Source organism: Achroia grisella, unplaced genomic scaffold, assembly GCF_030625045.1.
Source record: "Achroia grisella isolate CSIRO2021 unplaced genomic scaffold, CSIRO_AGI_Agris_v1 utg308, whole genome shotgun sequence".
Taxonomy (NCBI): Eukaryota; Metazoa; Arthropoda; class Insecta; order Lepidoptera; family Pyralidae; genus Achroia; species Achroia grisella.
The window spans coordinates 27221-171399 of record NW_026712791.1 but is presented as its reverse complement, the minus strand read 5'-3'; the positions used below and the strand labels follow the sequence as shown (position 1 = coordinate 171399).

The window sequence follows — 144179 nt, the reverse complement described above, 5'->3', positions numbered from 1 at the left end:
TGTACGTATCAAAAGTAAAGCAAATAACAAAAGAATGAGAATGTCAAATATAACATTTTTCTATATTAAAAAAATAGACAATACAAAACATAAATAATACATAAAAAAGTGCGTCGTGCACATAGTCTATTCTCTTTAGTATTTATCTCATACAAAATACAAATACATTTACTAATATATATACAAATATAGAACATGATTAGATTAATAGAAACTTTAATTAATCTAATAATATTTGTAACTGAAGTTATGAAAATCGTAGTCATTTTTGTACATCTTTTTGGATATAGTCATTTTTGTAGTCATTTCGGGTGAAAACGATTTACTTCTGTTTTAATCATTATTAAGTATCTAATAATCTCTTAGTTACCAAATGGTACCTATTCAAATCTAATATTGATTTGTTATACGTATCTAATGATATAATTTTAAATCGTAGGTATATCTCGTTCTCAAACGAGTTGTAATTATTTTAAAAGTTTTCTCAGAATACAAAAGGAAGTCTGAATAATTAACCAAGTATTGCATTTCGTTATAAATCACATCGCAAGCTCAATTAATCCTGGCGGATTGATTGTGAGACGTGGCATTTTAACGCACCATTTCTCATTGTCAGCATCCTGTAGACAATACGTATTAGCGAATGAACAAATGGTCAGACATAATGAAACATCATTATTATGGTTAACAAATATTATGCAAGGACCTGATATATTAAACATATCTAGAATTTAAAAAAAATAATAAATGCAAAAGTGTGTCTGTTTGTTACCTTTTTACTACTTAACAGCTGACGCGATGCTAATGAAATTTGTAAAGATATATGCTATCTTTTATTTCAAAAATAGATGTTCTATATAAAACTTAATATTTTATATAGGATGTCCCTATTGACAAATCATATTGCGTCAACTATAAATTAGGTAGATTGATATTTTGTGTACAAACCTACTTTTTTAATTGGAGTGCGAAATATACGTAGTGGTTTGTGTAGGCACTTGGATATTAACTACGATTTTGTTTTGTATGTATAAAATTATGACTCCTAATCAGCTCAAAAAAAAATCGACTTTAATTTTAACATATAATCCTTTTTCGCCTTTTATAATTTTGAATTTATTGCAGGAAGAACTGGCACTTTTTTTTATTATGAAATAAATAGCTGTGTAACAATAATGAATAGGTAAAAAATAAATAGCTAAAAAGGTTCGATAACAAAGTAGGCGGACATCTTAGGCTTGCACTGAAAATTTCGTAATAATAAATGAGAAAATTTATAATTAATTTACCGCACGGAATTCAGAATACGTACACGTTGTACCAAATATGTCTACCAACTAATGTAAAATATCCTACAAATAAATGAAAAAAAACTTATATTATGTATATTCTTGAAGTTTATTCAAGAATATCAGATAAGACGAAAAATGTTAATAATTATAATAAAAACTTCTTATTCAGTAGAGTAAGTAAAAGCGCAAAAGATACTATGCATAGCTGTACCTTACATCTTTTAAAGTAATGTTATAAATTATAAATGAGGCTTGCAATAAAATGGTTTATCATATATATTACATTTTTATTTTGTAAATAATAAAATACAGTCGCTGTATGAGGACATTCAATTCGACAGTTAACGGTGTTCATCACAAGTTATTCGTATTTGTTATATAGCAATCAAACCGCAGTTCAAAGTAAGCCTACCAATGGATTAAAAAACTATAATGTAGTTATATTATATACAGATTCTATTTCGTACTATTAATGAAAAAAAAATGCTTATTCCTGTATATATAAAATACGACCTTTAACAGCGAATTAGTATAATAATAGTATTATTAATATTTAAATTTGAATGATATAACCTTCTTCTATTCAAATGATACACAAAATTATTGATGAAGCTGTTACGACCTGAAAGGGTGCTTTTAAGTGTAGATATTATTATAGCTACTACAATAATAATATAAATACTTTGTTTACAATACTCACTTTTAAATACAACATTAGGTTAATTATATTTATTATTACTACTTATTATTATTTATTACACGAAATTATATAAAAACAATTGACATGCGAAAAATTTGACATATAAGATTCGTCACTAAAATAGAAGAATGTTCGATAACTTTTTTCAAAGTAGGTATTGATTTATAGATCCTTCAAGTTTCTGACGGTTCCCTTCTACTATCCGGGCAGATTGGAGAATCGTATAGCAACTAATCTCGAGGGCAGGCAGCCGCTTAGGCAAATGTCATTCACGATCCCTTCACGCCTAAACCTGCCAAATGAGGAAAAGCTGCCCTGCCCCCCGCGACTATCTTAACATAGACTCCGCCGGGGTATTTACAGGATGACACGAAGCTCTCCTTTCAGCTGACAGACGAAGATATGTGAGTAGAATGGGATTTGGGCCTCAATCCTTCGTGATTGCGTCCCGTTCCATTTTCAAAACCATTTCGATTGTTTGTCCCCTTAGTGTCGCCATTGTTTTGTTTTAATTCGAGTTTCCAATTTGGTACATTTCATTAAATCGTGAATGGCAATTCTAATTAACGAATTAGTCGTATTTTCTTGGGTTTATATGTGGCTATTTTCGGTACATTATGTTTCAAGCTTAATTAGAGTTTCAGTAATCCAGTTCGAATATTGGTTTCATTAATTAAATTAATAATTTATATATTTATTTTGTTTATATGATTTGTCGATACTTAACTTCTATGGGTAACGTCCATGAAACCTATTCTGAAGCGTTTCATCTCAACTTAAACTCCATTAATTTAACTACCAAAATTACTCTCCGAACTTGGGAATTACAAATTCCACAGGACCATTAGGACCGAATTAATCAAAGGGAAGATAGCCCTTACCAAACCTAAGACACACCCTCTGTGCCCTTAAATTGTATTGTCAAACCAACACGTGGTCGTTAGCAAAATAGCTGCCCTGACATTTGGGCAGTGTCGCCCTTTTCCATAATACATATTGAAAGAGACACAGCTTACAAAAATACGAATTACTTTACGTTGCTCTGTAGCAGTAGGACAAATAACACAATTTTATTTTGTTAGTCTGCATGCGCAGATTTTCAATTCGTACAAAATACAGGGAGTGCTACTAAAACGGACCGACGCTATCACGTAATTAAGTACCCAAACCCGATGTTCACTGGACCGTAAGGGGACATCGGGCTAGAATAGTTTAGGAATTAAACTAAGTTAAGCGATGTACCGAAGTAGACTTTATAGCACGAGTATTTAAATCCAAAATGGGTCGCTAGTAATAAAAGGTAGTAGGGTACATTAGGCAATTGGGGTAATGCGCGTGACGTATAAATTACTACTTTTCTTGGACTGCAAATTAAGTACGGATGAAGACTGTTAGTAGTTTGCGTCCACTTTATTGCTGTGGAAGTAGCTTTATAGGTCACGGTAATAGTACTCGTGAAATCTCCAGTGTGAATTGACCGATGTGTTAATGATTACATTACTAAACAGAGAACTCTGTTAAGAGAGACGTCTATTCAGTACAATTAGTAAAGATAGTATAAGCTTCTTAGAATGTACTATGCATTCGAAAATACTTATTTTGTTAGCTTTTATATTATCCTAATAATAGTATCTACAAGGCCTTTGACGGCTTCGATGGTCTAGTGGTTTAGCACATCGCTTTATTTCCGACGATCACGGCTATAATTCCTCGTATTGTAGAACGATTTGTATGATAGCTTATATTGGTCTGGGTGTTTTCTATGTATATGTGATTTTGCATTATTATTAAAATACTAACATTGGAAATGCAAATACACTTCTCGCGACTAAACAAGACAACGTAATGACGTAACCATTTTTTATTAAATGTGACAAGGAGATTGAATTTCGAACATAGATTATCTTTTAGTTATGAAAATGCGACTTCGCCTGCATTTTTTGTAATTCTAACAATAAATCTAAAAATATGCCCACCAAACTGGACTTCAATTTAAAAGGGAGATTTGTACCTAGTTACTTTTTAGCATGCTATATTTTTTTGTAAACTCAACTAAGTTATTCCAACTTTAACAACAATAGCTTATTTGACTAACAAACTGTATCTTCGATTATCCTAAAGGCAATGCTTTATGCTGCATGTTGCATTATGCATGAGACGTATCCGTCTCCTGACGATGACGAGCATTCGCCCACACGAATCATAGGTATCTGAAATTGTTCAATTGTGATATTTATTACGCATAGAAACAAGGCTTAAATTATGTTTCATCGTATCGATAAATTTGATTATCTTTGCTTGATCAAAGGAATAAAATTACATATAATAGTGTTTCAGATACACAGAACATCGTTAGTTAAGTATATCGACAATACTGGACCGACGTACGGCGAGGATCCTGATTTATCCATATATGTATCTATAGCTATGTTTATCACATCCAGTCGACTTCACAAATATTATTTGAGGAGACACATGGACAACAATGTTGGAAGCAAAGTTGTACGTATGTCTTGGTGTGTGTTTGTTTGTTACCTTTTAACGACTGATCGAAAGAAAGGATCCTCATGAAAACCATAAAAATACATTATATCACGAAAACGGACGTAGGCTATCTTTTATCTAATAAAATAGCAGATAAAGTCACAGCGAGTATTATGTACTTTTTCGCCGATACTGGCTCTAACAGCACAGACGAGGATTAATTCCTTGATTGCTTTGTTAGTTTTGGTGTTCTAGCGATTTAACACACTACTTTACTGCTTTTACTGCTTTTCCAGATAAGATAATACTTTAATACAAACTTTTGTATTCATTATTATGATAATTGCGTTGATGTGGGGTACTTTTATATTATATATACTAGCTGTGCCTGCAGTTACCCGCATGAAATTTATAGCCTATATGTTATTCTGATGTACATGTCTAAGCTATATTACTGTAAAGTTTCATCCAAATCCGTTCAGTAGTTTTAGCGTGAGAGAATAACAAACATCCATCCATACTCATAAACTTTCGCGTTTATAATATTAATAATAAGATTATTTATGTAGTTAAAGAAACATTTTAAAGTATACTTTCAATTATTTCATATTCATAGAATAAGTCCTGCTTAGTTTGACACTAGACGACCCTGTATGGGTGGTCCATTTAAAATTTAAATATCCTTAGCAAACTTATTACTGGAAACTTTGGTAATAATAATCCCATTATTCTGGTAATGTATGTAACATTTTGTTTTATTCACTAAGATAATATTTTAAAATCTTAATGTTGCAGTCTGTAAACTGACTATATCAAAACCAAACTAACTTGGAGAAACATGAAGCGCAGGGAAGGTGTTGCTTTGAGTAAGAACACCGTAGTAAGTACGATGCAATTAAGCAACTAACTTCCTAGAGTGTACAGCATGTATGTTCTACTAGAAACAAACTAAACTAACTATCATTATTAATATAATGATTATCAGAAATGTCAAGAACACAGGAACACTAAATGAGTATTATTTATAAAGTACAGTACCTAAAACACGTAAATATTGTAATATACTTAGTTAATGGAATATTGTAGTAATATGAATAAGTAGTAGTAAGCGATAACTATCGCCTAAATACCGTATATATGTGACAGTTGCCACTCTTTCATGGACAGATATCATATTATCATGTGATACGCGTGACTCATGTGTTGCCATTTCAGAGAACTAGGGTATCATCATGCTTCTTATGATTTTTTTATTTAACATTTTAATGCTATAATTAATGGTGAATAAAAGTTTGAACTAGCATTGCTATAAATTTATTCAGTTTGCTCTTATATGTAATAATGTTTCAAATTATTATTAAAATAGATCGAATTAAAGGCGAATTGATTTTAAATTCCAGACCTGCAGTTTATTCAAAACAAACAAGATGAAAGATTAGTTCCAATGCCATAATCATATCTCTATAGAAACTTCAAATCATACAAATTGCTCTGTAAAGGTCCATTTTCACTGCACATTAGAGCACAATTAGGTCGTTAAATTATTAACGAGACAGAGACGATGACTGGCGTTATTGCATATTGAACTGGATAACATGAAGGCATGGAGTAGCTTTGTGTATCAATAATATTATAAATTAACAATAATTATTACTAAAGTTTTATATTTATTGTTTTTATATTCTTATTATTGAAAAATTAACAAAAAAGCAAGCAGTAAAATCTAAGTTAAGTAATACGGTTATGCTATTTTTAATGATACTCAAATCTTCTTTTGACATAATTTTTGTGCATATATTTTAAGAAACATCGCGTAAAATATATTATGCCTTTCTTACCTATACATACATATACACAAAGCATACCTCCAAAAATTTTCCCTATACCATTTTTAGAAGAAAAGGGCTCAAGATGTTTAATCTGTCTACTTTCACCTTTTGTATTATGTGCATTGAGGATTGTGATTGTGCGCAAAAATTAACAAAAAATGTTTTTTCATAATTTCCTTATTTATATTAAATTTCCGAATTTAATTTAATTGAAAAAAGTATCTCAAATTTTTTAATGACATACCATTTTAATATTTTCTTTCAGTGAAATTTATCTAATCCATATATATCATAATAATCCACATAGATATATCCAAAAGGTTGCTAGAGGATATATTCAAAAAGTTGCTATAACAAAGCCATTATATGAAAAAAAATAATGTACTCAACACAACTCCATTCCAATCATTGTATTAAGAAGTAAAAAGAAAATAACGCGGTCTAAGCAGCGGCAGAGTTGTTGTTTGTTTATCATTATTGTTTTGTTGTGGCCGCGTCTGCATCATGTGCATACAATGAGCGCACGCACGCCCTGCGCCCACACCTAACCGTGTAGCTTTTATATGATTTATTAAACATCTATATGTTAGTCTATATTGTAAATAATTAGCGATATATTAATAAAATTTTGTTTACATATATACAAACATATTTACATTTATACAAAGCGTCGAAATCATATGTTTTTTTTTATATACGCTTGTTAAATTTGCAGTGCGCAACCCTAACCAAAATTGCTAAAGAGCACAGAATAGAACTATAGTAGTTAGACAGTTTTAATTGGTATATTGTTAATTTCATACTAAATCTGTAAGACGCTGAGTATGTTTTTGTGGCAACTGTGGTTTGCATTAGGAGTTTTGCATATCTACAAATTTGTGTTAAAAATTGTAACACTTTTAATTTATAAACTATAAAATTATATTTTCTTATTTTACTTTTAACTTTAATTATACAACTTATATATGCGATACTTTTTTTTAAACTTATTTGATTTTACATATACATCTGGAAGACGTAAATAAATTCCTTAGGATAAGATTTAGACCGCATCTATGATTTTCTTCTTGTGCATTTTTTTACATGTACTATATATCAGCAGTAAGTATATAAACTCTTTTCCATCGTGGGGAAGGAGATTGTAACTAATAACACCATTGCTAGCGATGTAACTTGTCAGTGTGACTTCCCTTTCCATATACCTAAAAACTATTACAGAAAAACATACAAGCGATACATTTATGGTATTTTCAAATACCTAATGCATTATAATTGCAATTTATTTGTAGTGTCTCCCAGCCCTCAGTTAAGGGGTGCGAGTACATCGATCAACCGAGTTCTCGAGTTACACGATTCCGATATGCGATAAACAGATACAAATTTATGATGGCCTCATGTTCCAATACATATGAGATGTGTATATATTTATACTTATCTCGTATCTGACTGCACGTGGTGTGCACAATATGCAGTTAGGACGCGGCTACGGTGACTGAGTTAGCGGGAACATATTCTTTTAATCAATTATACGATTTTTGTCAATTTACAACTACCTATTATAAATAGAAATAATCTTTATTTACATAAACTCAATTAACCACTTTTGAATAGTTATTTTCTATTACATTCTGTTGTTATTGATATCTTATAAACTATAATAGTTGTTTTAGCTTGGCTTCAATTTCATTCCAGGTAATAAATAAAAATAAGTATCCTTACTAATGTTATTCTAGATGGAACTGATCAGAGAAAACGAATCTTCGAAAGAGAAGAAAATGGACAAAAGAAAAGAAGTGAGTACATAACAAATAGATATTCTATAGAGAAAATAAAAATAAATTATACAGAAAGACAGACTTTTGTGTTTTTAGCATCATTGTTTGCTCGCACTAAATCCATCCTCGAATACGTATATATTCCAATAATGATATCAATTTATTATCGACTGCCGCCTTTGTGGTGAACATAAATTGACTTTCTAATGTTTCGCTAACAATATTTGGACAGATGTTTTAAAGATAATAATTTAATAATGACAAAAACATAATACAGCGAGTATCGTTGTATCGTCGCTCCGCTCATCAATGTGTCAAATGTAATCCGATATTGAAAAATTATCCCGCTGATGGGAGTGTTTGTCAGATTTGTTACAATAAGCAATAACTTCGCTGAGTTCATTGGTCTTTACTTATTGTTATATTAAAATGGACGTATATATCACATTTAAATCTACTGGTACCAGGCATTTAAATTAGAATTTTATGAATTCCTAATAATAATAATATCCTTGGCCAATTCACACAGCACCATCGAGTCCCAAGTTAAGCTGTGCTTATGTTATGGGTGCTAGTCAACTATATATAGAAAATACCCAGACCGATACAAACAATCATACAAATGTTTGTCCGTGCGAGGAATCGAACCCGAGCCCATCAGATGATAAGCGGTGTGCGAAACCGCTAGACCACGGAGGCCGTCAATAATGTAATGTTCTCAAGCAGCCTTTGTTGTGAGATAGAAGTGTAGAGGTAGAGGGTAATTAGCAGTAACATTACTGGATTCAGAAATAGCCATTATGATAGTTGACGGAGGTCGAGCACGACGCAGTCCTCCTGGAATACATCGTTGTTAAATTCTGTTAAAATTCACATTTGAAAAACTGGCCTGACTTTATGCTCATCCTGTTAACGTTCACTAGTGTATCGCCAGCTAGTACACCATACCTTGATCTTTCATAAACAAACCTCGCGAACTCATAGCGGCGTGCAAAGATAAAATGAAAAGAATCCATGACACTTGTTATAATTTTTTATGTAACTGAAAGAACAATAGAGCTGAGGATATATATACAAGGCGACCATCGTATATACGTATACGTCTAAATATATATAACTCAAAGGTGACTGACATAGTGATTTATCACCGCACAGCCCAAACCGCTGTACGGATCGGGCTGAAATTTGGAATGCAGGTAGATGTTATGATGTAGGCATCCGCTAAGAAAGGATTTTGATAAATTCTACCCCTGAGGGGATAAAATAGGTGATGAAAGTTTGTATGAAAGTACTGCAAAGCCGCAAAAACTATACCTAATAATAATACTTCTTAACGCGAGCGATCGCGAGCCGCGGGCAAAAGCTAGTGGTGTATATAGTGGAAATTGACATTAGAAATAAAGAAGTAAGCAGTTAGTAGGTACTTATAAGTAGTCATAAATCGTATTATCTTGTTAACAAAATAATTTATTACCTACGCAATCAACAGTATTTCGCGTGGATATATTTTGCCTCTGTTTTAAAAATGTTACGCTCTCTCAGTTTTAAACTGTTCGTACCATTAAAACTTTGCGCATAAATATATAATTTATATTTCTCTTTCAGCGGCTCCGCCATGCTGACCTGATTTGTAAGGAAAATATAAAAACATTTCTGTTCAACGAATCAACATAAGTAGATAGAAACTTGTCGTCACATAAATCCTAATTAATACATAGTATTATATAAATGTCTCATACTCTGAATACAACACGACGTTTTTTTTCACTATTGACAAGTTAAAAGTTAACAAACACTGTTTGTTTTTAAAATGAAGTTCCTGTGAATCCTTTGAATAATTGTGATTGAAATTCATGTACTTACAGGTAAGTTCCGAGGTAGACTTGTATTAGAGAGTGAAATTACAGGGTTCATATCCTAGTATGACATCTTAGTCGTTTGAAATAGCAAAATACGGATGAAGATCTCATGTGAGTACATGAGATCACCCAAAAAAACAAAACATATGGTTGTATCTCTCATCCAACTATCCTTGTTCCATGAAAACATAATTGTGTTTTTTATTTCCTTAAAACCCTCGATGTGCGAATCTGACTTACACTTTGCTTATTTTTATTTCACTTGCATGGCGTAAGTGCAATAAAAATAACAAGCAAAGTATATACCGACTACAGGCAATGTTTGGAATATACTGTTCATTTTGGTAACCTATAAATTATAACAAAATCTATGTCTGGCTTCGGAATGAAATAGTGGTCATATTATAATCCATTTCTTAATCAAACGAAAAAAAAAACAGACGGGCGTCATAATTTGAAAATTCAGACAATTTCAGTAAACTTCCGTAAATTCCTAAGATAACATTACTCACAATTGTTGTTGCATACTATGGAAACAAATAATTAATTATAGATATATAATGAAAGTAAATAAAATAACATAGAAAAAAAACAATAACAGAAATATATATATATGTACACAAATAAAAAAAAAGTACAACAAACAAGACGGTGAGGTAAAAATGGGCGTCCCTATCTTTTAAAAGCAATCTTTTCCAGGCAGCCTTAGAATGGAAATAAGTGATTAGACCGAGTCTAATCGAGGCATACAATAATTAGTCATTAATAGTAAAAGTTAAGGGATATATACAATATCTCTACAGAATATCTTGTGCATTGTTTTGAATACAGCCGCCATTTTGAGAACCACAGATTAACACAACTGCTGTCACTTTTCTGAAGCTATATCAAAGTGCGTTTTACATTGTTATAACAATAAAATCATTGTAATTTATAGGGACATTAAGTCGTAGTTCAGGCGTTTAATGCGTGTTATAATACCCACAGCGAAACGTCCAAGTCCGTTTTGATTAATGTCTTATGCTATTTTAATCGTAATTCGTTTAAACGAGTCGCAATTAAAATGTTAGGAGCTCACAGAAAACGTCATGGTAATACAAATACACGACAGATGTTGAGTATATACATACCTACGAATACATACTTATTTGCTCATAATAACAAGTCAAAAACTTCTGTTCTGTACGACAAAAAGGTATTCTGTAATCGACTATACTTTTTGTGTAAGATATGTTTGGTGAGTCAGGGAGAGAGAGAGTGTGTATGTTTTCTTATTATTATTTTAGTAACAGTCTTTTAATTATATCAAAACTTAACTTTTGGTTTCTTTATACATCTATATAGTAAATGATGAGTACCTATTGATTTCATAAATTTTAAAACTTTGAATTATTACGAGTTTGAAATATATTCTCTATTTTATTATTTGTTCTCCTTTTTATTTTTTTATTAGTTTTCTCTACTCTTCTTACATTTGACTAACATCACCTAGTGGTCTAGTCCTTTTTTCAACGAACGAAATTTGAAAAATACCGAGGACTGATTACAGGAGTTTAGCATTTCACCAGATCTATAGAATCACCAGTGCCTATTTCTTTTAGTTTATTAAATTTTAATATTATTAATTTTCTATAATACTTTATTGCACCAACATTGAAAAGAAGAACAAAATAAAAAAATTGAAAATATATCTGAGTACAAAAAGCGGTCTTATCGCTAATGCGATAGCTTCGAGACATTCTTTGAAAAGAGTTTATTTACAAAAAAGAATGGCGGTAGGTATCATTATCATCAGGGCATCATTATTTGAAAGTACCTACTCAGTCTCTGATAAGTTAGAAATGACTCTGATTGGTTGAAGATAGGTTATGCGTACCTACTTTATCAAAGAGTATTGTCGAATTTGCAATTAGAGAAGTGAAAAAACTTTTGTTATTTTTTTAAATAAAAAGTATATATAATTGCCAACAAAACAAGAACCATTGCACAAATACCGTGGTATATAATTAACACTGAAATTCACGAGCACGTTGAAATAGTAACAGTGAAAGAAGAAATCCGGAGTTAGGCAGCCAAATAGAAGGAACGGTTGATACATCACCCTAATGAACTTGATCGACAACTCACTCACTCACTCACAACTAGACTGCAGATGAGTAGAAATTTCCAATGGGAAGCTACTCTACATGACAGCATCACAGAACACTCATAGTCTTGGAAGATCGCAAATATTCTCGAAGTAAGAAAACAGAATTTCTCTATTATATTTTTTTACTTCGAGAATATTTTATATATATAAAAAGCATGCGAGACCCACCAAGTTGCAATTATTCAGTACCGCCTACTTATTTGGTCTGTAATTAAATACAATTATTGCCATAAATAGAAATTTCCGAATAACAACAATTGTTAATTCCACTCATTGCCTGACCTTAGTTTGTGTATGTCCTTTTCACTTGAGGCTGTAAATAACGATGTCGCATTTGTCTTGGCGGCGCCGTGTCGCTAACGAGACGCAGTGCGCCCGCGCAAACACCACGCAACTTCGCCGAAGTAGGGTGTTCGTATACTATCAAGATTGTACAAACTAAATGAACTGTTCTGAATTTAAAATAGTAAATCGAAATAAATAGTTTAATTTATTTGCGGCGATTATTTCTGTGGTCTAGTGGTATCGCACACCGACTTACTTCCGACGGTCGCGAGTTCGATTCCTAGCATGACGCAATTGCAAACATTTGTATTCATGACTATGAATTTCTACATTATTCTCGGTGTTTTCTATATCTATTATTTAAATATCAGTTGGCTACTACCCATCACAGGCCGTCCTTAATTATTATTTATTAAAGGGATTGTTTCTTTATATATTTTCTATCAAGTATAGTTAATTTTCAGATTTAGTTAAAAAAAACAAACCGATGAATTCTTTTTAAAGTATAATTGACACGAATAGACTGCGACCTACGAGCAAATGATTTCAACATGTTACTAGCTTATTACAAACAGATGGAATAGATTTAGTTTATCAGGGCGTATACGCATGTTTAAACATTTAATAAGTTGATCAATTATAAATGCAAACAAACACCAGTCCTGTATAACAAACGAAATCTGTAATTTCTCGATGCTCTCTGGCGCTTGCAGTATGCAAAATAGTTGATTTACTCGCCCACTCCCGTGAGTTTACGTCTGCGGCGCGCGCGCAGTTGTAACACGTCATTGTACAGCAGATAAATAATACCGTCTGGAGCGAGATGTATGCGTCTGCAATTCGTTTCAGATGTGGAGGTAATGAAATGAGTAATTGAGATTGGTTTATAAATGGAGACAAAAGTTGTACTTGCATTATAAAGTGTTTATTTAAACGCTGAAAACGTTTCACTCCTGTTTCTGTTGGGACGTCGCTAAACTTAGTTTACGAACTCTTTCAAACTATTCATTTCACTGTATCTACATAGGGTTACCCGTTAAAGATACAGTAAAAGTATATGCAGCTTATCTATTTTTATATTGGATTGAAACTGCTAACGTAACTAGTCGAATAAATGTTTACAAGTACGTAGATATTAGGCTCCTTACAATACATTCAACATAGAGACGACTATCGTATCTAGTCAGATAAAAGCACTTATCCATTGGTATTCTTAGTTTTAATATTATTTTTATCATCTATTTTTGAATAGCACACCGGTAAAGAAATCGCCGGTAAGAAACCAAAATAAATAGAAAGTCAGCTGTTAGTTATAATAATATGTAAACAGGATTGTTTCAAATATGCAGTCGTGAATGTATAATTATTTTAATTTTAATCTATATCTATTTATTAAATTCAATAGTGACAATAAATTGTTATAATCTAACAACCAAGCTACTTTTCAAGATCCGTTTCAGGAATTCGTTTAAGGAATCAAAGAATATCGCGTGACTCGTAGCGCGACTAAAACGCACGATATCGACGCGACAAACTTTATGTCGACAGGTCTTTAATTAAACTGTTTGTAAACAAATAGTTCGGGAAACTTTCGAAGGGGCTTGGAAATAATAAAATATAAAGTTTAGCCTGTGATCGGATCTAATAAATTAAAATGTCGTGGCTTATATTTAAAATTGATTTATTTTTTTTAGTAATAAGCATTATTTATCTATATCTGTACAGATACGACCACGTACGATTATTCAATACTTCTTGAATTGATGTTTTCGATAACAAAAGTTTAATATAACATAATAAAGCATTCTTATATAAATATTAAGTATGCAATAATCGAATGCGTATTTAATTTCTACCATAAAGTAAATACGCGTTGAAGTTATAATTATATTTTATATCGATGGTTTCCAGTGATACTTGCTTGGAGGTCAACCTGTCATGGTACTTTGCCAGCAATGGGGTCTTCATTCGACATTACTAACAATCCCCTTTCCCAGTACCAATAATTGGTACTGGCCACTTAGACACATACATTTCTATTAAATAACATTTTTAAAACAATGACAATAAAAACTCAAAACTCCGTTGGAGAAATAAAATGTGCTAACAATGTAACATGTCTATCTTTTCCGTAACTTCCTAATGGCACACTTTAGTAACGCGACTGTGACTGGTGGGACCGATTAATATATCTATCGTAGTTTGGTCGATCATTAGCAACATCTCAACCTTTTAAAAACAATGGAAAGCTTTTAAGAAATTTGTATTGCATCATGACTTTATTACTTGTTTCCATTTATCTTTAGCAAATATAGATAGGAGTTTATTAATCTGTGTCTGACTACTTTCAAGACAGATTCTTAGTACTAATAAGTATAGTATACTATTAGTTTCTTATGGATGATAATGGAATGATGCATCCACCTGTGCTAACAGTTTACGCTGGCGGGGCGCCAGTGGAGGATGATAAGATGAGCATGAGGTCACGAGGTCACGATTTAGCATAGTTGTTAAGTCACCTCATGGTGGCGCGGTAGTTTCCAGGGGGAACCACCTAAAAGGTCAATCTGACATTGCTAGCAAAGGATTGTTAGTCCACATTATAGACAATCCCCTTCCCCCCAGTATAACATTAGTAAGTTAATTACTAAACATTCAATTAAACATTTTTCGGTAAGACCAGAGAACTCTTTAAAATCCCTGCCTCTACTTTAATACAAAAGGCACAAGAGAAATCTTTGTATCCCAGAGCAGCAACGCATGATGTATGTAGTGACATCATACCTAAACAGAAACAAACAAATAATGAATTGATTTAAATTTTTTCTCGCTTACTTATAAGTACCTATATATTTTAGGCATAGGATGTATGTTTTTGTGTTATTTATGAAATAAATACCTCTTGAAATTTTCTTACAAAATAAAACCACAACAATATATAAGTATTATGTCTACTAATATCAAGTTTCTAGAGATTTCAGTGAAAAAACATTAAATTTGACTATAAGTAATTTAAACATTTAGTAATATAGATAAATAATATTAATTTGGTCATAGACTTTAACAATAAACAAACAACTAAGATATGTGTCAATTAAATCAATTAATGTATAATAATTAATAAAAAAAATAATAGCAATTTATAATTTTTAGCGCAATTTTCGTATAAAAAGGGTACAAAGTTTTTTTTTTCATTCTTGTTTGCTACTATGCGTGTGTACGCCAATCTCAAAAACGATGGATAACCGATTTGCTTCCGGTTTTCACTTATTGTGGTTATATTCTTTTAATCAGTTTCTAAACAACAAAAGTTATAAGCTATTGTTGTTTACCACTGCACAGTCGTACATATTCGCAGATTCAGCTAGTAAATAAATAAATTCTTATATTACTCACACTCACAGGAATCAAACCCAAACATTTCGATAACAATTATTGGAACAACAAAAGCAATCAAGTCGTACAGTATATTTATTGGCAAATGTTCCAAATCCAATCAAGCATGCGGCATCACGTGTTACTAATGTTAATACGGAACCCTCATTATAGCGGGAGGACATTATTGCTTCACTCGTATGTCGTGTTCTACTGCTTTAGATTTAGATTGCGTTTTGGGGACTACTGGGTACAATTTGTTTGAATGTTTGTTTATTACCCAACTACAGTGAAGAGGTGCGATTGCATGTAATAACAATAAAAATGTGTAGTTTAAATGATATAGGTACATAGAAATAGTTAATAAGTACATGCATTTTTAATATAATGCATGTTCGACATATAAATACGTAATTATTCTTAAGTGTATTGCATAAAAATAAATTCAATTGAGTTTCATGCCAGTTCTTCTCAATTAATCCAATATGTTTCTTTTTTTTTTAATTGCAATAGCAAACAAACTGATTTCTCAGCTAGTGGTAAACGGTAACGGTCACGTATATACATGAATAGCACTGAGGATACCACATCATATGATACCCATGATACCACTCATGCGTTGCCATTCCAGAAGACTAAGATATTGTCTCTGTACCCTGTAATTTCTCTGCCATATCTTATACTTCAAAAGAAACACAGCTTACATAACAAGCTATTTGGCTGAAACATAAATGCTGATAGAAATGCCTACGCAGAAATGCCCTTAACTTTGTACAATGTGTGCCTCCGTAAAAAAAATACCTATGGACAAATCAATTACTGTGTATTATAAATACTTATATTTTTTTTTGTAACCACATATATCGCTCTGGGCGTTTTCTATGTATGTGATATAAAATACATAGAAAACATCCAGACCGATACAAACGATTATACTCATGAATGCAATTGGTTATACCGTGCGAAGAATCGAACCCGCGACCATCAGAAGGCGGTGTGCTAAAAGACCAAACCACCAAGTCCGTCAAAAAAAATACTAACATCATAATAAACGAATAGACACAGATAGCTGTTTTATCTAAGCTATTACAATAAGCTAAGCTAATACAGACGTGGCACGAAATGTCTACATCTTTCAAATAGTCTCATTACACCTCCCCCTGTATATTTTCAAACAAAATCGGACACTTATTATCGTATGTCGAACGGGGACGTAATGAGACAGCCCGATTGAGATGTAGGTACGCACTGACTGAGTCACCGGGTCAGGGGCGAAATAATCCGCCCCCGTATTTACGCCGGACGCCCCCTCTATGACTAAAATGGTTATCGTTCCAGTTTCACATGTGATTTATATTGGAATTCTTTTTCTTTACAATAGACATTTTAAAATTAAATTCATACTTTTTGTATTAAGTTTCGTTTGTTTTACTTTATAAAAATATATTTTGAAACGTTTCAAAAGATAAAATATATTGTGAAACTTATTTTACGTTTCGTTATCACGTGAGATATATACGTTTACTTTTTGTAATATTAAAAATAACCTACAAATTAAACTACTTTCTTAGTTATAATATGAATAGACAAAGTTTTAAAACGTTTCATGCACATGTGTTAATTGCAAAGATTCAGAGGCATCGACCACATAGTAAATATTTCAGTCTTATATATATATCGTATTTATATAATTAAAAAACAAACATGTACAATTTCATTTTACTTCAAATTAAGCTAGTAATTCCAAAGTGTCTATCTTATTAAAAATAATATTCACTGAGTATTATTTACTATTTATAGCGAAACTTCTAGGCTACTGCAATATTTATAAATGATGACTCAATATATTATTAATACATTTATAATTATAAACCAATATCATTACTCCAATTTCCATGTCATTTACTATAATTATATCAGTATTTACTTTTTGCTGTACCGAAATGCAAACTTACATAAAAATTATTAATATCATTCATTTTTTAATCATTCATATCATAGCCATTCGCCGTGAGTGACCATTTTAGTCTTAAGTAATTCCTCGTTATTTTCATACTGAGTACGTGCCGGCGCATCCCTAATTCAAAGCGGCCGCTCACTGAAATGTGAGGGATTAAAACGAGACATTATATTTGCTTTTGCTAAGGGTTCCTTATACGGTGTGATTATTGACACTTGCGTAGAAAATATGTGAATGTAGTCTCCAGTAGCAGTTACATATATTTGATCTAGCTGAGCCCCCGACTTCGTCTGCGTGGAATAACTTGCTTGTTTGGTAGCATTTTTAATTATTTAGTTAAAGCACAGATAATATAATATTACATAGTTAAAGCAATTACATATATTTGACCTATCTATATCCGCGACTTCGTCCACGTGGAATAGTGACCTGGATAGATAGATATGACGATACTTCGATACAACATTTTATCTCCCCTTCTTAGCATTAATAAGTAGCTTATCTCTTTTCTCAGGGTCTAGACTATTAGTATACTAAATTTTAATATCAGTACAGTAATTTCAGCGTGAAAGCGCAACAGCCACACAGACAGACAGAATTACTTTCACATTTATAATGTTTATATAATTATTTAATAAAAAGAACTTGTTGTAGAATATATTGAATTATTAACGGTATGTATATTCTATAGAACATATATAGGATTCAATAGGACTATAAAATTGTTTATGGAAATTTCTAATTTATCGTTCAGAATAGTTGGACATAGTTTTTCAATAACAGGTGCGAAAAAGCATTCGTTTATAAAAGCTTCATTTCAGATATCTAACATGGTCACAATTTTATATTGAAACTAATAAATGCATTGTCTTGTAGGAATACAAGAAAGTTCTTTACACATATTTATATCCGAATGTTATGCATTCAAAATTATATGTCTCGCATAGTTTAAGACGCGATATATAAGCGCTGTATTAATTGTTTTTGGTTATTATTTTTATTATTATGAATGTTATAAAGGGAAAAAGCAATGCACTTCGTTTGGCAGTAAATTATAAAATAAAACTTTTGAAGCGAACAAAGTGGTTAGAGGGAAAATATTACGATCACGTTTATGAACGCCGAGACGGCGATGTAATCCAACTTGGTCGAGAACTTTCCATAATATTATTATTCTCTGTCTTTTTTATAAGATTTCAAAGCCGAACTGCTTCTTCCTGTTTTGGTCAAAATACTTTTACCAAAGAAATCAAGTTGTTTGCATTAGATGTTTTTAAAAACAGTGTAGCTATTTATAAAATGATATAGATTACAATCTACAGACTGTAATCTATATCATTGCGTGGTGTAGGTAAGCGTATATTTTTTCAAATAACAGAAATGGAAAACGTTTCATTTTTAAATATAACTGGAGTGGCAAGTAAGCTTTTTAGCGGCCCACCTTGTGAAATATAAATAGTAACTGTCACTTACAGACTTATTGCATAATATATTAGTTAACACCATGTATCCCCCATGTGTTGCAATTCCCAAGTACAAAGATACCTATGGTACATCATTGATGGTTATTCCCTTGGTGAACAAGTCGCTAGACTTGTTCATATTTCATCAAATATGTAATTTAAATGGGAGATCGCAAATGTATGTGATAAGTTGACCGTCAGAAATATCCGATTAATTCAGGTACAATGGTAGAAGGTTGCAAACGAATTTATGTCTAATTTAAATTAAGTAAATGCCGTTATATTCAAGTACAGAAATTATAAAGTTCAAAACAGTAATTATTCCAAAATAAAATATTTTTTATTTATTGTTTTTGATGCAACCAGTACGAGTAAGCGTAGTCGTTAAATCAAGCAATAATGATATATACCTATAGGTACTAAATCATTCTGTTAACAGTTGAAAAATATTTTATTTTAGAAATATAAATTTTTTGAAATTTTGTAATTCCTGACTCTAATTTTCAAGTACGTATAAATTACATAAAATATCTATTAATACTACGCTTTGTCGTGGAAACCAATCTTTCTAGCGTTCAATGAGGCTGGACAGACTGCTGTCTCACCGAATGCCACAATTCAATAACTGCTCCTGCAATTCGAATGTAGTAGCTGAGAATCTTCAAGATATAGACGCACAGCGATACTGTAATTTTAGCTAGGTATATTGCCAAAGTTGCTGCATAGTTTTATACTTCATAGTAGATATACTAGCTATCCGCCCCGGCTTCGCACGGGTGTACATGTATTATATATATAAACCTTCCTCTTGAATCACTCTATCTATTAAAAAAGCCTCTACAAAATCCGTTGCGTAGTTTTAAAGATTTAAGCATACATAGAGACGGACAGACAGCGACTTTGTTTTATACTATGTAATGATAATAATAATAATAAAACCAGCAAAAGCTGAGAGTGAGACGATGCTAAGAATAATAAAGCTAATATAATATATATAATAAAAAGTTATTATATATATTCTTTATTGCACTATTATATACAAGATTTCAAATACATGTTAGAAATTTTATTAGCAAAGGTGGACATCTCTGAAAGATATCTCTTCTAGTCAACCTAAAAACGTGAGCGTGACACAGGAAGTGATGTCACAGAAGTGCAAATACTTAATAAATGTAAAAAGGCAAAAATATTAAGAACTTTATAATACGTTATTTTGTATATAGAACAGTATTCCGATTAAAGATTTTGACAACAACAACAACGATTTTCATAAATTACCTAATTACTATTATACCTAGATATCATTAACGTCTATTTCGCAAAACTCAGCGCCTAATACAACGCGTCCAAAATGCTTGTTGTCGATTCTGTTTCAGTATTCCTCCTCGCAGTCATATCTCACCTTACTTAAATAGGATGTCGATACTTGATATGGAATCGCGGCGACATTTACATCTGGCATGTTTGCTGTTCGGTCTAATAGAATTTAAAAGTCCGGAATATCTATACTGTAAGCTGAACTTTTCTACATTTGATAAGCGGTACCCATGTAGGTCTATTCGTCCACCTTTGTCGCTTCAACGTCACAAAACTGTAGCTTTTACTGGCAGCTTTCGTTACCGGGCAACTAAATGTTGGAACAATATTCCACCACCCATCAGAAATATTACATCTCAATATACATTTAAAAAACATATAAAAACACACCTATTACAGCAACAAAAACTAAGTTGTTCTGGTGACAGAGCGCAGTAATATTCTAATTGTTTTCCTTTCCATTAAGACATTTTTCACTCCTTCATGGCTATAATTATTATTTTTTTTACACATTTATTATATTCCTGTTCATAGTATTCATATATATCAAATTAAATTGTGGTATCTCGGTATTTATAAAGTTCTGGTACTCTAACTCTAATTCGTACTTTCCAAGTTCTTTTATTACTTATTTATTTCACATTATTTCGTTTAGTTCATTTTAGTTTATTAAAAAAAAAAATATACAAGGTACATTATTCAACCTCGAGGATATAGCTGAAAATCAGTGTTTTGCTCTTTGAGTGATTCTCCACACTGAGCTATGTACCAATTTTGTATTGCTGTAGCACACACATGCAGGTTTACCCTTTATTGAACTGTTATATTGTAGGTACTTGTCATTTGATGTTGTAATTAAGCCTGTATGTGTGTACTAAGATACAAATAGAATAGAATAGAATAGAATAGAACTCTTTTAGATTATATTTCTTTGTACATTTACATTAGCAAACATATTACATTCATTATTTGGAATTTGAAATTCAAGTAGGTATATATTTTTGTAATTGAAATAACAAAAGAAGTTGTCCCACCTTATGAAAAGTGGCAAGCGCCGCCTAAAGACATTGTGACGAAGGACTGTATTAAGAGACACGTTCCTGGGTGACGTAAAATTGATGTATTCAGCTAGAAAAGTACTAAAACGTAGAGACGAGGAATATGGAAACAATTAGAAAACAATCGGTGTATAAAAACAGAATGTCAAAATATAAAATACAAAAATATATAAAAGAAACTATCAAGAAGATTGCCTTCGGCAACAGACATAAACAACATCACGGTCATATTTCGCCACGTGACCCCCGTAGAAAATTGGTGAACCATTATGCCGTCACACTTCTGAGGACCAAATGTCATGCTTCCGTAATCTATAATTTCTTCGTTCAGTAATGGTCAGTATTCCGAATCTAAGGCATTTCTCCACTATCTTGGAGAATAATAAAGCTCCTGCAAAACCTATACTTTTTATCAAGACCTCTTCTCATTTAGACCATCAGCGATTCCATCCACCAACTCAATAATGCCCTTTGTGATAAAGTCCTATCTGTTCAGAAGTTCATTGATTAAAACAGAGTGTAAATGCCTCACTGCATAGATACCTTCACGCTTTTTTCTCCAACTACTTTTCCTTGGTGCCATCGAGGAGTGGGTTCTTTAGAATTTAATTAGTATTTTTATTCATATAGGAATAATTATAATTACACTGAATCTACATTTTTGTGTCTTCTCTCTGTGAAACATTACGTTCTTTGACTGTAGTAAACAATAGACAACTTAATAAATACGTACATATCGACGGAATTGACGTAACTTGCAAAACTGATAAAAAAAAACATTTTAATTTATTTTAAAAATTTATATATCTCATATATTTATCGAGATAAAAAAAAGTATGAATTTAAACAATTTTCAACTTGAGATAAAGAGTTTTTAAAACTTTATTTTTGGCTCCAGTGTAACGACGAAGTTACGACAATTTTGGTTTCTTCCGTCGATATTAGATACCTATGCATTATTATTTGATTGTAATATAATACAATAATTGGCGTAGACATGAAGAAATATATAAATGTAAGGAAGTATAGATGCCTCAAAGAAATGCTTTATAAATAATAATAATAAAAGAAATTGTATTAGTATACGTCGACAGCATGTTATTTTTACAAAGAGTTAGAATTCACATAAAAAGCTATGTCATTGACAAAATGGCGGAACTGTCAAATACAATTCCCGCCAAATTGATTGCTCGTTCCCGCTTTTAGCGCGCATTGAAATCAAACGCTTTGCAGTAGCAAAGGACCAAACATTTATCATACATCCAAACACTGCTCAGTCAATAGAGGTTTAAACTTTTACTGTATGAATAAGACAGTTACATTATTCACAATTGCGTCCCCCAGCAAACGTAATGCAATTCAGTTGGACGTGTTAGTTTTTTGTTGGAACCCCGTTGTGAGCCCCCTGAATTTCTTGATAACTTCATTGCAAACGCCCTGAGCATAGTTGGACGTTGTTATTCTAAATGCAACGTGACTTTTGCATTGTCACCAATGACTATCCTATTTGTTTTTTTTTTGTAATCAATCATTATTATGCAATTGAAGGTAACCGTAATTTTATTATATAGTACAAGTATAGCAGTACATCACGTTATCATGTGACGCCGGTGGTGCAACATTATGTATGTATAACATGCAACATTATGTGTAAAAATTTATCTACTTAAAGCAGTTTAATTAGATTTGTATTTTATATCATTTTATCCATTACAGAATATAGCCCCTTGCCACCCGATTTATATATAATAAATTGTTAATTATATCAAATGGATTGCGAGGCAATAGAATAATGTTGCCATTACAATATAAAAGCTAGTTTATCGTATATTTCTAGTTATGACACTAGAAATATATTACATTATACATCTGCGAAAAAACCAATAGTGAAGGGTTAATTTCAATGATGATGTAAATTCTTACAGTGATAGGATGATATAGGAGTCTGTATAACTTCAAATAAAAAACAAGAAGGGACTTTTGAAAAATAATCGTCTGCTATGGCTAAAGCTAAATATATTTTCTATAACCAACCAAGCATTATCTTTAATTTGCTTGCTTGCTTCATTCTTGCATGATTGTGAACATTGCAATGCACACATTATGCAGGTCGACTGCAGCTCGCTCTCCCCGGGGTCTAATTTTCGTAACCCTGCCCTGCGGGGACTTACGTATAACTGTCCTATCTATCTATAAGTTGCACTAACTGTGACATTATATCATTTCACTGTGACTATGAATATACATATATAAACGCGAAGGCTTGAGAGTATGGATGGATAGATGTTTGTTATGCAAAAACTACTTAACGGATTCTGATGAAACTTTACAGTGACATAGCTTATCATCATAATAACACATAGGCTATAAATATCACGCTGGTGAAACCTCGGTCCCAGCTAGTTTTTCATACATCGGGCATAAGGTAGCGCAGCATGTGCAACGTCCAGAAATATTTTCATATTTCGAACATATTTAGTTTCTTCTTCTTTAATAATGGCAACACGTGCATTCTCTATTCAAAAAACTTTTTGCGTCTGAAATAAACAAGAAACAAGTTCATTTTCATTGTAGTTTAATTTTTATCAAATAATATGTAAGTATATTAATATATACAATTATACTTCTATAATTCTTTTATTTTCTCTGTCTACATGTGTAAATAATACGTTGAATTATTAATATACACTACGATACTATACAAAGAAACAATTAAATTCGACGATAAATCGATACTATCAACCAACTATAAATGAGCATTAACCTAATTCTGTATGATGTATTTACTAACTACTACCAAGTAATAACTCCTGATTAAAATGTTAATAATGTGGTTGTGTAAGGAAGCTGTGTATAATTATTTAAAAAATAGAGCGAGATATTTTAATGTTGAGAAGTAAAAAAAAATTTATGTTCTTTGTTTCTTTTTTCTAGAATATAATTACATAAAATAAAAAGCTCGAAGTATTTTCTTATCACTAGATATTGTCAGTGAATAGAACGTCCCTTAAGGCGAATAATACAACCCCCGAAACATATTTCAAGTGCAGGATTAAACCGTCTATACGAAATACGAAAGTGCGAATGCGTAATGTTTGGCTGTGACAGGATCGCCTTTTGCCTTTAATCTGCGAGTTATAAAGAGTACTCTAGAGAGGTTATGCACACTTGTCAGAAAAAAAAATAGTCTAGTAGATAATTTATAAATTCAATTTAAATCTTATTTATTTGAACTTAGAATAGTTTTTTATAGAGAATTTGAACTAATTTCCTTGTTACTGTAATTATATGTCTTGGAAAAACAAACTTACAAATTAGGAAACGCAAATTGCTTAACTTTGTTATTTAATTTTGCTTCCTATCATTTATAATTTAAATTGAAAGATATTTAGTTTATTATGTTTTTACATTTCAGAATGTTGGCAAACAAGCATACGGCCCATGTGTGGTAGATAAACGGTTATTGGAGCATGTTGACACACGTAAGAATGTCAGTAATATCTTCTCCACTATTCTCTAATAATAGATTAAAATATCGAATTTTCTTAATTTTATATAAATAAAAATTATTTTTTTTTCTTAATTTTATATAAATAAAATTAAGAAAATTCGATATTTTAATGGAATATGGTGACATAATATTATATCGATAGAGTTAATTTCCAAGTCCTTTAGAACTTTTGCCCGTTTTAAGCAAAGAAATATATTGTTCAATTTGTCTTTAAACTAACACGAACATAATAAATTATGTCAATGTGCTCCCTAAATGTTTTTCTATAATGCAAGAAACTGTCATACTTGTTGGCAAGTGTGTTAGCCCCATAATCTGCAAGCTTTAAATTTAAGACCCTTTATGACCCTACGGCACCCGATCTTTTTAATCTTACACACGACCCATTTAGCAGGCCCACAGTTTTGTACAGATGTTTTGAATCTTTAAATTTATGGGGATTTAGCCTATTGAGATATCGTCTCTATTTAAAGATATAATCTTTGCATTTTTCTCATAGACTTTTTGAATTGTGGTAATAAATTAAGCCATTTAAATGCAGAATAGCCCTATAATTTACACTTTTTAGAGTTCCATAAGTATTACTATAGTAAAATAGTAGTAATAATAGTAAAGTAAATAGAATAGTCTTTTCAAAAACAAATATAGTACTAAGCGAGCATAACAGTTTGCCATTATGATCACTTAGAAATATTACACATATATACATATATAATCTTCCAATATTTCATAGATCATTAAAAGAATAACAGTCTTAAGTTTATACACTACCTATATAATCTACTGCCATCCTCCGTAAATCCACCAAATTAAAGTTAAATATGTCTAAATCTAGAAATCGACCCAATGCACCATTGACTAGGAAAATGAAAGAGAAATGGGAGCCTGCTTGGCCAGCTCTATTCTTCTTCATGGTACATCAAATAACTGTCCCGTGCTTCTACGTAATATTTTTTTCTTTAGAGATTACAAGGTACTTATATATGTCTACAGTCAGTAGTATTTTAAGTATTTCAATAGTCTTTATTTTCAATGGATGATAATGGAATGATGCATCCACATGCGCTAAAGGTTTACGCTGGCGGAGCACCAGTGGAGGATGATGAAATAAGCATGAAGTTAAGAGAGTTAGTCCATCTTGGCAAATGGAATTTTACCACAATAGTTTACAGGGGGAACCGTTTGGAGGTCAATCTGACATGGTACATTGCCAGCAATGGAGTTATAACCCTCACAACTAGTTTAATAAGAATTTAATTTAAATAAAAAATTAATAGTCAAACTGTAGTGCACTAAACACCGCATATGTTAAAAACGGTACTTTAAATTGATCTAATTTGACACGTAATAACTCCATTTGAAATATAAATTCATTTCATAAAACGTTAACCACCATGACATATCAGAAAGTAACATCCATTGAACTAAATTAAGCGTCCACTGCGGTAATTGGTTCTAAACGCGTGTAATTGATGATAAGCACTTATTGACACGTCATAACACATTTAACGCGTGTCAATTTTGTACGCGCATTAATGTGTGGCAACTTAATTTTTTTATTATTGCCTTATTCAGAAAAACTAAAGTCACACGGAATCATTTTAATTTAGTACAATATTTTGTTACTCTCATTCAGATTAAGAAACTCACTTGAAAGAAAAACCTAGTGTATTAGGTACAATAACACTATGATTTTTGTATCTTTAAGAAAATGATATGTGTTATATTTATTGACGCTTTGGTTTTATATCTGACCGAAACTATGTTGTGTAACGGTTGAAAGTATAATGATGAAGCAAGGAATAAATCCTTGGAATATGTTTATAGAATATATCACTTTTATATCTGTACAATTAAGAGTGTGTTTTTTAAACAGTTATTCACAACTTCATATCACCAGTTCCTTAATCATAATAGAACAATTAAAAAATAATATATAAACCATTTCAATAATATTTTAACATTTTCTCTATTGCGGAAATCTCTATTTACAAAAAGAACTAATACTGAAAGTCGCCACCTGCATGAGTTTTGATTTAAACTCAATCTTTATGTTGAGTTATCAGAAGGATATTTTGTACAAAGTCATCTGCGTCACTTCCATCTCCCATATCAGCCGGTAATCATTTCATATGTATTATACCCTTTTTTAGTTACATAAAAAGAACTTAGGTCTCTAGTTTTTTTTATAGCATACATGAGTTTGCAGCTCGCCTAATGGAAAGTGATTACCGCTGCTCATGAGCATCACATGAGACCAACACCAGAGAAGTTGCAGATTCTAGTTCGCGTACCCACAATTTTTGAGTTTAACCGGCCGTATAATACGGAAGTAAAAATAATTAAAACCTACTAGTTTTGCTCCGAACAGTACATAAACGAAATTTGTTAGACACGTGACCACTAAAACGATGCAATTAACCAGTACATTGTGTAACAATTATAGGAATCATAGAGACGACCAGTCAATGAATCCACGGTTATATTTTATCGTTAATCATCCTATCTAACTGTTAACAAAACATTGGCATCATAACGGAGTATAATTAAATGGATATGGTACATGTAATTTGTAAACTAGTAAAGTGTGAGTCCGATACGCACAGCCTGGGTCCCGTATATATATTTTAATATGACAATTAAAAAGCTTCTTATTATGACAACTTTGTTAAATACAAAGTTAGCATTGTATAAGGTACAAAACATGTCATATCACTCAGAAGTATATGATAGAATGTAATTGGGATTTCCTTAATGTAAGAATATTTTCTATGTGATGAATTTCAAATAAGATTAAATAATGATATCTAAATCAAGTCAAAAGATTTATTTTTATATATACTGAATATTGTCCCAATTACAGAACAAAAAAAGTAGTAAATATATATTAACTGTTACAAAAGACGGTCTTAACGTTAAGCAATCTCTTCCAGACCTTTGGTTGGATAGAGAAAGTAAAAAAAATATCATTTGTAGTTTCTGAAATCACAGTGACAAAGGAACGGACGAACAAAATCTCTATTCAAACTTGCGTATTTCATATTTCCTTTTTGACCGAAACCAAATATGTTACATAAATTTTTATACTTTATTATATATCAAAATTTATATTTAAATAATATAATTTACATATACATTTATGTTAAAAGCAGTTTGAAACTAGAACAATGTATCAGCTACTCTCTAACTACATACATACTCTATGCATTTTAAGCATGTCCATACTTTTAGTCATCCACAATTATCACAACTTCTCGCCCATCAATAAACCCCTGTCAGTATTAATACAATAACTTTCTCTTTCTGTTTCATAAACGTAGTCGTATATGAAAGAGACAGAAGAAACAATAATTCATACAGTTTAAGAACAATCAGGGTTATGTAGATTCTCTCACGATTATCGAGTTTGTATCAAAACGGAAACACTTCCTTTTCTATGCGCTGACGCTAGGAAACGGAAGTGGTTACCAATGGTTTTTGATATAAGTGTAGTTTTAAATATTGATTTTTACCAAACTATCAGCTCGCTGTAAGCATTTATCAGAGACCCATATGGTGCAATAACATGCACCAGACAGTCCATAGAGACGACGATATTGAAAAGTTCCTCCGTCTTAGTACTTAAAGTAAATATCACATTTAATCTCAATAAAAAACATTTACATACAAAATATTGAGACTTTGGTTACTTTTGAGCAAAGCAATTGACTAAATGCAAAATATTTAGCGCTAAATACCTGTCTGTTTTTATTTTATTACATAGTTAATTTTCTTTATGATTGTATTATTTTCTTTAATTTTGCCTTCTATCGTTACTCTGTTTGATAGATAAATAGAAGTGAACTAATTTATGTCATCAGGTTCGGGTTGTTGTAATTTTTATCTTATTTTAATTTAATTATTAAACGAAAAAATTTAGATGTAACGAATGAACACAGACAGTTAACAGAACAAAACTCCGAAATAAGAAATTTTAAAATAATGGTACAGTAATTACGGGACCAGAAGAGAAAGAGGTTACTATTTTCATCAATTTAAAGTAAAAAAGTTTTAATTTTTTAATTAAATTAATAGGGCTTATGTAAATGAATATTACTTATACCTAAGTGCATTTATTTTTAAGTTAATATCTAAGTGTTCATCACGTATACAGATAAAAGTGAAATGATGCCGGTATAAGCTCAGGATAATCTTAAATATGTGGGGTCCCCTATCAGGGCGTAGGTACCTTCGTGCCGGGACATCCCGACAAATTGTTGGATTATGCTAAACTTACTGTTATTGCTGATGTTACTGTTATGGAATCCTATGGACATAAAGTCTAAGCAAAGGAATTTAAACATGTTCATAATAAATAGTTGACATTATTAAAAAAAGACGGAAAATATCCCAAATCATCATTACGCAGTGCATACGTTTGTCTATTAGTAGATGTCTCACTTTGTTAACAATGAATATGCAGTAAAAGCACATAAAGTAGCCGAAATCATACAAAATAAATGTCTGTCCTGTAGCTAGGTAAATATCTTATAATTAAGTCTGTATGTAAAATATAAACTTAAAAAGTATTTGACTGATTTTAATGTCTTTCACTTATAGACAACTTGTTTTATAACTGAATCCCATACAGACGCTGCATCTGATTGTAAGTAAACGACAACCATTGCTTATATACATGAGAACTCAGATGCATGCATAATAATAATGCCTTTGTATCCTGTTATGTAGCAGTGATACCACATAACACTCCTTAACCGAATTTATTTTAGTAACACTATAGGATATTTAAAATATATCATCGTCATTTTTACGCACTGCCAAAGAGTGGAACACACTTCCAGATTTCGTGTTCCCGTTGAAATACAATCCCAATTCTTCAAGTCTATGGTGAATAGATTTCTACCGTAAACACGCTAGATCCCATCCTGTCATGATTTCCCATCAGATGACGTAAGCACAAGTGCAAACTCATGAATAATATATATGTATATATGAAAATTTTACTTGAAAACGGGCGATATCAATCTGCTACTATTCCAGAATAGCAGTGCCATAGTGATAGTATTTCGATTGCAGCAATTCATTCCTAGCAATTGTACAATACAAAGTCCTGATTCGACGTATTCGAAAGCGACCGAGAGCCAAACAATAAAAGGTAATATTTCAGTGAGAGCTGAGTTATAGCGATAAAAGCGGATGAGCCCAAGAGATGACTTCCGAGTCCAATGAAATATCAGCATTGCTCGGTAAGCAACACGTGATGTTTATATTTGTTATTTTGTGGAACAATTCGTATTTTTATTACTACTTCGACTAGCGAACCGCCCCGGTTTTTCATGAGTACAAATATTAAAGTTATCTTAATTTTTTTTAATAAATCTGAGCCTATTAATGTGCCTGGCAATAAGTAAAATATTTCAAAATTACGTTTTTATAGTAATATATCAAAAACTAAATACCAATAATGTTATAAATGAATATACCTAAGACCATCTTCGAGGTGTCGTTCATGCATACATTAATTCAATTTTACACTATTTTAACAGCTATTTATTTATAATTACGTTCTTTGGTTTTATATTGAGAACATTAAATGAATCTTTTATTGTAAACATGTACAACATTTATTTGAAAGGAATACGAGCTGAGTTTCTTCTAAGTTCTTCTCATCTTGAAATCATTGCGAACTGACGGTAAATTTGATATAACAAAACATAAATAAAGATACTTTGAATTTGAATTATATGAAAATAAAATAAACGCACAAACTAGATATCATTCGGAATATCGACAATTGGACTGTACGGTTGGGGATAAATCGTAAAGCATTTTACGACACTGAATACATTACCCATAATAATGTCATAAATTGTGAATGGTGTTAGTTTGTTCCAGTTTTCCATGGTGAATGAGTCAACCCTATAAACCTACTTCAGTTAGGAAATGACCGTCACAATTTGTGTCATCTATAAATCTTACTTTTAAAAAAGTGGGAAAAAGCATAAAACTATTATAGATAATGCATCCAATTTAATTTGATCAAGTCTCACTATCAATGGAAGTGAACATTTTAGCGATTCATTACACTTTTAAACACGGGAAGATATAAAAACATAAAATTAAAAAACACTCGTCCACTGAGTAGACCATAATGTAAAAATATAACATGACGTAACCTATCGTTATATCATTATTACAGAGCTTTAAAAATGATAATTATTAACGAAAATTATGTTACAAAAAAAGTATGATGACCAATATATTTTTTATATCAATAGTTTAGTTCATGTGGAACATAAAGTATTACACAATTTTATTAAGAAAATTCGAAAATCATTTCGCATTATTTATAATAAACAGTATATATTCTGATTTTTTAAAGGGTAGTTGACTTATTATTTATACAGATTTTGTAATATTTATATCTTCATTTGACAACTAATATTCAAATGTGTGTTAAGGGGACATCAAATATTTGTTCAAACCTTGACACCACGCCCAACACCCAACTGTAGAAGAGTAAAATACCTAGAGATTCACTAACCCACTCGTAATTTATTTATTGTATGGGTACCCAGTCTATATCACTCGCTTCATAATAAAATCCCCCATTCTTTGTCCACTTTGAATAGGAAAGCTCGCCGGATACATTAACCTAAATAAATTAACTTACCAAATAATGTTTGTTTAGTTTTTGTATAAATTTTTATATGCAATAAATCACGCTAATAAAAATGGAAGTTGTATGTTTCTTTTATATTATTTTAATGACTAACTGTTTTTCGCAGTTTCATCCGCATTGAACAGACAATCTTTCTTTCCAATGTGAATTCCAGGGAACCGTTCTTGGCATTCATTTACATACTGACTTCTTTATAATAAGAAAACCCCATGACCGAGGTAGACTATGTAAAAAAGTCGTCTCCGTGGATAGGTACTGTGAATGAGGTCAGTCTAACCTATTTCAGATGCCAAACAGTTTACTTTATAAGAAGTGTTTGGGTTGAAAGGTATAAGATATAAGATAGTAGAATTACAAGGTAAAAGACATGACTTCTTAGTCCTTCGAAATGGGAACGCATTAATCACGGGCGTCTCATGATACATTAATGTCTATGATACTCTTCTTACTTCAAATTACTTGATATTCCAATTACATAAAAAAATTGATTTTTAATATATATTCTTTATCTACACCATAGTTTTTTTTATACTAACACCTCGACAATATTAATCAATCCATAATTACTTCTGTTTGATGTCAATAACAACATTATAAGTCTATTTTGTTTGATCTGTAATTGCTCAGCTTTATAATTAGTGAGTAAGTAAACGCAATAAAAATTTCAATAAACCAATGCGCTTCCGCGATTGCTGTTACACTAAAACGTCGTATTGGAAAGGAAACAACAACAAATGGGAATAGTATAGGAAATGGTAACGTTTGCGTGAACATATTTACTGCGGCTGAGGCGACGGCGGCGGCGCACGCGCAACTGATGACAGACAGATTGCCTGGTGACGGCTCGGGAGCGCGCGACCAAGTTCAACAGAAGTAATAATTACCTTCGTATTATTATTTACCTTAAAATAATTACATGTTAATATGTGCATATAAATAATGTGTTTTTGTTGTCCTTTTTATCTCATAGTCCATTTCTCCCTCATTCTTTCCAAAGTACTCCAAACACGCAGCCCCTCCGATCGATCCCCGGTTAAATACAAACGGGGATCGAAATTACGGCGACCTGAGCTGAGGTCCAAACCCCAAGCGGTAGTGTCAGACTAAAGTCATATCCGTAAGGTGACAGATGGCCTTCAGCCTCTCCGTAAGTCTTTCGCGGAGTGCCGTCTGCGTTCACCCCCTTATCGTCCGGTGAAGCTGTAAAGGCCAACCCCGGCCGACAGCATTAGAGTTGTCCGAAAAAAGAACCAAATATGTGCACTATTAAGTATCTATATTTCTTTTTATTAAGAGGTTTGAGTTATTACTCGGTGTTAAAGAGACCTGCATCACGTGGAGGTTGATTTAAACAGTTCACATTTTTAGTAATGTGGTCGTCATTATAGCAATGAATTGAAGCTACTTTTTAAACATTATACATGCAATTACCTAAGTGTTACTACTGTAGTTAGTTAAACGCTAAATAATGTGACTAAAAGACTTTAAAACCACAAAGGATTTAAAACCACTGTCTAAAAGAAAGGTCGGGCTCTTCTCTATGAGAAAGGAATAAATGATTTTAGGTGGGCCGCCGAACCACCGTAATTCCAATTTTAGAACTGTCAAAAAAGTTGCACATAGTCGATACAAACATTAATCACAATAATAAAAGTCTGATTTTGTCTATATTGTATATTACATATATAGAAAATACAATAGAAAATATAATGAAACTGAGTACTTACGTTTTATTGATAGCATCTTTATATCGCATTCAAAAATAAGTATGTAACTAGATAAATATACGCCAGAAAATTCTGTTGTACTTAATTAATCATTTACAATAGCCAAGCAGTAAATTCCACACGAACGCTCCACAATCCAATAAATTATCGAGGATAGGAAAACCGCAATGTTCAGCCGTGGGTTAACATCATAGAAATAAATCAGGCCAATACGTCATAAGAGTTATGATATATTTTTCAAAACACGCACCTAATCTGTCCAGATTATTTATAAAGTTGGCCGACCCGAGATAACGACTCTGAAATTCTAATATTTAATTTGAATTCAGGTTTGTTCGAAAACAGGAATTTTTTTTCTTTCATCTATAGGTACTTATAATGGCCTACAATTCGGACAAATCAGTCGACTTACAATTAAATATCTATATATAATTAAAGAGATGGATGAACTGTGTGAAAGATAATATGGTGAGAAAGGGAGTAAATAGAGAGATGACTGCGAACAGAGATGAATGGAAGAGAAAAACATATTACACCGACCCCAAATAAATGGGATAAGGAAGAAGCAGATGATGATGCATTACAATTTAAAATGAAATTACATGATTGTATCATCATATGATACAATTATGTAATTTCAGGTTCGTACTTTAAAATAATTTAACAAAAATAATTATAAATCGCTTCAGATCTTAAATTTCAAAACTGTATAGTTGTTTTTTTAATGAATCTAACAATACATTAAAAATATATGACTACTTGTTTATATTATCATATTTATTAAGTGCCTTCCTGATTCCTTGATACCTGCCAAAATAGTTTTGCCGTACTTTAATTAATATTTTTTTCCTGTAGGTACTTTGTTTGCACTTATTTTAACTGCAAATAGAAATAAGAAAATACCAATATTAACATAATACAAAATTCTATATTTCTACAGTTAATAAAGGGCAACCCTATAGGTTAACATTTAACAGCAATACAAAGAAACTTTATTAATCCTTATATGATATTTATTAAGCACATTATATTTTAGTATCACGCTCACCCTACACAACACTCTCGCCATATTTGACTTGACATAAAAAACAAACACATATGCAAATAAAAATTTACCTCCTGCCGGGTATTTGGCACCACACAGCGTTTTCTTGAAGAAATTACACGCGCTTGTTTTTATATAATAAGCATCTCAATGTAAAGACGTATAAAACACAATTTTGATTGGATTTGAAGAGAATTATTCAAGGTTAAGACCATGTAACGAGCACAGTATTTATGTAGCTGATCGAAGCGTTCATAGGGTTGTCATTCCTTAGAATTTATATAAACATGCATTATTATATATTAAATGGAATTAATGAAAAAACAAAAAGATATTTATCTGCATCTACTCTTAGATATATTTATACTTGAAGAAAAAAAACAGCTGTTATATTTCTACTCATCGTTTCGTATTATGATCTGTTCGTGACTAATTTATATCTAAAATCACTGGAAAAACTACTAACTTTTATTATTAATACAAAATTAAAAAAAAAAAACACAAATATAATCATTTCTAAAATCACGATCAAACAAAGGACGAACTAAATAAAACAAACAAGCATTATAATTAATTAAATTATACCGTGGATAAATAATTATAATTCAAAGTTACTGGCATTTCATTTAAATTCTTCGTTATTATTCTGTTTATTGCCTTGAGAAGAGAGAAAATTATATGCTAAATAATAATAATATGTATATAATAGGTAACCCCGAAATTTCATTTTACAGAATTTTTTTATGACATTTTTAGTCCTGATAACTATGAATGCGTATTTTTCAGCGGATGAAAGTCCATAAATAAATAAATAAACGAGGTAAAATACTTAGTGTAGTGACAGCCCTGCGTGTGGTGTGTGCATATATCAATTTCTCGTGGAGATGATAAATTGGTCGAGATACGGTATGTGCCAGTGAAGCGGTCCCACCACCATACACATATTACTAGTATGAAACGATATCTCATATGAATAATGGCAACGGAGATCGAAATTAATTTGTTTGTGATAGGAGGGCATTGTTAGTAAATTATCTAGAATATTTTGTCTGTTTCGTTTGGCCGTATGGAGCTATAAATAAGGTGAAAACAAACATTACCTGATGATATATTTGACGGCCTCAGTGGTCTAGCGGTCTAGCACACCGCTTTACTTCCTATGGTCGCTGTTTCGATTCCTTGTACATAATAAATATTCATTAGTGTGGTTGTTTGTATCGTTCTCGGTATATTCTATGTACGTATTTACACAAGCTCTGCTTACTTTACTAGAGAACTAGATGAATAGTTCTAGGGATATTATTATTATTCTATATATATATATATATATATAAACACCTCTTTGGGCACTTTGTTGATCACGCCACAACCTACACACTTGCTGATTCCACCTTTTGCACTGAATAACTTCACACCTATCGCGTATATCTCAGGCGGTATGGCAACGTCGCATTCTATTTTGCGATGCGGCCATATATATTCGTCGATAGTACGATATACTCGACACTTTTTTTACTAATAATTCGTGACTGAATGGCTCCGAACGGCTAAATTTTTGGTATACACAAAGACTTTTTAGCTCTGAATATATTCCAAAAATCAATTAATTATGTTGATCACTTTATATACTCGTCCTTACTGCGATACTTACTTTCATCCGAATATATATAGATACCGTAACGGTCTATCAATTATGACTTTATTAATTTACTAATGTAGATATTTTATATTCGCAATGCTCCATACATGCAAGCTCCAGCAACGGTGGAGGCAGGGTCCCCCCTGCACCGTACACCGCACCCCGCGCACACAAACAAATTAGATATTTTTTGAATACACAAAGACTTTTTGGCTCTGTATATATATTTCAAAAATCAGTTAATTGTGTTGATCACTTTATATACTGGTCCTTACTGCGATACTTATTTTAATCCGAATATATATAGATACCGTAACGGTCTATCAATTATGAATTTACTAATCTAGATATTTTATATTCGCAATGCTCCATACATGCAAGCTCCAGCAACGGTGGAGGCAGGGGGAGCACCGTACACCGCACCCCGCGCACACAAACAAATTAGAATAAATTAAATTCATAAGATTATTCATATATTTCGACTGCCTCGGTGGTCACACCGCTTTACATCCGATGGTCGCGGGTTCGATTTCTCGCACGATGCAAACATTTGTACTCATCGGTCATCGATTGTTTTCATCGGTCTGGGTGTTTTATATGTATATTATATATGTATTTACAAAATAAAAATATCTATTTATATCAGTTCAGTATCAGTCTGTGTTAATTGTCCAGGGTTATTTATTATATTTTTATAAACGGTTATCTTTTTCCATCGCACCGCTCGCTATCGACAGTGAATTCATAGAAATGTCACTCTAAAAACAAAAATAGTTTTGTGTTTTGTATTTCAAATACTAAATGCAAAATAGGTATTTTCAAAATACTTTTTAAAAATTAAGTACCTTTTGAATTTTTGTCCAAACCTCAGATATTTTATTTATTTTAGGTATATCAATCATTACATAGTAATATAAAAACAAAGTCGCTGTCGCATCTAACAGTACATAAACAAAGAAAGAAGACTTTGGCTCTGATACCGTAACGGCCTATGAATTATGAATTTATTATACCTAATCTAGATATTTTATATTCGCAATGCTACGTACATTGTAATATCCGCCTCCATTCATTGTAACGGTGGAGGGACTAAATAGTTGAATAAAACTGAATAAGCAGTTGCTCCACTCTATAGGTACTGCGTCGTCGTCGTATGCTGTTCATTTTTTCACTCGTTTTGGCGCCAAGAGAGGGTCACATAGTCGTGGTCAAGTTAAGAACTTATAATTTAATTTTGATAACAATAGATACAAGTAAAAAGTAGGTATTATATTAATGTACGTAAGTACTGTACTTAATAATATTTATTCTTTACTGTATGTACATTTGAAAAACTTAACACTTAAGGACTTGTACATATACACGTACATACTGCCATTTTCTCTTAAAGACATCCAGAGAAGCACTATTTATCAAATACGCGGGGTGCACCGACCTTTGACCTTATAACACCTGATTCGCGCGTAACGAATTACATTGCTACTTTTTGGTATTTTATAGTGGATATGTCACTATAAAATATTATTATTTCTTTAGATTATGACATAATAACATAGTTTACATGATTTTAAGGGAAACATACGATAAAAAAAAATCCCGTAAAATGTAAAAGATAAAAAATGGTTATTGTTGGTTATCCTTAAGAGATAGACATATACCATCACGGACTTTTTTGTTGACCTTATTTTGATACATCTCAAAGCACTAGACAACACGCATTTTCATTAAACAGTATTGTATTTTTTTATTTCTTTAACTTTAATGCACAAAAAAATTTGTACATGTGGCGGACTTAATATTTTGCCGCGTTATTTACCAGGCAACCATGAGTGGTGCAGCGAAAGATTATTGGCGGTGCACTAATATAAATAAGAAATGTCAAAAAAAGATTTATAAAGATAATAAAGATAAGCAAAATATACATTTCTATAAAAAAATAACAATATACATACATAAATATATATCTAAATATAACCCATAAATGTATAAATATTATATATAAGTAAATACATAATGATCCGATAATCAAATTATAAGTACAGTCTCAAATTGAAAGTAAGAAAATCAGAAAATATAGAGAGAACTATATGGATATAACAGAAAGATGTGAAAAAAGGAGAAGGACAGTAAAAAAGTTACAAATTTAAATAATGTTCCCGCAATTTCTGTTTAAATGAATTTATTACATTATTATATATATTAGGCATACGACTAGCCTTATGACTGTTACTTTTTTTTTTAATCTATACATCTATACATGTAAATAAAATTGGAGTGTCTGTTTGTAATATTGAAATAACCGTTTTTTACTACTTGCATATGAATATAAATACGGTACATACACCAAAATAACATATTTTACAAGTTTTGTCTGTCTGTCTGTCTGTTTGTTCCGGCTAATCTCTGAAATAGCTGGACCGATTTTGACGGGACTTTTTTTGGCAAGTAGCTGATGTAATAAGGAGTAACTTACGCTACTGTTATTTTAGAAAAATAAAATAAAATTTCACGCGGACGAAGTCGCTGGGGCCAGTTAGTCTATAGATATACCGAGATTTAATGTTTAAGTTGCTATTATGTTGTTGACAAAATTTTACTGTAATGTTACTATTACGTTATCCTACACAATTTGTATTATTTTGGATGAATAAATAAATAAATAAATAATAATCTATACATCTATACATTTAATAAAAATTGGAGTGTCTGTTTGTAATATAGAAAAAACCGTTTTTTACTACATGCATATGAATATATATAAGGTACATATACCAAAATAACAATTTTTATAATTTTTGTCTGTCTGTCTGTCGGTCTGTTTGTTCCGGCTAATCTCTGAAATGGCTGGACCGATTTTGACGGTACTTTTTTTGGCAGGTAGCTGATGTAATAAGGAGTAACTTAGGCTACTTTTATTTTAGAAAAATAAAGTTAAAAACCACGTGGACGAAGTCGCGGGAACAGCTAGTGTATAATATATTAGAGATACCTACGTGTTTTTTTATTGATGACTAGCTGTACACGGGATTTCGTCCGTGTTGAATTTAACTTTATTTTTCTAAAATATAAGAAGTTAAATTCCACGCGGACGAAGTCGGGTGTACAGCTAGTTGTCGGTAGTCTAGCGATTTAGCTAGCACACTGCTTTGATTCCTGCTTGGTGGTCGAGGGTTCGATTCCTCGCACGCTGCAAACATTTGTATTCATGAGTATGATTGTTTGTAACGGTCTGGGTGTTTTCTATGTATAGATAATATATATGTATTTACGAAAAAAAAATCTTTGTATTTATATCAGTACCCATAACATAATCTTCAGCTAGCTTAACTTGGGTCTAGATGAAGCTGTGTGAATTGTCCTGAGATTACTATTATTACTATAATAAATCTTTTCAAATCAGCCGATGTTTATTTTTGCCATAATACGTGCTGTTACCATGTGATAATATTACGTACGTACTTATTAAACTATTAACTTATTATTAAATTGTTTGTAACGGTCTGGGTGTTTTCTATGTATAGATAATATATATGTATTTACGAAAAAAATCTTTGTATTTATATCAGTACCCATAACATAATCTTCAGCTAGCTTAACTTGGGTCTAGATGAAGCTGTATGAATTGTCCTGAGATTACTATTATTATTAATTGGTACACAGGTAAACTACTAACTAGGCCATATTGGTGTTGTTTGTTATGGTGAAAAAACTAGTAGGTATATATATAAGTTACACGTACAATTTCAAAGACTTATTTCTTGAAAACTACTGGCTATTCTGAAATAAAACTTTAGTGTTTGTATATGTAATGTTTGCATATAAAATATGATTAAAGGTTACCAGTGTATTTACACTTTTACTGAACAAACAGAGTTGTTTAATACTGAAAATATTGTGTGGAAGGCATCAATTACTTTCAGTGCATGTATAGCTTTTCTCTTTTTCTAATTATTATTATTATTAAGTTTAAAGTGGTTGAATTTTACGTAAGGGGTTTTTATACATTATTTCTAATGTACCATTTATTTTAAGTTTTTTAAACTCTATTCATCGAGACCTATCTAATGAGTCCAAACACGATATTTCTGCTTAAAGTTTTCGAAGAGTATGTTCATCATCTGATAATACTGGTGCCAGCATGAAGTCAAGGTTAACAGATAACTAATTACTTTTATTTCGTCAAAATCTTTAGATTACGTATAATAAATTCATAATATCGCTACCTATTCAAATCAAAACAAGTATTAGGTACTTCATGTACTAGTATATAAATTCATCAACACACAAGTAAATGATTTTTAAATATATTCAGAGCCAAAAAATCTTTGTGCATTTAAAAAAAATGCCGATACGGATTCACTATTGCAGGAAATTGTTGAAAAAATATATATCGAGTATAGGTATCTACTACTATCGACGAATACATTTGGCAACAACGCATGGTCTCGGTCGGAAACGGCAACATCGCATATTAGAATACAAAGATAGTGGTAGAACGCGGAACGGCAACATGTTGCCGTTCCGCCACGCTACCGTTATAGTGGTAGAAAGAGAGAGACAGTGGAATCAGCAATATCTACGGATCGTGGCTGGATCAACTAAGTGTGCAAATGTAAGTATATATATATATATACTTACATTTGTCTTTAATTCAAAGGAAATATAAATAATGAACGCATCACATTTAAAACAGTAATAAGTACGTACGTAATATTATCACATGGTAACAGCACGTATTATGGCAAAAATAAACATCGGCTGATTTGAAAAGATTTATTATAGTAATAATAGTAATCTCAGGACAATTCACACAGCTTCATCTAGACCCAAGTTAAGCTAGCTGAAGATTATGTTATGGGTACTAGACAACTGATATAAATACAAAGTTTTTTTTCGTAAATACATATATATTATCTATACATAGAAAACACCCAGACCGTTACAAACAATCATACTCATGAATACAAATGTTTGCAGCGTCCGAGGAATCGAACCCTCGACCACCAAGCAGGAATCAAAGCGGTGTGCTAGATAAATCGCTAGACTACCGACAACTAGCTGTACACGCGACTTCGTCCGCGTGGAATTTAACTTCTTATATTTTAGAAAAATAAAGTTAAATTCAACACGGACGAAATCCCGTGTACAGCTAATCGTCAATAAAAAAACACGTAGGTATCTCTAATATATTATACACTAGCTGTTCCCGCGACTTCGTCCACGTGGTTTTTAACTTTATTTTTCTAAAATAAAAGTAGCCTAAGTTACTCCTTATTACATCAGCTACCTGCTAAAAAAAGTCCCGTCAAAATCGGTCCAGCTATTTAAGAGATTAGCCGGAACAAACAGGCAGACAGACAGACAGACAAAAATTGTAAAATATGTTATTTTGGTGTATGTACCGTATTTATATTCATATGCAAGTAGTAAAAAACGGTTATTTCAATATTACAAACAACAGGCTTCAACATTCTCAAGTACCATAAAAAAGATGTTTTTATTAAAAACAAGGTGTTCCCGCGACTTCGTCCGCGTGGAATTTAACTTTATTTTTCTAAAATAAAAGTAACCTAAGTTACTCCTTATAAATCAGCTACCTGCCAAAAAAAAGTACCGTCAAAATCGGTCCAGCCATTTCAGAGATTAGCCGGAACAAACAGACAGACAGACAGACAGACTAAAATTATAAAAATAGTTATTTTGGTATATGTACCTTATATATATTCATATGCATGTAGTAAAAAACGGTTTTTTCAATATTACAAACAGACACTCCAATTTTTATTAAATGTATAGATGTATAGATTATTATTTATTTATTTATTTATTTATTTATTCATCCAAAATAATACAAATTGTGTAGGATAGCGTAATAGTAACATTACAGTAAAATTTTGTCAATAACATAATAGCAACTTAAACATTAAATCTCGGTATATCTATAGACTAGCTGGCCCCAGCGACTTCGTCCGCGTGAAATTTTATTTTATTTTTCTAAAATAACAGTAGCGTAAGTTACTCCTTATTACATCAGCTACTTGCCAAAAAAAGTCCCGTCAAAATCGGTCCAGCTATTTCAGAGATTAGCCGGAACAAACAGACAGACAGACAGACTGTACTATGCTATACTATGTATTGATTGATATACCTAAAATAAATATAATATCTGAGGTTTGAACAAAAACTCAAAGGGTAATTTATTTTGAAAAAGTATTTTGAAAATACCTATTTTGCTTTTAGTGTTATAGTACTTTAACTGTTATGTTTTAAGTAACAATGTTTAATTATAATTAATACTACTGCACCAACACTCCGATCGTGCAAAAAAGTTTGCTGTTTCATTATTTTTTAGTTCAATTAGTGGTCTACCTAAGTTCTGGGCTAAGGGGGGGGGGAGAGTCATGACGCCCCCATGACTCCCATGACCTCCATGACGCTCCCCCCTGGATCCGCCGTTGCGCCTTCTCTTTATTCGCTCAGTAACGTTGTTACAAAAGAAAAGATTCCCATCCAAAAAATAACAAGTATTGAGGTTTGATCTGGAGTCACGTTACTCCAGACTGATTTCTATAAATATTTAGATTAGGTAGACTATTATTTTTGAAATACTAGCTAGACATTATTAAGTTACTGTAGCCATAATGTAGTAGCCCAAACGTGCCAATGAGGAAGCCCTTGGCAAATGCTGCACCCTGATTGGCCCGTTTGAATTGGATCAAGAACTGCTCGTATGCCAAAAAGGTGGATTTGTATAAAATCGTGTATAAATCGCTTAATTATTATTATTACTCGTCGTGACAGTTGTGGCTCAAAACGGATCAACATTTATATATGGTCATCTGGCATTAGATCAACAAAAGGCCTCCGGATCAACAAGTGAAAAAGGATCAACAAAAAACTACCTATACGGCACGTCTGAGCCACAAAGTGCCCAAGGGGATATTTATATATATATATATATATATATATATTTGATTTGTTTGCCCACATGATAAGTAGCAATCTTTACATGAATAGCACTACGGCCATTGCATTATGATGTGGTTACCATGATACCCCTCATACGTTGACATTCCGGAAAACTAAGATGTTATTCCTCTCGGATGAAGTACAGAGGAATCCTCCGTACTTTTTTTATTAATGATGCACCCGCCACCGCTAAATATTTTCGCCGGCGGGTACCAGTGGAGGATGATAAGATGAACATGAGGTCAGGTCAGTTAGCCCATCGCGACAAATTCATCGGGAAGTTACCACGATGGTTTCAAGGGGGGTTCCCCCTGAAGTCTTCCTGTGGAGGTCAACTTGACGTGGTACATTGCTTGTAATCAATCCACTTTACTAACAATTCCCTTTTCTCCAATCCTCCGTACTTTGTACTGCCATTTTTCATCCTACAATTAAAACATAAAGCACACAGCTTAATAACACAACTTATGTAACCACATCATAATCCATTTACATGCGGCTGAAATAGGTGACACTGAAGTACCCATGATTCTACACATAACCTATGCCAACGGCAAGACGATCTATAAGACATAATTTAATTATGTATAGCTAGCTAGCCGTTTCCTGGTTCTGTGAAAAATATTCATAAAACGTAGTCAATTTCATTTACTTTGTGTTTAACTTTACAAATATCTTTTAGGGCCAACGTTATCCGAAATTAATCCCAAGGCAAATCACAATATGACTGTTCTTCAACTTTGCGGTTTTTATGAGGAAAGTTTGATATTTTTTATGACATAAAAACGAATATTACGAAAGTAAAACCAACAATTTTTTGTAATATTTTGACATTTCGTGATATTTTCACTCTGATTATCATAAAACATTACATCATAATAGTTATTTAAACATAATGTTAACTTGATTGATATATAGTGACAGCGCTACGTTGCGTTTGAATACTACCTGTGTTACACCCATAATGTAGCTTTATCTATACGTGAGATAATTTTATAAATCAATAAGTTTAAATATTTATGGAGTTTATTGGTTACGAAGAAACTTACAATTACAGCGGATCTTTCTTTTTTATTTATATATTTTTTAAAATGTGTATAATTTTTTTAGTATGGGCAAAAATAGGAAAGTCGTCCATGCAATGGGACAGTGCTCCTCTTAGGAAGAAAAAGAAGAAGAAGATTAGTATAGGCAATGAAGCGACACTTTTTGTTTACATATTCCTTATAAATACAAGCTAGAATCAAGAATAAATCAAACAATATTTGTTACTCGTTATTTAATTTAATTAAATCAGTTTACGCGGTAAAATGTCTCCACAAAATGCTCAATACCCATTCATAGTACTGGATATATTTTTAATCAGTACTATATAAAAAAAAAATAACAATCGAGTTACTCATATTTGTATATTTATATAACACGATATATATATCATATACGTTGAATGAAATAAAATTACTATTAAAAAAATAGAAATTATGGATAAATTATTGTAGATTGGATTTACAAGTACATAGATCAGTCAAGTTTAATACTGTTCTGTTTAATCATACCTTTATGTACAAACGGAAAGCGTTGGTTTTAATTGCACGGCTACTATGGTGCCACAAAATAAAAAACATTATTAGTTAACGTGAGAAGTGTCGATTCAGTAGTTACAATCGATAAATACCATAATTATGTGACACAGCTGCTTACTCCCCTGGGAAAAAAGTCGCCCTGTAACACCTATAGTAGGTTATTAATTTTACCATTGTTTACGGTAGAGGTGTAGATATACGTGTTAAAAACTTTAGGTTTTAGTATAATGTATACCTAATACTAAAGTTAATGTAAGGATACATATACAGGTATATAAAGGCGGTATGTGAAACAAAAATATTAAAGATACCAACAATATAAAACTGACCTATTGATGAAGAACGATAATATTATCCTGATGTTTACAAAGATTCGTAAAATCAACTATATTGAAAGTCGAACTCAGAAATTTAACATAATAATATAATGATTGGAAATTTTCTCAGGCAGAGATTTCATTGCAAACGGAACTGCTGGAAACAAGTAATGAGTACATAAATATCAGTACACATATCTAAGTAAAAACATATGAAAAGTGCCATGGTTAGAACGTTTGCTCACGCCTGCCCCTTAAATCATCCGGCGAAATGGACCAAAGTTGGCTCTGCGTACGTGCCGGAATGGGACAGGCCGGGCTTCATAAACGCACACAGCTCGGTTAAATATGGTATTCTGCACTGAATCGCTGAAATTCTAACAGGCATTAAGCGAACGAAGTTTCTAGAAAAGCCGTTTATATTTATTACTACCTACACTTGTCCGCATTTTCACGGTGGATTTGTGACTAAGAAAATTTCTGTACTAATTTTTCGTATCAGTATGCCTAGTATATGTTTTGCATTAGTATATTATCCTGCAAAAGTTGCTTAACATGAAAGAAAATTTAGTTCCAATTTAATAATAAAATATTGAATATCTTGTACGAATAACACTGTGTACAAAATTAAATTTTATGTATTAGCAATAACAAATACATTATAAATAGCATAGATTATATATAATTCTTGACGTAGGTGTACTACACGTTATACTTCATAATTTGTCTAAATTGATAAAGTTAGACACATTTCAACTAAGGAATTGAACAAACCTATCATCTACATATTTTGGAACTGAATATGTTTTTTTGGGAAAATTACAGCCTCCAAAAAATGTATAGTCACCTAAGAACTGATCTCGACGAAAAAAGTACTAGAAATTTTTACTAGTTAGAATCCGTAAAAATATTTAACAACATTATAAAGCTGTTTCATGTAGAGCTTAGCTCTTTTTCGGAATACATGTTAAAATAATTCGACGCACTTTATCATTTCCCCCATCACTTTTTTACAACCTCTTTAATAACCAAGCTGGGTACAAAACACAGCAAATGTGGTGAGTAGTATGCGGATGGCACTGAGCAATGCAATACATATGCAAATCAGAGGGTCCGATGAGATGGATAGCAGGTCCTGGATTTGCGTGCATACGACACCGTAACCTACACCCATGTTCTGATAAAAGTTCTTACCACTTTTGTCTTCTAATTCGAACCCAATTTCCATTTCCTTTTTTATACAGCGTTTTCTATTACATTTTGTCATATTTACACTATTACTATAATATCTCAGGACAATTTAAACAACCGCCATCTAGTCCTAAGCTTCGCAGAGCTTGTGATATCGGTACTAGACAACTGATATAAATATGTATTTTTTTTGTTACGTACATACTAAACATAGCAAACCTAGAATGATACGACTAAACCTAGAACGAATCAAATTGAACACATCTCAATTTAAAGCAGCAATATTATTTTAGACAAGAACCTTAGTCACAGCAACGCGTGGCCGGGTCAGCCTGTATACCTATGTATATAGATAAAGAGAAAAAAATATGAAAAACCATCTCGGGCGAATATCGAATAGATGACAGATTATCAAATGTCGGTATATTGCATATTACAATCATATTACAGTGGGATAATTTCGTAGTGAATGCTAATTTATTTTCATAAACATATATGTAAAGAATTACTAGTTAAATATTCCAAAAGTTATAACATAAAGTTAAATATAGTTCAAGTATATATAATTTATATTGTTACCACAGTATTCTCAATAATCATAACAACGAATGTAATTTAATCTGTTTGTTTATCACTGTCCATTGGTTTGAAAAAAATTGAAAGTTGCCTAAACTACTTAACCATACTTTATTTTAATTGAGTACATCCATGTGTCCGAGAAAGTGGAACCAAAGTTGTCGCAAATGGGATACAACAGACAGTGATGAATATATTATTATTTAGTGTGTATTATGTTCGTGTTGTTAATTATATATTACAATATATGAGTATACTTAAAAATATATATTCATTGTACATATAATATTAAATGTGTATATATATTAAAAAAAAATGGCATGTATTATTTGCATTAATCTATTCCAATTAGGATACTTTTTATCCTCATAATCATGGCCATGTGAGTGAATTTAGAAGCAGGTCATCATTCCATAATCATCTAAAAAAATACATATTTGCCTATGCTTATCTATGCGATAGATATCAAATGAATTACCGTAATACCATTATTTATTCAAATTGCAGTGTAATCATGAAAATTTTCCTGAATTCCGTAATTAATTCCACAATCGTTCGGCAATAAAATAGAATTACAGAGCGGAAATCCGTTCATCTGGCCGTTAAAATATTAATTCATTTAATGTGTTCTAGTCGACCGACATAAAATAATTGTATATTTACCTTTTAGTGACATAAATATTTTTTTTTATGTAATTGAAATTAAATAAGCTGACTGTTTACTAACTGATGGTGAATGGTAATCGTTGCCTGTATATGTATATGAACAGCTCTACGGACATCACGTTATCATATGACACCCATAATACTGCGCACAGTCACACTACATTCCTAAAGTTGGCATTGCAGAGGATTGAAATATCGTGCTGCTTGTCCTGTAATTAATTACAGATTATAAAGAATCCTACTTTTTATATAACTATAAATATAACACAATATACACATACGTTATGTAGTTACAACAATTTCATACACCGACTGTGTATGTCACTATTTCTTCTGAATTTTGAAATTGTTTTTATTCTGAAATGATCTGCCTGAAAATGTGTATGTTCCTGTTTAGAAAATTGCTTGTAACAATTCATAATTAATAGTTTTAATTGTTATTATATTCATTACGATTTTCTTTATTATAGTTTATTAAGTTTAAATATAAAATTGGTAACAAAGTGGAACAAAACTAAGATACTGTGCGGGCCCTGTAAGGAAATTTGCTGACATATTACTGGTAATATAGATGACATAGTGCGGTGTCAGTCAAACTTGAGGCCTTTATTATATGACTCTGAGGGTTATATTAGATGTTCACGATTTTTCCATTGCTTTATTTATGGATAATTTCATACTTATATGTTATGATTTGTTATCGTACATAATAGACGATTTTGCAATATTTGCGGTTTATATATATTAATTTTAGAACAGTATGGGAGTTTTGGATGAATATTATGGTAAACAATAATATAATATGACAAAATATTATATTTTTATATGCGTATGTCCGCAACATACAATAAATAAAAAGAAAATAATTAATTTATTGTAAGCAATCACACAAAATGTTACTTTAGAATGAATAAACTATAAGTGGAACTATTTTAAAAATTCTTTTCACATTTAAATCTACGAAATTAGCTAGAAGCATTCAGTAATCCTCAGGGTAACGCTGTATAATTTGTACATTAGAATATAATTAGTAAAAATTATCAAAACTCTTGTCATAAAAGTAAAAATAAAGTGATGCACATATTCGTATTTCATAGTATATATAATGCATTAATCAGATTATTACTCTAATAACGTTACGGGCTTATTATAAATCTCGCATGTATAATTCTTCGTTTCCTTTATTATTCCATTTCCGCAATTAACCTAGAAAATTCAGCAAAACTCACAAATTTTTGCTGGTTGGATGGTTGAAATTCTCGTGGCACACCGCTGATTTATGCGTACGAAGCGCTTCCGTGTCGTCGACGGAGCAGATAAATTTGAAAATTAGAAGGACCCGCGGAGAACCCTGCCACTGAGAGATAGTCCTAAGTTGAATTTATACGAATTATATGACGTCCAGTGAATCTGTGATGTAAATGGATTTATGGTTAATATGAGTGTCAGTTTATTTGAATAATTTACTTAAAAAAAGTGAAGGTATATTTCTTAAAACTTATTTTTGTCCATTCTTGAAGCCCTTATGAAATTCAAGACCTCGGGACAACATTAGTTCGGATAAACCCTATCCATTGCAACACAATAAAAATTATCGAGGACATGAACCTTTTTAATCATTACACCCGCGTGTCAGGAATATTATCCTGTATATCTTGACTAAACTGAAAAATATATTATTTCCTTCTCCGTTCCAAATACCATAATAATTATACATACTTACGAAAATTCATAGCGATTGGTTTAGCCTTTACAAAATAAGAAATAGTAAACAAATAACAATATATATTTTCACATTTATAATGTCTTGTTAATAAAAGAATAATTATATTATTAATTTCAACAAAAACAAGTCACAACCCACTCCCGACTGTTTACTTCCAAGCTCCAAATCTTATATTTAAAGACTTAACGACTCACAACCGCTGATGTAGATCTACCTTTACGAGCCAAAATATATTAAATTTACTGTCGTTTTATTAGTAACATATAACTATTCATTTTAAAATATGTTTCCTGTCGTCGTTTCTATTCTTTTTAACATAGTACATGGACGATATACAAAATGGTCCAAGATATGTTATACTTATCATCTTACATTTTATAAAACCGTGAACAAGCCGTGTATATACATTAAATACTTTCAGTGAGGTAAAAAATAGTTATTAATTTTTTTTACTGTTTGTGTGCGCTAATGTAAAGGATTTTATGACTCTTTTTACTGTTACTTTTTTTTTCATTGCATATTGTGTTTGTTTCATTTTATTTCATAACAAAAGAAAAAATATAACTTACTATTATTTCGCATACCACGAGTAGCAACATATGGATTAAAATCGAAATGCAAATTATTTTAAACTTATGTAATTTTTTGATAACATTATATAACAATTCAAGTAATATGCATTGTTTATCAAAATTACAAAAATTTCCTTTGTCATAGGTGCTTATCTTATAATTTCAGACTTGTTATTCATCTGCAACTTTACGAAGGTGTAGCCTCCTCGAGATAAGAAAGGGCAAAACTCCCCAATGGACGATTTACACAACAAAAGGCAGATTAAATTTCACTAATGCCAACAACTGTCTACTTCACAACAGGCAGATAACAGTTGATTTGAAATGGCATTCTTCACATATCCATTTTACTTTCGCTTTAATATACGTATAGAGAAATTCAATTAAAAATTGGTTTAATAAATAATTAATCAAAGTCGATGACACATTGTAGGTTGGTTAAAACAATTAACATAAATGTTTTATCTATTACCTATATATATCCGTACTGATGATACATGAGTTTTTCATTTAATAAATTAATTTTAAAATTCAGTCTTAATATCGATCGATAAGATCTCAAACAGTAAAATTGATTTGTTATCGATGGTTTTTTGATGTCGTTGAGACTTGAACTAGGGACCTATAAAGTCTACATGACGGAAGTAGTAAATCACTCGGCGACGACGCTCTCAGTCGCCGCTCGCACTATTATACTGAGTATTAGTTACGTTAACAAAGATGTCTACCAGCATCCCTTTACACCTATTAAATAAATACTTATTATATTTTGTTGAAATTTCACACCAGTAGCATAATAATGCATTTATATCATAGTTCCCCATGAAATTGCTGTCATCAAAGTCGACTTAATCCCCTATTGTACTAAATCATGACAAAAAGTGTCGCAGCAAAGACGCCATATGGCGATTCTAATTTAACAAAGCATGTCGGATTAAGCAGTTTAAATAAGCTGACGATTTGACGTCGGCCACGGAGAGGACTATGTGTATTGGCAAAATTTACTCTGCACATTGTTGCCATGTGATACTCTTAGTTTCCTACCTAATTTTGGATAGAGATACCATAGATAAAGAAGTACTGAAACTAGCATACCAGAAGAAAGTGAACATTCAGTGCATTCCTGACATAATCTACCCATTTCAAACTCTTACTCTCTCTAATTTCCCTCATTCACCACAAAATTTACCTAAATTTGGGTATTGAAAACTACCATCATTCTGGCATCACTGACTCTGCAACTAATTGTAATTTGGCTAGCTCGTTCGTAGTATTTGTCAATTCATTTGCGATTTGGCTAGTATCCAATATGATTTATTCGAAACTAGTTGCCTGCCCCGGTTTGGCATGGGAGTGCATACGAAGACAATGAGATGGAGATACGATAAAATTGAAAGTCAATCTATTGCTTTCAACATATTATAAGAACTCTTTTTAACCATGTTCTGACTATCAACGAAAAGTTGTTCTAAAGTGATGACCTTACAATTAACAATGTAATATATATGAAGTGTAATGTCGGCTAAGTATAATTTTATTCTACAAATTTTAATTTTATATACGTGTATTAAGTATGTGTTGATTGCCTCAATGTTTCCTGAATATTTTATATATTTACACATTTTATATTAGAAGAAATCTTACGATGCCCGTTAGACTCTATTAACAATAAAATAAAGCATATTTTATTATACACCTACAGTAAATTTTGAAATGTTTATTTGATTTTCGTAAAATATGGTAATTGGTTAGCTATGTGGTGTATTTTTTTATTTTAATCCATATGACGTAAATCTACGTAATTGAAATTTAGACAGCTTGCTTGTAGCATTTGTCAATTTGCAAATTGGCGAGCGTCCAATGAGAGTCATTCGAAATATTTTAGAAATGAAGTCTAATTAGTAATTGTAGGCTCTATATTTGTCTGTATTGATGAACTAAATGATTTCTGATTAGGTATTTTATCTATCATGTTTTTGATGTCGCTGACATTGAAGGAAGAGAAACAATGTACATACATACAATAAACGTGGATATTATAAAAAAGTAGATGATCTGAGGGTCTAACACAGTCCTTTACACGAACCATAAAAGGGTTGGTTTTATATATCATATATATGTCATGATGAAATTGCAAAATTAATCATACCATGAAATAGTCAGCCAACAATAGTGATGGAACATTACACTATTTAAACTTTTAAAACTTAATAATAATAGCTCGATAGGAGATTATTATTAGGAATGAAATACCCCTATTTATATTAATATAACAAATATTAAATACAGAATACTGATTATTTCATACTTATATGCCACAACCAATGTCTATGTAGAGAAATCTCCCGTCGATCACAATAATATCTCAGCTATTATAATGCACTCGAGTACAATAGAACATGAGGGGGGTGTTCTAATATACGAGAGGTAGTATCTACAACAAAGCGCGTGCCACAGAAGCATTACTCGCACATTAAAATTATTACAAATTGCCATTCGATGGGCGCGAATCACATTACTCGATCCAAACAATGCCCGTCGTACACTTATTTACAGTAAATCGAGTTAGGAACGCGGGTCTTTATTGAGTTAAAACTAAATTATGATTCTCTTGTCCGCTTAAACAAATTTACGTCGGTGATAGGATTGCCAACTGTCCCAATTTCATCGGGATGTCCCTATTGGGTTTGCAATAGGTAGGTATATCACATGTCCTAACGATAAATCTGACGCTGACGCCGCGCCGCGAGAATTGTCCCAATTTTCAACATATTCTCATTTACCTACTAATATCACTTATCTTAAAAATTGTAAGTTTTTAGAAGAATGGAGAAATTGCATAAAATTATCACATGGACCTATAGACCATTGACTAGCAATGGTGTTCTTAGTCCGCATGTAATATCAGGAATAGACTATATCAGGTTGACTTCCATGCGGTTCCCCCTGAAAATTATCATGGTAAATTGCCATTTGCCAATATTGACTAAATGGCCCGCGTTTATTATTATTTTATCAGCCACTGTTGCTCCACCAGCGTAAACCGTCAGCGCAGGCGGGTGAATATTCCATTATCCTTCATAAACAACATTGATATATATTAATTTAAATCACCCATATTTTATTCATATTCCTGCCAAATACTAATCTGGGATTGTTGTTACATATCGCGCTAACATCATGACGTGTGTGAAATTAACATTGAGGAGCAAATTAACATTTAAAAAGTTTCGTATTTAGTAAATCCCAAAAAATTTATTACAAGAGTTGGACGGCGTAGTCGCAGCGTGAACTCGAGTAGGCCGAGTGCCGAATTGTTCGATAGCTACGCATTGGAAATGTAATTAAATATAAGGGCATAGCTGTGAATTAAGTTTAACAACCAGTGTACACTCGTTTATCATTCTGTGTAATATGCTTAGGTGGTTTTGAATATTGAATAGTAGAATGGTTTTTAAAAGTAAATTCGCTAATGTTTCTCTTTATTTTGTTAGTACAGTTATTGTTTTATTTAGGTGTGTAAATGTTTTCCATGAAAGATACACTACTATTCACTACTTCCTAAATCTATCTGAAGTCCCAACAAATTTCAATCAAGCTCACCATTATTCCTTGAAGATGATGCCTTTTAAAATTCACAATATCTTGTAGGTATAGCTAGTTAGTGTCGCTAATTTTACTCTCTAAAATATTTAATGAGACTATTTGTTGTGTTGATTAAACTGTTATTTTTCTATTTGACCTAAATTGACAAAACACACCTAACATTAATAATTGTTTATTTAAATATAATTAAATATTCTATAATGGCCCCTTACTTTTAAAATGTTATAAATAGATTTTTAAAAGTAAAGGGTAGTTTCTGCTGCTAAGCCTTAAATTTGAAGGCTTTATTAAATATTATATATGTTTACGTGTCCATTGTCAAAACCTTTTTTAAGCAGTTTTTTAAAAGGTGCCAATTTAGTCTCGTATCCCCGAGTGGGGCATACAGAGCAAGGCGCGTGCGGCCAAAGCGCGTAGCGAACGCAATGGACCGCGGCGAAAGCACGCCCGGCTGTACGCTTATCGTCACCCGCACAAATTACTATGAAATTTCCATTGACTCACGACGTCATACAATAATTTGTTAAAACTTATTAATAAGATTTAAAGTTTACTATAAGTTTATGTATACACCTTACTGTGTATACGTAAAGTGGGATACATTGGCATTTGGCACCAAGTTATGTATCTAACTAGTCCTTTCATTTTGGCGCGGCAGCAAAGCAGGCGGCAGTTTTAAGGAGGTCTAAGTACTCGAATCTGGAGGGTTATTGGTTTGGACCATTCGTTGTGGAGGTGTTGGGACTACGAAGCTCGTAGCTTTGATGAGCTGTGCTGCAATGACGGACATTGTAGCACGGCTCATCAAAGTTACAATTGAAACTGTTAGTAGCTACTTTGCCCAAACGATAAGTATAACGATTCAAAAAAATCACCAAAAAATCTTTGGTGCTCTGCTTTGATGTAACGTTGATTACAAAAAAAAATATTTAAGATTAAAAAACTTTAAATAATTAAGAGATGCTCAATTACTCTAATAGATTATTCGATGATGTAACATTCATCCAATAATCTATCGAGTAGTAACTGGATAAAGAAAAACTCGGCTCAAAATATTACGATAACATACTTCCAGAAAACAATAAATTGAATAATATATGAATCATATTACAATACACCTACAGCAGGCAAAACTGTAATTTATAAATAGACGACGATATAATTTCAATTTGTATATGTTAAAACTAACCAGGTTACTATTAAACTACTTATATATTATTTAAATATGCAAAAACTAGTTATTTATAGCAAACTCTCTTGTAATGAAGTAACATGAAAAACTGTTTTCAAAATACTTATCTTATTTAGACATGTAAATGACGTCTAAAATTTTATTTTCAGTACCAAGTACAATTCAATACAAATCTATTCAAGCAAATGGTACCATAAAACTCTCAAAGAACTCATATGCAGCTGTCACGACTGCATGCAAATAGGTACTACTTAGATACAAATCACGCATCGTACTTTATGTGTTTTATCTATTTATATCTAGTTCGGGCGCCAAAGGCTGTTATATATTTTAGTACTAAAAACTACTATGGCGATTAGGTTGTAAAAAAAATTCTTTAAATTATACACCATACAAAAATTCTTATTATATAAATTAAATACCTACATAATAATTAAGAAAAATATTTAAAAATCAATATAATAAAACAATATATTTTTAACTTACGTCGTATGACATTGGACATGGTGGTCGAGATACGGTGCACCAACAAAAGGGGCTCGTTACAGCACTTTACGCTAGATTTACGATCGGCATCGCCCGCGACACTCGGCCAACAATACCGGTTGTTATCGCACAAACAGAAAACAATATCTGTTTTATTTTATTACCAGCGCGCCCACTGTTCGATCACCTCACTTGAATTATGGTGCCCTTGGAAATAATTGTGAGGGTGGTTGGTTATACTTACCCATTAGTATAGGTAGAGTACTGTAGAGTATTGAAGTTAGACTATGTTACCAGTACTATACAAAGTAGAAAAACTAGTATTTGTTCGCATCAACTTAAAATTAAATAGAAGCATTTGAAGTCTTTGATAAATATTCCTACTGAATTTACCACAAAGGGTAAACTGACCTCATGCTCATCCTATCATCCTCCACTGTTACCCTTTCAGCATCAACCGCGCAAGTGATTACAGGTGAATACCTTCATTATCCATAAAATATATATATATATATATATTATTCTACTCTAGCTCTTTCTATTCTAGCTTAGGGGTAACCATTGAAAAGTTTCAAGTGCTACTCATCGGCTTTATAACCAACATCCACGTGTCGAGTCGTTGACCCCAGTAATTCTAAGTAGGTACTTCCCTCAATGAGCCAGGAGAAGAAATGGGCAGGCAATTAGTTTAATCACCTCGCACGTCTGTTGCTGCCTAGATAACCCGAAAGTGTTATTCTGTAGTCGTATTGTCACAGATAATTAATATTCAGTATAGTATCGTTTCCAGTCCACTTGTTACTTACTCTATGCACTTATTTTCATTCCATAACAGGCTTTTAATAAATTGTTATCAGATAACTTAAAATTACACATAATTATAAAATTCTAACATATAAAACTTCACCAAATTGTAATTAAGAACCATTTCGATTAAATCCGCTTTAAAAAACAGTATCATTATCGATCAATTCGTTTAGGAGTTACGTTGCGACGTAGATACTGATACACACACATATCAAACTTATAACATCCCTCTTTTCGAGTCGGGGTTTAATAAAAGAGATTTGAGATGAAAATTTAATATTTATTTTTTCCAAGCTATTAATGTGCTGGTAGTATTTTTGGTGCAAAACTTAAATTACCTATTAATTACCTATGTTGACTGCAGTTGTGATTATGAATCTCGCCAGTACCATTATTTCAATGTAGTGAATTTATATGTGCACTCAACGTCAATTCGTTTGTGAATCCAATTATGAAAGCGTTAACATTTTCCATCACGTACATATGTTATACATCAACTACATACATATATTATGTGGAGACATATCAATAGCCTTTTAAATATAACGGAACATTCATTCCTATTGAATCATTTCTATTTAAGAAAAACATTACTGCAACCAATTGGATAATTAATAAAAAACTTAGAACCAAACAGGTAGTACACACAGTCACTACTTCAACAGTTATACCACATTTTTAACATGTGACATGTCAAGTTGTATCGTACTTGATTCGAAACTTAATCGTAACCTTAACGATATTGCTAACAGAATACAACTGCAGGCCTAGTGCAGCCTACGACCGCTATTGTTAAAGTTTGAAAGAAGGCACATTTGTCCCATTGCAGGCTCTTATGAGCTCTAGTTGTCATACATAAGTTATACGCAAGCTCACATCCTGTATACGAGCATTGTGTTACAAACACTAATCTATAACTTAGAGTTATTACGATGTGGGTTTTCTTCACAAACGAGTAAGAAGTTATGTGTTATGAGTGTAAAAGTTTATGTGTATTATTCTAAGTATGTACTTATTACCGAATACCTACATAGCTAGAGGCATAAGAGTTTTGGTACATGATTTAATATTGTTTTTAATTTAATTATACATATTTAAATATAAATCTGAGAATGCCACGTGGCATTTCAAGTCTTGTCCATCCTAAACTATGAGATTATTATATGTTACACTTACCATAATCATTACAAGTATAAAACATTATTCGCTGACGCTGTCTGTCCGTCCCTATGTATGCTTAAATCTTTAAATCTACGCAACGGATTTTGAAACGGTTTTTAATAGCTATCTATTAAAAAAAACCGTTTCAAAATCCGTACTCTAATCCGTACTCTATAGTAATTCAAAAGGAAGATTTAAATGTATAATACATGTACCGGCGAAGCTGGGGCGTGTAGCTAGTAACCCATATAGCATTACTATAACTATATTCATTATATTACACTTATATTTAGAAAAATTAAACCACAAAATAATTTATCTTATAAATGAATGTTATGTTGTATAATTTGTGTTGTGCCATCAGTTTCTTAATAGCATAAAACGATAAAAAAATGTTATCAATACTATAAAAGTACATATAAAACTTCAATATGAAACATTTAAAGCTTAAATATCAGTAAAATCCTTGTATTTAACATTAAAATATAAGTATTATTGTATTTCGTGCTATGTATTGATTAACGTTTGTCAAGTTTGCTTTAATATTAGTCCATTCGGCGGTACTTTATCTGCTATCTTGGTGGTGCCAAATTCAAGTCACGTAGAGAGTATCGAGCGACCTACAAGAAGGAGATAAGCGCGCCTTCCGCCCTTATCGCTACACTCTGCTGAATATCGCACGGTACACAGTGTAAATACAGCCTCCAAGCTATGTATTGTGTTAATTCCTTAGTCGATAATCGATATGTACCTATCTAATGTTTCTATTTGATTATATCGACATGTTTGTTGTAGTTATGAGCGGAACTATTTTTTTAATTGATCTATAATAAAGAATAACGTTGATTTGTAAAATAAATACATAAAAAGCAAACTGAAAATGATAAAGAAAGCTTCTAACATTAAGTTCCATTTGTACCATATTTTATGAATATAGTTATATAAATAAATAAACGTAGATGGGTATATATGGCCCAAAGGTGTCAGCCAAAAATATCACTGTAGGTGAATGTAACACATGGTTTGCCCACAAGTCACCGAATATTGCAAACTACATGTTGTTTTTAGAAATAAATTTGTTAAAGTTAAAGTTTGTTAAAGTTAATCGTCACTGGATATTTAGTTCCAAAATTTCAACTTAAAAACTATCTAGGCCATCAATATAATATAAATTATGATTGTGAGCAAAAGATAACAAAGTATTGCCATTATTTTAATCTAAAATAATCAACATTAAGGGGTTACAGTTCGAACCGCAAATTACATTAAATTTGTAATCTCAGCGCAACCAAATTGTTTAATTTCGCGTAATTTCCACCCTTGGTGCGGCATGTTTGGTAAATTTTCGTTAATTTTATTCAGACCCTCGCAAGTATTCGCAACTGTTTACTTTGTAGAAAGAAAACTAATTGAGCGTAACGCCCAATCGAACAATACACTCAAAATACAAGCCGCTACCGCCGACATTGATTAATTAATACACTTTGTTTATGTTAAAAAAGCACTTGGAAGATTTCCGGGTCGGCAGACACCGCTGGTATTATATGGCAGGTTTCGTATTATGTTGCCGCTATTATCTGTTCCCAATGTTTTTATTATATAATTTATTTAAGTTATTAAAATCATTCAGAAGGTTCATCACTCATCATCCACTTGATAAAAATAAAGTACGGCTATTAAAAACTTCATATTTGAGCGTAAAATTAAATTAAATTAATGAATTGTAAAACAATATTAAATAGACCTTCCTACTTGGAACATCCAACTCGCCAATTGGCACTACTAAAAACAAATAAATACTTACGTATTTTATGATTTTTCTCAAATGAGGCTATAAGTTTACCTCAAGTTATAGCCTAAAAAGCGATTAAAGCGAACAAAGCTGAGGACAAAAGCCAGTATGCACTGTATCTGGTGCATTGGCATAAAGAGACATGAAAGGTGCCATAAGAGCAGTATGTAAGAGTGTTATGTAAATAGGTGCTTAACGTTGTATTTGTGTCTTATTTAATGTTGAGCCACCGGTAGTTATTTCATTCAATATATGAATTGCCTTAATAAACATGAAGTATTTTTATTGCAAAAGTACACGTCATATTTGAATACTAATCACCAATAAATAAAAACCAAAATAGGCATTCGGATTACGTTATATTGACATATATACTTTCATATGAGACCACATCTGAAAATATTTATCCTTCATTTACAATGTTTATTGTCACTGTTCTGTTGTGAATAAGAATCATAGAAATTTCTATAGATTTATGGCTTATAAACCCAGTTGCCGCCATTTTTCTTCCGTAGAAATCCTATTACTGGATTTTCGACAATACAGTTCTTTACAAGCAACAATAATATACTCTTTCAACTCGATGTTTTTGTACGTTTTCCCCCAATACCCACTGTAGGTAGGAAAATGTCTGAGGAAAATGAAGTGTCGGATTACTGAAACCTTTGAAGGTTTGTATGCTGGATTTGAGAAAATTGCTAAACGTTTCGTATACTTACCTATATGTATAGTCCAGTTCCCTAGGATTTTTTATACGAGTATGAGACTCCGGCAGTAAAGTCCTCTGTTTGCAAAACTTTGCAGTATCATAGTAAAGTAAACAAAATACAACTTTTTAGAGTTAGTTATACTTTATCCATTTTTTTTATACTACGATAGTCTGATGGTAAAGGGTTATACTTATTTCTATATACTATTTGTTACATTGTTAAGATATCTTCATAGAATGGCAAAATGTTTGTTCTTTTAATACGGTTGCTGTCTCTACTCTTTTAATTTCTAACCAATCTTATTTTGTATTCTTTTAAATAACGAACAAATGTAAACGGAATTAATCAATTAAAATCAATTTTATTAGTTCATTCCTGACCTATAACGTTACATTTTGCAAGTCCAGACTTCAAAAAAATACAAAACCTTAAATTTTCATATCAAACTTTTACAACCATATATATATATACATCTACAAAGATATTTCAATGTTTTAAGTATTGTCCATTTTATACATATAAAATAAGATTTGGAAGATATGTAGTAGATATAACTACCTATTTGTAGGTAATATGCCAAGAACAGACGCGCTAATGCATTTGTGGTAGCGTTTACCTTAATGAACCGACGACTGACATTCCTTGGCAAAGTTTCATGTCTCTTTTGACAGGCACCGTCCTAATAGGAAAAAGAGACAACAATCTCATTCCAGTATAATAGAAAAGTTTCCGAAAACATTTGGATTTGGCGCCGTCACAAAAAGCTGTTGGTGGGAGTGGCAATAAAAAGTTGACATCGCTACATCGTTGTGACATCTTAAATTCTATTTTTATTTTACTGCTAATAGTTTTAATTAAGGAAATAATCTAAGTTATAAGAATCCTAATGAATCTATTTCTATTCTATTTCTATTGTTACCTATTTAGTACAAAATTAAAATAAGTTTTTGTATTAACATATTTTCCCTACGATCCAGTTCAGTACACAGATTCAATTAGGAATTAACAAGAAATATTTTCTTTATTTTAATAAGCCAATTTACATTGTATACCTATGTACTTGTCTAACATTAAATGAAAATCTAGTGTATGAACAACTATTGCCATGCACGTTAGTCATTTAAGTAATCGTCTAGTGAGTAATAGGGTTTGCTCAATAAATATGATTTACAAGAATGTGATAGAACAGAAATAAATATATGTGCTCCAGGCAGCACTCATGGATATTATCAGGTGTTGCCTCTTTCAGCCATCAACTTGTTTACCACGTCTATTAGCACAAATAGAAAAAAACAACCTATCATCACCTGACTATCCGTTACCTAGCAATTTGCACTCGATAATAAATCTTCAACAATTTTATAGATCGCTGAACAAATTGATTAAAATTGCACGTGATTAATGAACCGTCCTGCTCACACCTGATACAGTCGGCAATCGATCATCGGTGACAGTTCAGTCACCTACACTCAGGCTTCGGGAAACTGATCTCATTAGGGATGATGGTAATGAGTGAATATCGCAATCGAGTGACAATGTAGGTAATCCGACAATAATAACCGGTAGGTTATTAAGTATAATAAGAGAATATTTACAAAGTTATGATCTATATGGTGTCTATAATTAACTTAATATGTTTTCAATCATGTGGCCAATACCAAAATATGTTTATCCTTGTCATAATAAAATGATTAAGGCAATGTTTGCATTTAGGAATAATGTCACTGTGACAAGGTAATACCGGGATTATTAATAAGAACCTATAATTACATTCATTGATAGCATGCGTGAAAATATTATATATATAACTTAATAAAACTCATCGCAGTATGAAAATTTCAGAATATATTTTGGAATTACCACTTTGTTTCTTGGGGAAAGTAATTCAATTATACAATTTCAATAGTCTCAGTAGAGAATCCATAATACTTACTAATAGGTTTTGGCTCCGTGTTGATGGGTCAGTCAGTGTCGCAATAATAGCTTCTCTTTATAAATTGCTTCCGTGTGATTAGCCCCGGCTTTGCACGGGTTGTAAAACTTTAAATTATTATGAAAATCGCATGAAAATCTGTTCAGTACTTTATAAGATTATCGCGAACATAAAGTCAGTCAACAGTCGTGGAAGATGCCTTCGTTATATAATGTGTATGAATATGTAGATAATAGAGATGACATTCCTGTATTTAAAAAACCGGTTGTCCTAACTGACTAGCAATTATCAGATAAACCACTATAATTTAGAAAATTGAGATTCAGAGCATGTTTATATTATAGGTTATAATATAAAATAGCATCCAATAAGCTGGTTTAAAAAATTTAAATTTACGACAGCATGTACGCAAAGCCGCGGGCGACTACTAGTTTAATAAGGTTACATTTGTCTACATTATTCTCTCTAATATTAAAAGGAACACAACATTCATCATTGTCTTGAGGGACAAATTGAAACAAATCTTAATTTTTTCTCCAAATCTCATTTAAATGCTATAGCTACCGATTTTCTCTACAATCCCACCGCTTTCCTTATTGTTTTCCTCGATTTTTCTACTTCCAACTTTATGATTTATCGTTATATCTTTATTCAATTAAGTAGGTATAAAATACTTTTATCATTGCCCTTAGTCGTTTTTTTTTATTAATTCACATCGGTATCACATAAATTACATTTAAGTAAGTCAGTACCTACTGTACATTGACGGTATCGATGGTCTAGTGGTTTAGCACACAGCTTTACCTCCGATGGTCGCCGGTACGATTCCTCGCACAATGCACTTTCAAAAAAAGATTGAATAATAAGTTTATTATTTATTGCCTGTTTTATTTTGGTTAGATCAGGTTAGTTAAATGTGTTCGTTAGGTAAGGTTATTCAGTTTTACTGACATAATATGTAAAAACACATTTATGTAGAAATGCGATCTTATACCTAACGTGAGAAGAGTACAGAGTTCTATGTTAATTAAATTTTAAGCACGGAATTACTAGTCGCCGACTCGGAATTATTTTTTCCGCGCAAGGGGTCTAAATGAAAAATTCCTGAGTGTGGCAGGTGACAAGCAATTTTGTCTCCACGCTGAACAGAGGTCCCGAGAGAGCAAACGCAGGAATAAGATTGTATTCGTTTGTAGAGGTACTTTAATACTGGTATTAAATCCGTTAGGTAAATAAGGATTTGTACATAATATGTACTTTATTGCTGAAGTTTAGTTGTAAACAATAATTAAAAATTAATATGAATATTACTAAACCGCTAATCCTCTTTAAAATAAACGAAATTATAACAATAGACCCGGCAAACTTTGTTTTGCGATATAAATTAAAATCGCCATTAAAAATATGATTCGGCATTAAAAATATAAACAAAATTTTGTTTTGTATATATTTTTAATGCCGAATCATAAAAAATATAACAAAAAAATGTAGAAAATTTTTGGGGTTAGGTCACTTTTATCATTGAGAAATATGAAAAATTGATGTTGGCCGATTCTTAGACCTACCTAATATGTACACAAAACTATTGTATTATAAAAAAAATATAATTGTATATTTTTTTAAATAACTTTGTAATTTTTTTGCTATATTTTAACGATTTATTTTAAAAAGGATGTCAATTAACTTTCCTTCGACTTCACTGCAATAAAATAACAGTCGACCATTTGATGAATAATGTATAAGGAAGCCTTGCATTTGATATTTTGGTCTGCCCATTTACTACATTAGCTATTTAAGTCGAAGTTCAGTAAGTATACTGAAGTTATATACCTGTAATGTATTTAAATAAATGCAGCGACTGCTCCTTTTTGTGTGGCTATTTTATGGTATAATAACAATAACATAACTCCGCGCATAATAATATTGGCACACGAGCCTACGCAAACAAGGGGCAACCTCTACGTTTCTACATAAAATTGCTTCGTATAAATAATCTGTGGTACAACGCAAGCAACTTTGCGAAACGAATTACGTGGTATATAAGTATTATAAAATTTACCTGAGTAAGAGGAACACAGAAAAAGCACATCCAAGAGAAATTGCACTACGGATGACCTTATAAACAATAGTGAATATTATCTTCCGCGAAACAAGGAATCCCTTGATTTGTGTTTCAAGTGACAACTTGTATATTAGTTATTATTCGAAAATATATACCTAAATCAATAGAATAATTGAAAGGTACACAATATGGAATAACACATCCTCGGAAATGGCAACGCTTGAGCGCTACCACTCAATATATATCCTGTGATAACAGCTGTCAGTTTGTCTAATATTTTATTTTCGTAAAAAATATCTACTACGGTACTAACTTTAGCTTTAACAATAATATTAAGGTTATTATGTAAAAAGGTCACGTTTTAAAATTAATTTTCTCATTTTCGACCTAAGTACATTCTTTTGGATTAGATTCTAATCTGCCTTATCTGCAGGAACGTATAGACTTTGTTTTATCAATGCAGTGAGTCGGTGTGGGGAGTCTAAATCTCTTGGGAACCGAGATTTTCCTTCCCCATTAACTGTAACCTCAAAACGACCACAAGGATTGATGAGTGAGGGATGTTGTTTTAATTAATAGGTTCAACATATAGGTCTATCAGTAGACATATATCATTGTATCGAAGTTTTCCATTAAGTAATTAATATGAATATAATATACACATCAACACCGTTAGTTATATTAATGTTAAACATGGTTTTTTGAAATGTTAGAAAATTAGAAATAATATGGATCGCTTAGTGCAATGTTTGAAAATACTTGAAAATTTTATATTATAGCTGTATCTACTTTCAAAATATAGGAATCAGGAATCATCTGGAATTAATAAAAATTAAAAAACATTAAATATACTTGTTATTAAACTTATGTATAAATATTATACATAAATTTATACAAGAGTAAACAATGTAAACCAGAAAGAGTCGCAATTTCTTTAAAAAACCTTTGTTGGAGCTATATATAATTTAATAATGTAATAACCCTGGACAATTTACACAGGGCTATCTAGTCTCATAGCTTGTGTTATGGGTAGTAGGCAATTCGTAGATTTTTTTAATACGTCATTGTATACATAAAAAACACCCAGAACAATACAATATTCATACGTACGAATACAAATGTTTGCATCCTGCGAGAAACGAAACCAACGATCATTGCGAGTAAAGCGGTATGCTGTAATCGCTAGAGGAAGATGAATCGCTATAATGAGGTAAACATTAGACATTTAGGAAACAATAATTATAGTAAACTGTTCACTCATAAAGAAATCGAACTCTCATTTTAGTCTAACGCTAGCCATCTATCCGTTTATCTCCGTTTTGTCCAGGACCCAACACCCCCGCGCATGCCGTATCTTCCAACAAAGCTTTCGATCTGTAATTACTTCCCCACGACACATAACTAAGACTTCATTACACCAAACTCGATATATTCCCCATTTTCTTAACAATAAACGACTTTCTAGAGGCCATGAAGCTTATCGCGATGATGAAATGTGCTACGTCAGGGGGATAATGGTCTTTCATAATATTAATGTGAATGTTACACGGTTCCAGTAATATATTGAAGTATTTCATTAGACATGAAGTGGATATTGAAGATTACACTGTTTAATTTTTATAGGGTCCGATTAGATTGCACTATATCGTATGCGTGTATTGTTTTATATAAATTAAAATTGCATGTGTTTTATCGGAGTCGGGATTGTTAATAATGAGTTGTTCCTTACTCCTCATTACTCACAATATACCATATTCGGTTGAACTCCACGCAATCTCTCCTGCAAACTATGGATAAATTGATCTTACTCCATCCTTACCTTCATTTTTCACTGGTGTTCAACCAGCATGTAGGTACTATTAGACAAACATATCATTCCTTTATCTTAAGAATAATAAATTAAAAAAATAAATTTATAGTCTTTCCCTTAATTGATACTATTTACAAATGCAATGCAATACGACAAATTCCATCCAAACAAACCGCAGACATTAACCTCGTTAGACAAATGTTGTGTCATACATAAAACATTTAAAATTAAATTTGGCCCACAGATTATCATCACAATTTTATGAATCATCCCGCGGCCATACGGGAACGGAGCATAAAAATATCACATAAATAAAATATTTTACGACTCTCGTTACATTTAAACAGCTAATTCACCCTTAATTAATTGAAAGTAAACAAAACGACCGCGCCCGCTTTTTGGAAGTCATTAAAACCATAGAGTTTTTTTGCGAGGGTAATAGACACCCTAAATTAATATAAAACATTATTAAGGGACCATAACTTATTTAATTATATGACGTAAATAATAATATAATTAACCGAAAGTGAGAATGATTGTTTGATACTATTTTCATGTTTGTTAGCTCTTGGAACGGAGTAGGATATAGACTACGAAGCATTATTACACCAAGCAGACGAAGTAAGGGGTAAAAGCTACAGCCCTAAATCTATAGGTACGTAGTAGAAAAGAATATGTCAAGAAAATTATCATATTTATCAATACACGCGGGTTCAGATAAAAAGTTGCTTAACCAATGTACAATATGTAATATGTATAATATAATAATAAATCTTCATTGAAATATTAATATATTTATTGCAATATATTTTATTAAGAAGGAATTCTTTCAGTATTTTATCAAATTGTCTATCTCGAACGGCTGTTAATGAATTTGTGTTAAATGATTGTAAGCCCTCATAGCCATGTAGTATGAACCGTTTTCATAAAGTGCGAGATGAGGTGTAAGCAGGATTAAGTCATTTACGCGACGAGTGACAAAACGCTGTGGCTCATCACAGATTTTTTAAAAATAATGCGGAAGTTTTCTTACAAAACGACACAACTCAAAAATGTATACACAAGTTACTGTGAGTATTTTGTATTCAGCAAAAAAATGTTGACAGTGACAGAAGCAGTGAGTGCTATTAATTCAACGCTTCTGAAGAATTATTATAGATTTTATATCTGATGAGTTGCCCTAATATGCCGTATCTTATCCAGACTGCAGCATGCCTATAGAATGCGGTGAGGGCGCATATTTCGTTTATATTTTTTCGTAATTCTCGTTATACATATGAAAATCGGCACACTTTGTAGATAGAAAGTGCGCTACGAATAAAACCCTTAACACAATCGTGGTGACCGTAATAACAAGTACGGCTCTCAAAAACGCACATTCGCGAACATTTTCCATCTCATTTCATCTCCAGTCGTTCTAAATTTATTACACGACCCTAATGCAATGATATGTTAGCTATATTGGAATCCCGAGTAATAAAAATCCCACAAAGAGCGGGTTACGAGTCCAATAACGACTATTTGATAAAAATAAACGATCCAATAATCGTGATATACAGAGCAATTAAAGTCGATAAAAAATTCCGCAGTCGGTAGGATTCGAACCTACGCTCCCAGAGGGAATCTGATTTCTAGTCAGACGCCTTAACCGCTCGGCCACGACTGCCCGCCAAATTAATTATTAAATTAATACTACTTTCAATAAACATATAAAATACAAAAAAATATATCATTCTATAGCATTCAGCTGTATAAATATATATTGCAAAGTTAATTAAAATGTAAAGTTTATGCTACATTAATAATTAATTTGTTAAACAAATATATCTTACTAATATTATAAACGCTAAAGTTTGTGAGTATGGATGTTTGCTATTTTTTCACGCAAAAACTACAGAACGGATTTTGATGTAACTTTACAATAATAAAGCGTATACATCAGAACAACACATAGGCTACAATTTAAAAATTTATTACTATATAAATTGGGCGAAATATGATAATAAATGTCAAGTAAGTGTGATGCAGACGAAGTTGAGCGGATCAGCTAGTACTAAGTAATTAAGCAATTCTCTAGATGACATTCAGCCTATTCAAATGAAAATTGGAGTGTCTATTTGAAGTATCTAATTAACAAAAGTTTCCTAAATGCATATGAAAATCTATAAGGTAATAATGTTTAAAATTCCGTATGCCTGTCTGTGTGTTTGTTCTTGCTAATCTGAAACTACCGGACCGATTTCGACGGTCCAGTCATTTATAACGACCGACAAAATACAAAAAAATATTACCCATACCCACATAGACTGAATTAGACAAAACTTAAACTTTTTGTACAATTAGTTTCACAAGGCAGTATGAAACTAATTGCAAAGGAGAGAAGAGAAATTTCTAATCTGCAATAATCTATAGTCCCCGAGCTAGTGACAAATTTCGTTAATAATTTCCAGTACTCCAGTCTGATCACGAGTGGCACTGTATGACCATTACTAAAATATTGGAAACTAAATAGGAAGACTTCGTATCGGTTACGATACAAATCTCTGGACAAATGGATTCGCAGATGTAGTCGTTTCAGAAATAACCACATTGGACAACGCAACATTACTCCCACGTTACAACTCTTATTACTTATAATAATACTAACTGCTCGCTCGATCTCACACGAGTATGTAACAAAATTTATAAATTTTCACACACAAATATAGCATATACATCCTTCAATATTGATGTCCTTTATAAAACTGTAGTACATCACTTTGCTACATAGTCGATAATTTCTGCAGCGTACGCGATATAATGATTTTTTTTTTTGTATTTTTTCTCAAGTCGGCTGACCTTATAAGCATTCATACGTTCTTGAAAATATTCTATCGTCCATATTCTATGTTCATCGGGGATTTTTATCGTACACAAATTTAGTATTTATAGTTGCTAAGATGTAATGATAAAATAATTTTTCAAATCGGTCCAGTACTTTCGGAGCCTCTTCAATACAAACAAACTAACAATGAAATATTTCCTCTTAATAATAATATTACTGTATAATCTGTATTATTATAGAATATAATAGAAAATCATTTCAAATAAACTTACATGGAACCAATTTTGAATAATCCTCACATTTTTTTTTTTCAATCTTGGTTCCGCTCATTCGGAAAGCTGTCTCATCACAAGAATGGGCTTAGAACCTTGCGTGTTGATCTATTATATAATTTTGCTGTTACTTTACAGTTTTAAGTTGACGTGTAAATACAAACTACTATTAAGACTTATATATAATTATTTGAAGATATAATCACATTTCGTGACAAATATTTATTTTATTAGCTACTTAGGTACCTTCTTACTTTAGTCGTAGCGATTTTACTGATTAATTAGTTCTTTTAGCTACATCAACTACACTGATGTGTTGTAAATATGACATAATTAAGTAATAATTGCTATGAACGGTAATAAATACTTATATAATATATATTTTATGTCTTAGTAAGTTACAAGTTACAAGGTAAATGTACCTAGTACGTAAAATCGTCAGAATCAGTACAAGCGCACTAAGATTACGCAATATTTCCATATTTGTATAATCTACATTATGCAGAAAATATATATATGATTTTGTATAATGATTTTAATAAGTAATTAGACAGTAGACCAAATCATATATATATTTTTTACCCAGGGTGCAAAGCATGAGGGCCACCCGGGCGCTAGATTGTGGGGAATGTAACCCCCTAAAGCTAAGAAACATTGTCAAGTTCATATGTATTTCCATGAAAGTTTGTAAAGTATAGCAGTTGCATTTAATTATTAAAATAAATTACCTAATTGACCATTTAATATACGTAATTATATTATTTAATAAAACATATAACTGCAATCTATTCAAATCTCTTCAATTGCTATTTTGTTAATAAGTGTCATGATAAAAATACCTTCAAATAAAATTTTATAGACAAAAAAGTTACGTTGAAAGAGATAAAGATTGATTATATTCTCAATGTTGTTTGTCGACCAAAGGAAACGAAAACAGAACCGAACTCAATGTTTTTTTGCGGGACGAATTCCAGAATTAGTGTAAAAAAAATATTGTAGTTAAAAATTAAATTTAGAATCTTCCATACTTTCAATAACACTAATGTCTATGATAACGATAATATTATATAATGATACGATTGTTAATTTAATTTACAGGCAGGTAACTCGTAATAATATTCGAACCTTTAATTTAAAACAGCCGAGTCCTATCAATATTCATCACAATATTTGTTAATCAATTAGTAATGTTATCCTTATCTAAAATTTTATGATAAAGCACCCCACTTCAGAGGTTGATGTGTACGTACAGATTATGTACCGCAATTTCGAATAGACCCACAGTTGGCGCCGTGGCTTAGTTGGTTAAAGCGCCTGTCTAGTAAACAGGAGATCGCGAGTTCGAATCTCGCCGGGGCCTAGTCGTTGTTGCTTTTTCGACAATCCATTTTTTTATAAACAGTATATATTTACCTTTAGATTTCTTACTATGAACGTCACCAAAGATTGCTAAATTGTCCGTTAACAAAACAATCACCAGTTTTACAACCTTTTTGATGTTTTTTTTTTTGTTTTAATCAATCACGGGAACTATATATATAGTTGACGTTCCTACTTGTACAAGCTCATTTGAAAATAATGAGAGCCAAGTTTCTTGTCAGTTCTTCTCAGCTAGTAATCACTCCGAACTGACGGTAGATTTTTACAAAGTATAAGATTATGTAATAGACCTAAATAAATAAAGATATTTTGATTTTGACGTATATTAATTATCATAAGTGAAGTAGTTTTTAAAGAAAATATTTTGTTTCTTATAATATTCTCAATTAAGTTTTTTCGTCTGGTAAGTAAACTATATTTTCATTAAAATAAAAGCGAGTCTATTAATTTTTTGACCATTTTTAATTATAATGGTTAATATGATAAGGTATAGGTAATAATTAAAATAATGGAATAGGTATAATCACTCATATATTCACATTTCTGAGTCATATTATTTACAAATGTACAAACATTACAATAATTGCCCTAAATGCCTCTTAGATATGGCAAAAAAAAGCAAGTTGAAGTTATAACAAAAAACACAAAGCAAGTAAACTTTAAGAATTTTATTTTAGGGGCTCAGTACACTATCATGGAAATATGATCATATTATTTTTTATTCATCATTTAAGAGCCGCACTCTTGTGTGGCTCTTAATGTGAATGTGATACTTAAAATCGTAAATTGAAAACAAATGTTGAATATAGTTAAATTAAATGAGTACTATAATAAAAAATACTACGTCATTGAAATTTCTTTGCTAACTTACATGAGTAACATGTATGATCCTAATGCATGACAGTGCAATAAGGCCTTTAAATAACAACAAAAAACATATTTGTGTAAGCAATACTGGTCTATTTGGTATAAGGTTACTGTGTACACCGAAACATAACTTGTTATAACCAAGTTTTATTGTAGTTTTTAGTACATCGGTAGTTCAGCATGCGGTACTTTCCCGGTTTCACTATACTAATATTATATACAATATAATGGAATAAACTCAAATGTTAAAACTGGGAAATAATGCTACATAAACTACCAACCAACGAGTATTAATTTGAGTATAGAAACCAGTACTTAGGACACAGAAAAAAGTGTACTCAACCACAGATTAAAATAAAAGCTACTTTCTACATTAGTATGTAGTTCAGGTAAATGCTGAAACGTATTATCTGAAGTGTATAATCACATTTTATCTAAAGTTAACAGAGTAGGTATTCTGTGCAAACATTAATAAAGCAGAATAGACTGCACACTAAAATTTTCTATGGTTATTATTACACTATTATATACGAATATAAAAGTCAATACTACGAAAAATGATCTCTACAAGATAAATATTATTTTATAAAATAGTATCTTGAATTGGTATTTTCGTTACTAAATAAATGCACAAATTAATCATACATATATATGACAGTGTAATAAGCCCTAAAACGAATATTCATTACTAACGCATGGTATGTTAGTATTGATTTGATCAATTTCCAATGGATACATGTCTTCATCATACCTGGATAATAATTTTATTACTCGTATGTAAAATTAATAAATTGATGCTGTAATCAATGCAATCAATCACTTTATTATAATTAAACATTTATAAACATTTAATTCTTTCATAAAATCTGAGGCACATTCAATATACGTATATTTATCATACAATACATCACATAGATATTACTATTATATACATTTTCTCTTATATCTAATATGGCAGTACTGAGGTTTCGAACAATAATTACAATACTCTATGCGGCTGACACATGCTCTCAATAGATCGTCTGAGTCATATGTAACAAACACAAATGTTGTTTCTGATGAATATTAAATAAACATACAATTTCTGACGAAAACTTTACATTATTTTTTATGAAATTGAAATGGCGAACTGTCTGGTTTACCTAATGGAAAGTCGTAAATATGGCGTATATATATATGAACTAAACATCTATGTATGTTCTCTCCAATATAAATTAATTAGTTACAATAAATAACTTCTGATAAATTTGTTTACTGTCATAACTGTTACACGTTATTGTTAGACAGATTAAATTAATTGTATTAATTAATTGAATTTTATTATCGTAACTTATAACAGCAGGCACATTGTCCGATAAATACAATGAGATCACCAGTTGGTTTAGAAGTTTCCAGAACAAAGTTTCGTTATTGCACTATCTACTAAATGATAAAGGATCTACTTAGTAAATAGTACATATACAGCAACTTTTTAAAATTATAGATGTTATAAAAACGGATGACTAAATGTTCGTTTCAGAATTTGTAAAATTATTGACAAATAAACACATAGATGTACAAGTTAAACCGTATTGGGTATGATGGAATCGAACTCACTCCGGTGAGAAATGTAAGTCCAATTCTATAGGGAATCCTGTAAACCATTACTTAATTCCCCATGGTAGACTAACTGACTAAAGTTTATTCTCAATCTCTTGTAGTTTTACATTGTTACTCTATAGAAATATTTATTACCGCAGACAAAATCGCCATTACATCATCTTCGCAACTCACACACCACCGTTTCTCCCAAAAATCAAGTCGCAAAACATGTTAAAAAATCGTCTTCATGTATACATCGGTTATTTAAACACTATTGTTAGAGAAAACACATATTCACCGAAAACAACACTTCTATTGTATATCACGAGTACAGTAGACGATGCACCAGAAAATGTGTCAACTGCATTAAAATAAAAATTTAAATAATTTACAAATCAATAAACACTTATAAAAATCAGTCTCTTTATGGGATTACGTTTCTTTTTAATTAACAAACATTCACGATCACTTAAACGCAATGCGAGTCTTGTGCCGTTAATAATAAGGCCTCTTTTATATTTTCGCACAGTTCGTATGTCCGCATTATTCACTATAATTATTGTCGTCTTTGGGATGTCTTTTTAAGATAGTCGATTGGGAATGATTTAGACGAATCTAGTTAATTGTGTATGGAAGTCTCGTAGGAAGATTTGTAGTTGTGGTAAAGTGGGTCGGTCATCGGGTGACATCGCCCAACAGTACGCCATCACAGCAAATCTGTGGAAGAAACATAACGTTAATATCATCAATATAAACGAGAGACATATTCAAATAGAGATCTTAAGAAGTCATAGGTATCCTTTAGATATCATACACCAATTAATTAATCATGTAGTATAATATACGAGGTATATCGATTTAAGGTTTTAATCTGTTTTTAATTCTATAATTTTATAGAATCTTACATTGATTAATTAATTGGACAATTCCAGCTACAACAAAGATGTAATGTCCTTACAAGCAGTTCGAATCGAAATAAGAAATTAATTTAGGGATCAGTAATCGATAAAAAATGAAGAATATTTGTTGTTCAGTTACATTATTAAAATAGATACTAAAATATTCTGCATGTACTTGTTAAATATATAATTATCCGGACAATTATCGATATTAAAGATATAAATACTTACAATTCATCAGGACAATTGGCAGGTTGCTGCAACCGATAACCATCCCTCAAATAGGCGGCTACTTCGAAGGGATCCACCTCTGCATACGGTTGATGAGCCAAAGTAGTCAACTCCCATAATAACACACCCAAAGCCCAAACATCAGCTGCAGGACTGAACTGGCGTTTGCTCAGGGACTCTAAAGCTAGCCATTTTATAGGCCTGTTTTCATTGTCACCTAAACAATGGTAGTCTGCGGGGAACAGATCCCGCGATAAGGCGTTGTCGGCTATCATTACTCGTAGATTTTCGTCCACACTGTTGACAACATTGGTATAATTTAAAATTGTGTTCCCATTTACTACATTGCAAAAGAAAAGGATGTATCTGGTTTAGTTGATTGATATATTCATGTAATTATTAAAATATATGAAATATTATTAGAGTATTAATGACGCCTCCTTCTCCAAAAACTATATAAAAAAACCTACAACTACATTAGAATATATAATCTGAATCTATATATACAATATGTAATCTGAAACTTACATGCAATTTCTTGCAGCGATGTCTTTGTGTAAAACATGTTGTGAATGTAGGTACGACAGCCCATCTAAAGCATGTAGTGCCATCCGAACCACATGTTGTGTCGTCAGGGGAGGTGGAGGTGGTGCACCAGCAGTAGCTCCCCCAACTGTAACTCCTCGACAAGCCAAGAGGAACTGCTTCAGATTTCGCCAACTATTGTTCCAAGGATAAAGTAAGAATGGAGCTGTTTGATCTTCTATACTGACGCCCAAAACGGACAAAACCCGTTCGTGATGCAATCCATACAGCATGCATCCTTCTTGAAGAAGCAATGAAACCTAAAAGGAAAAAAAATTACGTTTACATAAAGACTTTTATACATTTCTAAATAATTATCATCACGTTATAAGTACGCAAATAAAAAATCATATTAGTTTATTACAAATATTACCTGCACTTGTGATGCATGTTCAGCAACAGTTTTCACCAGCACCTCTTGTTCTCTCCCATCTTCGTCTGCGTACGTCCCTTTATATACCCGACCAAAGGTTCCCTCCATCGCTACTGACCGCAGTCTGACTCGGCATCTCTGTATTGTCAGTTCAGCTATCCTTTGCTGGAGATCTCTTGCTCTCTCTTCAGCTGCTGCTGCCGCTGGTACAGACGTAGGACGACGGTAACTAGTATAACTGGCGGCAGATTTGCATGATGAATCTGGCAAGAATGCGTGAGCATCTTGTTCATCGCTGCGTGCCCTTCTCAGTTTCCTGGCACGAGCTCTACAAGCTACTGCAGCGATTGCAGCTATTAAAAGTGCGCCTCCAGCACAACCAGCTCCAGCGTAAAATATATCCGCTGAGGTAGAAGCATGCGAGATACTGTCAACTCTAACGGCAGGCCTTCGTGCTTCCTTTAGACAGATCTTGCGTCGCCGGAAGTGCAAAGTAGTGGAAGAGGAACCAGTAGACACATTGAGCATTATGTTGAGTTCTACTTCAGCGGCTACAGTACGTGTACAGGGCAAATCCACTCGCCATGTAGTCGGTTCTATAGGTACCATGCCCTCCGTTGATATATTGGGACGTACACCAGGTAGGTCCATTGCTTCAGGATGAGATACCACTTGAACATCTATCTTGTACGGTAACTGCAACAAAATAATAATATTTAATATCTCATTTACGTTATGACCCCTTGAGTATGTTTCATGTGGTGCAATTCTAACGGTACCGTATCATCACGATGTAACTGTTAACATGTGCAATCGACGGACAACGGCACGCACGCGGTCCCTAAACGGCCACATGAATCCACGAACGTGGCAGTGCCGTCAGTGGGATCAAATGTCGAATGCAACCCACTTTGAGAGCACGATCTTCGCTCCATAACCGTATGAAGGGGCAGTCGGGAGTACACATATTAGTACGGTCACAAATAAGGTACCGATATTTACATCAACGTATCCGTATAGGTTTTAGACAGTCTCTTGATTTGGATCATTATGAGGAATCGATTAATTCCATCGTTACATTCTACCTAAGCATCGGAGTTGGAAATTAACAATCATTATGCATTCTAGTCATTATGATAATGTAACCCTAATTATAATTTCAGTAATCACAAGGCGGCATGTGGCATAACATGAATGTAAAACAAACTGCATTCGCGGCGGTCCCTTTGGTCGGTTGATTGTACTGGCGTACAGGAGTATCGCAGCTCATAAAACACGTAGGTGCCACAGCGTGCACGCTAATTATATATTATCACTCGGCAGTCGGTGAGTACAGACAATGGTGGCGCGATCGCTCATCGGCGCTAGTTAACCGGTTACCAAATATTTGCTCTAGTCAAAGATGCCGACAGGCAAATAAGGGAGTAGATGATAGAGGAAGGGGCGCCCGGCAATCAGATAGCACCGGCCGGCACAAAGCTCGCCGAGATGCTGATAAGACTTGTGCGGTGATCGCACCACCAATCTTTCCACATCTTGTATCTATTTGCTTTCGCGACGGCAACTTGTAAGACCAAATTCACGAATCGAAATACAACTTTCAAAGCGGCATACAATTTAAAGAACGCCTTTAAAAACATGGATTAGGAATATAGGTTCACCATGTTTGTTTACGGTCTTACTTTTATTCAGAAATATTTTTAAAACACTTTAATAAAATAAATAAATAAGAAACTATTAGAAACGACATTATTTAGTAATACATTAGTAACTTATTTATTTCATATATTTCCAACATAAGAAACACAAACACAAACATCCTATCCGAGTTTTATCTGAATAACTATATTTAAATTAATGTAGTATGAGGACGCGTGTATTGTCGAGTTGCTCTTATGACTTGCTAATACAGCCCTAAATAAGCAGATGTCTTATTGACAAGTTCAGTGAACTTGTTTGCGAGTTTTGCGCTACGTTTATATTTACATATAAAGAAGAAGAATTTATATTAGCTCGGAAAACCATAAACAGATTTATCTTTTTATGTCATAAATACACAAATGCACACATTTATTTAGTTGGGAAAATTTAAACCAGATTAGATTAACTATGTTGTCAATATCAAAATCAAGAACTTTAATAAAAGTAAAGATTTCCAGGAGCTAGATTATACAGTAATATTGTTGCAATTAATTCATAAGAATTGATTCGTACATAGTGAAATTGATACTTTAGCTATAAATCGTTTTAGTTGCAGCTGTGAGCCGAAATTGTACTTGGTTTACACCAATCAATAACCACAAGTGACCATGTCTATATCATGGTAATGATAAATTATTGTCATTGCATTACATAATGAGGTTAGATAATAAATCAAAGGTTAAAAATAAAACTCGGTACCTGGCAAAATTATCAGCATTCATGGTAACGTTATCATTATTTTCATAGATATAAGAGTTCAGATAGGATCTGCAATATTTCCATAAGAATTACATGTTTGTGTTGTTTGCGGAGTTCGGGGTAAACAAACTTTCCAGCCACCAAATTGGTAAATAAACTTGTTCCCCTAAGTTATACATTACATTTTTTATTATAAACTCTTGTGCATGTTACTTTATTCCGCAGACTATGTTATCGTTGCAAGCTTGTTAAATGGTCCAAGGATACCGATATCTATTGGTTAGTACGATGGGCACTGTCCTAATTTGCATTCTATCCATATGAGACATTACCATAATGGCGCGATTGTTTCAGTAAATCGATTGTTCAATTTAAAACCAGTCTTATACAAGATTAGACTTTTAAATGTGTCCATCACTGTCGACAGTAGCTTTACAAAGATTATGAAGGTATTTTAAGTCTCAACGTATACAAAAATTCATTATTCATTAAACATCAAAATTGTATTTTAATGTATTAATCCTGGCGTCCTATTTACTATTGCAAACATCGGCTCCTTACTTATGTACAATTGTACATAAACTAGACATATCACATTTTATCAATTTTGAAATTATGCCCATACAAATGCGAAATTGTAATTCTTAGCAGGATTGACACTAAGTGCTAAGTATTTGACCTTATCTACTTGTTTTATCCAAACACACTCTATTAAACATAGTGACATTCAGATAATATGCTAAGTATCTACATATATTAAATTCCATCTTCATGTTACGAGAATATTGTCACACTTCGTAGAAATGAATCAACACCTTCATGCAACTCGTATATATTTTATAAATATATTATCTGCATTAATAAAACTATTATTTTATTTTCATCGTAACTTGTCTACATTCAATTCATATTAGTAAATGTATTTTTTTTAGAAAAGAGAGGATAGTACCGAGCAATGCTCAAAAATACTGTGTCAGGTTGACCTTCATTAGGCTCCTGGAAATCATAGTTGTTTATTTACGATGGGCTAAGTGACCTAACCTCATGCTCATATTTTCATCCACTTTTGATGTTGCCAGCGTGCAAGTATACCAGTATACGCAAGCGTGTATGCATACCTTTCCATTATCACCCATTAAAAAAATTTTTTTTTTTTTATTGGATTGTTTGGGCTATTGTCAGATGTGTAGCACCTGTAGCACTGCGACCTACATAGATCTATTGTGCTCGCCCTTTTCAGAGTTCGCTACCTAGACCCGTCAGGGACAAGAATTGAAGGATATTCTTAGGAGCGATCGTTTTTATCTCCTCGGGAAAGAGTGTAAACTTTCCAAAGGAGATATTTCGATTATGCATGAGTGGGCATTAAAAACATTACTTATACATTCATCTTAACTATATCAAGAAAATAGTGTACTTACAGGTCTTCTGGTGAGACTTTGCCAGGTAAAATGCAACTCTTCGATGGTCGCAGGTACCGGCACCACAAAATTGAGCGCGTAGAAATTTATTAGGCCATCTCTCACGTAATACAGTTCTGCTGTTAGACCTATGGACAAAACAGAATTCTTGTTAGTTTTTTTTAAACGGGTCGTTCTCTATTCAGTGCTACAAAAGGGGGAGTTTCTGTATTCGGCGGTCTTACGAGATATCGTCGTTAAAGTTGAACTGATTTTAATGACGCTTTTTGCGATCTACAGACTTTATTGCCGTGTTGATACCGTATTATTTTTGTGTGGATTGATAGAATAATTTCACATAAATATCAGGAAAATTGGACTTACTAAATACTTTAGAAGAATTCAGGTAATGATAATCAGCGCTTACAAGATATATAATTCTAAACCAATGTGTTATATTAACTAACTTATTTCCAAATTAATTCTCTGATTTCACATCTATTAACATAACAAATTAAAATGAACACAGGTACTATTTTGAAACAAAGTATAAGTAGTTTCTTTGAAGTACAGGAAAGTAAAAAAATCATAACTTTTACAATGGTTTTACACACCCAGTATTATATTTACAATGTTCTAGTATTGTGTAACGCGACGCCAACCAGTCTACCAGACCTGACATATTCAGACAAAAATTTGATAGGTTCCTGTGTAAACTGCAACCGATCTATTGAAGCAGCGTTCACAAATCAATACACGCATCAATAACATAATACGACTGCCGGCAGAAAGAATCGCACGCGCACAATACGCGGCAACTTCAAAGCACTAAGCACAAAGATGCCGCAATCCTACGCCACCGCCACCTGCCCACAAATCATGGGAACTAACAAAAAAAAATTATATTACTTACGCTCAATAAACTTCGAACGGTCGTAAACGCCAATATTAAAGAAATTATTAGAGCACTAAAATTCATTATTGGATCTCGTTATTATGAACCGTAAATCTATTAATAAATATGTTCATATTCCTTTGAGTATTCTGCTTTATCTTAAAGAAATAGTTTTTTTTTATAATACTAACTTCGTCCTAAGGTTTTATTTAGAGATAGGTATTCCATGAGCTAATCTATTCAAAGATAATGATTACAGATTAATATCTTTGTCTGTGATGTTCCAAATTAATTTAAATCTGTCCAGTTGGTTGTAAAGATTCCTTCATGATCGAGTAAGAAACAATAAAATAACACTATATATACATTACTAACTTTTTCATATATATTACTAAAAAATAGTACAAGTACCTAAAGGATATCTCTTCTCGTGATTTTAATTACACATGGTAAAACAAAATTTTGTATGTTATGCGTAATTAAATTAATGAATAGACAAAAATACACTTTAGTCATAGACAGACGCACAGACTACTATTTGAAACTATTTTGTACGTACTGTGTTACAGACAAACCCAAAGTAAGCTAAAATTACAAAGCAAATTACTTTTCAAATGTAAGATAGTTCTAATCATTTCGTGTCGTAATTTTAATGGTTCAAAATTGCAACCTAACAAAACTCCTTAACAAAAAATAAATAAACCTCATCTTGATAAAGTTCTATACCAAGACAATAAAATAAACCAGAGAATTGTTGTAAAATTGTCTGACAATACAGTAGGTAATACAGTAGTTGTAAAACTTTACAATATAATAAAAGAGTATTACAGTAATAAGTAGTTAGTAAAACAATAAAAATATCACGGTTGTATTGCTATTTGGTTCTAATAATTCTAAGCTATGTATATGATTAGACTTATTAACAATATGATTAAGCCGCCGAAGTCGCATTTTAGAGTCGTTATTTTTTTATATATAATATAATTATTTTGTTTGCATCCATAATAACACCAACTACATCAATAACCATGTAATTTATCGAATTATTCCATTATTAATTATAAGTATAAATTAAAAACTAATATGCACAATATATTATTCATTTATATGATTGCGTCATCATGAAATACTGTGGTTATGGTTTAGGTACACGACGTCATTATTAGTTGTCGTCGTCTGACATACATATATTTATTTAATTACATACGCGAAAAAATATATTTCCACTATACATGTCTTGACCGATACAAGTAGGTAAACTCTAATTTCAAGATAAAAAGAATTAGTTATTTCCGTATCACTTACTATTAATCCATCGAGGATAATAAGTAAATCAATTTGAAATTGGAATACTTGTACACGTTTTTCTTTAATATTCCACGATCGTCAGTACACAGAAATAAAATATAAAGCTATTAAAAACAACTACTTTTATGTTCGTTTTCTAATACAGGCCGTAAATATTTAAATATTGTGACCGGTCGCACATAAATATGGAAACAGGATCCCCGTTACTGTCCGCCTGGCCATTACGACGCTGTTATTAACACTATAATCATAAAATATAAATATCTTATCTAAATATGTTTGTACAGTATCCACCATTACACTCACATGCAAATGAGTGCCGAAACGGTCGCGAGTGTGACTAAATTAATAATTTTGACGCTGTTTAACGGCCGTTTGTTTATTCAAGACGAGGTACAGCTATTAACAGCTAACGAGTTACAATATTATAGGCATTGATATATCTACATTGGCATTTATTGGAATGGCAAACAATCTGATCGCCCTTCTGGTGATGGCAACTGCCGACTGAGACATCCGCCAGAGACAGACACCTTTCAATATTGTTATTCGGGAGGACCTAGATGACATGAAACAAATCAAGTGACAAATACTATTCAGTGTATAATGACACATGAGTTAGGATATTTTTTATTTGCACTGCTTTCTTTTTAATAGAAACTTAGGAGCAAAGAAAGTGTGTTTGGGAAATAAACATATGTGTAGGAGAGGCGGATTGCAGACAGATTGTCATGGGGACTGGTAGTGATTTATTGCACCAGAAACTTATAGTAATGTCTAATTTTGGTATGGCAAAAAAACTAAATAGTTTGGGTATAGGCAACTCATGTATAATTATGATAGATCTATAGTATAGATAATGTTTATTGTTTAATGTCACTACAATAAAAAAAATAACAACATATTTTTATTTTTATGTTATCTATTATTTTTATTAGCTATTTTGTTAGAAATTTGATGGTCCAACCATTTCAGGTTACATAAATACATGTCGCTTAAGATAATAATGTCAAGGAAATCTCAAGAACTTTGTTAATAAATTGATTCTAAGAATTCATAATCTTGATCTGGTTAATACTTAACGAGCGCCTATAAACATGGAAGTTTGTGCTGCACGAAATTCACCTACGAATTTTGATGAGGCAATAAAGATGGGACATACAGAGAGTTAAGAGTTCCGTTACATTCCCACTATAGTTAGTAAGTGGTCGCAGGACTCCGCTACTGTACACGGCGGTGCCTTTGATGCGGCGAAACCAAAGACTCTTAATCTTAATACGACAAATAACACAAGATACGAGTAACAAACGCCTACACTGGCGCCCATTTTTTATTTTTCTAATTTCTTAAAACGCTACCGGCGTTTAAGTGCCTTATCGCAAATTGACTTAAAATGCGGTTAGGTATAGCGGCAAGATCATAAAAAACGCGGCTATAATTTCATAAGTTGAAGAGAGATAATTACAAACATAAAAAAATAATAAAATTAATTTGTTTTTCATAAAACTTAACATGTTTGAGATGTCGATCAAATATCCCTAAATAATAACGAAAGAATAAAAAATACGGTTACAAATAATAAGCTTTGGTATATTTTTTATATATAGATTTCTTTGTCCTTTACAGAACCCAAATATAAAACAAGTACAATGCATACCTACGATTAAATATCGCGCGAATCGCTTGTACTCTTATTGACGTATTCTACATTCGCACCTTCGAATAAAGCTTTCATTACATTCGTACAAAAACCCATTTGTAAGGAATAAAATAGAGCGTCGAACAATAGCCGCTGATATTTCGTATAGAAAGTTCCCCTTCGAAGCAATGGATATAAGGATTTTAGGGCACAACAGAGGCATTATTGTGGAATTATGCGGAGGAGGCGTGCAAGAAAATAAAACAAAATGCAGAGGTGTCGGCGGAATAATCGCTCGGAGTTATGCACTTCAGTCAACTGGGGGTACGGCCGCGACTACACATCTATGTCTACATACATATATTTAGATATAGATATGTGACGACAACACATTTATTGCACATTTTACTATATCGGTATACCTGTCACTACATTCTGTTGGCTGCGAATCATGAAATGCATAAAATGAGTTTATATCTGACAACTGACAATTCAACAATTTTTACTAGGCGCTTGCTACAGGGTGAAGCGATGGCAGGAATAAAAACTATGAACCTGGTTGCTGATTATGGACAGTTGCTTTATGTTTCTTTTTAAAAAATCAGAATTACCAACCATGAGAAACCAATACCGTTACATAATGGGCCCATAATAATTATAAAATAATATTTGTTGTCTAGCTTAGAGTATTTTTAACATAATCGAATCGACATCTTCGTATCGCCAATCGCGTCGAATAAATAACATTACATTTATAGTACATACTAGTAGTATGATATTATAGATTAATTCATAACTTATTTATACGTCCCTGTTATATACTACAATTGGCGCACCAATCGTAGTATATACCAGGGACAAGAATATATTTAACATGTTTGAACTTATTTTTTCGTACGAAAGAACGCCGAACTATACGATAAAAACGTGCGCAACTATAATAGAGAGATGAATAAATATAAATAACGCAATCAGACATCGGAAACCCGCTAAATAAATAACTGTAAAATCTTACCACATCCGTAGCCGCCCGTGATAATGGTTATCATAAAATCAGTATACGATGTGTTAAGAATAGTATTGGATGCGTCGTAAAAAACTGTGTTTAGGCAGTGTCTGTTGCAGTGGAGACAGTTTTATTGGCTACTTTACCGGAAAATCATAGTCTTAATGATTGGGCCGTGCTACATTGTGTCATAGCAGTCAACGTGTGAGTATATGGCAGCTAATTGTAGTTTGTTAAGCCAAGTTACGGTTGTAGGGTTCTCATCTGTTGCTAGTTTTGCTACCAGTGCCTGTTATAGTTCTTACTTAGACCAACTGTACCCGAGACTTCATCTGCTTTAACTCAGTTGAAAAGTAGCTTTCAACCGGCATAGAGAATCTAATCAAATATCGATTATCTTCTCTATTCACATAAAAATTCATTTAGTTTAGTTGTGAAAAGATAACAAACTAACAAACTGACTAAGAGATACTTCAGAATTTAAAATTTTATTAAATGAATATACATATAATATTCTTATATTTAAGATATCCTAAATCCATTCCATAAATAATTATTTGTAATGGATAATAAACATTAAACCATCTTCAATGGCTTTTAATGTTTTTATCAAAATTAATTATTTCAAAATACATAAATGATAACGCAGATAATTTAATACAATTTTTTGATATAAAGAAACACAATTTACCAAAAGAAAATGTTATTCAATATGGAACCAAACATTTAACGAAACCAATCGAACCGTCAAAAATTACGTAATAGCATTTATCTAACAACTTAAATAGGTGTGTTCAGGTGTAAAACCTTGAGGTTTTCAAAGTTACCGTTCCGGAAGTGAGGCGGGGGAACACAATCCCATTGTCCGTCTGTCTGTCCAAAGCTTTGTCCCTAACAAGATTTGCCCCTCATGCCCTTCACAGTTGTCCCACAAAAGCCCCGTGAAATTAAAGCCCCTGAAAAGAGCATGAGGTGTAAAGATATTGGTTCTCTGTTTTGTTACTTTTTTTAATATACAACTACACTATATATACATATACTTACTCTTTATTAGCGACCTGTTCCGACTTAGTAAGGGGTGCGACTATTACATTGGAAGCATTTTTGTTTTACTTACAACAACCTATTTTCTTTGCTGATACTCTACATTAGCGCTTATTATAAGTAAAAGAATATTTATAATTCGTTTAATATTTTTCCAGTTTTTTAATTAGTAACAAAAAAACTTAAAAAGAAAAGACCATCTATATTAGTTTAGGTACTGGTCATTCTTTGAGATAAATTAGCAATTTTAATGTTCTCCACACATATCGAGTACACAGAAATAAATCTTGGTAGTTTACTTTAGTATATTGTTAGCACAAGATGAACTCAAATCGTTTTTAAACATCACATCCGTTACTTAAAACAATTAAGCGATTTGGCGCTGGACTGTTCTGAGCTATAAAGCAGTTGTCGACCGATTTACGACTGAAGTGTCTTACACTTCTGTGTGGAAATAGGCGCCGGTTGTGTTATATAAATGCCTTGGGAATTACTTGCAAGTACTGAAATACTTACTTACTGTAACTATTTAAAAAGTTTATGTATGTGCCGTAATACTCCGGAGAAATTTAAATTATTGACGTACGTCTTTTTGATGGGAAAACAAACATTATTATTCTTTAATTTCAGAAATAACACGTCTTATAAAGTACCTACTGTTAAAATTATTCATGTCCAAAGATTAAAATTATTGTACGATAAAAGTTACTATTAAGTAAAATACAGTAAATTGAGATTTACGTTTAAAATACAGTACACAATTATGTTTTAGAAGGAATAAGGATTTGACAAAATTTGACATCAAAATTGAATTATTCGTTCAATTCTTAACGTCTAAAGTAATGTACGCTGCAAATGTAGCCTTCCCATTATTTCATATTGTTTATATTATAATAGGTTGCTTAATATTACAGAAGTTAGGTCGTAGTAATTTCAAATGCACCCGGTGTAGCAAATAAAGTACAGAGTCTATACCAAAACACAGGTCTATAAATATAAATTTCCCCAGTTTTCCCCAAATAAAAATCAAGGTGTACGGTAAGTAAGTATGTAAGGGTGTGAAGGGGAGACAGGGCTACATCTCCGAGAGGGTAATGTGCGTAATAATCGCAGCCATCCTTCACCGACCTCCCCAACGCTGTATTTAATTACAGTGTAATGCAATTACATGTGTATACATAAATTTATTGAATTAATTAAGTCTCTGTGACCTATTCACAGCCTTTATTACAGGAAACAATTAAGAACACATTTACAAAATAAAAGTGACACCTTGTTAATTTTATAAAAAAAATTGCTGGGTCAAATAATTGAATAAGCGAAAACTCGCATTACATATCAGCGATGTATTAATTAATATGATAATGACTAATTAACCGCAACCTTAACACGATGAAATGTGATATGGGCACTACAATGTTGCCCATATTCGCTGTTTTTGTGAAAATGTTTCCTCAAATATTTTAAAAAGTTTTCGTTTGTGGATTGAAATATTCTACTATACTATCCATAGTCGTGCGAGTGAAGACTTTCGAAAAAATATCAGTGACAAATAACTCAATGTATACGTTACAAAAACGACGTGCCGTAGTAGAGGACGTTAAAAATAACCTGCGGTGTTCATTCGCTTTGATGGATGCGGCTTTTTGCCCGCGTGCCCGGTTCGAGACCGGACTAATCCTGCCGATTTACTTGACAGTTGGAATCTTTTCCTGATTTTTTGCATCTCAACCCAGATGCTTATTGATATTAGTCCCTTAATTATGTGCACCGGGACGGAAACTTCGTATGTCTTTCTCATCTTCGTAGTAATTAACTGTGAAGTTAATTGTCACTTACAAAATATGTTGTCTTTTATTATTCTGCAAGTTGTCATTTACAACTGCGGCTGCTTTAAATGGTGTCACATAATATCTTCATTATTAGATTTAAGATATATATGTTGTAACCAATGGGAGATGTCTAAAGTTTGAAAACAAGCCGAAAGAAAGCCACATTTGAAAGTCTACAACTCAACAGCCTACTAGATAATTTATAAAATCTTACTAATACTATAAACGCGAAAGTTTGTATAGATGGATTTTTACGAAAGTTTACAATAATATCACGCGAGTGAAACCGCGGGCACAGCTAGTTAATAATAATATTTTTTAAATGTTACCCGAAATTTCATCTCGAAAAACGAACAGTGAAGGACAGTCATTCATCAATAAAGTCGGAATGTAATTTTGTACAAAGACGGGTTGTATCATGATGAAATAGGACAGGTGGTAGTAATCCGAACAATTCCTCAGAACACTCCGCGATGAAAGATGCATAGAAATGGAACGTCTTTCCGCAATGCTATAATGGTCGATCTATTAGTGTGTCACTAGAGCCGTTGATTATCGATGATTCATACCGCTCAGGATTAAATAAAATCAAATGCAAGTACCTGGTTACGGCACTTAAGATTATTGGTGTGGATATCTGGATATATGACCAAGTGTTTACATGTATTGAAAGTTTGATTTGATACCTATAAGGGCGTAAATGTTTTCAAACGATATATGACAAATGATATCTTTTTAGTATTGACAACTTACTATATTATTATATATGTGAAACGTTACAGTTTAGTTTTAAAACTAAGATTTAGAAATAAATAACTCTTCTATATCGACTCCAGTGACTATACAGTTTATATTCTTACTAATATTATAAACGTCTAAGTTTGTGGGTATGGATGTATGGATGAAAAACTACTGAACTAATTTTTATGCAACTGTTCAGTAACATAGCTTACAAATCAGAATAACACATAGGCTATAAATTTCATGCAGCTGAAACCGCGGGCACAACTACTCTATAATAATAATAGCGTACCTACGTAACAAATTGTACTTATGGTTCGGATACAAAATAAACAGGAATCGTTATAGTACCTTCTAGTCTGTGAGCACTGCCGATAGATTTATTCGCGACACGAAGGAAAGCACTTCTTAAACGAACTCCACCTGTCGCTGAATTACATCGCGAATACGTAAATATTATCGTTACAATAATAGCGTTTTATGGAGCTACACTATCATAACAAACTCCTATAATTATGGTATGTTTATGAAACAGCTCCTGTAAGAGTACTCGCGCGCTCGCTACTGCGAAATAATCGTCTTCAATTTATGACGTTACGTTACACATACATATACACGCACGCAGAGAAAATTAACTGGGAAATTTAAAGTTGAGCGTCTGGTGTAGACATTCCAGCTAATGAACTATTTAATTAATATTATTTATTCAGAGACTCACAGAACTTTTAGAAATTAAATGAAATAACAACCGAAAATTTAAATTATTTATAAAAAAAAATACTTATACAAAATATAAAATAATAAAAATATTCTGTTCATATATGAAAATTGTTACTTATTCCACAATACTTTTTTAAACTGTACTTACGCGCGTTAATAATTATATTTCAGTGTAAAATAAATATAAATTACAATGATGAGTAACAATTACTAAATTTCTAGAGCGTCGAATGCCTTCGTCATGTTTGAATTAATCAAATATAAATTATATTATCCAGTCAAAGCATAGATCATTTAATAAAAAAAAACTTCACCGGATATACAAATAAATGTTTACACTATTCCTATAGTAGGTACCTACAAGTCGTGACCCTTGATTCTATGGCAACCGCAAATACCACGAATAGACTTACCGCTATCGCTTCAAGATACTCAAATGATAGAGTCAAGTCACCCAACGCTCCCTTAGAGTACACAAAGATTGAATATGTATATCTTGAAAATGAAACAAAAAAGTTACCCATTTCACTCGACAGCTCAAGAACCTAGGCCGGTTGTATGACAAACGACATTGCGCACGTAAGCTCAAAAAAACTCAGCACGAACACGACCGTGACGTGTTTGTAAATGTTGTAGGATTATTCTCGCCAACCCTCGACATGAATTTGTATCTTGTATCGTTTAAATCCAATTACAAAGTCGGCACACGTGCATGAATATTAGATACGGGAACCAACATTTCTCGGACTTATCTGACAGATTATGACAATCCTTCCACCAAATCGACTGAGGTTATCGCAACAGTAGCTTTCCTTGTAACGTCGTTTCTTTATCGGAATATTGATACAAGATTTATATACGTTCATGGTATCATTAGATAAGTCGTTACAACTTATCAGCCAACGCCACCGGTCTTTTCATTACTACTTTCGTCACTACTGGGAAAACGGCGTTGGGAGACAGATGTGCAAACATAAAGCACCATTCCTGAAAACTCCCATGGTTTGTGTCAGTGCAATTCAAACACATATTGTGTGCCGAGTGGAGGTGTCCAGTAACAAAACACACGAACACGCTTGTCAAATAACGCTCACCAAATATTATCCGACCGCCACACTGTATTATTTCGTAGATTTGTACCATCATAAGCACTGGGGACAGAAGCATGACGGCTATATTTATTTTGGAACTTAGAAAGGTTGTAAAAATTCGTGGAGGGAAGATATTAGAGCAGTTTTCCTGACATTCTGATTATGTTTTTCGCGCGATTTAATTTTTACGAAATAAAAATACAAGAACAATGGAACTTGGACGTTGAAAAATCGTTGGATGAAAGTTTCAAGAGAGCAGTTTGTGAAGAGCCCTCGAGAGCTCTCCAAAGCGCGTCGACGGCAGTGTATACTTGCGCTGTTTACGCCTTGCCAACAAAAATCTAGCTAGGTAGTATAATGGCATCACAAAAATTCGCATTCCGTTTTAACAAGAGCTCCAGACGTCAGGTCTATATTAAAACAAATAATCTAAACCAGAGGCCAACGAATAAATTAAAGGCAATCGAAAATCCTATACACAACCAAGAATTATCGCGTTGGCAACCGTACAAAACATAATTTACGTCCCCGCCATCAGTCGTGATGGAAATCATAAAATTTCAAACATCGCCCGTAAAGTAAACAATGGTCAAAAAGAGTAAGAAAATAAATGGACGATGTAACAATATGCCCTGAGGTACCCCGCCGTGCACCGTGTTATTTTTTAACTTCAACGAAACAAATATTTAAGTAGGTATTTGATTACAATAAGAACTTAGGTATATGTAATTTACTATTTCTATAGCAAATATTATGAGATATGATTCTAAATTTATTTATACATTTATTAAAGTATAACTCTTACAATTTAAAAGCAATTTTGAGGGACGATATTAGTTACATTTAATTTATTCAAATTGTTAATTGAATTTAATTAATTTTGGATATTGAAAGACGGTATTACAGTATATATCAAATCCCTATAGAAAGGAATTAAATATTCTATATATTCGTGGATTCTCTTGTGGAGAATCGTATCGTATCTCGTGTGGACGCGTACTACAAATACCTTTTTATGATACGTCTTTTCATTTACAGGATGTTGTAAGCAAGAGAACACATAATAGCAGTGCATAACAAGGAAAAGTCTAAGTAGAACCTGGTAGAGTTCCGGAACAGTCTCTAAATGTTGAATACAATGTTATTTATTTGAAATTGAGGCAAATAATTAAATGTGTGATTAGATTGATGCAATTACTATCACCAGAGCCGGTGGACACAATGTGGAGAGCACCGACCCGCCCAATTCGTCACGCCTCTAACAAGCCGTATTATGATGCTTAGTGAACCAAAACGAGATTAGGTAATACGCGGCGACACACCACACTTCACCGGTTTCGTATTTCCGTAGAACCGCCTTTTTCAATATCATTACGTATTTCGAACAGACATCACCTTTCACATAGTACGTAGTAATCTACTGTACGACTGAAATTCGAATGTGGGAATATTTATTTAAATATGCGTGTGATTTGAATCGTATAACAAACATATCCAATTAATTTCCCAAACATAGTCGCAGGATAACATCTGTTTGGAATATAAAATACACGAACACGTACCCGAGTCCCTCGTTGGAAACCCCAATAAAAATAAGACCCGCGCAGCAGTCGCTAACAAAAAACGTAACGTACAAAAACTGCCTACACGTACAACGGGGATCTTAAATTTTGATCTAACGACCCTGTAGGATCCATTATTATTAATAACCGATGTCTAAATAAACCATACGACAGATATTAAAATATTGAATAAAGAACGTCAGTTTGTTTTTTCTCGATACAAGACATTTATTAACACGGACGCACGGTGGATCGAGATAAACAAACATGGCGGGCGGCGCGCGCGCAGATAAACACAAGCAGAGTTTATCGTGGGATGCTGTCACAACACGCGCCTATTGGGCAGTAGGTACGCGTCTGACGCATTGGTGAAAGCTTGAGAAGACACCCTGTAACGACATATGAGTTGATGTTATCTCACATAAGCGTTCAAAACCTACGCACACTGGATATCGTAATCATTTTAAGGAGAGAACATCGGACCTCAGATACTAATAAATCTTCGATAATCAATACAATGCATAACTAAGTTTATTTTTTTTTTACATTAAGTTGTAATTTACATTTTATAGATCTGACTAATAGCTATAGTAGATAGAAAAAATAGGAGAATACACAAATACTCAAAAAATTGTTATTAACAAGTGGAGACTTAATTTAATATAAAATATCTGTAATATTATTCAATGCGCAGAAGTTAAATATAGTTTAAAATAAAGAATAATTTTAGACTAAAGATATTCCTTCAAACACAATATTACAAAAGCAATCATCTTAATCTTCTATCCTTAACTTATTAGAAAAAAACAATTTGAATATAACAAGGCACCAATATGGTTAAAAAAGACGCAACGCCTTTACCAACAAAGCAAAACAACAAAGGAACGAGTCGTGATGCCCTCACTGATCCATCATCGGCCGCGAGAGTAATGAGATAGATGGCTTGTACTAACCCTGCTCTACAAACGCCGAAACAGAGCCGGCCCATTTTCAATTGCCGACAATCTGTCCAAGTCACCTTAGCTCAGTATTCCATTTCAATTTTCCTAAAGGAACGAATACTTACTCTTAACAAGCGTCATTTATTCTACGAAATGAGGCTCTTACACAAACATCGCAACATATCGGATGGATCTCGAATACGGCAGGTGATTTACCTTAGGTGGTAGCTGAAAGTAAGATGACGAGATACCGCCAACAATGGCTCGTTACGCGACCAAGCCCAGTATGCTTTTGCGAAATTCCTTACTGTTACAATAAAATATAATCTTAGGTTCGGTTACACAAGGACTATTTTAATTAGTACTTTTTAACGAAGAATTATGAACGAAGTAATTTATATTATGATATGGGAATATTAAATGATAGGGGAGTCGACCAGTCACCGGAGATATAACCACAACTTCATAATAACAGCGTGTGATGTCTATAAATCAAAATTAAGGAGAACCAGAGAGTCAAGTTTCGGCTCCGATTAAAGTGGATTCGAAAACAAACAGGATCTTGGCCACGCCTCTAAATGCTTTTTTTTTCAAAGCCCTCAGGCGAGATTCAAGCATTATTCCACCTGGTAGCTGCCCATTACAATTAGACAATCGCTTTTATACAAGGTCGCTACCGGTTCCCGGTTTTAAAAAGGTAGAACTGCACGATAGGTTAAGTTTTTGTTCTTTTAATGCCCATTAAAGTCCCTAAGTCACGACAGCACGATACAAAATAAAAAAGCTTTTTGGCCACGCGATTTAAACCTACGATTGGTTAAAGCAGTAACGTACCGAAACAAAGTAAAATAAAAACTACGAGATCACAATGTAGCAGAAAAAATAATAAACAATCAAAAATAAAATAACAAGGCGAATTTAAAGATACTACTATAGATGTCGACAATAGGTACAAACAAAAGAACGTAGTAAGACTCGTTAATGAGATTGCATGTAGAAAGCATTATGCATTATCTAATATCCTAAAGTTGGATCCATTTAGCCTTTCTAAATAAAAATAAATATCCAGTATTTAAGAGTAAACTTTATATTATTACAGTTAGGTATGAATAGTAGTAGTACTTATACAGTAACATGAAATTAGCATATAGTCAATATTAATCTTCCGCACGACTCCGCTGCACTCGCTTCAAACTGCAAATAAAAACATAGAGCCGTAAAAGAGTAAGGTAAACATTTTCATTCGGTATATTCTCGTAAAGATTTCCGAGTCGGAATTGAATTTGCATTTGCTAAAAGAAGCAAAAAGACTCGCTCACCAACCAACTCTCGTGCGCACACCTCGCTTGCATACCTACTAGCATGCGTCTTTATTACCTACAAGTCTTCAGGCAACGAGAGGGCGACCGATCGATATATTTTATTTTCTTCACAACAACCAGTTTCCCAGAAAATACATAAAGTGTTATGAATAAAATAATATAGTGATATTGCAGCTGCATCTGGTAGTAACTTCATATTGATTTTATTGCGCGAGAAACATTATTTTCTATATTCATGCAAACGTGACCGTAAAACATAATTATGTATTCTTGTGAATTTTCAAGATCACGACTGTCGTCAGATATAATCTGTTTCTCAGTGAGACTTGTACATGGTAATGTGGGCGCATGGGATACGAGAAGTAAGTTCGGTGTAAGAGATACGATCCTAACAATTAACCCAACAAGTATACTTGCTTTGTCAACTTGAGCACTTGCCCTATTTGTAGCTCATTATTCTTCAATTTTATGATAAAAGTCAGCAAAATAAATATTTCGTGGCAATTCTAAAATAAATACATTAAAACAACACAAATATTAAAACGTAATAGGAATAGTAAAGGGTCCTTGGTTTTCTATAAACTATAATACATTAATGAACTCGATTTGCCCATAGCCTTAAATCATTACATTTATATTCATTTTAAGGAACTAAACTATATGCCTACAAATAGTTCACATAAAATTTAATACAACCTTATCGTAAAATGATGACATACGTATCAATATGTTAACTTTGTAACAATAATACGTATATAAAGGTGAAATTGCAAAGCAAAATATAAGTTAATCAACTGGCATCTTAATTGATAGATGTCGTGCATTGACCGAAGTAATGATGTGTGGTGTTATGGTTACCGATTAAAAATCCACACGCGGTCGTAACGACTAGAGTTACGAGCGGTTAAATAAACGGAGCCTCCCATTAATACGATTGGATGACGGGGCGTACAGCAACTTGGCCAAAAATAACGTTTAACCCGATCGCAACAACTTTTAACGTAGCATCTGTGAAAATGTGTTACAGAGAAGTGATTACTTCAGGGAAACTTTCAAAAGGCATTAAAGTGTAAACGTGTGGTCATACCCACCTTTAGAAAGTAATAATGACCTGTACAAGGCAAATATTAGTCAGCGCGCACCTCCCGACAGATTCAACCAATATTTGTATTGAACGAATACTTCCCAAAGTGTATTTTCTTATACAACAACTTCCACCGTTCGACGCTGCCAGGGTGTCATTATGTTTGCTCATCCAAAACTTGACTTTAAACAAATATATAACGAAATTCTCATTAAAATGAGTTTCAAATTAGAAAATAAAATATTTGGTGATGTAATTAATGGTTTTAACTAATCTATTAACATTAAACTAATACAATTCTGCTTAAAAAAAGCAATTAAAACTTTATTGTGTTATTTATTACCATTCTTTAGGACAAGACTTTGTCCACAACCAGCACAGTTTCAATTTTGTGTAAGTAAATTTTATGATTTTCTATTGGTCATATAGTCCTTCCCCTCCGATCCCCCGTCCAATTCAAACGGGGATCGATATTACGAAGGCCTGAACCGAGGTTTGAACCCCTAACGGTGCCCTCAGACTAAAGTCATATACGTTGGCGGGAGTTGGCCTTCAGCCGCTCCATAAGTCCTTCCGTTTGGACTCGCCCCCTATCGTCCAGAGAAGCTGTAAAGGCCAGTTGCGGCCAACAACAGCAGTCGAAAAAAGTCATATAGAAGAAATCACAAAGTTTGTCGGGACTTTAAATGTAATTTCGGAAACACGAGGCCCTGAGACGCCACAGGAGGGCATGGACCGAGCGCACACCGTGACTCGACCCATCTCTACTCCATGCTGCGAAACATACCAATACACTTTAAGATATACTCATGTAAATTTAGACTCTAAATCAATCTACGTCAACCATAAAAATTTTGACAATGGTACCAAAAGTCTGTAGGCCACACACGCATGAATAAACAAACTCCGTACTATAATGTCATGAAAAACATGTATAATATCCAAATGTGCAATTGACATTCCTGCTAAGATCGTCACGGTGGTCTTAACTAAAATATTAGGTATAAATCATATGGATAGAAATGTGATTTCGTTAAAAAACATAGCAACATAACAATAATACATGACTGAATGTTTGTTGAATAGAATAGATTATAATAATTCTCAGAATTGACTATTATTGCGGTCAAATCCAATTCATAGGACATTACATTAGCAGTAAACATGAGACACATAAATCCTGAGACACTTCGGTTCGCCATTGACAATAAAACGTAAGTAGGCATTCGTCAATCCTACGGGAACGGTGGTCAATAAAACGTTATTATTTAGGAGCTCATAACCGACAAGATTTAGTGGTCATAAAATAAGATAAGTTGATCGCATCCCCTCTACAGAAGAAAGTTATATTATTACAACATTTCTAGTCTCAAGTGGAAGGATTAAATAGCTGACCGAGTCCTCTTTTTGAAGCACATGATGGATAAGTTCGAGTGCAGTCATATCCGGTGCAAGCAAATTTAACTCGGAATAGCCTTGTTTATTCAGGGGTGCACTGAACCATTAAAATGCCGTCGAGTCGTAACAACGTCGACCGCGTTAAATTCTTCAATACTATCATAATGCTCAACTTTAATTGCTTTCTTAGTAACCCATAAAAATTGAAAGTGGCCGTAGTTCAATATTTACGGCATCGTATCTAAAATTAACTTTGTCGATTCAATTTGAACGAAAACCAATCAATATGTTATTTACGAAGTAAGTACCTACCTTATCTAAACTAGCTCAATAATTGAACCATGATTTTATTTATTAAGTTTATTTTTATGCTATAAACTTTATATTATTTCTTTGCGCATATAGCTAAATCATTTATCATCATCTGCAAAATAAATAACCAATTTATAAAAATATATATTCTTACCATAAGCAAATGATAGCGTTTTAAAATTGGTTCCCCTTTCAGTGGTGCTGCTTTTACGGCGTATCTACACTCATAAACGTTTACAATAATGGCCTCGTGGCAAAAAAGTTAAGTATTGTCACGACCCTATTGATTAATTTGTTTCGCCATTAGAATTCTCTTCACGGCCACCAAAAACGTCCCAATGGAGAGCATCGTAGCCGAATTTTAGGGCATTATTTATGGTATGCCATTCTCTTCAAAGGACTGTATGATTTACAACCAGCTGCACAAAAGCCACTACTTTATTATGACATGCTGGCCCGTGCATTGTGCCAGCATATTTATTCGTCCGATTGTGCGCGATGTTTGTTTATTTTTCGTCCTTCCCCGTAAACACCGTTTTGTCACAAAACTACAATACAATTTGAGTCGAGCCATATTTCATGGTCTTTAATTATAGCACTGTTGGATTTAGAAATATTTTGCCAACATTGAATAATCGTTTATAAATCTTCTAGGCAGTCATTATGTCAGTCTTGAGTGGATATAATATAATTGACGTATTTATGCACTTTTATCGTGGACAAACAAGTATAGTATGCATCCAATGTCATCCTTGAAAATAGTCCAAGAAATAAAAAACTTAAACTTATCGATTTGTTAACATAATTAGGAATGGTTCTGTGTATAATGATACCTACTAGTGGCATGTTTATAACTGATTAGTACTATACTATGACTGCTATGTATCGGCTAAGTAACAGCGTACACATAACTGAGTAAAGGAAATATTCGTGTAGCCCCTTCTGACGCCAGTCATGTTTGCGTAGGGAGAGCTACTGGGGCGTGTGTGTGGTCTCAGTCTACGTGTTGGATGAATAAATATCGATGATGTAAAAGTTTACCTCTTTAAAACAAGTAACAAATAAAACTCTCGGTTATACATGTTTCTTTATTGTTACATTGTTTCATGACGAACATAAAACCTTTCCAACCATTAAACAGCGATCCAGCAACTGTCATCCCTTAAGAGAAACGACGTGTGAAACTTTGCCGTGTTTATGCTCCATCTCAGTGCCTCTAAGTGCATTTAACAATTTAGATAATGTTCTAGAAGCGCGAAACCATTGCACGCTTAGAACATTAGCGGGCTTTTAGTAACACAGTGGCTCACTCTTACGACTTTGATTCGTTTAATAACGCTCATGAATCTCGCACAATAGTTATTACGCACATTTACTTTGCTGGCATACTCTTTTTACGGCGTGGTCGCGTGTCGTTCCCATCCGCCTATTCAATTATCCTACACACAAAACAAAATTGTCATCCTTAATGGCACATCTCTGAAGCTCTGAATAAACAGTGGGTAAAATAAAATATCGAGTCGTGTGCCATCGCGGCAGGGGTTCTATTATTTTAGTTTATTCTAGTAGTGCCCTAGTAGTAGTAGGGATATTTATAAATTATTAAATTCACTATTAAGGGAGACTGATTGTTTAAAATAATCCATAAGTCTTACAGGATTTAAAATAAAAATAGTCCAAATAAGCAAAAGGAAACAAAAGTATATTGTCATTAACGCTAAAACATTAACGCGTGTAGGTAAATGTGAAGTCAAAGCCGTGCTATTTCGGTTTGGGCGCATTCCGTGCTCGCATATCATCTATCATGGTCGGAGAGCTGTCAAGTTTTAAACTGAGCTTAAACTGGGTCCGAACTGACTCGTCAACAGTGGCAGATGACGGACGCCCGTGACAGCTCGTCAGCGTCATTCGGTGATGAGGAGGGTGCTGTCGGTCAGCGCTTTACCGCAACGAAGGTCAATGTGTTAAAATGCTTAAAACTTATGTGTATTTCTATAAAAGTTGTATTATTATAACCGTCGATTTTTTGGTCGCAATCGAAATTGGATCTCGTTAATATAACATATGGATGGGACGAGCAAGCGGTGTACCACTTGAAAGCCGCATTTTTTCTAGGTAGATTGTTTCGGCGCGCCTGCTCTTCCCCTAGAGTCCCAAGAGGATTACCCGTCGAGATTATATTCTCCGAAGTGATTATTTCAGTGACACTAGTATCAAAGAAACAATGGCGTCATGTAGAAAACATAGCTAAGTCTATACTATATACAAATAAATAGAATTGAAGTGTCTATTTGAAATTTCAAATTAACAGATTTTCACTAAATATAGGTATATGAAAATATATTCATTACTTAGGTACATAAAAAATCAGTCTTTTTGTTCTTACTACTCTCTGAAACGGCTGGACCGATTTTAACGGAACTCTATCTCGCAGATAGCTATACGGAATAATTTCGGTTACTTTTATTTAAAAAAGTAGTCGTCTTTCATACATGATTTATTTGCTAATGAACTATTTAAAACTTTAAACTAACATTTTCAAACCATTAGTAACAACAATGTTGTACAAATTCCAACTATTTGAACTACTTTCAATAGTCCTTACCTGCATAAACGACACCATAAAATAAAACAATGTGACTCGAGACAGTTAAAAGTTTATTGTTCCGATTAGGTCGCCACACTCAGCTAAAAAATCTCAGGGTTCATTGTTAACTTAGTTCGAGAAACCAACAAAGGCCGGTGACATGCGCGCGCGCAAACAACGCTGATCGATCGAAGCTTTTTGTCTCGTTGACATCTCCATCAATTGACGGCAAATTGCTACGAAACATACGGTTCGACAAAACCCTCGTCGAGGTGTGATTGAGAGACTCGCCTCGGCGCCAGAACCATTATTTTAAATATTCCCCACAATCGATCACACGATGAAAAGTAATTTTAAAACGTTGATCTTGCTTTCACGGGATCAGTGCCCTGTAGTTGATCTATTGGTCACTTGTTCTAAACTGTTCCTCTGCTCATATACATCAAAATGTGTCGTTATCTTGTTCATAACACTAGAAATAAATGCTCATTAATATAAACGGAGGTTATGGTAGATAAAGGCATTTTTATGTACTGATCCCGTTATAATTATTGTAATATTCTAAAGAACGACAATTCGCTCAACATTTTGGAAATTAAATAATTAATTTGGCAGAAACAATGACTTAGTAATCTTAAATTCATGACATTAATTTATTTTAAAATAGGTATAGAAAGGTGGCTAATTCATGGAAATTTATCAGTGTGTAGTTTGAAACGAATTCTCCTTGTTAATGCGTTCAAATTTGTTTGCGCTTTAGTAATTAACATCGAAAAATCCCAACATTCTTGTGATATAATTAGTTATATCACAAGAATGTTGGGATTTTTCGTTAAATTCAAACAAAAGAGATTTGCGATTGACTTCTAATTTTCCAATAGTTTGGCGTACAAATTGGCCGCGTCTTGGCCTTTGGATGCCGGTGGCCGTCGCATTTGGTTTATTTATAAAAGATCTATTTATTCAGCGGTGGTCGGGCTGACCTGGATACCCTGCCAACGTGTCACAAATGAAACGGGTGTTGTTTGTTTTGATATGTACACATTAAACCGTGTCATTATTTCAATATTTCTTTAATACTGAGTGATAATATTTTATTTCCTGTACATATTTTATGCAGAGGCGTGTAGTGTGTAGAGCATTTATACATTAAGTAATTTATTCCTGAATCGTGTTATGACCTTTAGGTTCCATTACTGGACCTTATCATCTGTCAGTGGACTATCTTCTTATAATTTCAATATAAATATTGTATACTATATAGGCTAATCTTCTTATGATTCTTATTAATATCTTTTTATTCTAAAGTTTGTATTTAAATTTATAGTCTTTTATTTTACATTTTCTGTTTATCCTTCACTTCAGGCAATCGTTTATATAAATCTCCGTATTCCTAGTATTTTTCTTATATTTTCTATTCACTTATATACATATAAAAATAAAACTACAACAGTAAATAAAACCAATATCTGTATCAATTTTAGAACATAACTGTTATTATAAAAACAATAAAAAACCAGACAATCATTTACTAATTTGTATAAAATTATCATAACGTACAGGTTTGTTTTTTGTTTAAACAAACAAGATAATCTTATGATCTTATTATTCCAATTATATTCAGTAATTAACAAAGCGGAAAAAAAGTTAATGTGAATATCATACAAATAATTAAATTGTAAACGACTCGAGTCTATACTTGGTGGTAATGGTAACTTAGATAAAAACAAAACAATTTGAACCACATAGCACCTACATTCCCGTTTTCACAATAATATTTTGAGAAAATGTGCGTTAGCGCACGTTATTTCAGAAACGGCTTAAACAATGATACGATTTTCACTTAGGTAATTCCAGTCAGCTTTCATTTGTTTACATTTCTAATAAGTTCGCATGCCAAAAGGATTAAAAAATATGTATTGGTATTCCATATAACAATCTATCAATAATTTCATATATTTTTTTGTTCAGGAGCGACCAGCCCAGCTAGTAGTCTTGCACTATAATAAAATAAATAAGCGGAGAAACTATTTCGCAATTTTCTAGAAGATGGTCGTTTGACTTTATAAATATTTCATGATATCGTCGTCATAAGTGATGAAGCAAAAACTATCCAACCGGCCTAGGCTTCATCTGTATTCATTACATTGATTCATTATATAGTAATGTCTAGAGAAGGCACCAGAACATAAATAGCGATAACTAAGCGACACATTTATACTATAAAAGAAGGCGTATCACTGTAAATAAACTAATTGTTTTATTGTTATAAAAGCTTTTTATTTGCAATAACACAACTTCAATACTACAAATATGTCTGTAATGCTTTTTATTTATGTAGCTTCTAAACTTTTTCGACGTAAACTCATCTAGAAACCCCGAATCACTTACAAAGTTACTTTAAGTTGGATTTTATTACTCAAAAAGATTGATTTCAGCGTAAAACAATTGCGAAGTGTGAAGAATACTATATAATAAAGAAAAAAATACTCAGATTGACATCTATAGTATACATCAATTTGCGGTTAGGTCATGGCATGCTTTAGATAGATACTTAGTACCTAGTAAATAATTCAAGAAAGGTAAGTAAATTTGAAGCAAATAATTGTATTATTAATCCTCGTGTATTTTTCGTATGTATAGTGTTTTATCTAGTTACTATGTACATAATACCTCAATGTCTATACCGTATTCGTCAAGAAAATCTTGTTACGTGGGAAAAACTTGCTAGTACATAACTACTAGTTACTGACAAGTATACCTACTTGAGTAAGCGCAGAGCAGGTAATCGCTTTTCTATTTCTTATAGATCTCAGTATACTGTACATTGACTGATTGATATAGAAAGCCAACAATAACCCGTAACAGGGCACCCGTATCTCGTTAGCCATTATAGTAAGCGAGAAAAAAAGGGTTCGGTACACCTTCGGAGAACTTTCCCCGACTATATAAGCGCAGCTGCGGTTTTGCTCATTTCACTAGACTGTCATAAACGGATTATACATTCTGTGGTTTTGAGCAGGTAAAAATAATGTCACCGTTCTATACAATGGGTCATTGAAAATTCTTAACCATTTATATCTATAATAAAGTATAATAATAGCACGTGGCATTGTTTCTTTCGTGTAATTGTAGTTGAAATGTGTTAATATTTATTTCAGCTTATACCTAATGGTGTTATAAATTATAATATGGTTATATGCGGGTATTGTTTAGTCATAAAGTATACTTTAACTTATATGAAATCTAAGCGTTTTATTGGTGAAAATTAGTGCAGAAGGAGATTTTTATGTCTTTCTTTGTAGATATAAAAATCCCTTCTGCACTAATTTTCATCGTCATTCTATCTGTAATGTATCCCTTATTATTAACGTAAACGTAACGTAACGTAAGTACTAACTATCACTAAATAAAACCTCAACATTTTTACATACGATATTTGCCTAGGAACTCGGAATCAAAATTTAGTGAAACTTGAATAGGTAGGTACGATAGTAGAGTTAATAAAATTTATCACGCAAAATACACAGTGTTTCGAAATATATTTATATCCTAATCTTATCGTCTTCGATCTCGTCTATTTTATCACTTTGCTTGTTTCAGTGAACTGTCATACATATATTGTAAATAGATATTGCATTTTCAAGTAGGATTGTAGGAAGGATATATTTATATTTTATCTATTAAATGGTAGTTAAGAGTATTGCTAAAAGATACCTCTATTCCTAGCAAATAAATATATGCAAATACATAGGTAAATATGATTGACGCCAATCGCCAATCAACACATCATATAATTTTAGACCTACCCCACTCTTACTACAGTTTAGAATCATTAAACCCTTAAACGTCTACATGTAATAAATGGTCACAATCAAGACAATCACCGCGATAATTATCAATTACATTTGTATGAGATGTCGAGACAATAGCGAGTTACAAGCGTTAGGGTTGACAGCAATGGCAACTGAACTGAAGGCGTAATTGAAAATAACGAGATGCATATTCATGTAACACGTATAATAATCTGCATACGCCCGAAGCGACTGCATGACCCTAGTCGGTGACTTGTATTACTTGAGCTCTATAATAACGCCAAGTGAACTATGGAGGCAGGTCCACTAATAAAGGGCAGTTCAAAATCCATTTATGTTTGTTTTGTGTTGAGTGCTTCGAGCTTAAACTAGAGAATTTGCACATTGCAAAACTAACTCAGTCATATTTATGATGCATCGCCTTAACTACCTAATATGTTATGAATGGTCGGCATTGAATGCACATCAATCTTTCAATATAATCGTAAAGTAGCTATTTTAGGAAATTACATTCTTATCAGATTTGTCAGTAGCAACAAGAAGCACGATTAATAAAATTATCTGATAATAACTTATCATAATAAAAATAAAATATATTTAATTTTTAATCGATTATTTAGAGATAATATAACTAACTATAATTAAGTAGCTACTTACAACGATAAAATGAAATTTATAAAGGAACAAACGTAAATATAATAATAATTTAAAATATCTGTTAGAAACATTTTAAAAATGTTTCTAATCATAAATGCCCAATTAAAAGAAAATTATACATAAACCACTTCAAGCCCGTTCAGAAATTTCTATGTCGCTCAACATAAGCCGCACCTGTCTCGGTAATCTGACACATCACCCCCACAGATTAAAAACTCAACTCTTATCCCACCACGCGTGAAATTAAATTTATTTAGGGCCCACTCCACATCATGCAGCGTGTCAGCGTTATTTACATAAAGAATAGTATGAGAGAACGCCAGCCCATATTTATATAGCGCCATCGCTAGCTGTTTATTGAAATATTTCATTGTTAATTCTCTAAACGACGTCTCGTTTGAGGGGGATCCAAAGGGCATGATGTATGAGGCTGAATGCAGCATTAATAGTGTTTATTAAAATAACAATATCTATTCCCGGTCGTGCATTCTTGTTCTATACCTGATGGAAACGAAAAAAATTATCAAGATGTCCGAATGGAATGGTCCGGATGGAAAGGATAAGCCACAGGACAAGGAGATATACACGTAGTTGTACGTGGCACTGATAATGTTGGCATAGGTCGAGAAATGGCGTCCTTCAGATAAGGTGCCGAGATAAAACACAGGAAACGACAACTGACGAATATTATTACCTGGAGTAATATATTTTTTTTAATAACACCACAAATGTTTATTCTTCAGTAACAAATACTGTAAAGAAATATTAAGAATAATGGGGAAAAAAGTAATGTATTAATTAATTTAAATAAAGAAGATTCTATATTTGATTGATACCTATTTCTTATATTATAGAATTTACTATTAGTTTTACAATAATAATAATAACAATGTAAATGGGTTTAATCACCCCCAAATATTATATTTAAGTATGTTTTAAAATAAGAAACGCCTTACCGTAAGTCGGTCCTGTGTTACTTAGTTTCCATGGTTATTATAATTATAATTGTTTAAGATTTTACGGCCCATATTCTCTCTTAAAAAAATAATAATGATATAATGATTTGTAAATTGTAATACAAAACGAATGTATGCTTGCTACGTATCACTAACATTAAATTCGAAGCAATGCACGGTTTAATCGATATGGATTATAAGAAATTAGTTATTTTATCGCGTGAGGAGGTGTCTAGACGAAACTTTATACTACACCGATGTATCAGGTTACTGTGGTAACTTGTTTTTTATTCTGTTCACCCACCCACCGCATCTCTAGCCGTGAAACATTAAACTACACTTGAGTATCTTTTTACAACGGATGCTGTAATATTTCAACCCAATATTATTTGTCTAAGATGTCATGGAGAAGTAATTCGGAAACTACCTACACCGCTGGCTATTTGCCTGTTACGTGACGTAATTTGATCAGATATTCTTGCCATTACTAAAATTACCTTTGATTATTATTATAAACTATTATTATTCGATGATCTCATTTTTTTGTACAGCAAAATTTATTGTTGGGTACAGAGTTTTATCTACCTAATATTACGCACTATTTCAACCTGAAAATTTATATTAATAAAAAGACGAGCAATATCGTACACATAACAACTGGATGACTTTAGAACTTAAAGGGTGATAGAAACAGTTGTTTATAGGGATCGTATTTGAATGGGACACAATAGGTACTACAGAATTCAGAAGGACTGAAAAGCTTTAACGTCTTTAAAACGCTTTATGAGGTTTTAGTGAATGTAGACAATACAGTAGTGGATATTATTTATTCAATTAAAAATACGAAAGCCACAGCTGACAATTACTTTACTGCTCAGTTTGTCTAGTTTAATTTACGTGAATAGATGAAGAAAACACAGTTTTGCGCCTACGCTCTTATAAGCGGTGACCGTTTGCTGCAGGAACAATGCACTCGCGTGGGTTTGCGAGTACAGTCAAGAGCAATAATATAGCGAATATAACAATTGTAATAAAATCACAATTTGTCTCGGAGAGATTACAATACCATAAAATGTAGAAACTATAACCATTTAACAATATGACATCTAATCCTTTATTAATGCAGTGCTAAGCATTTTCACATAATTTGTAATAATGAGTACGAATAAAAATTGTTCATTGCTCCTAACCCCACTTTGTAAGTAGGTTTATAAAAACAAATAAGTTATATTATTCTACAGAAAATAGACTTTAATCGGGACAAAATCAGTAACGGTAACGGGAGTAAATTAGTCCAATCCAGAAATAAAGTAAACTTAATACAATTACAAAAGTAATAATATAAATTAGTATAGAATTGGCTAAGATATCGCGACATATGTATATACAATAATGTATACATACTTAATTATTATAAAGTACGTAGCTATAAGAATCTAGAAAAAAAAACATAGCGTTCGAAGTGTCCAAGCCAAAACAAATTTTCTAACAGTTTTATACTACAGCATGAACAATGTTCTACCAAGAATTCAGATGAACGATAAGTGTTCGACCATAAAGCATGTTGTCGACCGGTACCGCCTCGCCATTACTAACCACAGCCAGCTTCATTGGGACGCCATCACCACAGTTTATTTTAAAAGATAAAACCAATATGCCAATAAATATAAAGAAATCTGTAAATTAATTTCGTTATTCAATAAATGTATTTATGTTACTGACAAACCTCGTGATTTTTTATCATCATAGTCCTATAAGAAAATATGTATGTTTAAACCGGGTACAAAATTAGGACATTACAAGTATATATATTTTTTATTTTTTTTTCTGAACATTTTGATGATATTGTTATCGTTCGACGGGCAAATTCAAGTCTGATTTTGTAGCATTTAGCAATTGTTAACTAAGACTACAAGCTTTGATATATACAGTAATTTGTATTAATGAGTACGAATTTATATTAATCTCTTTTCTATGTGCATATATATTTTAAGAAAAAAAAAGCATTTAATTTTTTCTATTAATTGTGTCTCATACTTATACATAATGTAATCAAGAAATTGTATTATTACCTACAAAGACATTAAACATGCCTACATATTTTTACTTCTTCAAAGTTTTCGCTATCAATTTACATGTTTCCTAAAGAATTTCAATTTTAATACTAATATTCGACCCGTCGTGTTGGAATATACATTTTAGGCGTTGGTTTATTGCTTTTAACTCTATAGCATCTCCATAAATGTCATCTAAAATAAATTAGGCACCACATAGCCGGCGAGATGGCCGGCTGATATGCCACGCAGACTCATCCGATGGAAATTTAACCAGATAAAATATAAAGATGTGAGATATGTTAATTTTAATGTCTCCAATAAATAATGTTTCATAACAAATTACTAAGCCGCATCTTTTGAACGTGTTTGTATAACTTTCAACATAGAAAGCGAATAATTTTTAATGGGACTGCTTATTAAAAATATTGGCCGAATGTAAATTGTCCACTCCGAACTCCACTTTCAAACGTATACGAGGAGACAAGGGCGGGCCGAAGTCCCGTTTGCTCCTTATGTTTATTGTTATTCTAATTTTTAAGCAAGAACAAAAGGCAGATGGCTATGTCGTTGACAATGATGTATTGCGAGCTACGGCCACAGGTTAGTACAAAGGAGGGACACAAAAAACTTCGTAAGGAGCGTCGCTTTGCTAAGCCCATTACCTGCGCAGGCGCACGGGCCTTTTCAAATGTGTCACTTCGGCTTACCCTCAAAAGGGAAATGACAAGAAGTAAAGTTTTAGTTGTGACGTACCACTAATTAAAGTAGAAGAGGATTAAGTTTCTTCGAAAGTCACTGGGTACCTACCGACCCTTTACAAAATGTTCTAAGTTGATGCACTGATTTACAGTTAAATTAATCAAAACATTTAAACTTAAAGTGGATGATTTTTTTTTATACATTTACAGCATTGCAGAGTTTAAGAATATACAGAAATTAAACAGTTTTTGTTAAAAAATATTAAATACTTACAAACAATTATATAGTTGCTATATACAAACACTGATTACAAAGAATTTATCTTAATTGTGAATAGAATCGTTTACACTGTGCGAATAATTAATTAATATTACGTGTAATATGTAATGCGAAAGTTTGTTATTAGGGATGGATGTATGTTTGTTACTCTTTTACGCAAAAGCTACTGGACGGATTACGATGAAACTTTACAATAATATAGCTTATACATTAGAATAACACACACGCCATAATTTAAAGATATTATGTAAATTGGGCGAAAAAAAATTTTAAATAGCAAGTAAGTGTGATGCAGACAAGTTGCACGGGTCAGCTAGTCTATTATATGCGTGAACAGACAGAATTCAGATGTATCATACCTTCTGAATTCCATCTAATTATATACTGGTTGATTATTACGGTGATTATCCTTATTACATAATATTAATATTATTATAGATCATAACTAAATACCTATTAGACATTTTGATCATCTTCTGTCTGTTATATACGCGGTATAAACGTAAGTATAACATACTTAATACGAGTTACTAGTAATGTTTTGATATTTTCAAGATTCTCTCTTGGAACATGGTACGAACGAGAAGGAGACGTCCTGTGAAGACGACGATAGTTTGAAAATTAACTAATAATAACCGTTTACTTGCATGCAACATATTACAATATGCAATGTAAATAATTAACACAATTTTATTCTAAATCATGTGGGCTATTAAGAGGAAAAATATTGGTGATCGACGACGACTTGTGGTTTTCATTTTTACTATGCCATAGACTTAGTTTTTGTATGTTGAACTTATAAAAATGCTTACAAAGTTTATAAATATATTGTATAATTGCCAGTTAGGCAATATGACAATTCTGTTAGGTACCTATCTAATTTTAATTGGGTACTTAATTAGTGTTAGCTACCTAATAAACATGTGACTTTCTATAATCAGGTTTAAAAGATTTGGCAAATTCAATGCTTGTTATCTACTGTCATTATAATCTAGAGATAACTTCACTGCAACAATATGATAAACAAGTGAAATGATAAACCTGACATGTCACTAAACATAGTGTTATAACATTAAAACAGGACTCACCAAACAATCTCCATACTTCTGCACTGCTCAGGTAAACATTCAGATGCGCCAAGGTATAAGGCAAGAAAAGTGCAATCAAAAGCCACTTCATGTTATTAGATTTTTATGTTTCTCTAATATTGTAAAGTATCACAAACTGGTCTGCTTCATCGGTCCGTATCATTCACCACTGTAATTGTATCACATTTTCAACCACCGTCCAACAAAATCAACGATGCTGACTTCTCGCCGCTGCAAGATTACACACTCGAATAAAACGTACAAATCCATAAGAAAAACAAAAGAAACGCACCAATAAGTATTGTAAAGCACAAAAGTTTTCGATTTTATTCATGAACAAATCTAATTATTGTAGTATCTTTACGATTTCTGTTTATAAACATTGATAATGTGAACGTTAATTCACAAAAGCAAAGGACTATACCACTCCGCGTCACGGCTAACGTCAAACTAAAGTAACTGGTTGCTGAACTAGCCAATAGCAGCGCGCTCGCTCAGCGGTTGAGCCCCTATTCATTCATTTAACTCAGTTTTAGACTTGATCTCGATTGCTGGTTGGAGCGGAGTTTTCGAACGTGCCTAGTGGCGACACCTGCGTGCTTCTTGAGTTCACATTTTTTACTAAACCAACCGCTAGAGGGCGATAAACAGTATTTAATTTTGTTACAATTTACATATTTTTATTTCTAATTTTTTTATTAAATATTTATTAACAGAAAATAATAAATTATAATTATAATTTAAATAATTATAAGTGCTATTGAATCACCTGTCTATGTCTATGTTTGCTATTAAAAAACATGGCCATGTTTAAAATTATAATAATACTCGTAGATATTTTAAGTTGAAGTATATTTATACATAAGTACTCTGATACTACTTAAATCTTATTATTTTAATTGCAACCAAACGAAATTCAAACTTTTAAACCTGGCTTTGCACTTATTTGTTCAAATACCATTGTTTTATAAGACAATATAAATTGATTATATTGTAGTATCAATATTATAAATACGAAAATGTATCTGTCAAAAAGGGCTGACATACCGTCTGCCGTACCGTCTTTACTTACCTTATCACAGCTAAAGGGCTAAATCAAATTTAATTAAAGGGCTAAATTAAATTTATTTCTACTTGGAACATAATCTGAAAGAAATAGGAGAGAAAAGTTTGTGCAGAAGAAACTGCTAACAGCCAGTTCTTATAAAATTGTAAGGAAGTAAATAATTAACGTATTATTTTTTGCGTTAATTATTATTATTACTTTTTAAAATGTACATGTTTTTATTTCATGTAAATTGTACTATAAATTTTTGAATTACAATTTTTGCTAATTTATGAATACCTACTCTTTTTATTTAAAATATGCTATATATAATAATTGCTATCACGCTGACAATGTCGCTTAAAATACCTACGAAAGTTATACAATAAATTAGTGTAATATAGAGCCATTTTCATCAAAACCTGATTTGTAAAACAAGCATATCTTATTACAGACTGCCAAGAGAGCAATTCTGAGACCACCCAGAGTGGCTACCAGCTCATTGGAACTAATAAGCGTGTAAATAACCGTGATCTTACATCAAGGACTAGTCATCGTTGAGAACAACACACACGATACCACATCATTTGATGAAACGATAAAATATTTCTAAATACGAGTATCATATTTCCTACCAGTAGATATAACAATATTGTTTGCGTCAACTAAAAATTGTTTCATTTAATTATTTATTTAATAATTATAATTTAAGGTACCTAGATATACAAAAACAGCGATCTTTGCTAAAGTTTTTAAACGTTTGCATTGTTAATTTCTAAAATATGAACAATAGTAAGAGCTCTGATAGCGAAATGGCGTATTAGTATGTATGTGAATATACTAGTGCTATTATTTCTGTAATCGTCGTAGTTTACGATTACAAAGAATTTAACGCTAAATACCTAGCGTAGTTTCGAAGGTACACCGCGTGTAAATCGCTTACTACCCCACATTACTAATCCGATGACGATCATTATTATTCTGCTGCAAGTATTTTCACACAAGAAGTTCTCTTAAATATATGTAAAAAAAACACATATGGCAAGTAAGAGTCGAATGTACCTGACACAGGCAATGCTGTGCTTCTATGTCATCCTAACACTGTGTTGTTGTAATCCAATTGTTTCTTAAAGCAATAAATATTTTTTTCTTTATTCAAGACGATTTAGCTTTTAAGACCGAGGCCAATCAGTGGTAGGCTGCATTTTATTTAATAATAATAATAAAGACATTTATTCAGCATTACAGTATTCTTATTTACTATACAACATAAGTAGATACTGAATGTGAATTCCACTCAGCATTTATCTACTGTATTTCGGTCTTTCCATCTCATCTCATGCCTGCGAGCGCTATGTTTCCGTAGCACCATTTTTCGTCATTTCTGTATGCTCTAATAATTTTCCAAGAGTATAAGAGTAATCAGTATTTTTTATTCTAACAATGAATTAATGTTATTTGTAGAAGTGAAGTGCCATCTATAAGTTTAAAATAATACTACTAAAGAGGAAGGCATGCACGAAACACGTGCGATGACTACTAGATGGCGTATAGTAAAGAAATTGTAAAAAAGTGAGATATATAAAAATTTATTTCTAAATAATACGTATTAGATGTATATCCCTAATGTATTAGGGATATATATCTGAAATATTATAAATATAATTAAAAAAGTAAGTATATATTATATATGTATTGTATATAATATACTTTTTCAAAGGCGGATTTAAAAAATGCCGCCCCCTCCGGCCTACATTTTTAGAATATAGATATTAATATACATATTGTTGTTAATTATTGTGGCATTTTCAAATACTTACATTGTACACAAACAATTTACTTGTCATTTCAGTGGTTAAGCTGTCAAAGACGCGATAATGATGAGTTCTGTATTCATCTGCCAACTTCGAATTTGCCGCCCAGAGCTCCACCAGACCCGAGGCTTTTCGACCACTTACAAATTCACTTATTCAATTGGTAGATACAAATTGTGCGTGATTATTTTACGATTCGTTCAGATCTTCGTCAAATATAAATTCTCTATGTATTTTTAACTAAGGTACAGCAATTTAATGAATTTACGTACAAAGTTTTTATCTTTCGTATTGCGCGCAGTGCGAGGTAAGACAACACATAGGTACATGAGGTATGTACCATACTCATCCTGAAGACTTTCTAATGAAATCGAACCTATACCTACCTAAGTTCCTTAAATTCCTTTACATGTCTAGTTATAAAAATATTTGTGTAAAAATTAACATAAGTTTGTGTGTTTTATTTTTACATTATGTATACGTGGTATGGTAAAGTAGCTGACTGCCCACTGCTATATGTGATAACCGTCGCCTAACACATAGCTATACCACTGATATCATATTGTTATGAGACGCCCGTGACACTACACATGCGTTGCCATGCTGGAGGAATGACAAAGATGTTACTCCACATTTTGTAATTTCACTGCCATATTTCATTCTGCAATCGAAACACAACTTACAAATCAATCAGCTTGGCGGGTGAAATTGGTGAGACTGAAAACGCAAACAAGTTATTTCAAAGTAGTAGTAGTAGTACCTCCTTATATAATTTTCGATTGGTATATCATTGACTAGTTTGCCATTATTTTTTCCCTGTTATATTATATAGCTTATACCTTTAGCTACGTTAGGTGTCTCTTATTGGCACTGAAGTCGGATTGTAAGTCAAGTTTAGTTACCTCTTCTAAAAAATTTTTGAAGATCTTCAACATTCAAACATAGTCACAATAATACAAAGTCACTACGGCTCATTGATCATAAATGAAACAAATTGTTCGAAAATAGATTTTTAATACAAAATTACATAAAACTTCATTTAATAAATACGTCTCATGCTTTGGTAAAATCTTTCAATAATATATAAAAAAAAACCAAAATAATTAATGTTATATTGTAAAACAGTAAATATCTTATTTACTAACATAAAATAATATAAAACATAAACGCGGTGAAAGATGACTAATATAAATGAATTCTAAGTAGAAACGATTACGCCATACATAGAAGCATTTAAAAATAAAAAATATAGACTAAAATTATAAAAGGAAGATTACATTTCATATGGCACAGAGGAACTATCAATAGCGTGACGTTCTTATTCTTTGGGCTTCTTTTCCTTCTTGCGCGGCGGCGGGACGGGCGTGTCGGCGCTCGACGCACCCTCTTTATCTTTCTTGGCCGCTTTCTTCACAACCTTCTTTTTAGGTGCATCCGTGGATTTACTGGCCTGTGTCGGCGTCGACGGCGCCGGTGTCTCCTGCGTCGGAGTTTCCGGTTCCGTTTTCTCCGTCACCGAGGATTCAATCTGCGCGGCGGTCGTGGACTTCCCTTTGCTGGCCTTGACCCCTATCTGTGCGAGGGACACGCTGTCTACGGGTGGCGTCGGAACCTCGGGTTCTTCCACAGCGAGTCTCTCTGCTTGACCGGGCGGCGGAGGTGAAGCGGGTGTGGAGGGTTCTGGCGAGGTGACCGTGGGTGTCTGCAGCTCGCTGGCGATGATGGACTGCGCGAGCGCAGCTGCGTCCTCCAGCTCGCTGTCGGGGGTGGGGAGTGGGTCGGCGGCGGCGGGGGGACTCAGCTGCAGCTTCCCCGCTGGCTTGCGGCGCTCCTCAGCTACACAACCAATTATCTCGCCCTTATTCTCTCTTTCGTTTACACGTAGCGTTAGTATGGCAGTCACATTAGAGAGCAAGCTCGGTTAGGGCCTGGAACAAGTCGAGGGAAAACAGAGCTACATGGTTAATTCAAAAAACAATGCAAGCGGAAAGTTAGATCTCATGTCAGTTTAGTGATAGATCTGAAGCCAATGTACAATTTACATTACAAGGAGAATTATTACGTCGATATCGAATGAAATCGTTTACATGAATATATTAGATGTCGAATTGTGGTGATAATAATACCAACCCATGTGTTGCGCTTTGTGATAATGTGCAAAAAGTGTATCACGATGGAAAAGCATTGAATAATATTACTTGCAATGTGTGAGTAAAACATGTGAAGCAAATAAAAAAGAACGTTACAATTTCGTCATTTTTCCTCTGTGCGAATGTGTAACAGTCTAGGATAAGTGCATGACGCAGTTACATGCAGTCGTATTTGCCCTATCCCATTGCTTATCGTTTACGTGATAACATTTTTTAAAATTGAAGTAAGTATTATTTTAATATTAATTAAATGCACCGTAATATATAATATAAAAGACATAGTGGCGGCAACATGGCAGATACGACTACTTGATTGGGACTCACGTAGTCAGACTGGAACGGAAAATGCATTCTTTCCTTTACGTAAAACGAATCAGTCTTACAAAACGTCCTATTTACTGCATATACTTGGACTCATCACAACAATACATTCAGTATACAAACATACACAAATGGAATGAATAAAGTATGAAATTCCAGAAAAACATTAATATCATTGTATAACATTAATTAGGAAAATATGTAATTGGTATTTCTACAATAAGTGAGAATATTGAAAATTGTGTTGGGCCCGAGTAAAACTGTGTTAATTACCTGATCTATCAAAGCCGCGTCTCTTGCGCTGCCTCCTCGGTAGCTGGGTGAAATAACAACGAATTTTGAAACTTATGCTCAGTAAAATAACATAAAAACCAAAAACATCACAAAACGGCACAAAAGAAAACATGTGGTCACATCACGTTCTACGAGTAACCGTGTCAGCTTTAGGTGCATCTCGGTCTCCGTAAAACTGATGTAGCTAAACTATTAACATATATTAGTAGAAGAATAAGAGAAAACTGCAAAATAAACTCGGTGAGAACTTAAAGTGCAAAGCCGTTAACTGCTCTCTGCGCTCTCTTTCTTCTCCTTTACTTACATTTGGCAGCCGGCACTCCTGGCGCCTCATCTTTGGACGGTGTGTTTGCTAGAGGAGGACTATCGCTAGCTTTTTCTTGTGTTGTTGCTGCTACTGGCTCTGTTACCGTCGTTTCTGCTGCAACAGCTACCGCTGAAGCATCGGCTGGCGCAGCAGTTTGTGGTACCTCAGCAGTTACTTGTGTATCTAAACTTGGCGCTACTTCTGCCTCCGGTGTCGATTTTGGTGTTACTGGTGGTGTAGGGGGCACTTCTGGCTTTTCAGTCTTTTGTGATGTCTCCTCTTTTGAAGGTATGGTTTCCACTCCAACCGGAACTTCTGCAGCAGCATTTTCTCCTGTAGGCTGTGGAGAAGATTCAACTGTCGTAGGCACTGCTGCTGATTCTACTATAGGTGGTTGTACACTATCTGCAGCAGTCGGTACTATCGGAGCAGTGACAGCAGACACTGGCGCTGTTTCCTGTAGTGAAACTTCGACTGGTGCTACAGTTTCCACAGTTGCAGGTACTTCAGCCTGTGTTGGTGTAGGTAGTCCGGAGACTGCTGTAGATTCTGGGGCAGGGGCTTCAGCAGGAACTTCTGTTGGTGTGGGTGCTGCTTCCTGCAAAGGCACTGCAGGCGTCTCAGTTGGTACTGACGCAATAGATTCAACTGAAGTCGGAATATCTATTGGTGTAGTTATTTCAACTGCTACTGGAGGCTGCACGGAAGCATCTGTTGGAACTGGAGCAGATGCTTCAACCGAAACAGGAACTTCTGATGATGCGGATGTCTCTATTGTTACAGGTGTTTCTGATTGTACAGTTGCAGGTATCTCTGTACCTGTAGATGCGGATGCTTCCGTTGGTGCAGATACTGGTATTTCTGCTAATACGGCAGCTTCCGCTGGTGCTGGTGTAGTTGTGGCTGCTTCCACTGGTGTAGATGTAGGTGCTTCTGTTGTGACTGGTCCTTCTAAAGGCGCAAGCGTAGGTACTTCCGTTGGTACTGGTACAGATGCTTCAGTTGATACTGGTACGGCCGCTTCAGCTGGTGCGGATACGGCTGCGTCAGTTGGTGGTGATGCGACTGGTTCCGATAGTGTGGGTGTAGGTGTTTCTGTTGACACAGCTGCAGGTGCAGTTGCTTCTGTTGATGCAGGTGCTTCTGCTGGTGCAGGTACTTCTGCTGGTGTAGGTGTTTCTACTGGTGCAGGTGTTTCTACTGGTGCAGGTGCTTCTGTTGTTGCAGGTGCTTCTGTTGGTGCAGGTGCTTCTGTTGGTGCAGGTGCTTCTGTTGGTGCAGGTGCTTCTGTCAGTGCAGGTGCTTCTGTTGGTGCAGGTACTTCTGATGGTGCAGGTGCTTCTGTTGGTATAGGTGCTTCTGTTGGTGCAGGTGCTTCTGTTAGTGCAGGTGCTTCTGTTAGCGCAGGTGCTTCTGTTGGTGCAGGTGCTTCTGTGGGTGCAGGCGTTTCTGCTGGTGCGGGTGTTTCCGTTGCCGCAGGCGAGGATGCCTCTGTTAGAGCAGGTGCAGGTGTTTCTGTTGGTGCGGGAGCTTCTGTTGGAGCTGGTGCCTCAGTTTGCACCGGTGGCGTAGTTGCTGAAGTATCAGGTGTCACTGGTGGCACCGCATCTACTGCAGCAGGAGTTTCTGTTGGGGCTGATGTTTCAGAAATTGTTGGCGCAACAACAGGCACAATAGGCGCTTCGCCAAGTGCAGGAGCAGCATCTATTGTTACCGCTTCTTGTGCTACCTCAACAGAAACGGGCGCTGTTTCTACTTGCTCTGATGCTGGCGATGGTCCTGTTGGTAATGGTGTAGGTTGTATTGTAATTGGAGCAGTCGGCTCTTTTGGAGGAGATACTCGAGGTTGATTAAGTGTTTGTGAGATTTTAGCCCAAATATTGTCGAAAGAGTCTGCTCCCAAGTAATCTATGTTGCCCGCTTCCCAACCCTGACGACGTGAAAGCTCATCCAGAGCTTCTCGTTGGGATCCAGGTGCGCCTGAGGCTACTCGGGCCAAGTTACCAGCAACTCCACTCTGTAATGAAAATTTATAAAGTTAAAATACAATTCTGACATTAATGTAATAATTAACGATAATTTTATTTTGCCTCAACGCTTTATAAAGTAAATTCTAAAGAAAAGTGTGCACTCGAAATAAATTCTACATAGTAATAGTCAGAGGGAGGGATTCGATTATCGCTACATGTTGTTACGATGAAACTAACTCGAGGTTTTTCTTAATGAGCTCAGTGCGTTTCAATTAAAAGTAAAAACAAACAAGCCTGTCATCATTTTTCGATTTTTTTTTCGATTTTCGTTACTTATTTCCTATCAGAAAAGAGATAATCGGAAAAGTCACATATAGGTTGTGTGTAGATAAATATGAATTCACAACTATTAGTAATTTAGTAACCAGTAACCAGTTTTTAATAATTGGTAATTGTTAGACCTACAATAAGAATCACTGGTAATTTTTATATTCGTTTATCCATATTTAAAATATGAGAGTTCTTTTTATATATAATTATTTTATAGCGCTCTGCTATAATAAACGTCTACAAAGCATCTCTCGTAATTTTCATTTATTATTACTGTAATGAATAGGTAAATATAAATAATATTGATCTATATTATTATACCAGAAGTGGAAATTGTCAAGTTATTCTTGAAAAGTATTTTAAATACATGCGAATTAGAAATTAGGACATTGGCATGCAAAGCCTTTTTACAAATCAGGATATATACGGGGTAACAAACTCATAGCTCGAGCATACTTTACTAATCTACTATACTACATTAACAACTATGATGAAATTACCTGTTTTAGAAGATCATACTTTCGCTCATACTGCTTCATCGATTCAAAATTTGATGAATATTGAGCTAAATATGACATAAACTTACTTGTATTCCGCAGTCATTTTCAATACCAATTGCCTCCTCTATACACCTGTTACCGTTTAACAAAATTGGTGATCTGGACCTCGGTGAGAGCGGTGACGACGTAGGAGTCGGTGGTATTTCATGTGTACAAATTTTATGTCCACGATAATCTATAGTGGCACGATGCCTTAAATAGAACTCATCGTATGGATGTCTCGGTATTATATCATCAAAAACATCTCCATTGGTATTTGTATTTAATTGTAATGGTATATCTATGCGATTCGTTCTGTGCCATCGGTGATTTTTTTTATTATAGGTATGAATCGGAATTCGATTTTCCGAAATGCGAGCCCCTGACTCCATATCATCTTGAAATTTAATAAAATTATCAATAACAATTTTGAATTGAGTTTGACTAGAATTATTTGGCGAGTGATTATGGTGCAAGTGACTAGAATAAACCTGAGTGTGTTCAAGAGTATGATTAGATTTATCTGGTTGTGTATGACTACAATCGGGGCGATGGTGTATTTTCCCGTTTTCAAAACTATCGTGATTGTGTTCGTGGCGGCAGTGTATAGTGTAATGCTGTTGTTGGATTTGTTGCATATTAATGTACCAATACTGGACATTATTTTGATTTTGAATATCTGGTTGCTGGGATATTTCTTCGTAATATTTCATTTCATTTGACGTCGACGCATATTTTCTCATTTCATCAAGATCAATTCTTTGTAGCCCCGTATGTGCAACAGAGTCGATCATGTTGGGCAGAATATTCCCTTTATAATGTTGCCAAGGGTCATAGAATTGAGTTACGTCTATTTCTGTTGCATTGGTTTCTTCTTCTATTTGAGCTTCCGGGCGGTGCCAAGGGAATTCAGATTCTGGATCGATTTTCGGCATATAGTAGTGGCTGACATCTTGCGAGGGTAACGCTGGAGGGGCTTCATGCACCTCAACCTATCGGTTGAAGTGACAAAACAACTCAATAGCATGCAAACAAATCCTTGAACAAAGCTTCACGCACGAACAAAATACAACACAGTGCAATAAGCTTGGTCCAAGCAATATTAATAATCAGAACATATATTATTGCAACATTATAATAAACATACAAATGCTAATTAAGTTTAAAATATTATTTACTTATTTATCTGTCGTACGGCTAATGCTACTTCAGAAGCCAGGACACTACACAGAAATACTAAAAATATTGATATTGTCTTACATGTGTACCTATTGTATAAATAATATTGTAACGATCCTTCTGAGTTAAATAAAGATTATTATCATTATTTAGTACTATTTCAGTTGTATTCACTTCATCAATATTATATTAGACAGCTTAACTAATTTCACCATTTGTATGTTTATTTTAATGCCGCGGTATTCACCAAAATACCAACACCATCTATGTCATCCCACAATTATCACCACCAAACCTTGAAGTAAGCAACAAAAATCTATATATGTGTAATATTAGAAAATGTTAGTATTTTGGAGAAATATTTAAAAAATCACATAAATGCTATATATAAAAGGTGCAACAAACAGCAGGAAGTGTGTATAAAAGCTTTGATATGCAAGCATACAAGTTTAGTCACATAGGAATTGGTGCTATAAGAATTATAATTAATGTGAGAGTAAGAGCGAAAGAAAGGGCAATGTCATTAGAAATTATGAATAATAAGGGTGTATAAATATATAGAGATATAATTACGCCACCATTGGCGAAACAATGTTTGTCTTCTCACCTCTAAAACAGAGTCCTGACGTGAACGCTTGGAAAACATGTCGAGTTCAGTACAGAGAACTACACAATAGTGGGTCGATTTACTGTAGATTATTAAAGCACGCAAGCTGTGGTCTCGAATGAGTAACCACAATCAAAAGGATTCGATTCCGATGCAGTGTTACTTGATATTGTAAATGATACGCATCTCATCCTATGAATACCTGTTTGTTCTGATCTTAGATGCTATGCTAATCGTTGTTAATCTAAAATATACATAGTACCTACTATTCATATCATGACACTTTTTAGTGAATAAAACAGTAAATATTATATATACATACCTATAATTTAAATTGAAAAAAAACGCGATGTAAGTGCAAATTATTGTTAAGATATCTATAATTTGGGATTCTCCAAATTTAATTTTTATTCTCCAAATGTAACTACATATGTAATTATTGTGTATTACAATTACATGCCTTATTATTTGATTTATAAGAAAGGATATTCCTAAAATATTTTTAAATGTAACAAAATGTGCTATATAGAACTCACCATGGCAACATCGAGTTGAGTGTGTACTTGGCTGACGAATATATCCCACCATAGTTGAAGGAACTCCCGCAGGTACTCCGGACCCTCGGCTGATCGAGTTTCGAAATTGAATTGCTGTAGCCAAGGTTTGGCTGCGCCGATGAAGTGGATAATTTTGAGATTCTGCCCATAGCTATAAGAAACATTAAAACAATACATAGTCGCTATCGCATCGCTAATTATGATCTAACACAGTAATAAAAAAAATGTCATAACTTTGGATTACTAGGCATTGATCATAGATAAGATTATATAGATAGATATCTGCACCCGATAACCGATACAGGGCATTAGGGGCTCAAGTACATTTCAGTTAAGACACGAGTGTCGTGGTTACGGTGGCGTTCGATTGGCGCATTACTTGCTAGCCTCATCATCTCTGTAAATCCGTCAATCAAACAGCGTTGTCGGCACGGGCCGTCAGGATTTATCAAAATAATGTGAGCACAGGATAAGTATAGGGCACCATACAACTTACTTACAAGACACGCATTAATTAAAAAAGCTAAATAGGTATTTTAGAACTCGACCCTCTGTAAGCATAATAAATAGATAAGATATGTTTTGTTAACTACATACTTGTTTGATTGATGTTTTAGAAGAGATATATATGGTTATGTGTGATATACATATAATATCATCATCATCATCGTCATCAGATCAAAAGTGTATTAAGATAAAGAAAGAAAGAACAACAACTGCAATGACTTCTTCTCAACTAGGAAACATGTAATGCGTTAAAAATCCCACTATGTCCATCTTTGGATCTCAGATCATCATATACTTATAGATTATGCCTGCTAATTTGGTTTACAACAATAAATAATATCCAGCGAAAAAGGCGATACAATGCTGCATTTATCACAACTTCAAAAGTTGTCAATGCCTCTGGCTACTTGTATTTGGGGAATAATTCTGAAGGTACATTATTTATTATAAATTACCACAATAGTTAATGTGTATGTATATTAAACATATTTTTATAAGAAACTTATTATATTCGATTATAGTCAAACCAGTAAGCGGCATCAATAGGCCTATATTACTAATTTAGTTTACATTATATTATAAACAATAATAAACAGGTGCCTACACATTACACTTTTTGTGTAAACACGACGCCACATAAACCATTGAACTTGTTGTTATGGTTTGATAACGTAATGCGTTCATTACATATTATCTAATCTTTACTAAATGTGTCTCTGATATACGCGATTTTTACAGAGAACGTAAATTGTTAAAATAAATAAGATGCAATAATAATAACGGACTGAAATGTAATACGTAGTTCTATGAATACGAATTCATATATATTTTTTTAATTTACTGTAACAACTTGACGGCGTCGGTGGTCTAGCGGTATAGTAAACCGCTTTCCTCCGATGGTCGCGGGTTCGATTCCTCGCACGGTACAAACATTTGTATTCATGAGTATGACCATTTATATCGGTCTCGGCGTTTTCTATGTATGTATTATAAAAAACAATTATCTAAATAAGTGGTCTAGTGCCCATAATACAAGGTCTGCTTACCGTGGGACTGAAAGGCGCTGTGTTATTATTGTTATGAACTATAACATTAAGAAGTTTTTGTCGCCATTATGTAATAAAATGATTCCATTTTATCGCCAATATGTAATTGGCGACAAAATAACACCTAATTCAATACTAGATATTTATTTATACAAATCTTTACATCCTGCGAGGAATCGAACCCGCGACCATTAGAATAAACTAAATCGAGAACGTAAAATTAAATACTCACTGTTTGAGAGCAGGCAGATATGAATAGAAGGCGGCAGACGTGACATTGTACAGGAAAGGCAGATGTCTGTTGATGTCTCCACGCGCCCAGTCAGAGAAGAATGAATTCAGAAGCCCTTGGTCACCACCTGAATTTACAAATTTTACACATTGGTTTATAATAATTATACGTATATATATAACATCGGACACCTGGATAGTCAAACGCATTAATAATAGCGATCGCCCTGTGGTCAAATTCGACCAAAATTAATTTAACATTCAGCAAGACTATGAACAAATAATAGTAGTGACAGACAATGTTAATCCATTCTCAATTTGACCACAGACTTTAACAATAAACAAAAGAGTATATATGTATATGTGTGTGTGACAAATACACAGTGTGTAACATAAGGAATGAGAACGCAACTGTTGCAAAGCAATATCTGTCGCAATTGAAAGAAACAAAATACGTAAATCTATGGGGCCGAAGTTTAGCAGGGCAAACTTCGAAAAGGATACATTTGTCAAATATTGTTCTAACAGTGTGTTCCTCTAAATCAGTGATTCCCAAAGTGGTCTATATCGACACCCAGGCGTCTATGACAAACTGCAAGTGTTCTACGACAGTGGATATCATGTTGTTTTTACTTCCTGTTTTTAACACTAAACTTTGCTACAGTTAGAAATTGACAAAAAATCAATACTAGGTAAAAATGGGGGGTCTACCCAAAACCGAAAAATATGGCAAGGGGTCTATGACACAAAAAAGTTTGGGAACCTCTGCTCTAGACCGAATATTCCTGCTTAGTGGCAAAAAAAAAGCTGTGGTACAATACATGCGTAAACTGTCTCTACATAGAACTTGCCACCAACGCTATTAAATATAAATTAATAGTGCATTATATGATATGTATATGCCTTGCGATATGAAAATTTCTAATGAGCTCAATCTGAATCAACAGTCCATTACATCCTTGATAAATGTGATATATCCTATGTATAAGTGATGATTCTTTGGTGTAAGGCGACACATTTTACATATGTGTTGTGTTGCTCACAATCTAAATATGTATGTAGGTGACTCAGTGGTCCGCACTCGTCATTAGGGTTGTGTATTTCCAACAGTAAATTGTTCAAAATAATAATCTCACCATCAAAGCTGCCACGTTCCTGCGCGAACTTGATGAGCTTTTCGAAAGTCTCTGCCGAGGGTTTGTATACGAACACTCCAGAGTTGAAGCAGTCAGGCCAGCCGACGTCGGGCGCTGCAGACAACTCCTCTCGCTCGAATAACTCGTCGCAGTTTTGAACTACCTGCATCATAGATATTGATCTAAATTAGTGATGAAAAACAACGACAGAAAATTACTTTAAACTAAAGGTGCAAAGTTGTCTTTATGTAGAGAGTATCTATTAGCTGATTAGTGTTACGTACAGTTATTATTTCGTGTGATATTATAACACAATTTACAGGATTTAGTCAACAAGTATTTGGTCACTCTAATATTAAATTGTCATAGCAATGTGTAAATAACAAAAATATAACAGAGTAGATAATGAAGATGATTTTGTTTTCAAACTATTCTAATGCTGTTGGAAGTAGCTGGCCTTTACAGCTTCAGCGAAAGAAAATGGGGAGAGTACAGAAGGCATTCCAAACCTACGGAAGGACTTATGGAGCTACTGAAGACCAACTCCTGTCTGACGGATACGAGGTCGCTAGGAAATCACACTTCAACCCAGGCCATCGTGTTTTCAATCCCCATTTGGATGATACAGAGGATCGATCGGAGTATTTTGGTATAACCACGAAAGGGAGCTCATTCTAAGTTAATAAGTCTAATTCATAAGTTATTATGTAATAGTCTTCATTATAAACATGATTTCGTGTATACCGTACATTGAGCCCGTGACGCTCGTCTGTGGCGTTCGAAAGAATACTACAATATGAAAGTAGATTTTGGAGCAGTTCCAAAATAGTTGGGAAGAAATATTTAGGCCACGGTTATGTCTCATCATCTCGGGTTACTGCGCTAACGTCCACATCCGGTAACATTGACTTTCTTATCGCGTAAACAATTAGCGACCGATATATCTTTACGACTTTCACGAAATTCTTCATTGAAAATTGAGTATGTTTCAGCACATATTGGCTAGGCATGTTGGAATGTGAGAATAAGATTTTTTTTCGTTTATATGCTTGTTATGTTGTGTACCGGCATCATTTGTGGTTTCTGTTGTACTCTGGTTTCGCTCTTCAGTGAGTTCGTTTACAACAAATAGTAAAATTGTTTCTTAAGTTCAAGTTAAGTAATAAAAAATATTTAATGGAAAAATGTCCATAACACTTTCGCCCTATAAAAAATTTGCCTAATAGTAGCATAAGCTGGTGGGATGCACTATTTTTTTATAGTTTACAGTGATTGGAGTGAGCTCCATGAAGTCAACTGGCTTATTATGTAGAAAGGGATTACCGTATGAAGTGACTTTATAATTATAAGTGTATCAATTTTATAATAAAGAAACAGTTTGTTATTTGTTATGCTGGGTACTCATCTTTTATATTATGGCCCTTAATAAATTGTGAAATTAATGGGAGTGCGACTCAAAACAAAGTTAAAGTCACAATGCGATATCGAAATTAGATTAAAAGCAAATTATCAAAATTATTTTATACATATAATAAAATTTAAATAATTCTTCAAAACGTAATCTAGATCTAATTTTGATTACTATAATATTATAAGATCATGGAAGTCGATAATTTTATTATGTTTTCTTACTCATTCGTTAATATAATACTATTATGATTAATATTCTAAATTAAATTTAATGTTATAATTAGACTGAAGACTTCATTTTCTCTGTCAACATGTCTGGCTTCTGTCTTGTTATAATGATGTAGCACATAAACAATGTAAAATTAACTTCATGTTCGTTTTATTATTATAAATAGTACATATGTAATAGATAAAAATGAAAATACTCTCAATTGCAATGCCAAACTAAACAGTAGTATGTATGGGTTGCTTTCGAGCCAAGAATTTAAATTTCATTACGCATAACACAAAGGGCGAGAGAAAACATTTTTTTTATTATAAAAACAGACACACCGATAAAATCACTTCATTATTTCTGAAATATTTACTAACAGAATCTTAGGTGGCATATAAATATCACAAGACAGAAATTATTTAGTTGTACGTATCTACTACTTTGTAGCACAAAGAGACAAACCCATTGGCTTTATGTAATGACATGATCGAGTGTTAAGTAATAAAACTTATGAATAGATAGGTACAAATACATCTGTCAATATTAAATTATTAAATATGTGTACTATTAACCAACTTAATATGACCAAAAATGAATTTTCTTCTTCAAGATCTGTACATTCGTATTATATTCTTATAACATTGCTATCATTGTTTTTAGCTGCTATCGTACAAAGTTATGGTCATATGATAAATGTTAATCAACGTACAGTGTATATAATCATAATTTATGATAACTCACAATTTATTGAGACAATCCCCGTCCGTGATTTAAATAGAACAAATGACATAATATTATTAGGTACAATGAACTTCAATATAACTTTGTATTATACCTATAATTTACTTGTTTGTTTTTTTATTCCAATACAGTATATATGTTTATTGTTATTGTTACATACAATAAACATATATACTGTTAACCATTTCTTATCTAATAATTGTTAACCCGAAAATAACTAGAATAGAATGGCTGTTCCGTAATTGCCTCGCGAAATTAATGTCGAATATGTTTTATTCCAAAAGTCTACGAAATAAATTAGGAGGAGGGACGAGACCATTACTATATAATAATATTTTTTTATAGATAAATACTGACTACCCATTCATACAGTAGTGTCTGACATCTGTCTACTCGTGTGATATGATATGACCTATACTCACTAGATAGTATCGATATTTATGACATTAAAGTTAAAATAATTCTGTGTAATATTCAATTTTTTACTGTACATCCTGAACAAACAATTGAATATGAACTTTATCCTAATCCTAATAATAAAAATATAACAGTAATATAGCTTATGCATCAGAATAACACATAGCCTATATTTTATACTGAAATATAACGCGAATGAAACCACGGACACAGCTAGTCATTTATAAATACGTATAAGTTGCATTGTGCTTCATCTGCTTACCAGAGCATCAGCATCGAGGAACACGCATTTCTCATACTGTGTAAGGCCCCAGCAGTGAATTTTTGTGAATGTAATGCCAAGTTCTGGACGCTGCAACAATGCTAGGTGAGCAGCGTCGCCGGAATCTAAGACATCAACTATTACTACTTCAGCAAATACTGCGCGAAGGCGTTCCCTGTGAATAGAAATAAAAAAATAATAGATTATATATACCTCGGTGGTCTAGCAGTTTACCACACCGCTTTACTTCCGATAGTAGTGGGTTCGATTCCTCGCAAAGTACAAACATTTGTATTCATGAATGATTGATTGTATCGGTGTGGGCATTTTCTTTGTATATCTATTATATATGTAGTAACAAAAAACATCAAAATATTTATAGACTACTGTAGACCATATACTGTACCCATAACAGAAGCTCTTTTTAACTTGGGGCTAGATGGTGTTGTGTGAATTGTCCAGAGGTCCAAAAATATTAGCTATTTGCATGTGCATTTGTGTGTTTCTCTACATAAATTGTAAATGTACGAAAGTTTATACGGACAAAGCATTTCCTTCATGGGCGTAATTTTCGTAAAAAGTTTAGCAAAGTTTTTGTTTCGCGTATAGAGATAGTAGGGGGTGTGAACGGAGATTTGAAATCTGATGACGTGTATCAGTACTGAGCATTACGTATGTGCTTATGTAATGTCCATAACATGAAATATTTAACAACCTAAATTGATAAGAATAAGGATATGATTAATCATTGTAATTGGCGGTATAAACTTGATAAGCATCTGTTACCTGTCGTATGACATTCATAAAATATTATTTAATCAATAAATATATTGAATATTAATACTTTCTTTTAAAATAATTTTGGCAATTCCATGGGTATCTAAAGCCTAACTAGAGCAATATAAAATCAAGAAAAAATGCTATTATTGTAGTAGATGATTGCTACAGTAAATTAAAAGTGTAGTGTAGACACAATGTTTGACAAATTTTGGAAAAATCTTGTCTACAATTCTAGTCTAAGAATCTAGGTTACACCGCCAGATGTTTTGTTGGTGCTATTAATAGTGCCTGTAAATGTGTTGCATAATAATGTATATTCTCAAAAGAACTATTCCCTGAGAAAAGTTACTAATTACCTACGTCCTTTACTTAATGTTCTTTTCATGTAACGAGATTGGCAAACAAGCTGGTAGTCTACCAAAGAACATCATATCATCATGTGACATTCGTGCGACCCCTCATACGGTGCCTACGCCACTAGAATATCTCACTCAGCATCAGAAACACAGTTAACAAACCTGTTTGGCAGCTGAAATGGGTGTTACAGAGGTAACTAGACGATTTTATATAAGTCTACCTTTGGTATAAATATACAATAGACATAATTAAAAATATATATAAACCAGGTCTTTGACGACTTTGATGAACTAGCAGTTTACCATGCCGCTTTACTTCTGATGATCGTGGGTACATACATAAAATATATGGCATACAAAATTTCAAGTGAAGAAAAAGTATTTGTATATGTCTTGGTGTTTTCTTTGTATATTATGTATGTTTTTACAAAAAATATCTAATTTATTTATAACAGTTATCTAGTACCCATAACACAAGTTCTGCTTACCTTGGGACTAGGTGACTTTGTGTGAATTCTCCAGAAATATTAATATAGTAATATAAATCAGGATATTACCTCATTGGTTCGGTGACGGAAGGTGTGATGAGTACCACACTAGGGTACACGGATGCTGCGCGGCGCAACGAATGCGCCAGCACCAAGGCACCCAGACCATATGAATCGTTTGTAGCTAGCGTTACCCATGCTCGATCTGTAGAAACAATACATTTTCCTAAATACAATTTTCTATCAAAACAATTTTATGAAAAAGTTAAATAAACAGGTGATTACAAAATGATTAGGACAATAAAATATATATTTAAATGTATTTCCTAACGAAGAAATCTCTATATATACAAATACATTAAAATTGCCCTAAAACAGATCTATAGATTAAAACATTAGCCATTCTGAAACAATTATGTAAAAAGAGTCTGGTAAAAAACTATTTTATACCAGTGACAAAAAGTAAAAAAAAATCTTATAAAGTATTAACAGCACTGACTTTCAACATCAGTGCTGTTTTTACATTACCAATTTATAAGATAATGAACATTGACCAATGTTATAAAAGCTCTTTTTGTTTTTAACTAATGATTCTAGTTTAGATACGATACTTCTAATTCCAGTGATGGATACTTGTGAGGAAATTTCCGCAAAAGTCTTGTATCAAGACTGGATAATGAATAATTTAATTTCTAAACCTGGATCTTTAGTTAGGTATTGTAAAGGCCAATCAAAATATAAAGACCGCATTGCAGCTACATTTGGGGTGTTCGTGTTGGGTACTGCCCATTAAACTCTCTATAACAATCGTAGTAAAGTATTTAGGTCGAAATGAAATGTTGATAAATCGTTCAATTAATAGAGGCACAAAACAAGAAATAAAGAAAAACATTAAGTTTATAATTAGCTATTTACAAATGTTTGTTGGGCTTAACTCTCTGCTCACATATGTAGGTTGGTGTTATCCTCTAAGTCCTTTCTGAAATGACACCTATAAAAATTTGACTGTTTTAAGTCCAAACTTAAAAATATTACGTATGTACCCATCTTACTATTAGTCAGGACATGTTTTACGTGTACAGTTTGTAATGCGATCCAAAATGTTAAACGCCTACTTCATATACTTTATTTAAAAAAGTGTGAATTCCAGTTTCCACCCTCGCCTATGAGGCGACGTGGTGACGAAGATACGACATAATGACTTTGTTCCTTAAAAATAGACTACATATTTTAGTATGTGGCATATTTTTAGTATGTCGTGTTAAATATGACTACATTAAAAAGTTTTTACATGGGCATAAGTGGCAAATACGTTGGGATTGAGGTAGTATACGTAGGTACGTGCTATGGCTAATTTTCTGCAAAACATTGCATCTGGTGATAAGAGCTTCGAAGTTCGCTGGAATGCCTCTAGTGTCCATGAGCCATCTAGATGGATTGGCATATCAATGTTATACGTAAATCTCTGCAATGTTTTCGGTGATTCAGCAACATCATTCTCTAAACTTAGCTGTATTAGTCTATTGCTATTATTAAACAATGAACGAACTGTATTTTTGAAAGTTGTTTGACATAATGCCGACCACATTACTACCTTAGCGATCACCATTGCGGAAATTGTCCCTACATCTTAAAATCTAAAACCAAGGTTCTATTCAATTCCTTTACCGCGAATTAGATTTTGTTCTATGTTGTCGGCATCGGCAGTTTAATTTGTTAGATTCGATGTTGTTTGAGAAGTCAGATATGGCAGGTAATTTACAGGCTAATGAGGCATGACGCCTTTATCGTCAGGAATGGCAACGCATTAGAAGTAACACGGCTGCCATGATGATATTAGGACCATGGTACGCAGCTGCAAACATGAACAGCACCAAAACTAAATAAACAAGAACAGCACCAATTATTGTAAAAAAATGATCAAATATTGACATTTTGGAGTCCAGCTCATTACGTACACTTAATTAAGATGGCACATTAATATTACGCAGAGAGTGTAAATTTTGTGAGTTTGTGTGTAATATCCTGAAATTCTGTAATATTTGAAAAGTTCTTTCACAATAAAACAAATAATGTAGACGAATACAAGTCATATATTCAGTCAGGGTGAAGTTAAGATGGCCCTGCTAGTTTAAAATATTTACAAACAAAAATATACGTCTACGGTGACGACATAAATTTATTGGACGCAAATCTATCTCTAATTTATAATGTGCGATTTTAATCGCACTTCTACCACCAGCTTTGGGTGCCAACAACGTAAAATCTAAAATAACTGGAAATGCGAAGGATTACGCAAATCTGTATTTAGTTCGTTCTCAACGTACATAAATGATTCGTCGCAAAAAAGTATAGTGCGCAGTAGCATCTTCCTGTATGACGTTGCAAACATACTCATACGTAGGATGCTCGACAGTTATTGGCACGTGGGATAAAGTTGGCGCCTGCCCCTACACTATTTACTTTTGTTGTCAATATCGACATATGTACTTGTCCAAATTAATTAACAGTTATTAAGCAGTATTTACACCTCGTATGACATTGTTCTTTATAATGTTTTGAATCGAACTATTAGATGAATTGTTTTATACTAACAAATACCCACTACTACCGCAGTTTAAAAGTATATCTATATATATGGCAGGAATTACGTTAACGCATCAAAAACAAAATGCTCAGACACGTTCAAGGATTAGAGTAGACTATGAATCGCTGCATTCTGATCTTCATTTGATAAATTGGCATTCTTTGATGAACACAAATGATATTGAGAAGGCAGTATCTCTCTTCTCCTCCACAGTCGTGGATGCTTTATCGAGGCACTCTAAGATTGTGAAAGTTAGTCGCTCCAAATTTAATATCGAACCTTGGATGACTCCTGGACTTATGAGGTGTTCTAAACATCGTGATAAGTTACACAGCAATTTGCGTAAAGATCCCAACAATAGCGTAAAAAAACTAATTTATTCACGGTACAGAAATTTTTATATTAACTTACTAAGGAAACTTAAAGCTGATTATTATAACAAGTTGATAAGCCAAAATAAGGATGCTCCAAAAAAACTATGGAATACTATTAGGCACATTACTCATAACACTGCAACTGTCTCGTTACCCGAAGAGCTAATTAGGACTAGAAACAATATTAAAGAGTCTCTCAATTATTGTAACACCTGCCTCTCTTCCACAGGTAGTAACCTCGCAAATAAAATTTTGACTAGATTAAATGAAACACAGGACTCAATCGCCAGTAAAGTACACTACACTAATTCACCTAAAAACTCTTTTTTTATGGAACCTACCGATTCTCATGAAGTGCTGTGTTTAATAAAATCTCTTAAATCAGGAAACACCTCTGGTTTTGATGGTCTGAATAATAGTATTTTGAAGAATATTGGACATCTTATAGCTGAACCGTTAGCCTCAATATTTAATCTGAGTATATCGTCAGGGACTTTCCCGCAGGTCTGGAAAACGGCTGTGGTGATTCCCATATATAAAGCAGGTAGCAAAGACGACCCGACTAACTACCGTCCAATATCACTTTTGCCAGCTTTTTCGAAACTTTTAGAACGCATCATCTATAAGCGGCTAGTTAAATTCCTCAATCAAAACAGCCTTCTAAATGACAAACAGTTTGGATTTCGTCAGGGAAAGTCCACTGAAGATGCTGTAATCATTCTAATGGATGCTGTTGTTGATCACCTCGATGAGGGTAGGTGTTGCATAGGTGTTTTTCTGGACCTTGCTAAGGCATTTGACACTGTTTCTACACCTATACTCCTCAAAAAGCTGGAGTGTGTTGGAATACGTGGCTTGCCACTAAACTGGTTTGAGAGTTATTTGTCGCATAGAAATCAATGTATCAAGATTGGTGATCATATAAGTGATCCTATACATGTATCTTTTGGGGTTCCCCAAGGGAGCATTCTGGGTCCAATCTTATTTACTATATATATTAATGATCTTCTAAATCTCCCGCTCCAAAGCTGTAACGCAATCTGTTACGCAGATGATACTGCTCTCATATTCCATGGCCCAACTTGGCAGGAAACGCAGTACATGGCTGAATGTGGTCTTCGACAAGTGTCTGAGTGGCTGGACTATAATCTCCTAACATTAAACGCGTCTAAGACCCAGTATTTGTGTTTCCATAAAACAGCTGTATCTCGCCCACCTTCAAGTAAGTTCAATATTAAAATACACAAAAACTGTCTATCGCCTAATGGTACATCCAACGCTTACTGTAATTGTGACATTATCAACAGGGTGGTCTCGCTGAGGTATCTTGGAATTGAACTGGAAGAAAATTTAAATTTCAAGAAACATATATCAATTACCGCAAAAAGAGTTAGAAAATTAATGTACACAATGAAATTATTGAGAGTCATTTCAGACAACACTACTCTGAAATTGGTATACTTAGCGTTATGTCAGTCTTTAATAAATTATTGTCTACTAGCCTGGGGAGGTATTACGAAGTCCAATTTAATTCCCTTAGAAAGAGCTCAACGAGCTGTTCTGAAGGTTTCTCTAAAAAAACCGCGACTATTCGACACGATGCAATTGTATAAAGAGGCTGAGGTCCTGAGCGTGCGCAAATTGTTTGTAATGCGAGTTACTGTATACATGCACAAATATGTGAAGAGTCTACCAACATACAAAGATATATTAAAGAAGAGAATCTATAAAGCTCCTGTGTCTAAGGCTAAAACATCATTTGCTCAACGTCACAAAAAAATTCTCTTTCCACACATATACAATCAAATTTGCAAACTAATTGATATAAAACACTCTCAATTATCAGGTTTAAAAACACTCCTCAACAGTATACTGATGTCCTGGACATATGAGGACACTGAGAAAATACTAAAACCCGTAATATAAATTTAGAGAATTCTGAAATATTCTAATGATTCTATATGAATTTACAACACTTCCAAATAACATTCTTACTCACTCAAACACACACACACACACACACTCACACGTACACACATACACACACACACTCGCCGACTAACAAATACATATCTGTAATTTTTATTATTGTATTCTTTGTTTATTTTATTTTATTTTTTGTCATATATTACTAGTATTAATATTATATAAACACTAAATTTTTATATGCACTCTGATCGCCGTACCTATGTAACGTTAACTGTCAAACCTGCTTTGATTTCCACGATACAGGCATTGCCTAGTGTGGGGTCATAGTTACAATGTTATTTAAGTTATATTTTATGAAATAAATGTAAATGTAAATATCAAGTAGGCGAAGTATGCCAGTTTTTTTATATACTCGTAAATTTTTACAAACAGACATTTTCGCATTTATAATATTATTATAAGTAGTATGGATTAATTATGTCAGTACGTAATAAGCTAAATAAAACAGGTTATAAACAGAGATGTATTAGGATGATTTAATGCATTTCCAATATTAGCTCGATTACAAAAATATGTGTATATATATGTAAATAAAATTGGAGTGTCTGTATGTAATATTGAAATAACCGTTTTTAACTACATGCATATGAATATAAATACGGTGCATACACCAAAATAACATTTTTTACAATTATTGTCTGCCTGTCTGTTTGTTCCGGCTAATCTCTGAAATGGCTGGACCGATTTCGACGGAACTTTTTTTGGAAGGTAGCTGATGTAATAAGGAGTAATTTAGGCTACCTTTATTTTAGAATAACATATTTTATTTTAGAAAAATAAATCGCGTGAAACTGTTGTGAATATTCTATGATGGGCTTTTGGATGGATTCTTCACTACTAGTCTCCCTTTATACTATAATACTCATCATTCTTTTATCAGCCACAAAAATGCTACCCCTAGAAGCCATTCCGTTATTATTTGTAAATATATGGCTGTTTAATATTTTTTGCGGTAAAAAATGATTTGATTGAAATTTTACTGAGAGATTTATCGACATAGGACAATGAAATATAATACAGAATTGTTTGTTTCTTATTTGTTTTTTTTCATAAAAAATATATACATACTTAAAGTATGTGAGAGTCATGACATATATTTATCAACGCGAATAACTCCCGGTACGCGTGGGCCATCACATAGACCGCCATGTAATAGACAAGTGCCGCACGTTCTGTTCCGAAATAGCGCGACACAAATAAAATTGAAAATAAAATCCACTGGACGGATAGCGCCAGATATTCGGAACCAACCATCGCCAACGCATGTATACTCCACAATTAAATTGATAAATCGGTCTATCAACACCAGTCAACGCAGACGTTGATCACGAGACTATAAATGAGATCCGCTACGAGCAATCTGCGTTTCTATTGTAATATCATAATAAAAGCTCTTAACAATAATAATTCAATAATCATAATGTTTGTCACCTAACTACACCGAAACGTCTACATTGATTTGGATGAAATTTTGTATGTATATTTCAATGAGTTTCTGCATCGTTTGACAACACAATTAACGCCATTCACGCGGAATCAAAGTCTGATGGTTTGCTGAATTTAAATTGCTATTCGGGACCGGACGAAGTCTGATGGTTCCGTTACTAGAATATATTATTTTATACCTACAGTTTAAAACTTCAACTTCAATTACTATTTTTAAAGATACTATTATGCACTATAAATACTTATAGAATTGCATCTTGATTAAATTTCTGACAATCTCGCATACTACTCTTTTAAACTTATATCATACAAGAGTTCTCCGTCCACTCGATCAAGCATTCCTTCGTATGCATAGATATTTTATTTTTATCGCTACAATGTATTGCAATCAAGCATATCAATCACATGTACTATAATGTTTAAGAATTGATAGGATGTAATGTCATTTGTGTGTCTTGGCAGTTGCTGTAGGATTATGTAGCGGACTGCACATAAACAACTCACTGATCGTTTTCTAGCCTACTCTCAAAACAAACAAATGCCCATCAATAACCATTTAGATAAATATTAACTGTTCAGCCTCATAGTAATTTGTATTATTTTGGCTCAGCAATGGTCATCAAGATTCGAGGTCACACGCAATTTTAAGACAGGAACGTGTGTCTGAAATTTGTTTCATCTATATGTCTGTACATCAATATTTTTGACCGACAAATTCAAGGTTCCAGCGTCATAAATCATGATATTATTTTTAATATAGGTCATAAAATGAGAAATAAACCACCGATATGTTATTAAATTTAGTTTAAATATTTTATAATTTAAACCGCGTCCTGTTGCTAAATGTAGATACGTAACTAAATGGTAATTTAAAGCATCTCGACTTCGACGTATCGCAAATGGCCACTGCCAAAAGGTACCACAATAAGGCACTTGAGAATTGAGATGCAGGATCAGACGGAGCTCGTCGGGAGCAATGTCCCTGTAGTTTCTATTTAGGTGCGGCCGGTCCGGCGGGATGGAACAACGCGGGCAGTCAACCGTTTAACGGAATAAAATAATGCAATAACAACGTGCAAAACTAAAACTAAGAAATTTGTCAAAGGATATTTTCAAAATCTGTTAAAGTGAAAACTTAACGTTAACAGATTTTGTAACTTTACTTAACTTTACATGAGAATACTTTTTTCCTAAGCAATGTTTGCACATTTTTGTATTTTATGATACTCGTAATCTTCACTACAGATTTTGGTATACCCTCAATTAGTTTCTTATATGAAAATAGCAGTAAATCTTTAGTTTTAAAAGCGAAAAGTGTAAAAATATACTAGTACACAATGTGAGCTAGAGAAAGCAGGACTAGTTTGCAATTTGCTAGATAACTAGGTTATGAGCTATAGTCTCGTAGAAAACATTAAATGCATGATTCGTTAGAAGTCAATCTTTAAGTTAATCACAATTTCTTTTACGTGCTATAATATCAAAACGTCAGAGTCGAAAAATAGATGAGATATTTCTGTATTTCATTCATGTGCTATATTATATCTATCTAACGCTACTTCAGATTTTGTATTAACTAATGCCTACCACAGTAACAGAGTACCACAGATTTTCTCTTGCTTCATTTTCTTTTATAAAGTCTAGATGCTGGGTTCAGAATGTATCAACATCATATCATATTATACATCTGTTTTGACCTGACCTCTGTCTGACATTCTTTCCATATGCCCGAATCATTTCAGCCTCGACGAATTCTTCATGAATGCATAATCAATTATTCTCGAAAAAAAAGGATCTCTCTTCTACTTATAAATTGCTTATGAATATCAAATAAAACACCACAGAACGCAATAAACATGTATAGTATGTATGATTTCAACTACACATACATATATAAAAAAACTATGGCAAATGCGAAAGTAACCAGAAAGTGTCTTATTCTCTGCTTACAGACATCCTATGCGATAACATCAAACATTTCATGCAAGGAACGTATTGTAAATATTATGCAAGTATGCTATTAGTGATATACTATTTAATGTATCTTTTGCCTCTTGTTCATAAGACAATAATATGGATATATCGATAGGATAGTCACTGTAGGCGCCAGTTAAGCCGCAATCAGGTCGGATGGACATTTGTGGCTAGTATTGGATATCGGATATCGAACCGCAAACAAGAACGTAATGTTACAATTGATATCTTAAATAACAATTAACTCTGTTACCAATTGCTATATTCTGGAATACGTAAGACGAAACCTTATTAAAACGAACACTTTATGGTTTTTGAGAAAGGACAAAAGATAGTTACGACTTACAGATCAACTGAATAATGATTGTAGATGTACCTTATCGATTTTTACAATAGATCATCGATAATTCCATACAATATGCAAATACGATAAGTACAAACAGTGCAATCATTATTTTCTTAAAGTACAGAAATTTGTGAGCTACGATGACGTAGATATTATTTGTAATGTCAACAACGATAATCGGACACAGGCTGGACCGAAATAAAATTCAAGGTTGTCCTCTTCATAAACAGTGGTAAGTAATATTAAGATTCGATTGATCGTAATTGGTGCATTCTGATATTCATTAGAGGATGTGTACCGTGGTAAACACATAGGTATTTTAGTTAATACTAGGTATAGATCTCGGTATGAACCTAGATGGTCAGGCTAGAAAATCGGTGAGGGTTTCAGATGTACTCTTACCTTACTTGTACGCACTGCGTAGCATGTCTACATTCTTAGAACATGGTAAAAATTTGCTACGCATTATAAGATGAACGGGTTAAAAAATTTTATTTCGTCTATTTCGTTTTAGTACTAATATTCGTATACAATCGGTGAACCCACAAACGATAATGTTATAATGTAAAATATTTTTTTTCGACTGTAGGAAACTTTTTTAGTGAAATGCCTACTTGGTATACCAGCAATAATTACAGACATGTAATAAAAAAGGTATAAAAAAAGTTTACCGTATTTATAAGAAAATAATAACGGCGCATAAACATACTGTTCCCTAAATTTAATTAATTACTCAATATTTTTATAACTTTTTTTTAACTTTTCATGATGTCTTTTATGTACCTACCGATATTTTATAATTTAATAATGTCAGTTGAAAAATAATTACAAAGTTCTGAACTATAGAAAACTAATCGTATTTTTTAACTACCCTAGAATGTTCTTATAAATTAATATTTACCCCTATTATTTATTTCAATTTACTTCATATATTTCTGAAATGTAATTAATTAAAAATGTATTTAATAAAATATAAGATAAATAAATATTACGAATAAAATACTTTTGCACAAGTGAGTGGACACTTACTTGACATTTTGAAGACGGGTGTAGTCTCGTGCGTGACAGTTCCAGTCACCTCTGGTATCACGAACTACACACGCTCTTCGCGCAGCACTAACAAATGCACGCGCAGTGCGCGACCAATAGCTGATCCCCCTTACCGCGCCACCGGCGCCACTGACGCACACTAGCATGTAACACTAATATAATGATAACGTTACTAAACACACGCAAAGGTAAACTACGCATGCGTGTGTAGAATAATTATATATTTACTCTAACATAAATTACTATTATAGAAATAAATATATCATTTTATCGTACTGCAATTATTACGTTATCTAATGTACTCCATTGATAACATTGGAAATAAATAAATATGTCCAAACATAATTTTTAACGCTAGCAATCATGTTTATGTTTACTGGCAACTTTTTCACAACAGCTGTTCGTAGCGATCAATAGATGTCGGTGGCTTGCGCTTTATTTTCGATGCCATAGATAGAATAACGGTATTCGTAGTAAAATCACTGCACTGGCCGATATGTTCCTTCGTAGCCTGCGGTGCTTTTGATTATAAAGTGCGTAAACTCGGGTCGATGAACGAATTTGACGAGAGAATGAAGGATAATTATTATGCAATACAAAGCGTTTCGAAACGTCTTCGACGGCGAACTTCTGTGAACAGTAAAAATATTCCAGGCAAAATGTAAAATGTCCATAACTACAGGTTAGCTTTTGTTTGTTTTTGGTATCTTGGTGGATACGATGGCCTCTTCTCCTACTAGTATAGAGACACAAATAGACAGTTTTTTAGAGCAGTTCAAAAGAAGTGCTTCTAAAGCTATGGAAGAAAGAATGGACTGGCCTGATGGTCATTCGCCAGGTGCCGTCGTTAAATCCCGTAGCAGTTGTTTTACTCTGGACGCAGCAGCTGGTAAGTAGATTATAATAATCAAATAGTAGTACATTTACCTCATTATTTGTAACAAAAATAAACAATTGTTTCGTACTAAATGTCAACTGTAGCTAATAAGATTCTTTAATAAAAAAAAGGCAGGTACAACACATTTCTGTCTTATACAAATAAAATTTAATTAAAAACTTGTATCTATAATAAAATAATAGAATACATATTTATTATGATTCCAATTAGTCCCTAGAAACAGATTATATATTTATAATAATTTTCAGAAAATTATGCTAGGTAAAAAAACCTATCTGGTCTTATTTAAGCCACCAAGTCTCCTGGAATGGATAGCAGTACAATAAAATAATTATATACTTACATACTTGTATTGAATACCAAATTTCCAGCTTAATGATAATACTGACAAAAAATAATAGGTATCCCGTTATTATTCAAAATAATTATTACATTTTGATTTCTAGAATTGTTGATAATTCGCGCCTTTTCGTACAGAGTAGAAAGTAGAAAACTAATAATTTTTATCTTTATTTCGAAATTTTAAATTGCGAATTAATGAAGTGTCAGTAGTCTTATAATTAAATTTCATTATATTACGAACTAATTGCACTACTATGTACCTACTATGAAAGGTTCGAAAATTGAAATAATGAGTTAGGTATTTATAGAGTATAAACGAAATCGCGATATTGTTTGTTTATCTAGGTAAACAAACAACATAATGTAATAACTTGTTTGACTTAGCCTGCCTTTTATGTTTATTGATGTAATATTCTTCCACGTGCGTTTATAAAGTTCACTGCCGGGATACAAGGATGAAAGCAAACCATATAGCGCGTCGTGACAAATTAAACCCGAATTAACCACTTGGATCTCTAAAGGGGACTGCGTGGTCGATCTGATATGTATGAACAATCATCTCTTTTTGATACAGAAATAGGTGATGAAAATACATTCTAAACTGCATAAACAAATTATTCGATTTCTAAGAAATAGCGTCGATCGAGGTGTATGTTCATATTACTGGCGATTAAAATTCAAATATAAACTAAAGTATTTTATAGTAATATATGAACATAATAACTCAACATAATACTCTCTTAATTTGTACTTGATATCACACGCAAGTCGCAACTGATAAAAAGGAAATATCTGCGTAAAATTAGAACAATGTCCTATGGAGTTCTTCGTCGCTTAAATGTAACAGATAAATTAATTTAATCATGAGCCAATTACTGATTGACCTCACAACAATAAAGTTGTTTCTGAGTCGGTACTTACGTGTATTATTAGTGTTTATTACATATTCAGTGGATCAATATAATAATATGAACGGATATGTTGCTGACAAACTATCTAAATGCCTCGTTACGTGTTCCACGTCGGTGCGGACCCTCTTTGCCCTTGATGCCGTACTACAAAATATAATGAAAAAATATTATGAAAGATGCACCGACGTGTATTACCCAGGTACTACTTACCTATATTTTTAATTAAAAAAAAAAATTCTTGGACTTTCTACTGGTTTCACAACTGAGTCAAATGACTAATCGACAGATATTTTGTCATTCTTCAATACTTAATAACCTTATTGTATTTCACAAATTATTACGGACTTTAAAACTATTTATGGAGCATTTACCTACATTACATCGTCCCTAAATAACTCTATCGATACGACTTGACAGACGGATCGTGCGACTGTAAGAAGTTGGTTAAAATTAGCCAAATGGAATGAAAACTTCAACTGCTCGTGGCAGATAATATGTCTTTATATTGAACGTCATTGATTGCTGTTATACTCGTTGATCAAAACAATCACTTATTTATTCCACGCCGTCAAATTAAAAAATGGTCTCTTATTTATTCCACGCCGTCAAATTAAAAAGTGGTCATGTGCAGAATGCAAATATTATTTTTTAATTAAGCGTAAAAAAGACATTAAATCAACAAAAAAAAAACATTACACATTACCCCATATATTTGACACACACAAACGCATATATAATCTATATGCGTGTGTGTGTATGGTTCGTTCGAAGATCTTTTTGTATTTTTTATTAGTCGAATTCGACCACTGGACGACAATTAGTTATATTAATGTTATGTTCAGCGATCTCTTCTAAATTATCATCTAAGTTAAATAGACATTATAAAATGTCTTCTTTATTTGTGAAAGACATTTTACATTTTTTCTATGCTCTTAGTTAGTGCAAACCTATACCACGAAGACTCATAAGTGCGGTAGATTATTGGCAAATGTTATCGATCAGTTATAGCACAAATGTCGTAAACTATGTAAAATAAAAATGTGAAAGAAACAAAACAGGTACATATGAATCTACGTATTAATATTATAAATAAAGTATCCATAGTAAAGAATATACATTAATTATTTAATGGAGCTGAAGACACAAGCAGATGCAGAGAAGAACTAGACAGACACTATATCAGATAAATTAGGTAGGTACTAAACCAGTTTCTGATTAGTCATTTGTCTCTGGGTCCGATGTAAATGAATGTATTTTGCAAATTTATTTTTTGCAACCAGATGAATGTCAGGTATCCATCTTTTTGTTAACTCAGGTTCCCGGACTGTCGCAAATTTATAAAATTAAATTTGTTGGATATAATAGGCACCTTTATACCAACTCTATACTGTCATACTGTAGTATTTGAATTCATTTACTTTGCATAGAATTACATTGTATAAAAATAATTAAAAAATACCGAAGGAGTGCATTCTGGACAGACAGATGCCCCAAAGAATAAATATTTGTGATAAGGTCTTATAAGTTAAAGGCACAATTTCTTAGCTATAGTTTCTTTGGCTTTATACTGACGACATACTAGCTACTATACTAACCATAATAAATAGAATCTGTCGCTTGATAAAACAAAACTTAACAATTAATGTATAAACCTCTTAAAATATTTTCAGCGTATTTACTTTTTAGAGAAATTTAAATGTAGATGCAGAAGAAGAATTACCATGTCTTCGTCGTAATTTTATTGTCCCTCTAGGCCTCTGTCCAGGATTATGGATGGAATATGTTCTGATATGTGTAATTTGTAATGAATTGAATGAATTAATTATAAATAGACATTATCTATTGTACCCGCTTAGAATATTTTTGGCAATTATTTTTATTTTAGTATTATAATTACATACATATAACTTTATTTACATCAATACCGACATGGGTGATGTTTGAAATACGCGGGCTTTATCTAAAGCGAAGAGCGTCGATACGGAAATGCGCGACGGCAGCGCAGTCTAGTGGTGGCGCACTGTACTAATTACGTGTTCTACGGCGTCCTCAGAATTTGTTCACGGAAAGTGTATCGCCATATTGCTTCCGTGAATTTATTGAAATATTTGTTCATTTCTCTTAAATTATGACTGCAATATGAAAATAAAGTGAAATAAAATAAACCATAGAAGACCAGTAACTGTGGGAACACTTTTTTATGCTTGCCAGACTCTGATATTAAGGGAAAAAGGTGAGTTTTATTCTTCCTTTGCTATGACTATATGGCCCAATATTCCACGGGAGTTCGATCCGCTATGCGATAATGAAACTTAAAAAATGCGATTAAGGTTAATAATTGCGCGGTTTTTGTTATGTTTATTTACATGAATTTGAAAAGTTCTCCGCGGTTTTCTTATATTTACACCGGAGTTGTGTAGAATTTGTATGAATCTGGGCGGGTTTGTCGTGTCGCCTTTGTACATACACGTATGTAGCTGTACATGTGATTGACGTGCACGATCGTTTGTAGCGTGGAGCAAGCAGTATGTCGTTCGAGAAGATGGAGGTTGTAAACCCGGCGGAAAAGGAGGCGAGCGAAGTGCTACACTCGCTATTATCTGTCGAGAGACGGAGCGTAGACAGCAAGGAGGCAATCATCGTGTCCATACCGGCGGACCAGAACGGCGGCGGCGAATACGGCGAGAGTGCCCAATGGCACACGCCAGTTATGGGCCAACATTCCGTTTTCGAAATGGGTGCTCCACAGAACATGCAACAACACAATTACAATGGTCACCAAGAACCGGTATTTAGCCCTAATTCAATTTAAAATATTCTGCATGATATATAAAAAAATAAAATTAATATTATATATTAGTATACCTTAATGTATGGAAAATGACAAAGTTCAAATAATAACACAATCGTCTAATATTTTAGACCACAAATTGTCAACATAATAAAATCATTTACTCTCTGTAATCAGGAACTATTTACCATGGAAAAACAGAAAGTATTATTATTAATTGATATAGAAATTATTTTAAAATCTTATGTGATTGTTAAGCACATCCAGTTAAATTTATTCATTATTGTGTTACAGACTCATTTATTAGTAAAAGTTAAGATTTTTTGCCAGGTCTTGTCTGAAGCCTATTAATGAATTAGATGGTGGTGTAAATAAGTTGGCACACACTGGCAGCTGGTTAAAAATAACCCATAAATAAATAATTTTGCATCTTAAACTGATTATGCAATCAACTAAGGGCATTAATTTTAGAAGCATGTACTGAATCAAACTTTTATTAGTTAGTAATATAATTAGCCTTTTTTATTAATGGACATAGTACAATTATTATATAATAATTCATGTATGACTTCATCCTACTTAATTGCAATTTTCAGGTACTATGGCAAGGTCATACAATACAAGTAGAAAATGGAGATGCCAGTATGCAAGGCATTGCCACTTCATACACCATACAATTTGGTTCACAAATAGAAGGTGACACGGGTGAATTGGATGTGGAAACAAAGCCTAAAGTAGAGAAAAAAACTGGCACCAAAAAAAAGAGAAAAGCAGATTCAGATAGTGATGAAGAGGTTCTTGATAATAAACTAGAGGATAACCCTGCTCAGGTAAGTTTAATATTCTTAATTTTTATGAATAAACAGTGTATTCGATACTTACTAAATAAACTAGGTCTGTGAACTTACAGATAAATATTTCATGTGTCATGTTATGATAATGTGTATTATCATAAACATATATTCTGCTAGATATTTAGGTAACCCATCAATTAACATATAATATCACATTTTTTGTTGGTTTATTAATTGTAATAAACAGTAAGAAAAAGGAAATAGTATGATGCTATGTAGCACTACTTATTACAGATGTGAATCTTTGTAAGGACATTTGAATGCTTGTTACAGCTACTATGTGACTTAACTGACCTGAATGGTCTTGTTACACAGAGGAATAGAGCAATTCCATGGAATATATAATAGTGGCTAAATTGTCAATTTGGTCTGGCTGTGCTTCCATATATCTGTCATTCGCTATTTTCTGTATTTTCTTAATCTACCAGATAATTTTGTATTATGTGAAAAAAGAAATAATATGATGAAGCTAAAATATTTCAATATAAGAATTATCTCTCATCTAAAATTTTTATTAATTATGTTGTAATTTTAGTTTGTACTATTTTTATATTTTGTTGTTATTCAAATGAATGATGGCAATATTGACTAATGAATCCATGAAATAATGAGTCTAGTAAAGATATAATGTTTATTTAGAAATTTATCCATTTTAAGATCAGAAATATATTTTAACTATACTAACATTGAATAGAAATAATATTGTTTTATTAAAACTTTAAAATTAGAAATATAAATTTATTGTGTCATAATTTTTCTTACAATTTTATTAATAAAGTCATTTATATCATTTATAGGTCAAAGAAAGACTACTAAGAGGCTGCGATTGCAAAGACAACTGCTATCGTGGACTCAATCCAGAAGCTGTATATCGTCATAGGCTGAACATAGCGGAATTGACTAAAAGTGAGCATGACATGTACCTGATGGGCATCACAATGGCAAGTTTGGCAAACCCTGCAGAAACATCACGACATAAGGTTAGAAGGAGACTGCGAGCTTGTTACGTCTATCAAGGGCGAAAGGTTTGTTTAGAAGCTTTCTTATATTTAGAAAATGTTACACATTATCAGCTTAAGCGCATCAGGCAGCATGTAATGACACACGGCGTCGCGCCGCGGATACATGGCAATGTTGGCAAGAAGCCATACAACACCTTCACACTAGACATTTATAAACATGCTACAAATTTTTTAAAGGAATACTTAAAACAACATGCATGTTCACCTAAAGATGTTCAGCCATCTGGTGAGGGAGGTAAGAAAACTAGTAAAACTGTGATCATTCAAGGTGACTCCAGGAAACACTTGTTTGAAGCATACAAAGAGTATGGAGAAATCTTAGAGCCCGGTGTAAAACTTATGGGTTATTCAACGTTCCGAGCTTTTATGAAGGACCAGTTTCCACATGTCAAGTTTGCCACAAAGAAACAAGATCTACCAAAAGACATGGTGCCGTTTCGAAGTGGGAAATGTATGTCATATGATAAAAATAAAGATCCTATTAGAATACAGCAAGAAAAAGAAAAGGCTGAAGCTAAGAAGGCAGCTATGGAGGCTAAGAAGAAAGAGGAACAGGAAAGGGAGCAGCAGGCACAACAACAAGCCCAACAACAGCAGCAGCAACAACAACAAGTGCAGCAACAGCAGCAACAAGTACAACAGGTACAGGTACAACAACACCAGCAAATGCAAAACCAACCACATGTGGTCATACATCAGCAACAACCACAACAACAGCAGTCTATGCAGCAACAGATGTTAGTTCCTCAAGTGAGTCAACACCAACAAGTACTAACACAGCAAGTTGGTGGTGTCCAACAAGTGGGACAGCAGCATTGTGTACAACCTCTTGGTGTATCCGAAGAAGGTGGGCAACCAGTAGAAATGGCACAACAAGTCATTCCATTAGCTGTTGTGCAGCAACCTCAACAAGCTTACATTGTGACACCTGTTTCTCACTTCCAAACACGCGTCCAAGGTGCATGGTACAGACATTGACAGCAGCCGACAAATGGCTCTTCCGAGGTTTCAAGATATATGCAACTGAATAATAGAGAAATGATTTTAATATAATAAGATCTCATTGACTGAAAATGTCATCAATTTGTGAATGTTCTCTATAAAATTTGGTTGGTCTTGTAACGCTACACGTAACTTTGGCAATAAGTTAGCAAAGATAGGTTAACACCTTTTCAGTATTGGTTTTAAAACTGATTGTAACAATTTTATGTCTAAGTATAACCATATATACACGACTTATATTAGCAGTAGGTACGTAGTTTTATTTTTTATTCAGGAATTTGATTTTAATTTTATTAATCATTACAATTTCTTTTAGTGTGTCGTGCTATTTAAATAAAAATAGATGGTACATTATAGTACAAATAATTACGGTGATATGCCATTCGAGGTAACTCCCGTGCATCTTAAGATATTTGAATAAAATATTAGATTTAAACATTTATTTTGATACTAAATGGCCACTGTTTTCTTTATTCAAATGATCTTGTATAATTCATTAAGTTACATCTTACAATATATACTCATTTTTCTATGTTTAGTATCATCATACATAGACTTTCCAAAATAAAAAATATTGCCTTATTTTCAATTGCAGAATTCTATAAATAATTTAAGGCAATAGTAAGATTTTGTTATAGTATTACAAAATAACATACCCTGATCTAGCATAGTAAAGGATAATAGAATTTCCAGAACAGCTAAAATTCTGTAATTGTTGAACCTGGTTTCACAACTTTT

General features: G+C 32.9%; 3 protein-coding genes and 2 non-coding genes across 9 annotated transcripts; 2 read left to right on the top strand and 3 right to left on the bottom strand.

Moving 5' to 3' along the window:
• Positions 1-66893: 66893 nt before the first annotated feature.
• Positions 66894-66975, bottom strand: Trnas-aga (transfer RNA serine (anticodon AGA)). The gene has a single exon. It is a non-coding gene; the product is annotated as a tRNA-Ser (tRNA).
• Positions 66976-69691: 2716 nt separating this feature from the next.
• On the top strand, positions 69692-69765 carry Trnat-agu (transfer RNA threonine (anticodon AGU)). Its single transcript has one exon. It is a non-coding gene; the product is annotated as a tRNA-Thr (tRNA).
• Positions 69766-70619: 854 nt separating this feature from the next.
• LOC131843404 (tyrosine-protein kinase Drl-like) lies at positions 70620-107620 on the bottom strand. The gene is made up of 6 exons (XM_059192036.1): positions 107155-107620; positions 78143-78270; positions 74322-75017; positions 73892-74208; positions 73364-73660; positions 70620-72950 (listed from the first exon to the last, which is right to left on the bottom strand). The coding sequence occupies exons 1-6, from the start codon at positions 107243-107245 to the stop codon at positions 72839-72841; spliced, it is 1641 nt and encodes a 546-aa protein (XP_059048019.1). The 5' UTR covers positions 107246-107620; the 3' UTR covers positions 70620-72838.
• Positions 107621-111042: 3422 nt separating this feature from the next.
• On the bottom strand, positions 111043-135741 carry LOC131843422 (cell surface glycoprotein 1-like). 5 transcript variants are annotated; one of them, XM_059192063.1, is made up of 9 exons: positions 135601-135741; positions 125925-126060; positions 124232-124406; positions 121188-121350; positions 120053-120179; positions 118247-118418; positions 115992-116916; positions 113083-115116; positions 111043-111849 (listed from the first exon to the last, which is right to left on the bottom strand). In XM_059192063.1, the coding sequence occupies exons 1-9, from the start codon at positions 135605-135607 to the stop codon at positions 111332-111334; spliced, it is 4257 nt and encodes a 1418-aa protein (XP_059048046.1). In that variant the 5' UTR covers positions 135608-135741; the 3' UTR covers positions 111043-111331. The 5 variants fall into 5 exon arrangements, with proteins under 5 accessions (XP_059048046.1, XP_059048041.1, XP_059048042.1 ...); XM_059192059.1 differs by lacking the exon at positions 115992-116916 and adding an exon at positions 112758-112800 and having other exon boundaries at positions 111756-111941; positions 113083-115102; positions 135601-135738; XM_059192060.1 differs by lacking the exon at positions 115992-116916 and adding an exon at positions 112758-112800 and having other exon boundaries at positions 111761-111849; positions 113083-115102; positions 135601-135738.
• Positions 135742-139677: 3936 nt separating this feature from the next.
• On the top strand, positions 139678-143946 carry LOC131843466 (uncharacterized). Its single transcript, XM_059192117.1, has 4 exons — positions 139678-140005; positions 140285-140560; positions 141160-141393; positions 142215-143946. Exons 2-4 carry the CDS (start codon positions 140300-140302, stop codon positions 143415-143417), a joined length of 1698 nt encoding a protein of 565 aa, XP_059048100.1. The 5' UTR covers positions 139678-140005; positions 140285-140299; the 3' UTR covers positions 143418-143946.
• Positions 143947-144179: the final 233 nt, after the last annotated feature.

Bases quoted from the DNA above. Each gene is read 5' to 3' on its own strand.
- LOC131843422 (XM_059192063.1), bottom strand. The intron at 124,407-125,924 runs GTAATATCCTGA...TTCTATTCACAG, and splicing joins TCCGTCACCGAACCAATGAG to GGAACGCCTTCGCGCAGTAT. The intron at 121,351-124,231 runs GTAAGCAGATGA...TCTATGATGCAG, and splicing joins TCCTCGATGCTGATGCTCTG to GTAGTTCAAAACTGCGACGA.
- LOC131843466 (XM_059192117.1), top strand. From the start codon at position 140,300: ATGTCGTTCGAGAAGATGGAGGTTGTAAACCCGGCGGAAAAGGAGGCG. The intron at 140,561-141,159 runs GTATTTAGCCCT...TGCAATTTTCAG, and splicing joins ACAATGGTCACCAAGAACCG to GTACTATGGCAAGGTCATAC. The intron at 141,394-142,214 runs GTAAGTTTAATA...TATCATTTATAG, and splicing joins TAGAGGATAACCCTGCTCAG to GTCAAAGAAAGACTACTAAG.
- LOC131843404 (XM_059192036.1), bottom strand. From the start codon at position 107,245: ATGAAGTGGCTTTTGATTGCACTTTTCTTGCCTTATACCTTGGCGCAT. The intron at 78,271-107,154 runs GTGAGTCCTGTT...TTTTGTCCATAG, and splicing joins AGAAGTATGGAGATTGTTTG to GTCTAACAGCAGAACTGTAT. The intron at 75,018-78,142 runs GTAAGTACACTA...ATTTTGTTGCAG, and splicing joins AAAGTCTCACCAGAAGACCT to TTACCGTACAAGATAGATGT.